Here is a 126,688-nt window from a genome sequence, read left to right as displayed (position 1 = left end):
ATTTCACATTCGACGCCTTTTGTGCATGCCACGATCCCTTTGACTGCATAATAAGTAATGTTTTGAGTCTAATATCATGAATTTTTGTTATTTTAAAATGTCAGTTAGTGCGCCACAATGCCTCATATTCGCGTTAGGGCTAAACAGTTCCTGAGCCTTTTTTTGCCGTTCCGCGCTATTGCAATTCCTGTTTCTTTTTTTATGTCAGGCTTACTAAAACTAGAATGAAAGAGAACCTATGAATGACTACAGTAATGCAGTGCTGCACAATTAATCACATTCAAATTGAAAAAGCTGTTTGGCCACATGCAATTACCAAGTCATAGGAAACTGAGATTTATTTGAATTTGTAATAGTGTGAGGAGCTCCAAATCCTGCTAGTGTGAGCCTGCCCACATCTCACTCACATCATCTTTTCCCCCATGAGGGGTCGATGTGTCATGCAGTGTAAAAAGAAAAACCTGCATGCGTGACTCAAAAGTACCTTAGACATAGACTTAGTTATTTGATTCTTTCAATAACTACTGTAGTGTCATCACAGCTCTGCTGAAGTGGTAAAAGCAAACATATACACATTTTCATGAATATGCCCATGCATGCTGAACTGTGTCACAACAAGTGACGTCCTTAATGCAGGTGACTTTTTTTAATCATAAAAATCTAAATATTTTGTTGACATATGTTAGCATTTTTGCTGTTACAAGGGGCCCCAGACATCAACATATAAGTTCAAATTGAAATAGCTATCTCAGAAAATGTCATTAGGTCTCACAAATCTCACAGACATATGCTACAGTTTTTGCCACCATTTGCTCCCCAGTCATCATATGAAAGATTGTGCAGTTGATCTTGAGTGAGTTCATGAACCGTTGGGGCACAGCAAAGAAAAGAGGCTCTTCATAGTTTCACTTTGTTAGCTACAGTTACTACAAATCAATGTGTTCCATTTGACATATAATACATTTTTACAATGGTGATAGTGCACAATTTTGGCAGTAAGTACATTTTAGAATAGCCCTTGAAGGACTGATGCTGAAACAAGCCACCTGTTATACCACTTATACCTGTTATACTGAGCTAATGTACCAATCAGGGTCACAAAGACAATATATCACTTACAATATATTGAATTGAGTACTAATACTAGACCAACTGCAAGAACGCGTAAAAACTATATTATTTTGCAATGTTACCTCAAATACAACCAGAAACAAATCATTGTTTATAGGAACCAATGACCAAGAAGTTTCAACCGTGAAGTGTCATTTTTCAAACATTGGGATAACCCTGTGTCTATGTTAGTCCTTTAAGGGTTAAAGGGAATTGTACAAGAAAGAGATCAAGCACTTAGAGCACACTTAGAGCACTTAGTGCCCCCAATGTCTCATTGCTTGTGCATCACAAAAAATCTGAAATTCCCAATGTTGTTACAGCTTGTTTTGTCCATTCATTTGCATGAAACTCATAAGTATATATCCAAAAGCACATGAAGACACAATATGGTGTTAGCATCACCTGAAAGCAAGATGGATGTTTCAGTTTCTGCTATGACAGGATATTGAAATGAGAAAATAATTTTTACAACATAAGGAGAAAATATTTGGCATCGACTTGGCATGTCGTCGTCACAGATTCACACTGGTTTCTCTTTAACAAAAAGTGATATTGAATTATATGAACTGATTATTTTTAGAATAACACAATATACAGAGTGGCAGTAATAAGGAGCCTTCCTCATTGATTAGGGTAAATACTGCAATCTGCTGTACATTATTGCTCCATTCCTGTGGTTTCGTTCAAATACTTACAAAATCGTTACTGACAGGCTGAATGTGGTGGAGCTGCAACACAGCAGATTACATCGTCGCTTTAAGAAATCTCCTGCAACATCCTGATGGAAAACCTGAACTGTGACCAAAGAGAATAACAACCACATCTGTACAGATATTTAGACAGAGGCATATACCTGCTGGGGACAAAAAATAAACTACTAAAGTCCTGATAGGGTTTTGATTTGGTAGAGAAATATCATCTGACGGTCACTTGTCATTAGCATGTGAAGAGAAATAAAGGACAGGAATACTTGGAAACCCAGTCCCAACAGAAAAATAAAAATATGAAAACAAGAGGATGAACCTAAAAAGGATTGTTCCTAAAACAGTGGCAGATATAACATGTTGTTAAGGCCAAAGAGCATCATGTCCCCTCATCCATGTACGTTTGTTTCTAGACATATGGTATTGCCTTATTTTCTGGTTAAGTAAACCTTTTCATAAAACACCATCACACAAAAAACAGACCTGTTCCAGTTTGATGGCTAATTTCATCAGTATGAAATCTTAATTACATTTTATTTTTGGGATGTTTTAAATTTAATTTTACCTGCACATCTTATCGTGTTATCATGTTTATTTAGATGGAAAGTTTGGATGTGATGTTTGACCTGTTTGCAAGAAATGCCAACTGCACCAAATGTTCAGGATTACATTAAAAGGGATTTTATAGAAGTACCATTAAGATTATAGATTATAAACACACAATTTACCTTCTGGAGACAATTCTTCAATTCCTCATGCTGCTGTAGACCAAAGACACTGCTGACTGGCTGTTACCGGGGACGTCTTTTACATCAGTCTGCCAGTAAATGTAACAGCAGCTTTTTGAATGAGCTTTAAGCTCATGTCAAATGTCATAGGAAAATACCTTCTGACGCAAGACTGAACATGTTGGTATCTAGTTAAACATATAATTTCATGTAGTAGCTTTTGAAGGCTTTTCAATGTGTTCAATCAGTTGAATAAGAACCCAATTGTGTGGACCACAGGTATACTAAAGCCCACTCAGTAAAGTTGCCAGCATATCACTTAGTTATTCTAGAGTTATTGTCGAGTTGATTTATTGTGGCGCTGTGTAGTTTTTACAAATTACCCTGTCTCATAAGAAGTCTAAGAAATCTCATAAGTAATCTAAGTTTTAAGTTGTGTATGTATTTATTTTTTAAGGCATTTCTGGCGGAAATGAGTCATCAATCACAGTTCCATATTGTCAGAATTTGAATTGCTGTTGTAATGCACTTGTGTGTGATGTCGGGAAAGGCCCTCCCACTTTTTATTTGTCCTTCTCCTTCTTTCTTTGCTTTCATAAAGATATAAAATATTTTCTTTATTTTGAAGGGAAATGGGCATAGTATGAAGATATATGGGTTTTTAATATATCCGGTTAAAACATTTAATTTCAGATCTTATTTATTACATTTTATATTTGTTTGTGGGCAGCGAACACTGAAATCAGCTCCATCATTTTGTTTGCAAACCCTTTTTAAGAGTCTTCTTGAATGCAAATACCTCATCGTCTACCTGTATATAGTCATAGTAAAGTATGAATACAAGATATACCTCATAAATTTAATTTGCTATTTTTATTGTACAGCCATTTGAGAAATCAATGTTTTGTTTCAACAGATCACTGGATTTTTTTCCACATTTTGTATGATTATTCCAAAGAAGGGAATATTTTATTGATACACATCTACCTCATTTGTTATAGACTGTGCCAACAAACACATTCACAATCCTCAATTGCCAGTATCCATGTATTTGTGTGTGAATATTCATGAAATGTTTGTCACAAAAGTTGGATTATATGAGAAAATTAAGCAACTTTTTCACAGCTCTTTTTACATTTGGTGTTGTGTTGTGCCTGTGCAACAAAATGGCATTTTATGGGAAACACCGTGGACGCTTATTCAAAATATTTAAATCTGCATGAAACATCCAACTTACAGAGACAAAGACAACACTTTCCAACTGCCATTCTTAATTTACATGCAAGTGAACACTTTGCTCCTAATGATATTATATATGTTACCCTAAATATATTTTGTATATTTATACATAAGTATGGAATGTGCATTACCTAGATGGGCGCCATCTTTGTTTACATTGTTAGTTTGTTTTTCATTGCCGAGCAGGAACTATTGATGTTTAAGGCCCCCCATCCCCTGGTGGATGGAGTATTTAGTCCTCCTGACATAAAGCATGTAAGCGTAAATGTGTGAACAGAGTTAACATCAACTGCAAACCTCTGCTTAGCCCCACTGCTGGTGAGGTTTCTTTTATAGCAAACTCTTTATTATAATGGTTGTTCTGTCCAATACGTTATGTCATAATGACCTTTTTGGCTTCCAGGGGGTACTAACAGAGCTAAAGCTAAAGTCCAGTTGCTACGCGCTGTCTTCCTCGGTGCAGGATCTTTCATGCAGATCATTCTCAGTACTTCTTCTATTGTTTAGCTCTATGCTTAAGCTAGCTGAGTTTCATGTATACAGTGCAGTACTCCAGCTGATTGCTGATGATATATTGTGGGACTTGATGTATAGATTGCAACATTGAAAGCATAAATACACACAATCTTCCGGCAGAGGACAATACTCAGCCACTGGAATAGCTGACTGTTGTGCTCTGTGATCCCGCTGTTTACTTGAAATGTGTTTTTCACCAATCACACCATCCCTACATACAATGAAGCTCCAAAATCACAAACACGTCCTTATCCAGATAATGTTTCTAGATATCTGGATAATGATATCTGATGTCAGCACTTGCATTAAGACCTGGTATTAAACAGGTTATCTGGATTAAGATGCATTGGGATGGGACCTCAGTTGGACCACACCCTGTGGTCTGGCTGATTGGATCACATCTGACATTAACATGGGTTCAGGTTTTAGATAAGAGGGAATTCAAATTTTAGCACTGATTTTACACTCACAGACAGTTTTTGGATATCGTTGAAAAAAGTTCACAACAGGGGATAATCGCCTCGTCTGTGACATCTGCTACAGCCATTGAGAGCACAAGACTTGAGCGAGGGGAAACAAGGAGGCTCCAATAAAACATGGGCAAGCATGGCTGCTGCCTTGTGTGTGGGTGGTCTTGAGTCATTTCCCATGTCACCACTTGTGTTTTCATAACTAAATGTAGATTGGAGAGCAGATACCCCCTTTGTTGATTAGTCGCATCATTTACAAACTACAAAGACTTCAAGATTCCAGATTGTGGTCCAGCAAGTCATGTGTTGTGAACATTACAGAAATTGGAAGACTTTGAAGTTACTTTTTGAACTGATCCTCATATGGACCAAACTGCACTTAATATTGATAAAATTAATAATCAACAGTATCGATCAAATGCAGAGGACGAACCTGACAAACTTTGACTCAGTTTGTCTGAGTCTGCGACACTGCTACTGAATGTGATCATCAGAAACGTTTTTTGTAGAAACTATCCCAAAGAATATTTCGTACCTCTATAATCCTGATGGTATTAGTTTGGTGTCTCTCAGTAAACGCTTCATCCCGCCACCTCCGCACATACACACTCATGAATGAGACAAAACACATACACACAAGACTGCAAATCACTGCATTCTTCTTACCAAAGAATTTTTATAGTTGTGGCTATGTTGATTTTAAGATTGGATCATAATCAATAATCAGAGCAAACAAACAAACAAAAATGTATTGACTTATGTAATCAAACATGTTGTTTACTTTGTATTTTAGCTATGCTATGCTGGTAGTTTTAGACACTAATGGCTTTACTAGCTGTGTATGAAGCTTTAAGTGTTACTTTGACTTCTCCTTTGTTCTATTTGGACAAATCCAGTGCATTATGGGAATGCTGGATTGTGGTGCTCAGGGGTTAAAAATGTACAAAAAAAGAGGTGAAAGAGATTTTCCTGTTTTCCCATTTGACTTGTAGCGTAATTAGAAATAAAATCATGCTTTTGACTTCAGTATAATGCTTATTGTCTCCTTTGTTGTCATTGCACTCCATTCACTGTGAATCGTCTCACACACACCCAGATGCCGTATGAGCTGCAGCTGTCTGATACACACACTGGTGAACTTATGTGTGTGCATTGACAAATGCAGCTTCCCTGGATATAATCTATTTATATGTAAAACAATTATAAATGTATCTTCACCAATTGGTCTATTGAAAGCCCTGACAACATACATTTGTAAAAATGATCTCAAACCTACTGTGTATCATGTTAGATTGTACTCCAGGGTTTAGTATAAATTAATAGAAAGAAAAGAAGTGAGTGAAGAGTGATAAAAGATGTTTAAAGATAAAACGCAAATACAATGGTGCAAGAAAACAATACTGATCGGGGGGGGAGGGGATTCATTCATTTAAGTAATTTTTCGCATGCAGGTGGAAATTAAGAAGATGATTTCTCTGTTCTTCATCAGCATCTTCATGTGCTTTTCTAAGGGCAAAATATTGATTGAAGTGCAAAGGTGGAGAAGCGATCTGAAAAAGTGTATAAGCCGGTGTTTCTGGACAGGATTCATCGGTGTACACATACCTACAGGTTTGAGGATCGTAAAGTATACCTCCTGGATAAAAAGGATTGATGGTTTGAGAGAGGAGTCAAAGAGGCCATTCATGTCATATTGGAGACGCCTGCTCTCAACAGGAGATGGATTGAACCACCATTTGTGTGATGTTAACACCACTGCTCTTACAGCGTTTTACCAGACATGATTCTCAGACGTGTCTGCAGTTTCACAGTGTGTCCCGGTGACAGGCAGGTGTGCTAGGTGAGAAATACCTGCTCCAGATCAATGATTTGAAATTTCAAAAACATTTAAGTAGCCAAACTTAACTCATAACTACATACATGTGTTTGTAATGGGTAACATTCACATATTAATTTGTGTACCCTGCAGTAAAGGGGGTACTTTTCCCAACCTTCAGCTCTACCACAGTTATGCACATCAACAGAGGCCATTGAGGGATGCATCAGATGTTACTCAAATTCATACTGGGCTTGCTACAGGGCAGATTGTATGGGTTACCTAAGTTTTTCATACCAGCTCTAACAGTTATTTTGTTGTGAAAAAATTCACAGTCCCCACATGTTTTGGGAGAATGACAGAGGCTGGAACGGGTTTGAATAATTTGTCAATAGTTGAGAACAGCAACCCTAGACTTGCTGCAGTTTTCTGCAATGATCTTTGAAATGTGGGTTCTCAGTGGTAGATATAAATGCGCTCCTTCAAAATGCTACGGTGGATCTCAATTTTTTTGTTTGTTGTTCAGCATTACTGTTCTACAATCTCTTAAACTCACAAATAGTGTGTTTATCCATGGTGATATTTTGTCATGTTTTTAATCCTTGGTTATCTACCAGTATTTGTAATGAGTATTCATATCTCCAATGAGGATTTGTTATCATAATATAATATAATAATACAATAATACTACTGAGGATTGCCTAGGTGGTCTGTATAGAGTTAAAATAAGCAGATCTGATTCAGCTTTGAGCATAAATTCGAAGAATGAAAATTTAACTGATTAAATCTCAGTACAACTGAACTGATTGAAGCTATACCACTGCATCTTCTGTTCTGTCTTAGTGATTCAAAGAATGTAGAGGAGGACGGTTGCAATTTGCAATCTGCAGTGTCATCACTCTTAAGGTTTTGACAACATCTAATGCAAATTTTCAGAAATAAATCATTGATTTAACTATTTAGGAATGATCTTACATTTAAAAGTGCTATGCTGACATTCATGTCAAACTTTGTGTGGCATGAGCATAGGGCGGGGGTGTGGTGATGGTACCACCCCATGCCCAAGGAAATAAAGTATTAAGTCAAGTCAAGTGAATTTTATGTGTATAGCTCAATATCAGATACAATATTTCAAAAGGCTTTACAGTCCCACAACATCAGGAAAATTCTCGATCCTGCCCAAAGCTCTCCAGGAAGACAGGTGAAGATTCCAGAGAAAACCTTAATGTATAAGGAAAAAAGGAAGTAACCTAGGGGGAAGCAATTCCATGAGAGATTCCCTCTCCACAAATGGCTGGGTGTGCAACAGGAAATTCCAGTGGATTTATACAGAGGTTCAAAAAAGGCATGCAAGGCAATACACACAAAAAGCCATGCATTAGGAAAAAGTATGCAAGACAGAGATGAGGAAGAGCGAGACAGCCAGAGAGAGAGAGAGAGAGAGAGAGAGAGAGAGAGAGAGAGATTATATATAAATATATATATATATGTATACACAGAATATGACAATACTGTAACTGTATGTGTTTTACAATTTGGGAAACATTGAAATAACAATAATACTATTGTTAATTATTATTAATTTAGGTGAAAATCATGAGTTTAAGTGTGCACTATCTTTTGCCTTCCTACATATGCACTCCACAATCTCAGGGCAATAATATCATCCTTGAGGTGCACAGATGTCAAGGCCTTTTTTAAGGAGGAAACTCCTATTCAGCAGATGGAGGCAATTTAACTAATGTGGTTTGGTTGTGTGAATCATTAAGCAGGTAAAATGGGGTAAAGATTGGTTAATTAAGGCTGAGAATCCTGATGTAATTAGGAGCGGGCAAGATTAGTGGCCGTCAATTGTGCAACGAGAATTTACAGGTAATAGACTTATTATTGGAGCAGGTTGACTGTTACTTTGTAATTCTGAATAAACAAAAACAAATTAGGAGCGGTTGTCCAATAATGGGTTATCTTGTCAAGGCCTGACAGAAATCCATGCCCCTATAACACAGTGTTAATTTTATGCACCACTGACAAGCCCAGTGCTAATCAATAACACTACTATAAAATAAGGCAAACCATCAATCTGCGGTGGAGGTGCTGGATGGGTCGAGGATGTGCAGAGACAGAGAAAAATGTCAGTGGTTTTGGAGAAATTCACCCGTTGCTCCGTACATAATTAAGCCTGCACTGCATCCGTTAGAATGACTGACATAGCAGGAAGTCAGTAGCCAACATATCGGCGTTAGTGGCTATCTGCTGAAAAAAACGTGCAGGATAGACTCTATTTACCAGACACTCCGATGATTCCACATTTCTTTTTTTTCTTTTTTTTGGGACACTTCAGAGATTTTTGGTGTTCTTTGACCATTTGGTGATTACAATTACTTTTGAATAGATCCACAGACCACAATCCATGGAGCACATGGGAAAGCCCTTTACGTCAAGTTTACACTGAAATGTCTCTATTTTGTTTAGGTTTATTTTGTACAAACACTATTTATCTCAACAAGCAGGAGATTATTTGCACCACAGTTAGTTATCAGTATCATCACTCATTTCCATCTGCAGCCCCTAGACAGGTAAACAGGAATTCTATTCCACAGTAACTTCTGGGTGTCTTCTCACATCAGTTAACAGCTTATGTGATGTTACCCATAATGTCAAATGTTGTGAGGAAACTTAGTACCAAAAGGAGCCATCATCAGATAAGCTTTTATTGTAATGTGCATATGTTTTATCTTATGCTGTTGAGGAAATAGCAAATGGCTCCATTCAAAAAAGCCTACAGACCTGAGGCCTTATTTATAAAACATTGCATAGACTCCTGACTACATCATTGCATACACTGAAAACCGAGAAATGTATGCCAAGAAAAAGTGAGATTTATAAAACTGTGTGTGCATACAGTCTTTCGCTATTTCACCTTTATAAATCATAACTGACGTGGAAAGGTTTTACATGCCAATAAACCTTATATCCCAGCCACTAAACTTGCACAGTTTACCATAAATGGTCAATGCATTGGATAAAATAATGCCTGCATTGACAAACAAATGAGCTGATTTACATTTACATTTAGTCATTTGGCAGACACTTTTTATCGAAAGGAGCTTACCTATGAGATTTGAGTTACAACAGAAGCAAAGATCTGGTCAGAGAGCAATAAGAGTATGTGCCATGAAGATATGTTCTAGTCAGAGAAGACATAGATGCCAAGAGAGAGAGCTCGGAGGAGGTATAGATAAATAAATATACAGACATTAAGTATGACTGTGTTCATATTTTTTTAAATACAGAGAGGAAATCAGAGGATGTGAATGGAATTGGGTAACTCAGTCCACCACCTCGGGAACACAAAGTAGAAATGTCTGGATAGAGATTTAGTGCCTCGTAGTCGTGGCAGCACCAGCCGGCGTTCATTGGCAGAGCAGAGTGAGCATGTAGGAACATAAACCTGAATGAGGTAGTTCAGACAAATGGGTGCTACAGGATGCTGCTTTGTGGGTGACTATCAAGGACTTGTATTTTTCACATTAAAATGTGATTGTACACAGGTAAGGGAAAACACTTAATGAAGTGAAGTGAAATGCACACATTGCAATCATTCTGCCCTATTATCCAGGAACACTGCTGAAAAATGCTTTCCTTTACATGACCAGTTCAAGGACTTCTTGGGAATACAGACAACAAACAAAGAATGCATAAGTCAATATGTAGGGGCTCGGGTGAATATCTCTGTACAATGAAGAGAGGATGAAAGTAAAAGGAATGCTGTCAATTCAACGTCTGAAGGCCATCACACACAATTTCAAGAGACCTCCATATAATTATGTTGGGTCAAACAACACACAGTCTACTGTGGCCAATTCAATTGAGTATTTTGCTGATTGCGTCATGTAGTAACAAATGGTGTAAAGGAAGGTCTTGGTTGCGACTCACCAAATAATACAACTTGCAAAGAAATATTTATATTATACTTCTAACTGCATTCTTTCTCATCATTACACCTTCTCTACAGCGTTTTAATGCTCAGAGCCATACAACAGATCGATTTTTAAATTTGTTTTGATGATGAGAATCTTGGTGTTAGTGGAGAAGTGGGATGATTCATAGACCATATCACGCCTGCTGTGCTTTTCTGTTGTGTATGTCCTTGTCACCTCACCTGCCACCTTGCTGATGTTGCTGTCTCTGTGTAGTGCTCTACATCCTTAACAGCCTCCCCCCTGAGTGTCAGTGTAATGCTTTGTGTGATTTGGGTTTGATTCTCATGGTCTTGGTTTATGCAACTTTAGTCTTGTTGTTTTCTCATAGACTTTCCGCCCAATGCTGCGTGTGTGCATGACTTTCAGAGAGGAGCAATGTTGTCTGCAAAGTCCAAATCTTCCAGTTGTATAAACGTGGTCTACTAGAGTCCTCTTCTTTGGTTTTCTGTGGGTTTCCTCAAGATCAAGTCAATGGCAACCTGGGAAATAGAAGTAGAGATGAGGTAATCTTTGGAGTACTGCTGTTGTGATGGTAAAGCTGTCTGAAAACTTACCCCAAGTGATACGATTTTTTCAAAGTCTACAAAATTTACGCACAAGAATTCTGTGTACTGATCAGTGTTGGAACAATAGCAATATGCAGTTGTTAACAGAGCACCACTTCCAGGGTTTTCATTCTATTAATTGATTAAAAAAAAGAATCAATCCAAATGAAATTAATTCAATTAGATCGATATCACAACAGAAACGATAAACAAATTCTCTGTCACATTGACCTCTAGTACTCTGCTTAAAGAAATATTCACAGATAACAACTTCTTGATATATAGACTAACACAGTGGCTCCCAAACTTTTTCTTTTGCGTTTGTCTCCTTTCACTGTAGCATTAGGAGGCTTTGGTGTCGAAACTTTGAAATAGCCTTCATCAGCATCTTGATTGATTGAGCAGTATTGCAGTCAATTTGTAGACTGAAGGTCAGAGATATTTAACTATTGGGATCTCTAAAATATCCTACAATTGTACGCGCAATGTCATATAAAATGTTTGCATCAATAAAAGCAAATAGCAAAATATATATATACTGTATAATGGGGCTACACAATTCAGTATGAGACAAGTAAGGTGAATGAAAGCATAACATGGATACATTTTACTAATGAACTTAACACAGAAATACCAGTGAAATTAATAAATGAAGATATATTAACACTGACTGCAATGAGGTCAGATTTTCTATGATGAAGATAAAAGCATAAATACATACTATATACGTTATATATTCAGCATATGTGCAGTATGTATGTATATATATAAATGTATAACATTTTATTGAACAAATAGTGGCTGCTGTTGCTGATAACCATCAATAAGAAAAAGTAAAGTAAGTAAAAAATAAAAGGAATTGCAAACCCGATTGTGTTTTGGAAATACTCACAGGTTGCCAAAAACGTGTACACATCATACCACAATCAGGCCCAGATTAACACCACAAGTCCATTAACTGTACATGAGGGCTTTAGGCCTGTTATTGTTCATACTGAAATGTACCTTCAAATCAGCTGTCATTTTGATATTCAGTGTTGCCCCTTGGACTCTGACAAAGATCTTTGCTACTTGACACTGAGCTCAGTCCTGTACACACCTGCCAGTGTGCGCACTGATGCAAAGGCCACAGAACATTTAAAACGCAAATATGCTAAACATGCACAAAGAGACAGTGAGATTTATGAATGGCTCTGGAGCTAAAGAGTTGACAGCCCAACAAACACAGCTGCAGCTCAGCAGCTTGTTTTGCCTCACAAATAAACGGAGACAGCACCTGGTCATGGTCACTGCTACTCCACAACACAGAAAGAGGTACAATAAGAATGGACAGTGAGCCTTTACATGTAAATCATTAACTCTGTCAAGAAAGTCTGTCTGTCTGTCTATAGGGCATCTCCAAAAGTAACCGATTTTGATGAAATGCTGTAGAGTGGCTGGACCTGGATCAAGGAAAAGTACATTTTCAGGCATATCTGGACAAACCTATATACCAGGAGCAGTTTGGGGTTCAGTGTCTTGCTAAACAACAGGTGCAAGGTAGATATAGCAGATACAGCTCCTGATAATGATATTGTTTCTGATCTAGCTTCCTCAGATGCTCTGATACATTATAATTTTGCACCTTGTGTTGGTTTGTGTAAATTTGTGTATTATATTTGAGTGGTGTTTGTAGAACCATGACCTCTGTCTTTTTGTGACGCTATAGTTCTTTTTCTTTTTACCATTTGTTTTTATTGAAGCAAACATTTTACATGATAGTGCGCATACAGTTATAGGACATTTTAGAGACAAATTTTTATACAGAAGAGGGGGGAAAGGAGATCATCATTATCATTATTATTATAATTGTTGTTGTTTAACTTTTAGAGTTAGTTAGTTAGTTTAGTAGATTGAAATTGAAACAGCAGGAAGGCACGGCCGCTGAAGGTTGTGAAAACATGGCACAGTAGTGTGGACGCAGAGTCCAGGATGGCATCAGTGATGTTGATGCGATGAACTCATAGAGTAATTACAGTTTTTATAGGATTATGTCAAACAGCAATGTTGGCTACTACAAATCACATCATCGGCTGTGGTGAAGAGAAGAAGCAAACAAAAACAAAGAGGAAATCCCACCCAAAGACCCAACCCAACCCAACCCAACCCCGCAGTCACACAACCCGCATTCATACAACCCCATCCTGGCCCGCCTCAGATGTTAAATAAAATGAAAAATAAAAGTAAACTATTTGGTGTTCAGGTTTTCAGTAATTGGTCTGGCATAGCCTGTAGATCTGTGAAGTAAGAGGGAATGGAAGGGTTGCCATCTCTGGTAGAACTTATCAGTGTGGCCCCTAATAGTGTACTTCATTTTCCTCAGTTTCAGAAAGTACATCATATCCCTCAGTCATTGCGAAATAGAGGGAGGGGTGAGGGATTTTCAATGCAAGAGCAGGCGGCGTCCAGCAAGCAGGGAGGTGAACATGACCATTTCCTTTTGAGAGGTGTTAAATTGGCGTGAGTCAGATGGGGTACCGAAGACGGCAATATGAGGGGAGGGTTGAACTTGCATTCCCAATATGGTAGACAATGTGTTGAAAAAACCGAGAAAGATTCAAACATCTGTTGCAGTTGTCTTCTACTTCTGTGTATATTTCGGCCATATAAATATGGAGACTGGCCAATCAGAATCAACGTGTCACAAGTAATGACTGTGATCTACAGCACATCTGCAGTGTTTGAAATTTATTAATTCCAACATGTTGATACTGGGAGATTTATTTTGCAGCCCACCTTTGTCACCTATTCAGATGTGATGACGAGAAGCTGATAAATGGCTAGTTTGAATATTGGGCCTCCTGCATAAAAGAAAGCAGTCTATAAGATTGTGCCAAAAATGTATGCATTCCCATCAGGATCCCCCCCCCCCCCCCTCAATAGCAATACCTCAATCTACAGGTTCTCATATTTCCAAAGGTCTGGGAAAATGTGTGCCCCCCCCCCCCCCCCCCCCCCCCATGTAAAAAATGTGCCTTGGCTCAAAAAAGGTTGAAAAACACTGCCCTAGACATTATGGTGTTATATGAATAAAGTGCATTACTATCATCATTATTAGACAGACAGTGCCCACTGACTGATCCTCAGCCAAGCATTTGTGTTTGCTGCAAACAAAGGGCTGGAGAGCGCCGACCTTGATGTAACCTTCACCTTCACCGAGTCTGTGTCAGATTGTTGAATCAGATTTCCCAAGCTGACGTCTTACCCTGTTTAGCCAGAGAATTCCTTGTATCAAGCTCCTGATTTCCCCTGCCCACTCTCTGTTTGTCGCCTGAGCTGACAAGTTGAGTGTACAATGATTAATTTGGCCCCGTGGCCCCTCACCATTGCATTCAGATTAAAAATGACCTTTCTCCACAGCTGACAGCAACTCGTTGTGCAGATAAAGTCTTTATAGTGCTGAATTCTGTTTAGTGATGTTGTTCTGGAGTTGAGAATCAGGTTCAGTTGTTATAACCTGACTAACAGAGGCCTTGAGCTTATTTGGATTGAATGGTGTCGTTTATTTTGTGATTTAGAATCCTTTCATTTCAACATGAACACAGTAATGTAACTTAAACTCATGAGGCCATCAGAGAATGGAAAAATGTACCTGAAGAAATTACAAACTATATGCACAAACCTACATAATGTCTCGTCTGAAGTAAAAAAAATGGATCTCAAGCAACCAATTATACTTACATTAATCCTCACAGGATTGTGTTCAGTCACAAGGAGTTGTTGACGCAATGGTTATTCTCAAAGTTTTCACACAGAAATGAACAAAAACTCTTAACAATTGCATTATTTTGGATGATATGATAAAATATTTCATTTATCTCTGTCATTTAGGCTTGTGTGAACACTGTGGAAGCCCATTTTCACGAGTTGAAAAGCAGGAAAGAAAGCAAGAAAAAAGTCTCCAAACTTACATTGCCTACCACTGATTTCTAATTATAAGATATCAAGTTCGTATGTAAGTAAGTATAAAATAACATGTCATAATATTGAGATACAAAGTCATAAAGAGATGCTAAGGCATAGTTTTGAGGTAAGATCTCATAATTACATTACATTACATTACGATCATTTGGCAGACGCTTTTATCCAAAGCGACTTACATTACATTACCACCCTTTGCAGAGGGGGGAGCAATTGAGTGTTCGGTGGCTTGCTCAGGGGCACCTCGGCAGGGGCTCGAACCGGCGACCCTCGGTTCCCAAGTGGAAGCACTACCCACTGAGCCACTGCCTCATAATAATGAGGTAAGATCTCTAATTATGTCACAAATATAATATATGTAAATACAGTCACAAAGATGAGGTACTATTACAACCACTATTTCGACTATGCATCTCACTAAGTCGCAGATTTATTTATTTAATGTGTTTTCATTTGGCGGGAACGGGCTTCCATGAAACACACAAGTCCAGACAGAACTGACAGGTCTATCGCTCGAATTTTTTAGGCAGCACTGCCCTCTTGTGGACAACGGTGTACCTAGCTCTTTGCACATCGTTGTACCAACTTTTGAACAACTGGCTCCTCAAATTCAGACTTTTAGTTCACTTCTGCTAATAAGCACTTGAGTACTTCTCCTACTAGCTGAAGATAATTAATAAGTTTTTGCTGTATTATTGTATTTTTCCTACTTTTGGTTCCTATTGCACACCTTGCCTTTCTTTGGAGGGAATCACTCCTTGAATTGCCTCTCTTAAGCATTTTTCCTTTTCCTTATACATGAAGGTTTTGGAGAGTTTCTTCCGTGAGAGCTCTGGGCTGTCAGTTGATTTTTTTTGTCTTTCAAGGCACTCAACTCTCAAATCCCAAGTCAAGAAAATAAAATCAAGACAGACAAGTCTAGTTACAAGCGTAAAATAGCCTTAAGGTGATTTCCACAACTGGGGATGCTTTTATATATTGTGTTTTGTGCTTTACAGATAAACTATACAAGTAAATGTAATACACACACAAATAACTTTAACTTCAAACTTGAGATTTGTCACAAGTCAGTGGTGTCAAAGTTGAATCCAAGTCAAGTCTATGTTATGCTACTTCAGTCCACAGACAAGGTATGTGGATGCCTACAGTGGCTTTACCCATGAGCCTTAATGATGTGCATGACGACATTGATTGGTGTATGAAAGCAAACAAATTCATGTAGTCTTCTGTACATTTCTTTTTCACCAAAATCTGTCAAGAACTTTTTCAGTAATAACAAAAAAAGGCAGATAAGAACAGGACCTCCTTGGTGAATTTAATTTAGAATGACACTTACAAAACTTTGTCATGTTTTCAAATGTTGGACCATCAGTAGCTCAATGTTGGCAACAACTGGCAGAAATTGTCAGTAGTGATCACAAAAAAAAATCTCACATCAACTGTCTGGTTTCCTTAGACAATAATTGATTTCCAGGAAAACAAGATGACCAGATTGGCAATCAGATGTTGCTGAATTAAGTAAATTTAGTGTCAAAGTATTGATGTAAACATGCATGTTTTGAAAAGTGAAGTCGTTGCATTATTATCGGCACATAGAATTTATTGAAAGGTCATGTTACTTAAGTTTGTCCATAGTGTCACTAGTTTACCTGATTTTAATAGTTGAACAATTTATATATAAATATACACATGTATAGGGGAATATGATGAATATGATCAAATAAGGGCTACACTGATAGTTTGGAAACCACTAGATCAGGGGTCGCCAACACGTCGCTCGCGAGCCACCAGTCGCTCGCGAGCCACCAGTCGCTCGCAAAGCGTTTCCGAGTCGCTCTCCGAAAGGTTCAAAGAAAACGTACATTTGACAACACATCGACACTTGGTAAAGCTGTTTAAATTCAGTCAGTCCAACAAATGACGCTGCTGTCATGTTTGGTAACGTGACACCATGACCTACGGCTGGCAAGCGCACGCCGGATTTGAGGATGACCGCCCGAAAACAGCCCTGATAAAAGGCAACAAATTATGAATGTGAATGGCAAGTGTGTGCGTGTCTCATTGGCAGTGCGAACGCGTCTGTGGTGTGGAGCGCCACTTCAACAAAGTCCATGCCAACTTTTCACGGGACTTTCCGGCTGCTAGCAGGGCGTCATGTGTCGTTAGCGAACGCACCGGCTCGAAGAATTCCTTTTAGTTCCCATATCATCTTTTTTAGCTCTTTTAGGTGAACGATGGGAGCCGGCTCCCGTCCGAGAGCCGTTCTCATTTTTATCTGCAACTTAATACAAGACAGAATGATAGGATAGTCTCGGCCTACTGCAGGTACAGAGCAGGGCGCGAAAAGATGAGTGACAGCTGTGGAAAAAAAGCAGCATTTCGATGCATTTTAACAATTGTGACAACATAAAGGCAGAATGCAGTTTTTGCAGAATTAAGCTGTCATGTTGAGCAGGGTCCACAAAAAACCTTCACAGACATAAGAACTGTGCATCCAACAGTTCAGTTGGAAGAAAAATAAGCTCTACCCAGGCTCTCAATCCAGTGTATGTTCTTCCCAACAGGAAAACATTCCAAAACTGTATGACAGAGAACGTGCTTCACTGTAAGAACATTCCAACACTATTTTAATTCCTCATGAAAACAGTACCACAGTCTGTCATCTCACTGACAACAGAACAGACTGAATGCATGTGAAGTACAGATGATATTGGAACTACAGGGAATTCCCTGAATTACAGGGAACGTGAAGGGAAATTGTGACAGTGATATGTGGACAGACTGAAAATGTGAAATATGAAAGGTATAGTTTTGTGTAGATTTCTAGAAGGGCAAGCTGTTTCTTGTCAACCCACAATGGCTGAAGGAGGAGAAGAGTTTGATTTGGTCGCAGATATAATTACGCCATTTTCAAGACAAACTTTTCAAGAAAAGCTAGGGGTGATGGTGGTGGTCGGTGATTTTCGCCGGCAAGTACGACGGCACAGCACCGGGGTAAGTGTGCGATAGAAGCGCGCCTCCGGTTGCCAGTGATTTTCAACCGGCAACGTTACAAAACTAACATTGACTTAACTGTATATTTCAGTTACAGATGCTGACATTATGAGCTGAAATGGTTGGTGGTTGAGGTCACCTCGATGCCATAACAACAAACCACAGCATCAACAGCCCACATGGACAAAGACAAACATAACTCTTTCTTGTCATCAAATTGGACGTAACAATTAGGAACCATTATTAAAATTAAGAACCCTGAATTATAAGGGTATTGATTACAAAAAGTGGGTAAAATCAGGCCCGAGTCATCAATATGGGTGACGATAAATAGAAAATACTTGCAAACACTAATGCAGTAAATCAAGTGGTCCATTATAATCCGAATTAGTTCCTATTTTGTGTATGACTATTAATTAAGCGATACTCAACCTGTCTCACCACAAGATGACGTCATAATCAACTATATCGATTCATGTGGTGTTACAGTGGCAACACGGGGACACAAAGGTGACAATCATTTATAACGTTTGAAGGGTTTCACTGAGTTATTCCTTGGTAAAAAAAAAAACCATTACAATTAACTATCTAAATAACTGCTAAAACCTGAACAGTCAAGATGAGCTCAATCTGAATCTTTCCTACTTCTTCAATGTATGTAGTGTTGTTCAATGTATTAGCTGAATTTGAAATCCAGTGGTGTTGGCGGAAACCTTTACAGAACCCTCCACTGGGCGGCAGACATGGTTTTTCTTGGTCAGCTTGGACATGTCTGCAATAAATGGCTCTGACTTAGTTAAGGCCAAACACCTAAATGGAAATGGTAATTGTGATGTGGACTAGAATGAAACTCAAAGTTCTTGACATATTGACATGGTTCCTTTTGGAAAACGCTAATATACAGTATTAACCACATAGAAAAAGAAATCGGACAAATAAAGAATGTACTGAACTTTTGTAAAGATTGGGGTTTAGATGAAACTGGATCTAAAACTAAAGATTGTTCACTTGAAGATACAATATTCTGGGAAGCAGAGTGGCATGGGCGAGCTGGAATCATTAAGTATAGTTACAACTCTACAGTTAAATTATTATTTCTGTGACCAAATTACAAAACGAACACACATTGTCTTGGTAAGATAAGAAAACTGGTGTGTAAAAAAAAAAAAAAAACCTTGTGAAGGTAGTGACTGACAGCTATTTTAGCTAATAAAAAAAAAAAAAGATTGACATGCAACTGCAGTCATTGGTTTGCAGGCCACACGTTTCAATGCTTGTCATTAACTTGAGAATAAAGCTACACAACTGATGTGATCAAAAACAAAATCATGCATGTGTATGTGGTGATCCCATGAAAATCAGCCACCCTCAAATGATAGCCTTCTTTGCTTTGAATGACTTGTGACCTGCATAACAGTGACTCCATCCCTTCTCTGCCTCCATGTTTATGGACTGAAAGGCGTGAGACTGAAAGTGAGTGCAGGTCATAGGTACAGTAAAAACGGACCCAAGAATTTCCATCCATGATGAGGTTTTCCACTGTATACATGAGCCCCAGTGATTACTCAGAAGGAGCTTCCCCCTTTGAGCCACCTGCACGGATACAACAGACACAGTCTTCCCAATGGCAGTGAGTCTGTGCTTCATGGTTCTGTCCCGTCTCCGCTCCATGGAAATGAGGCACAAAGGTCAGGTGAAATAGGACAGATATTTATGTGCAAGCACCCAAACAGATATAAATGACAAGGTCCAAAATTCAAAAAGTTTCAAAACAAAGGTGTAACAATTAAAAATTCTCTGTAGAACTGAGCCTTTAAGTTTAAAAATAAGTATTTGCCAGCTCTGTCACATTGCATGAATAACCACAAGACAGCAGCTAACTGACACAACATTGAGCAACATTGTGATGTGTTCTGAGGGTAATATGAATTCCGCTTTGGGTGTCAAACCACCAGAATAAAACTGGGTCATTTTCATTTTCAAAGGTTTAAGAAATGTTTCTGGTCTTGAATCAACATAGACATTATATAAAATAGTAGCTAACTGTTGTCATGACAGAAAAATAGAAAGTATGGTCTTAAACACACAAGCTGTAGAATACAGACTAAGGTTTACATGTGATGTTCCCCGTGTGATGATCCCCATGTACACTCCAGCGACCATTCCTCACTTACACCACATCAAACTGGGGGAACAAAAATTATGAACCACCAGGGGTAATGTGAGGCCCGAAACAGAAATCACCCATGCTCTGAACACATTAGGGACTATCTCTGATTTCACACAACAGTAAAAAGGAGAATATCACCAATCAATGAGATCTGCATTTAAGATTTATGTTATGACGGTAAGTAAAAACAGCATCAGCAGCAACAGCATGTGAGGGCATTGAAACAAATCTCACCGTGCTTCATTGCTTCTCCTATCAGTTCTTTTTCCTGTTTTTTTTTAAAAATTGAAGTTACAGACTCAAAAACATTTTATCCGCGCTACATTATGTGAATGTGTAGTGTTAATATGTAGTGCCAATTACAAAACACCAGATCCGTGTGGGACTTGTCTGGCTGATGTGTGTGAGGCATTGAATGAAGCAATTTTAAGCCTGCCTTAAAATGTCCACTCCCATACAGCACTATCACTCTGTAGAGGCACAAAATAAATCTTAATCCCAGACTTGACCACTGCCAGACATCCAGATTGAGTAATCCAATTTGTTTCCTTACATTTAACAATCTGTGCGCATGGATTTCCACATCATGCACATGCAGCCATGTTTCCTCATTCATAAACAAGTGAGTCTTTTGCATGCTACAGAAGATATTCAAAACACATTGTCACACAAAAAGACAGTCCAACAGTTGATTTCCTCTGCATGAAATCTGGGAGATGTTTTAACTCGATTTGCCCTGATGTATGTTAGTGCTTAATAAATCTGATCTTCACACGCACACAAACACAGCCTGAGCCCTTACCGAGGACATGCCTTATAACAAAATGTTGTCAATATCCCTCCAGTGTGCTAATCCACAGAAGAAAGAGAAGCTTAATAAATGTGTGCCAGTTTTAGTGGCACTTATTTAGAACGGTGCTGTTGTAGTTGGCGTGATGTCTTTAAATGATATACTTGTCCTCACAATGCTCCTCCCTGGGGTTCAGTAGATTCCATTTTGACGGTCATTTAGGAAATGTTCCTTTGTGCCACTGTATTGCAAACCATTTGTCAAACATGGCGAACATCTATGAACCGCTATGCTCACCATGGCCAATTGAGACCCCCTTTTCAAAGTGTGAAATGTACATCTCGAACATAAAGTTTGGTACTGAAATGTGGTACTAAAAAGTGGTGTAAGCTTGGCCTCAAACAAAAAGAATGTAGAAAAAAATCCTGACAACATCTGGTTCTTGTACGGCATGGCTCAGTCTAATGAAATAATATCCGACATGCTGGTGTCGACCCCTCCTGTGGACGCCCCTCCGCCCCCTGTGATGACCCGGGTCTCGTGAATAGAGTTGGCAGTGTGAGTACTAGCATCATAGTGGCTGCTGGAGGAGGAGACCAGGGCTGAGCTGGTGCTGGCAGCTGCTGCGCTCTGCATGCTGCTGGCAATGTTGTCTAGGAAAATGGGAGCCCGGTAATGCTGGGGAGGAATACGCAACAGGATCAGCATCAATACATCGATATTAAAAGGCAGATGTCTTTATTCTATAATACACCTATGAAATATAAGGTATTATATTAGCTCAGTTTGAATAAAGATCAGGACATAAAGTACTTAAAAAGTCATAAGATGACAGAAGAACACACACTAGAACACGATGCACAGTAAAGATCTTATGCTACTCCATGTATCTGTCTGTCTGTCTCTCTGTCTTGCTGCTGCGCCGCTCCTTGGTCAATAAATGTTATGGAAAGTGGACACGCACATGCTTCGCCAATTTTACAAAAGCTTGTACATATAGAAGATTGACAATACATTGCGACTAATGATAAGAATACAATTTTGCAGCTTTAAAAATACAAAAGAAAAATCACACCTGAGGATCTGCTTGAATTAACGAGAAGAAATCCAGACCTAAAGATAGGACAAAAAAAAACTGTTAACTGTCTCTTGGTGAGTATGGAGAAGTGGTAAGTCATCTCAGACAGGTGACTCACTATGCATATCTGCAGGGAGGGTGGCGAGGGTGGAGTGGTGGAAGGGGACAGCATAATCAGCAAGTGTGGAAGTAAGATATGGTGAGTCCAGGGCCTGGACGTTTGGCACTCGCACAGTGGATGGCTGGTAGGTCAAGACTCTGAGAAAGGTTTGAGAGCAACCATTTAATAAAACTTGTATATAAGACAATATATATTTCCAGATGTGTTTCTACAAAATGATTAAGCCTCACCCTTTCCCATGCAACTCCTCAGACTTGGAAATGTAAGCGCACCGCTTCTTGAGTGGTGGGTCTGTGTTTTCTTCATCATCAGAAGACGAGCTTTCCAGGGTCAGATCAATGACATCAGCCTTCTTGTTTGAGCTGGGCTCAGTAGAATGGGGGACCAGTGAAGCCTGCCGCAAAAGAGTTGTGGCTAAAGGATAAAGAAAAGACAAGTTATTTTCAACTCCGGCCAGTTTTGCGACTGTCAATGTCCGGTCAAGCTTTTTTTTCCCCAATCAAAACAAAATGGCTGTCTACAAAACATTGACAGGGAAAAAAAGGAGGCTGCAACATTTTAACCAATTCTTGGTCTGCATCCGAATTATACGGTGATTATATTTTGGAGAAAAAAGGCTGGATAGTAGGATAGTATTCCTTGCATTTTCATGATTTTCTATGCACCTTCTTACTGGATAACTAGAAACTTAAACCTGATCTCGCTGAATGTTTTTAAAGTCAATATGAAAGACCTGGAGGCAGAGATGATGTGTTCCTGGAGGTGTTGAGTGTTGTCTATCGTCTGTTCTGTTTGCAAGATGTGCTTTACTCTGTGCTGGTCGGTCTTGACTCTTTATGCTCAGGAAAATACTCATTGGCTTTGCATTGACACAAAGTTGAGATTTTGGGCGTGTGCCCGTCAACAGTGCTGGGTGGTAGCAGAGTTGTCAAACCGAACTGTGGGAGCCTCATTGTTACTTCTGACGTGCTATGTTGGGGTGGTATGCCGAGACCTTAACTCGTCTGTATAATTTCAATGACTGAAATGACTAAGTTAATTCAATTTAATGTTTTTGGAAAACCAATATTTGACAAAACGTGAAATCACATATAACATTAGCAAATAGTTTTCATCTGACTTCTTCTGCATTGCAAGAGAGACTAAAAGAATGTTTTCGAGCGGTACAATAAAAACACCACAGAGACGCAATATCATCATACTTACTCTCAACCTTTGGAAGAAACTGAGAGGAGACCTTGACAGACTCTTTTTTTGGTCTTATGGGACACCAAGTTCCGTCTTCCTGAAACTTGATTTCATCAACATCTGAGCAATCATTAAGGATCTCCAAGAATAATCTGAAAAAAAAGAAAAATACTTCAACGATAATATACTGTACAGGTGCTTTATCTGCTGTTAATGACACAAGCACACAGGCAGACCACAGTTATGACCAATTTTAAACTCATGAAGGGACAGCTGAGCAGAAAAGGTTTAGATACCAAGTGAGGTTTGGAATGGATTGCATGAAAATTCTCAAAACTATTTTATTTTTGAATGAGAAACATTTCCAACACAAAGCTAATCAATTGACTAGACAGTCAATTAATAAACATGTAAACGTGTCCCAAACAAAGCTCAGAAACAATGTGGTCTACACATAAACATGACAGATTTTCTCTTTCTCTTAACTGACCAGACAGAGTGAAATAGATTGACTAACCCATCAATAATAAGACTCTCATATGCAGCCTTCTTGTCACACACAGGGCAGATCCAAGTGGGTTTCTTCTCATTCATCTGCAGGTAGAGGGCAGCGTCAAAACACTGCAGGTGAGAACAGGTTACTGCCCGGCATGGAACTGTCAGCCGCATCTTACCAAGCTGGAGGAGAAAAACAGGTAGAGGTGAACCAGATAACTGGAAAGGATCCTTTGGAATGTAATCTTTTCTTGTTCAAGTTTCAGTGCATACTTGGTTATAATTAAATTAGTACATTTTGTATTCCTTTAAGTATTGGTAAGGTGAAGTGTCTCTTTAACTTGCAATATATTATCTGTTCTTGAATGTGTTGTTTCTTTTACCGGGCACATGAGCGAGACTCGAAGGCTCGTTGTGGCGATCTCGCTGTCTGGATCAGCTGTCAGCTTCTCTTTTACTGGAATACAGGGGGAAACAGACCATTAAAATGTGTGTATGAAAAAAAACGAAGCAAAGTTCAAAATTAAGAAAACCTGGTCTTTATGCCCATGGACACCTAGCTTTAACATTTAAGTGTGACTGTGCAGACTGCAATCCTCAAGACTGATGGCTTGAGGATTCACTGTCCCTTCTACATGTATGTTTAAAATATTTTAATAGCTCAGAGTTGTATGTAAGATGTATGTTTATAAATGGCAGTGGCACGGTCACCCTGTACCTTGCACATGTTTAAATAAAAACATGAATATATGAACCTGTGTATTATTTGAATAGCTTCGAATTTAATGCACTGTTGGGGCATACACAGTTTCAGGTTGTAAAATATGTGAGGCCTGCAGCACATTTTTGAAGCCTGTCTGACTCTGATAAAGCATGGAATCCTTTGTTCACAAAACAAGAAGACCACAATCTAGAGTGGTAGTGGACCAAGCCCCTCTGCAGACCTTAATGTGAAGATGTCAGAGACTCATCTGTTGCAACATTGGTCAAAAGGTTAACCCTTGTTTGTGAGGTCATTTGCAGTATAAAAGAGGAAGAGGAATCTAAATTGAGTCTCTCCAGTTCAACCAAGCAGTAAGGAAGAGGAAGAAATCCAATATTTCCAGTAAACACAAAACCTTCAATGCCTGCACCTCCGTTTGCTTTCAAAAATTGTCTGACCATGACTCATCTTGTGGACCAAGCAGCGATTCACTTCGCCCTTTTCCTCCTACAACACAAAGACAACTTTCCAACTTCTTCAAGCCCAGAACTGAAGACTTGGAGCAAAGCTCACGACAACGGACAAACCATGGACTCAGTGGAACCCTCAGCGCAGCTGTCCAAGCGATACTACAGAGAATCACAAAACGGACGTGGTTCTATTAAGTAAGGCTTTGATGTTTGGGCAGATTCAGATTCAAAGTCATCTTTAGATCTAAGTAGATAGATACACTGTATGGAATACTGTATTTTCTATGTTAAATATTTCTGCTATTGTGTTCTTTAAGTTTTCTAACCGTGCTTTTCAGCACAGAACCTGCATGGTGCATGCTTCCTCTCCCTCTCTGCACCTCTTAGGTGATAAACCCCCTGTGGTGTTAAGACACACACATGTTCTCATAACATTGGCACATGGCTGATTCGCCACCTAAACCAGCTGAATAAGCGTCTTTTGTGTGAACATTTCCAAAATGTTGAAACCCAACACTCACATTTTGTATCAAAATGCACTTCAATTCAGCAACATGAGCTTGTTTTTTTCTGAATACATTTTCAGTGTCAAGCTCACACCAATAAATTCACATCATATTAATCTGATAAAAAAACAAACACGCACACACTTTCTATTCACATTCGCAATTTGTTGCCTTTGGCTGTTTTCAAGGCAGTCATTGGCAAATCCGGCGTGCGCTTGCTGGCCGGATGTTATGGTGTCACGTAACCAAACCTAGCAGCAGCTTCATTTGTTGAACTGACAGCTGATTGGCTTATAATCGTTTTGTGACAAAGGAGGCGGGATTTGAATTTGATTGGCTAGAAATCCTTAAATTATTCCCATTTAATTAATTAATTAATTACTTTGATCATTTTAATTGATAATTAAGATTTATGATGAATCTTTGAGGCTTAGGTCAATTATCTGCTATCCTTTTTCCCCTTTTAAATAAGGGGTGGTTCGCCGAGGACTTTAATTTATAAAGGTTATTACTTTTATTTTATTTAATTTTATTTAGATAGCAATATTTGATAAGGTAATTTTACCAACATATAATTGGTGCCCCGTGTGAGGCGTGGTATTGTGGATTTCATTCAACATTCTCACAAAACTATTTCTGAAAGGTTTGGATTTTATAAAGTTTATAACTTGAATCAGAGTTTGGATTTGCTGAGTTGCTGTCTGTCACAGACTGTGTTGTTGTGTCTCCTGCTGTTACGTTCATTGTTGTGCTAAGTGGTTGCCTTGAGAGAGTTGTGCTGCTTGTGTCTAATTTGCATAAAAAGGAGCTTGCTAATCAGTGTCCTGACCAGAACATCTTAACTAGGACAGCATCATCTGGTGGGCAGCTGTCATCACTGTTAGTGTTTGCAGAGACTCCCCCTAGCTGTCACTAGATTTCTTCTTCCTTGCCCCAAAGGGATAGATATGAGTAACCAGACTCCATCAGAGTATGGAGCTGAAGCTCCTCAGGCAGGAAAGCCTCACTGTCTGATTTGGTTGCTCAACTCCTCCGAGTTACTGTAAAAGAGAAAGAGGAGCTTGATGGCTACACCATAACTCAGTGTGACACTGAAATAGTCGATTTAGTTAGAATGGTTAATGAACCTAAAGGACAAAGATTGTCTAGTAAGGAGATAGTTGGTTGTTTATTCTTGCTCTTCCATCACAACGCTCATTTACAAATAGCCACACTTAGTGGCGAGGTTGTTACCCTTAAGGCAAAGCTATCATGCATTATGTTTTGACCTCCAGAACACTACTGTCCTGTTGACACACAGGGACTAGGGGGGGGGGGGGCGCATGCTTACAACCCCCATTTAATGTCCTCAGTTGTATAAATGCTTGTAAATACAAATACTATATTGAATTCTGAGCACCATTCTCTCATTCCTGTCACTGTAATTAGACTGTGATTTTGTTTTGTTTTGGTTCTTTTTAGTCAGCTTGTGTTCTTGTCTCCGGGGATGTTAAAATCAGAACATTCTCTCGTGCTTGCTTTAGTATTTAGTTTCCTTTGATCGTTTCAGTGGAAACATTGTGCTCGTGTGCCATTTATGTTTTATTTATTACGTTGCCTTTTACATGAAGATGCTTGAAAATGTTACCAGTTGATGTATGTAAATTTGGGAAGCATACTCTGCCACAGTTTCAGCTGATAGCAGGTCATGTCCACCAACACCAGATCGGTACATGAGTCTTCCAAAGTTGGGTGAAGCATGTGCATTGAGCTGCATTGAGATCATTCACAAGTTCCTCCTGTGTAGTTCTGGGCTGATCCCTAACCGTTTTCATGATCATCAATACCCCACGAGTCGAGATCTGAGCCCCAGACCGAGGGCGATTGATGGTCATTTTGTGTTTCTTCCATTTTCGAATAATTGCACCAACAGTTGCATCGCGGAGTGCGTTCTCAAGGCTGCAGCCCTTTCTGTCCCCGTCCACCAAGCATGAGACACTAGGACAGGGGTGGCGAACACGCTGCTGACGTGCGGCTCACGAGCCGTAAGTGGGTATTTGCCGGCTGACGTGCGGATACGCAAACTGACCTGCGTCCAATCCCCCCCTCCACCCCCCCGTCAGACCGCCTGATCGCGGAGCAAACTGGCGACTGATGTATTTTTGTTGTTGAATGCAGATTGCGCACGATCACTTTTACTTGAATTGAATAAGCAATATGTTGGATTGTAAAACGGAGATTATCTGAGTTGTGGAATAATGCATTGCAAATCTTTGTTACATTTGTTTGTTTTCAAGAGAAGATGATTGAGGTAATTTGGAAATATTCATGAGATAAGTTTGATATTCATTTTGGAGGAAATAATTTTTATATTGCTTAATAAATATAATCTATAGATAAATCGACTAATCGAAAAAATAATCTGCAAATTAATCGTTAAAAAAATAATCGTTAGGTGCAGCCCTAAAGGGATCAAATAATTATTTCCTCCACTGTACCTAATAATGCAATAATCATTAAGTATTTTGCTGTCCCACATGTGTCTACAGTAAGGAAGGATTTGGGGTTATAGCCACTTGATGTAAAAAATGTAAATGCCATAGTAGACATGCCGTCTCTGATGTGTGTGGTTACTTAGAGCTCTGGAGTGGTCGGGGTTCCTGATGCCCTTCATCCGCAGCCTCTGCAAGAGCAGCGGTGATGTGAGCTGCCTGACCAGGTACACAGACATGGAATATGTCTGCACAAGAACATGATAATAAAACATCAGAGATTCACAGTTACGTTCCACCTAATTGTAAACACTCTTCAAGGAAACAATTGTGAATGTGTTATGAAAATTGAATTTTTACTTTTCCAATTTCTGGTGCCCATGTCACCGAAATCTGATTGGGCACTGCAGATGATAGTCTAACCAATGAGGTAATGTTTAGAGGTCTGCCCGGTCTCTTCTGTTCCACTCCGTTTTTTGGTGGTGGCGCATAACCCTAAAGACACAAAACACTTAGTCAGCATCTAGTATGAGGAAGTATATTGCACCAATTTTCTGGAACAAAGCCTGCACTTACTGGCAAAGGAAAAAGTTTCCCGTTGACCTTTATACAGAGACTATTTGGGTAATTGTCCTCTTGAGGGCAGCTCGTCTCTGACAAGCAAAACCTGATAATACAAAGAAACATATGTTACCATATCGCCATTTGTACCCGTTTCAAGTCTTCATTTCAAAAATAAGACATCAGTAAAGTAAATGTGATGTTTTGGAACTAATTAAAAATACTGTAAAAATGTGGTTCATACAACACTAAAAGATGATGTTAGTATCTGCAAGACTACATACGGCTGTGTATGGTTGTGTACATCCTTGAAAGCACCCTTTGGATGTTACTACCTTTTTCTTGTAACGCCCTCTCCCTTATATTTCACCCTCTATACCCAAGCCCTATCCATCACCCCAGCCTTCTTCAAGACCACTGCTGTTAAAATCTGTTGTTTCACTTGTTTGTCTTCTTTTTGACTTTCAAATACAACACACTTCAGCTTAGACGCATCTAAAACAATTTCATACTTTCAGCTTACTTAAGACCACAGAAGAACTTCAGAGGAGAACTTCAACTCTATTTTCCTCTATATTTTTCATACTTTCAGAAACACCTCAAAAAAATCTTCCCGCTACTTCCTATTTATACCATTCCACTTTTGAAATATTCTCACGACCTTCAACTATTCCCAGTGGAAGTCAATCTTTCCTATAATTCATAAATTCAAATATCACAATTTTTGAAAACTGCCACTCTTTAACACTTACCTAGTTCTACACACACTACACAGCAAAACAATTAAAACAATTCCTTGAATTGTGCCATGCACTTTGAACTATTTTCAAAATAACAACAAATGCTTGCAAGAGCCTCACAATGTTGCAGAAACTGTTTGCAGACCTCTCATGCACATGAATGCAATGAATGACAGATGCACCATTGAACTGTGATTCCAGGAAGGGCATCTTTCAAGCGATGGAAATCAAGCTGTTGTGGCTCATCACAACGTTGTCCAGCGGCACACCATCAGCTGTAAATAATTCAGTCATTTTTGTATAAAACTCAGACTGTGGCTCCTCATCAGAGACAAATCTGAGCTAGTTTCCAAAGCTATGTGTGAACAGACTTGGTCTGGTCACGAAAATGCCTATATCTGTGGTTTCGTCAACAAGTATAATGCATTCCATAAAGGTCTGAAAATGCCAAAAAAAATTAATGGATGAAGAGCATCCATAGAACAAGAAGGTAACAAGAACCACCTAATTTCCTGCCTGCTGATTTTGCAGAATCCAGAATGCATGAACACTTGTAAATAGGACCTTAATTTATTGTCCTTTACAATCACCTTAGATTCCATTCAAAATGTTGGATGTAGTAAGTGCATGGTGCTGCAGTAAGAGATGAATTAAAACACACTGAAAATACAATACAATATACTGACAATACCACTTTCTAAAGTCTTAATGTATGAGGTCAAAAACTATTTCTCACCTCAGTTGAATTTGAACCATATAGTCCCTTCTGCCGCCTGGCAGAAAGTCCCTTTAAACACACGACACATAACATTATTCATTCAAAGGCTATGGTGGTTATGGTGAAACTAAGCGAACCAGATTTGAGGTTTGAAGAAATGGTCCTACCTGGATATGCATACTTCTCGGACCTGCTGTGGTGTCAGAGCAAATATGAAATATTTTTCTTGGTGATATCTCTGTGCAGTACTTGCTCCTAAAAAAAACACAAATGATGGAAGATAGTTATAAATACTCCCCTTAAAACAAGAGCAGCATTTGGAATATATTTTTGTAATCTAAATCTATACTACTTCGGTCTCAACAGATCCTACAGTGCTTTCACAAGTCAATAATAGTGTCCTTGTCCTCTGTGCCACATTTTCATTTAACAAAATTTGGCTCAGAATTCTTCAGCATTGTTGGTTTCATATGTGTATATTATCTCCAATTGTTTGTCCCTGTAGCTTTATTGCCCATCAGATCAGTTTCATCTGAATTTCTTCTTTCTCTCAGAACTTAAGGTACATAAAACTGTACTGAATCATGTGTTTACATGATTCAGTACAGTACAGTACATTTACAAGTATCGAATGGTGACACAAAATGCTTGGTCGGGTTTTTAGTTGTGATTAATAATTCGGATCTAGGTTCAGATATTTTCTGATTGAAATCATAATTATGGCAATGTTATGGTATTTAGATGATGTCAGAGGTCATGCATTATATTGGCACTGACCATGCCACGACACACTAACCCATAAGGCCCAGTGTAAGATTTTCTTCACATCCGAGCATGACTACACTGTTGAAGCAGATTAGAAACACACAGACCGAGGCTTGAAGGCTTGATTAGGACATCCAGTACATCATAGAAAGGGAGTGGCTTCATCTGCACGTCGGGGTGAACAGGAGGAATGAGCGGGGCTTGCTGCTGGAGATTCATGCTGGTTTAGCGTCATGCAGCACAGCTGGTACCACCTTCAACAGAATGAAGTCTGTGTCACAGGATGGAATCCTGCTAAAAAAAAGAGAGTCTGTGTTCACACTCCCGCAAACAGGGACTATGGTGGTCAAAACAGGTACAGAAGTGTTAATCCAGGAATAACAGTGGCTTTTGACTTGCACTGCAGTAATTCTATTGCAAATAGAAAGAGATTAGGACAAACTCATGCAGACAAAGTTGTGCTGTGTGATGCAAAATGATCCACAATACACTACCTACCATCATCAACTCACTGCATGTTATAAATCATATTTTAACTGGAAGATGTGATGTACGGTTCTTTTTTACAGCGAAAAGATATGAAAAGAGCCATAAGGCAAGTAAAACTCAGGCAACTAGAATTGCTAGTAGAGACGTTTCACCTCTCATCCGAAAGGCGTCTTCCGTTCTGACTGACTGGTGGGGATTCCCAGGATTTAACCTCTGTGGAGTTGTTGTCGCTGACTCCACAGAGGTTAAATCCTGGGAATACCAGCCTCCCCACATCTCTTGACTCACCCCTTAAACGTGCGCTTTGGGCATTTCTACCCTTTTATTGCTGACCCTCCCGTAACATCCTCCCCATGATATTTCAAGGCCATCACCCCAGCCCTACCCACCACCGCTAACCCCAGCCTCCCCTGACCCTCCTTGCTGAACAAATGTGACATCATTAATTATTCAATGCAAATAAAACAAATGCAAATCAACCTTGATCATGTCATCCATTCATGTCTTCCATCTCCCACTACTATAATATGCTTCTTGCTAAAAAAAAAAAAAACACGACATAAACATGTAAATGATATGAAATCACCTTATGTACATTCCGGAACCCTAACCAATGTTTCTGCTTAGTGCTAAGTGTGGAGGCAATTTGAGGAATTGTGCACATTGAAGACGCACGCACCCCAAGTATAGGATAATAGGGAGGGCTGGCCCCTACTCTTTGTATGAATACTTGCTTGTTATGTTGGTACTTAAGTAAAAATTATGATTCATGATTGTGCTTTTTTGTGGACAGTACTTGTCCACATAATGTAATTGACCTACAACCTAGAAGTAGGTGCTAAAGTAATACATTGTCTAACTTTGCTTCAGGTAAAAAATGACAGTCACACATCTGAGCACAGAAATATAAGTCCTGTGGAGCATTAAACAGAAAAAAGACGGAAGGAAGGAAGTCTCTCACCTATGCTCACTTTTCCTCGCTCCTATGACTGCGGAAAGCACAATTTCAGTGATTTTAAACAATTTTCAATCACGCTTAACATTAGTAGCTAGTTCATTTCACACAACAGAATTTGAGAAGAAACCCTCCACTCACTTTTCTTTGTCTCTCTGCCTTCAAAGCAGCAACACTGACATGTAATGACATGTGATTGGATTCAATCCCCACATGACTGATAAATTTGTCAATTGGGGCTCGTCTTTAACGGGACAAAGAAAGCCAGGGCCTATTTCCCTGGGAGTGCTTGTGGCAACAATCAGCCCTTTTTTATTTTGGATTCTACAATTAATCAACAGCACAAAAACAAGAGGACTATTCAACAAATTATATACTGATATTGTACACGACATACCCCCTACTAATACCACCAGCAACTACCACATGTTAATTACGTGCAATGAAACTCCAAAGTTCTGGTTTAGGTGAAACACGGATATAGCAGCTGGACAATGCAGTGAGCACATAGAACTTACATACCCTATTTATCTTACTTTGACAGAGTTGGAATACTTCCTGGACAATAGCACATCATCATAGCCTCTTACTCTCATCTAAATAGGCTTTGGGAAAAGGTCCGAAAAGAACTTTTATTTGATGACCTAGTGAACCAATTCCAAGTAAATGAATCTTTAAAACAAATCCTCATAGTGGCACCCCTGTTACCCACACAGACAATTCTATTTTGAGTTAGCAAGCATTATTTACCTCCAATGTATGACTTCCAACAAAAACGGTTTGCAATTTTTTGAGTAGGCCTACTATCAATTAGCAAACCAACAACCTTATTGGCAGAAGAAATACGACTGAAAATGGATGAAGATAGAGGGGTGCCAAGATTGATGTGAACAAAAGTCATCTCAGAAATAAAGTGTGTGTGTATATATGTATGTGTGTGTGTGTGTGTGTGTGTGTATGTATTGCAAATAGTACCTACGTTTAAAAACATGTCACTGTTACAAATACCTTCGCACCTAACACAATTTGATCAACCTACAGTATAATATACACAAATATATAAAACATTAGATGAACGAGCTTGAGGCTATTCGGATGCAGACGAATAGTGGTTACATTGAACAGTAGAGTGCAAACAAACAGGTAATTCTGGGTGGTTATGTCACTTGTCGACCTAAAGACTGTGTTGTTGTTCTACAGGCTAAAAGGTCTCAGCGACTGACGACCATCTGAACGCAGTCACATTAGGTTCACCTCTGTCGTGTGAACACCTCGCAAGTCCTCTCGCACATGCAGAAATGTTGTTTAAGGGAAAATGTGCTTGTTGTTTACACAAGCACATCGAATTAAGTTAAGTCATATTCCTAATTTGTATAACCTGTGTAGAGACTGCTGTATTTGAAAGCAAAAACAAGCACTTAACTAGCGACGGGGACATCTCTGAACAACTCGCAACACATCTACTGAACAACTTGTTAACAAAATGTGGTAAACTAACAAAGAGGTCATCTGAATACGTGATTGCGTTCAAATGAAAACACAAAAAGAACCTACTTGTAGATAGATAACTGGAGATTCTGGGAGCCAAAGATTAGTCAAATCCATGTGCTGAAAATAAACACTCCCGCATTCTACATGTACATTCACTTTAGTTGTTACACGCTTTACTTACACATTGTAACACTGACAAAGCTAAGTATAAAACTGTGTTTTTTCTTTCGTATATCCCAAACTCCCTTCCAACCCGCCATCTTGTGGCTCCGGTCAGCCCGCCCATGCAAACTGCTTCCGGGTGACAGATAAGGGAGGACAACGAGAAACCAAAACCCGATACTGGGACAAATGGTGGAAACTTTCTCTTGACTCGCAACAACGGACGAAAATGTTTATTCCGTATGTAACAGGACACGTGTACACGTATATTGCCACAATTAAATATAATGCATTCAATATAATGGCTGTGCTTCCACCACCACCATATACAAATAGGTGAGTTAAATTATGAAAAACAGCTATGGTAATTTTTACCTACAATCCAACAGTATATTCAAAACATGTGTTCATGTGATATTTAGTTTAATTAGTCTGCATTGTGTTACAATTAATCTAATAGATGTATAGTATTAATGATTCCCTGTGGAATGCATGTTGCCAAAATGTGCCTTTAATGGCTGAAATTATGTCCACTAGGATTTTTTTCTATAAATAAATCTCACATAGTGGAGATATCGACAAAGTTATCAAAAGCCAGAAAAGTGTAACATTGAATTCACCAGCAGGCAGACAATGAGGCCAAATGATTAGCCATCTTTATTATGAAACAATATTGGGACCAGATCAAACAGCTGTTACATGGTGTTTTTGGCCACTCCAGTCCCTTTCCTTGTCCTGACGCATCCCTGGATATTCAGCCCTCTCCCAGCTGCCTTGCAAGGTGCTTGTTCCCAAGACAACCTGAGAGCTTTGCTTCTCTCCAGAATACTGGATCCTTCTACAGCCCTCCTCCTCCTCCTCCTGACTGTTGGGTCCATTTTTGCTGGGGAGCACACTAAGGGATCTGCCACTAGTCTGTGATAAAGGGCTGTGTTTGAACTATAGCAATGTGCAGGGATGCCCGGTGTGTGTGTCTGTGTGGGGAGCATGCATGAAAGCTTCAAATTAACAAAACTGTTTTTTCCCAAGTTTATATTATGTCAAGTGCCAATCAAGACAATGAAATGTAGTGAAGGTTAAAGAGATTTAAAGAAAATAAAAATTCCTACTCATGTAAATACATCCTGAAACACTACAGAGTACACGTGATCTACACTGCAGAAATTCACTGAGCAAATCTCAAACAATTGAGCATAGCGTCATTTAATTTGTCTTCACAAGGTGGTCTACGCCATATATTGAGAACAGCTCTATCTCAATTACTCAAGACTCCATTGCCTGCATTTTTGTTACTGCTTAGGGGCTTACAAACTGGGGGTAAAGGAACTGTGAGGTGGATTGTTCCACACAATGCAGCAACCGTGGAGGTCATTTCAGCTCAGGGTAACATTTCAGTATAAACCTCCAGGTGCTAGCTACAGCTTTCGATGGTTTCAATCAGCTTAATTAGTTTTCGGTCTGCATCAATGTTTGGTTGTATTGTGCATTACAGATTATTGATGGAGATAAACAAAAAGAGTTCTGAGGAGGATTGATCCACACAATATGGCACAAGCCTCCAGGTCCTAGCTAAGGTTTGTATTTTCAGTCTGCTCAACATGTTTTCAGTCAGTGTTTCTTTGTATTGACAGCTTACCAATAATGGAGATGAAAGAAAAAGAGCTTGTCTATGTCATACCTACTAAACGCTATACTTGTTCATAGAGGAAAAGTCAAAAGAATTAATACATTACTTTGAGTATTTCCTTCTCTAATATATCACCATCTGACAATGTTCCCTGAACTTTTTTCTTTATCCTTTTTTTTACTTTAAGAAAACAGTAGAAAGTTAGTAATGCTTCGGAGCTTTATGGCAAAAAGGAGGAGGATGCAGAGGGGGAGGAAGCTGTCTGATCCACAGAGAGTCCTTGGTGGGGACGGAGGCCGAGGCTTCTACCGCCTGGCTTCACCCAGGCTGCTCCTGGGCTGCTTGGAGGACCAGTCGGGAAGGAGGGTGAGCAAGGTTGAAGGGGGTGGGGATTAGGGATCAGGGAGGGAGGGCAGATAGGAAGGAGGAAAATTGATATTTGGTTGGGCAGGTGAGACAGACAGAGGAGAAAGAGATAGAGAGGGCTACACTCTTGTCAGGTGATCAGTCCATTGGCCGCTTTTCTCCGTGTTTCTTTGTAAACTCCTCAGCATTCTTGAGGAATTTTTTACGGTCCTTTGAGTACTCTTCCGCTATGTCTGCCCTCAGGGGATGTTCTGGCTGGGGGTCATTCACCAGTTCGATGAGGGACTGAATTACTGCAAGACAACACACACACAAACAGGGAAAGAGTCTGTAAATAAGAGCATCAACTACAAAACAATTTTTGACACAGTCATGAATGTGGAAAGGTATGCTTGATAAGACAATATCCTAATAAAGGCCCGCTAGTGATGCCACAACAGCATTTGACGTTTTTTTCCACTGCTGGTCAATACTACCGAGCTGTACCAAATTAGACCGTATGCCTACTCTCTTGTACAGGGGAAGGAACCTCCTGGGAGAAGATGAGCATGGATTCCTCATTGAGATCAAAAGGGAAGACGCTGATAACGCTTTATCGAACAATCTATCAATTTTCACTTGTATAATAACTTGTGAATTATCAGTTGTGAAATTGCATTATAAACAGCTCTTTGAAAATGTTTCACTCTGCAGGACAGCAAATATACGATCCACTGTGATGTTGTAGTGAGAACTCAATTTAATAAAATGCACACGGCTGTCTGTGGCCATACCCTCCGAATCTATTAAAATTTGGTTTTCTGACTGAGTGGCATTGAGTGCCTGGACTTCCCTGCAATCCAGTTCAGGTTCATTGGGTCCATTGTTATTGACACGGAGAGTATGAAATGCGCTCTCGTGCTGTACAGTAGTTCTACTATTAAGGGAGTTGGGGATGTAAACATTGTCTGAAAAAACGTGTGTTATCCATCCTTCAAAACACACTCTCGGTGGCATGTGTCCCTGCAAAGAGGAAGAAGTTGATGGGTAAAACTTGGGGGATGCATTACAGTCTATACATCTATTACATTGAGTAAATGAGTAAGATTCTGAATAACCACTTTAAGATCTAGTAACTACACAAGTTACAAAAGATGAAGGTTCCATAAAATGTGTTTGACACAGCAATCTAATGACAAAGACACATTGTGCATTCCCTTCACAACTAATCAAAACGCCATTTGGCCAACACTTTCCCTCAAAAAATTGTCAGGAGGGAAAGTGAATATGACTAAGTTATTCTGCAGTGAAAATTGGTCCACACTGGACTCAATCATAAGGAAACAAACTTTTTCGCGTCATTCAAACCTACTGGGGATATCAGGCTTACATAGATTGCAGACTTTAAGGTTAACATCATACATGAACTCAAGTTATGGCTGCTGCTCATAATAGAAGTAGAAAATAGAAAAATGTCAAATTTGATTCAGAAACACTTATATCACTAATTTGCCAACACTGTTTAGCCAAATTAACCTTGAAAAAAGTTTTGTCTCAAGTATATTTATGAATGCAATATGCCTACATCTGAATGCTATGAGACATTTTGTCGAGCAGTCCTGTCCACCAAAAGGTTGCATGTATGCCATACCAGGACTCATCTACTGGCAAGCATGTTTAACCAACATGGTGGACTTGGAGCTACGTTTTCACTTCATATGATGCAACGGTGCTCACCCAATGGATGGGGTTCATTGTTCAAAATAGAGTTGGGGGTTAGACTTGCCAAACTGGCGCAGACATGATAAATCATCCTTGAGGGATTATATGGCAATGAGGGATTAGGAAGTAGCTAGTACAAGTATTGGAACATGGTTTGCTATGCCTTTGCGACCACACATAAGGCATGTGGCAATTGAAGTTATGCAAGTTAAACTCTTAGCTGTTGGTTTTGGAAGGAAATTTTCTTACGATTTAAGTCGCTTTGGATAAAAGCGTCTGCTAAATAACCGTAATGTAAGTTGTATGTAGTATCAACTATGGATCTCCAGGCCGTTCCCATTCCTGTTGGATTATGGAGGACATATTGTCAAGACTGATCACTGAAACTGCTACTTTGTTGCAGGTAAGATATATCTTTGGGAAGCCATTATAGATCAACTGATTTTGTATGTTGTATCTGCACAAGTAAAATTTCTCAATTTGATTTAATTTTAGCACGATTAATAAATTAGCAAAGATGTGATTGTGCTCTAAAGAGGTCTTCAGGTCACATTTTAGCTTTTAAGAATAATTATTTTCACTCTTAATGGTACCTAAAAGTTTCTCACATGCTGCAAAATAATTTTATCCTTTTGCATATATTCCTTAAATAGGGCCAATAAGCTTGAATTTAACCCACTCAAGATAGCAAATCAAAATAGGCCATTTTGATTAGATTTTTCATGATCATCATCTTCATGGACTGTACTTTCATCCAAAGTGCTTTACATTGACCCCACATTAACCAATTCTGTCACACGAAACACTTAAGAATACTCCCACCTTGGTCGGTTTTGGTGGCAGGCTTCCAGTTCTCTGCACTGATGATAGGCAGACACACCTGCCCCTTTTCATCGATGTTGGGGTGATAGATCTTTGTCTTGAATGTGATCTTGGGGGGCTTGAATGGGTACTCGGCGGGAAAAATTATTTCAATCCTGAATGCACCTTTGTCATAAGGGGGGTTGTCCTGGAAGTGAAGGAGGAGGTTAGCAAGGAAAGGTGCCAGCACGGTTAAGCAATTAATCGTGAAAAGTTAAAAGAACTTACAGGAACAATAAGCCCTTGCCATGACAACATGTTTGATTCGTCAACTTGAATGTTTCTGAAGTTTTTCATTGCATTTTTGCTAATGTCGTCAAGTTCCTGAAAAAAAAGAGGGCACAGTTTCCATTAGAACCGAAAATGTCGAGATGGGCTGATGGACAGAGATGCATAATTACAATAGTATAGATTTTATGCTTGGTCACTTATTCTTGGTTACTGGAAATTGTTGGCTGTGACATTGTAGAGGGTAATTAAATTAAATTAAATTCAGATAACTACTTACATTTGCTCTTCCTCTTTATTCTATTATGTGCTTAATCATTGATTGTGACATTGACACACTTTCATCATTCGTGTTCAATACTACAACTGCTCAAAAATTAATAATATTCAAAAGACGTACATGAATTGTTACTATGGGTGTTGCTCGGATTTCAAGACATTAACTAAGCATTTTCCAGTAAAATAAGCATTTACATCGACAGCAGTGAAAATTGCAACTGTACCTATTCATGTTATGATTTCACCATTAACTTATCTTATGCCAGTTACATAAAGCCAACAAGTAAATAAACAAATAATAAATGGAAATTAACATTTCTCGTGACAAATGCATGTTCATTCTGTGGCCGCCGTTAGGAGATCACACCTTTTTTCAAACAGTCTGAACTGTTTCGTGTGGGACTGGGGAGTACCTGGCGTTGAAAGCTTTCATACACATTGTGACAACCGCTACGGACAGTGTGTAGCTACTGTACGCCGAAAGGTTGTAGTTTTACATAGAGCAGATCAGGGGGAAGCTAGCTCCGGTGTCATCCGGGCTACCTGCCACCCAGCTCACCGAGCTAGCTCGGCTAACGACAAGCGCAACTGGCAAAGCGGGAGAAACCCCACAACCTTAGCAAGCAACTGCCAAAGCCTGAGCTAAAACACCGGTTTGGTGCTCGGGTAGATTGTCAAGACCGACAGTACGTAACCAACATGCCAATTCAGGCGCTTTGTGATATAATCACACAACAAGCTAATGTTAGCTGCTGATTCATATCATCCTCTGTCATCCTTCATAACGGAGTCAGACCATAGCAGCTGCCATAGCTGACGGGGGCTAACTAGCGAGCTGAAACGAAGCTAGCATGTTAGCTGATTAAACTTCACCCCGCACCGCTGAATTTAGATGGATATCGCGACATATTCCGTATCTACCCATCTCTAACTGATCTAACCGTATTCGACGCGAGTGGAGTACAGTTCTAGCTAACGAGGAAGTTATGTAGGGAAGCGTGGCTTCTTGGTGGCTGCGGGCAGGCTGCCTCTCTGTTCTTTCTGGCCTAACTTACCGGTGCTTAGCTGCCAAATATTAGGTTAGCTAGGTGGCTAACAGTGAGGAGTCTCCTCGGTTTTTAGATTTACACAAAACACAGACACCAAAGGTGTCTACAGGCAACAACATCGTTCGATGTGAATCTAAGCGGACCAACAAATCCGTCGGAACACCCAAGTATCCGCAAGTAACTAATTACTGAAAATAACGCGATCGGGAGATTTACCTTGCGCAGCCGTTTGCTCGCCGACATCTTGAAACTACTGTGTGCTCCCAGAAAACACTGCGAGGCAACTATGGGGACTCTTCTTCTCTTTATTTTAATCACTACTACCAACCACCACTAAGGGGCGTTAGCTCCAATCAGAAATGGAGAGTATATCACCCAGTTGGATTTTGAGGATCTGTCAAACATGTCATCCCTTTAACTTTAAAAATAATTGAATGAAGTAATTGATCAAGCATATACTCTGAGAATGTCTAATGTGAAAGAGACAGACAAGGAGAAGACATTAAAATAGCACATTTCCAATTCGCACCAATGATTTTAATAATAAATCATCATCATAATTTTGCAAATTTTGACGGAAATTTGAGAAATAATGTGCATATTTTGATTAAAATATTTATTCATTTTATGCCATACAGTGTGCAGTGCATTCATTGAACCTCTGTATTGTAGAAAACACTGCATCGAGGTTGTAATGTTGTGCAATTTACAGTAAGCTCCTTTTTGCAGTGTCAACACAAAACTGTGTTATCTTTTGGTTTTCTAAAAATGTTCCCAATCTGCTTCTGGCCATTTCTTGCTCTGACCCTCATCCATAGTGCCTTTCCTCTGTATTGCTGAATTATTCATGAGTAATTCATCAGTGCCTCCAGCTTTACACAAATCCATGATTGTGGAATTGAATGCAAATTCAATAAAGCGCTGCATTTCCCAAAATATTTCCCATTTTACCAAATATCTACCACATTATCTAGCCTCTATGTACATTTCACAAAAAATACAAAGATTAACAAAATTGTCTCTGAGAATGAAGAAGAGTTCATTCCTCATGGAGCAAGCCAGCACATTCATAGCTGCTACATCCTGTATGAGTTGAAGAGAGTAAACCTTGTAGGCTCTGGCTTCTTGACATTTCTGTGTATGCAAATACTATTGAGTATAAATAAAGCAATTATATTAGAAAAATACTATATAATTGATATTCGGCAAATAAACACAGTGTACAGCGTCACAGTGTTTAAGGCTTGTAAATATATATGTGGCTGTGTTTAATGTTCAATGTCTTTGAATACTTTATACATTCCAGTGCAATACAGTAGGTAGAAGAGCAATGCTCATCTCTAGGTGGATGAGGGTAGTGTGGAGTGGTGTGTCTATGTTGCCAGCTATAGATCTGTTGTGCCAACAGAGCTGATCAAGGGTGGGTGGTAACATACTAAAGATTAGCTACTTAACATGCCACAAAGTAGTTGCTTGTGATGGAGTGGGGCTGCCTTCAGAAGGTTGTTCTGAAAGTTGTTCTAAAAATATATTTAGCTCGTCCTAGAGGGAGCTAGTGACAGTTACTACACAGCTGGGTGCCCTTTAAAGACTGAAATGGTGTCTTGTCCCTCGAACTGAACTTTGTCCAAATGTTGTCCCTGTGTTCCCAATTGGCTGTCTTGATCACTTCTTGGAGGTTGCAGCTAGATTTCTTGAATTCTTCCTCATCTCCGGAGGCAAGGGCGGTGTATCGCATTAGCAAGGGCAGCTGGAACTGAGCTGTAGATCAGTGGTTTCAGGATAAATCCTGTGACTATTTTAGTATGTACATCGATGTCATCATCAGACATGACATGACATGTTTGAAATGACAGTGAGCATACAGTTATAGGACATTTTGGAGATTGTTTTTTTTAAACAATTCTATACAAAGATATACACTTATAGTAGACAATTGTACCATTAGATTCCACCATCAAAAAATGTATTATTTTAAAATAATACAAGTAAAAATACAAGTTCAAAATCCAAATTTTTCAATAAACAAACATGCCATTTTTATACTTACATCTATAACCTTCTTCATGAGAAATAGTGTGTAGATGTGTGCTCTGAACCCTCCTGTTAAGATTGATACCAAAATATATCCCTCTGAACAACTGGGAAGTATTTTTAATAATTTTTTAATGTAAGGTAATCCTTTTCTGGAGAGGTTGTGGTCATACCTCTTTAGATGCAAATGTGCATTTTAGAGTACTTTAGATTAGATAAGATTACGCTTTTTTGTTTTTGCATGTCACAGGTACAAGCAACGAAATGCAGATAGCCTCTAACCGAAGTGCAAAAGCAATAATTAAAGCGTCACTGATCGGCCAAACCACAACCGATTGGAGCAAGTGATAGCACGTTGGAAAACTTCACTTCACTGAATTTCTGCTTTTGGATAAAACCAACGTCAACCAAGTTAGTCTTGGCGGGAGAGAGTAAAATTCATGTGATCATGTGATCATGTGATCACTTTTGTGATCACAAAACTGATCACAAAACTGATCACTTTTGTGATCTGAGGCCTTACTAACTTGCCAACCGCTTGACACATGCTCGGCTTACGCTTTGGGACAGTTCAAGTTATAGTAATCTGTCACATTTAAGATTTATTTATCATGTTGCATGCAATTCTCGCGCAAATTACATGCAATTGAAATTTTTCTTGCACCCCCTCTTACACACACAAACACATGCCTTACAGAGGGGGTGCAGGGATATATATATATATATACTGAATATAATGTGTTCTGCCAATCAGAATGCCAGCATTAGTTCTGGCGTGCCTGTACGTTTCCTTTCCTCAAATCTCACCAGAGATAATCATTTCTCTGGATGCTAAAAAAGCCTTCGACATGGTAGAATGGTAATACTTTACATTACATTACGATCATTTGGCAGACGCTTTTATCCAAAGCGACTTACATTACGTTACCACCCTTCGCAGAGGGGGGAGCAATTGAGGGTTCAGTGCCTTGCTCAGGGGCACCTCGGCAGGGACTCCAACTGGCAACCCTCCGGTTCCCAAGCGGAAGCTCTACCCACTGAGCTACTGCCTCCTACTTATTTGCAGTATTGAAGCAATTTGGCTTCAGAAACAAATTCATCAGCTAGGTGAGATTATTACACTCATCACCACAGGCCAGTGGCCATACAAATGATATTCGTTCAGAGTACACTACACTACAACAAGGGACTCGCCAGGGATGCTCCTCATCCCTTTTTGCTTTGGCCATTGAATCACTGGCCATCTCTTTACAGTCTTCCACTCTCTTTAAAGGAGGAGTCATCTCACAAAACTGAATCATGTGAATTACAGAGGGTATGTAAACTACCGGGAATTCCCAGAATGAAAGAGAATGCGTAGGGAAATTGATATGTGATATGTGGACAGACAGAAAATTTGAAATATAAAAAGGTATAGTATAAGTAAAATAGTAAAATAATAATCCAACACTCACTGAGTGAGTGTTGGATATCAACATTTTGTAAATGTTCATACAAAAGATGCTTATTCAGCTGGTTTGGGTAGAGGATGAGCCATGTGAATAAATGTTACTAATAATGTAAAACTTGAGTAGCTCTCGAACACTTTTATTTTGTAAAATTAGCTCTCAGAGTCTAGTCAAGTCAAGTCAAGTTTATTTGTATAGGCCAATATCACATACAATGTCTCAAAGGGCTTTACAGACCCACAACATTTCCCAACCCAGCCCAAAGCTCTCAAGGAAGACGAGGAAAAACTCCCGAGAAAACCACGATAAATAAGGAAAAAAGGAAGAAACCTTCCAGTTCCATGAGAGAATTCCCTCTCCACGAATGGCTGGGTGTGCAACAGGAAGTTCCAGTGGGAGGAAAAAAGGTTGGAGGCCCCTGCTTTAGACAAAATGAACAGTACCTTCATTTGGGATGCAAAGCCTCCAAGGATCCGCAAATCATTACTACAAACATGTAAGGTTAGTGGAGGTTCCACCTTACCAAACCTCCAATCCTATTACTGAGCAATTCATACCGATAAATTACGCTACTGGGTTGACTCCCCTGACCTAGCCTGGTGCAGGCTGGAAGCCCAATCCTGCTGCAATTCCTCTTCCGTAGCTACCCTAATATATTCCTCTCTTCCAACCAAGATCTCAAAGTTCACTAAAATACTCTAGTCTAGAGAGTTGATATCAATTTTGAATACTTGTAACACTTGTAGACACATCTCCCCTCGGTCCAGTCAGCAACAACCACCTGTTCTCTCCCTCATTCTTGGACTCAACCTCCGTAGCATGGCATCACAAAGTCATACGTTTCCTTAATCTGTATTCGGATGGTAGTTTTAACAGCATCTCCAATCAACACAACAGAGATTACTTGCAAACGAATTACACTTTGCCGCTAACATTTTCCAAAACTTCCTTTCCTCTCCTCCTCAACTAATGTGCGAATACCTGCTTAAGTTCAGGACACCACTAAGAGGGACCATCTCTGACATCTATTGCTGCATCCTGAAGCTAGGGGACCAATCCAATTCTAAAATATGGGCCGTCTGCGAGGGTGAGCTTGAACTCCAACTAGACACGGACTGGGATTAAGTCATACGCAAGGGGTGCTTTTAAGTTCATGTATTTTATTTTATTTTTTATTTGTATTTTCAAATTATAGCAGTGACATCATGAGTTGGTAACAAAATCATGAATGGAACCACCCTTGCATCTCAGCATGGTTAATGACATTGTGAGTTATGATTGACATCACGAAGAACACTACAGAGTCCGACATTGATTTAGCAAATGTGCACACCACTCAATATTAATTTTAGTGACCGCCGACTGGTGAAATTGGGTGTCATTGAAGCCGGCGTGAATAATACTCTTACCATATCATAGATTAATCTTTAGCCAACAGTTTCAGAGTAGATTCTATGTCAACTGCTCCGGCCCCAGGAATACATTTGACTATTGCCCTCAGTGTTGCTAAGTGGGGAGAATCTGTTTGAAACATGAACCAGTTGGTGGGCCATGGCTTCTACTTTGGACTTTGCTTCCTTTGGACAGTCACCCATCGTCCTTAGTTGTCCGGCTGCTCGTGAAGCATTTAGTTTGATATCATAATAGGTTATACTCTGTATAAACATGTTGTTATGCATTTGTTATTCATAGCATTAGCATCTGGATTGATAAATGCAGAAGTTACAATATTCCTTATAGACACATCATATGAATTTAGAAGTTTGATTGAAGAGTTTATCTTGATTTCATTTTAATCTAATCTTCAATTAAGCAGATAATTCTGGTTATATAATGGAGAGTAATTATATTATATATAAACTGTTTTCACTTGCACAGCAATCACAGTTTAAGTGTCAAGTTTATTGTCATTTGCACAGTCAAACACTGTAATACTGTACATTGAAATTCTTCACGACGAGACATCAACAGCAGAATATAGAGATTGAAATTGAATTTAGTGCAAATAGTGCAATTGTGCAAAAGTACTAGGCATAAAGAAAATGGAAGCAGAGAGCAGACCACACTAAATAACAACAGAATAAAATATGTATATACAGACTAAAAATATGTATATATACAGACTAAAATATACATGTACAGACTATTTCCAATAAATAAATCTAAAGTGGCATGAGTGCCAATGATAACGGAGTGCAAAGTCACTGGTTGAGGAGCCTGTTGGCCTGGGGGAAGAAACTGTTTTTGAGTCTGGTAGTCCGTGCCAGGATGCTCCGGTAGCGTCTACCAGATGGTAGAAGGGTAAAGAGTCCATGTGAGGGTTGGTTGTGGTCCTTGATGATTTTCCGTGCTTTTCTAAGGCATGTGTGATAGATGCCTTGCACGGGGGGAAGGTTGGAGCCAATGATGCGCCCCGCTGTCTTAACCACCCTTTGGAGGGCCTTGTGGTCCTCAGCAGAGTAGCTGCCATACCAAGCAGTAAGGCAGCTAGAGAGTATGCTCTCTAGACATGCCAAACTTCTTCAGCCTCCTCAGGAAGAACAGGCGCTTCTGGGCAGTTTTCACTGCCGAGTCAGAATCTCTAGACCAGGTGAGATCGTCACTGATGTACACACCGAGGAATTTAATGACATTTAAATGGGAAACTCCCTCCATCTCAGCCCCATTGATGTGAATGGGGGTGTGCCCCTCCTGCCGTTTCCTGTAGTCCACAATCATCTCCTTAGTCTTGCCGACGTTGAGAGGTTGTTTTCCTGGCACCAGGTTGCCAAGGCACTGACCTCCTCTCTGTAGGCGGTCTCATCGTTGTTGGAGATGAGACCCAGGATGGTGGTGTCATCAGCAAATTTAATGATGACATTGGAGCTTCTCGTGGCCACACAGTCGTGTGTGAAAAGGGGGTATAGCAGGGGGCTGAGTACGCAGCCTTGGGGGGCTCCAGTGCTCAGGGTCACTTCGGAGGAGGTTAGGTTACCCATTCTCACCACTTGGGGCCTGCCCGTCAGGAAGTCCAGGATCCAGCTACAAAGGGAGTTTGTCACATTTCAGTTTGTATTGTTGGCTTATATTTGTCGACGTATACACACCATAGGGAAGTGCTGACTTGATATGCTCTACCAGGTTAACATTATATTACACAACCTATTTTTAATAACCTATGGAATGAGTACCAGTGCAAAAGTGTGATCGCCCATAATTAAGTTTGAGAGAGACAAGGGGATCATGAAGGAATTTTCCTAGATTATTGATACTAGTTTTTTGCCTTCGCTATCCGGTTCCGAGGTCATGGTTCTATTTTTGGCAATATTGAAATCGCCCAAAGGGGGGAAATATATTGTTGAAAATATAGCATTATAAAGTGAAGGTTCAAGCCTGTATCAGTTCTGGAGTCACTGTATTCATAAAGGCCATTATTACTTGGCAGAGTAAAGAGAACTGACCCTTGCTAATCAACATTGTTACTATTGGGACATGGGATCTGGCTCTCTCACACACACACATAACACAGACATTAAAATCATGTTTGTCACAAGAAAGGTTAGTGTGTGTGTTCCCCTCTATGAACGGCGTTGGGAACTTCTCATTTGTTTCCGTCTTCTAATTAATGGTATACTCCAATAACCGGGGAGTAGGAGCTCTGCCAGGTCAGCTTGCATTTACTACAGGGGGTTGGCTATCTACCGTAGCTACTGACTAGTTTCCAAGGTGTGGGGCTGTGCTTCCAATTCCCTGAGCCTTGCATCCAGCACTACAAATAAACTACATGATCGTCAAAGGAGGCAGAGGAATGACTGAACATATGACACAACTGCTCAAGTTCAAAGGTTGGGAGAAGTGGGAGAGAGAGCCTCCTGTTGGCTCTGGACTAAGAGGGAGGACACTAGCTGGCAGTCTGGAGGAGAGGGGCAGTGACTTGGACCCCACTGCCGACACACCAACTGGAGAGTATTGTGGTTAAGTGTCGAAACACTCAATGAAGGTTTGGAACCACCTGGCGACCTCTCCTCCGGGCCAAGCCTACATCCATTGGAAATGGGCCGGCCACGTCATTTTGTGTGGCCTGCAAGAGCAAAGAGCTTTTAAGCGTAGATTGTCCATAAACTGCATTTCCCACAACGCATGTCGATTCTGTAACATGCGAAGTGATGGCATCCCGCCGCTAAAGTACAGCGTTTCCACATCAGCGTCAAATCAGCGCTGAACGAAGGTGATTTTCCGAGGATATTTTAGTAAATGTTTCTTTCATGTTTTCTTCTCTTATTTATCATAATTTCTCTCCATATAGCAAGCACATTATTATTCATTATTATTATTTCTCTCCTGTATTGTCAGTGAAAGCAAATTGTAACTGTCCAGGCAGAGTTAAACGCTCTGTTCCTCCAAGAGTTTTTTGGAGTTATCCACGGATAGGGAGTCAGTTTAGTTCACATTTCTACACAGATGTGGAAATGTATGTACATTTAAAATCATGCGGGGCGGCAAGAAAATATTCTTATCTACAGAAGGGGGGCCCTTCAGAAAAAGTTTGGGAACCACTGTGTTAAGAAATTTCAGGTTTTTCATCATATGTTTTGTAAAAAGATAGTTAAATAAAAGTAAACATTTGCAATATGAACCTGTACTTCTTTGCACTAAAACAAAGGGAAAACTTGGAGTTGCCCATTTACATCCATTTATAGGTTATTATGCTATGATTGTACTAATCTGGCCCACTTGCATCTAAATTGGGCTGAATGTGGCCCCAAACTAAAATGAGTTTGAAACCCCTGTATTAAGGAATCTCTTATGTAACTCAGCAAAACACCTGTGAAGTAAATATACTGAATACATCTTATAAAGAAAAAAAAGTGACAAGCCATTTTAAAATTTTGTGCAAATTAATTGAGATCTTTCAGACAGATCGAATGAGAATGAACCGAGAGAGGGGGCGAGAGAGATTACACAGACAGACAGTTGTAGGCCCCTCTATCAACATCTTAAACATTACAAACACTATACCAACTAGCCTTATTTTATATTCATATTTTATCATCTCTACATATTGTGTCTTTGTTTCCAAACTAATTTCCAAAGTTAAGAGTGTCGGTATCTTTCAAAAGTTGCATTTTGGTCGATGTCTGTCAGCATACATTTTATATCATTCACCAATTAGTAAAAAGTAGTATTGTATTTTGATGTGTTGTATAATATTTGCAAAACAATTTTCAGTATATAATAGGACTATGTGCTATAAGATCATATGGAATAGGTCCATGTGATGGCTCAAAGCAGTCCAATCATGAAACATTCTAAAAAAACAAACAATGCACACTTCCTCTCAGTCTGTGTAAATAATAAACAATTCATGACAAGAGAGATGCTACAAAGAGCTTAGAAACATAAAAACGTGGATGGAGCCTTTCATATTCATAATCAGCAGCAATAGTAGTTTGTGCTTTGATCTGAAAAGACATCACTTCAACTTTGCAATGGGAACGCACAGATGGAAATAAAAGTCCTAACATGAACAAAGGGACACATTTTACTTTTATTCCACAGTTATGCCATTGCTATATCACACTTTACATTGACTACATGAGAAACAACCTATTGTTAAAATCCATTGAGCATCCCTTTATTATTTCAGACTTTCTTTAGCTTTCAATGAAAACAAAAATGGGTACAAACTTTTCACTGTGCAATTCTTTAGTTTGAGTACTTTGACTTAGACCACAGTTGATTAGCCAGCTGTAAGTACTAACTAAATATTAACATTTTTCAGTAAGTTGACAGTAGGGCAGTGTCTGTCCAAACAATGTCACTGTTCCCAGTCATTCTTTTTCTCCCACCAGGAGAAGTGTTTTTTTTTCTCCCACCAGGAGAAGTGTAAACAGGGTTGTGCGCAGTTCACCATTGAATTGAGAATGCCTCCAAAATTTATCAATTTGTAAATTACAGATACATTTTTCAAGAAGAATTATGTTACGAACTGTAAATTCAGAATACATTGTATGTGTGTTATAAAACAATATATATATATGTGGAAAATATGACTATCATAGCATAATGAGTAACAACAGCAGTGTGAGGATTCTTGTAGTAGTGGTCACTCCTGTATGCCTGTTCCATTTTTATAGCATGGGCATCATGATGGAGCTGTTTGGACTTATATCCCTGAGTTTTTCCTTCCATTTCCTCCCAGGTTTCACGTTCTTTGACAGGTATAGTTATTAATACTTCTTATTCTAATTTCTATAATCATATGAAAGTTTCCTTAGTTGTTTTACTTGATATGATGTCTTTATTCCTAAATATCATGCATTGAGTTGTCATTTCTTCCTGTGGTATTGTCTATGACCAGTTGGAAAAATAAATGACATTGGTGTAGTTGTCCTAAGGTCAATAAAATGACTTTCCACTGGGCTCTTTGCATGTTGTACGTGCCATATTCTTTTCTATTGATGGTCCGGGAAGAGAGGTCAGCAGAGCCTCCAACACAGGGAGACCATGGCTGTGAAACTATTTAAGTTGAGAATTGTCTGATTATGGCAACTCCCAGTGCATAAACCACATTGTTGTCTCGAGATTTCCTGAACCAGAAAAAGAGTCAAGTCTTCTTGGATCAGTATGGTCTATAAGGCATCAGCTATAACTTCTACTGACAATATTGCATCAAAAGCATTCAGAAAGAAAAAAAACACTTCAACAACTTTTCTCTCACTGTCAGGGATCGTGTTTTCACAGTCAGTGAGGATGATAGAATGAGGTAAACGTTACACATTGAAACTGAAACATTAAATCTTAGCACCTGTCTAAAAAGAAAAACGCTTATGTTGAAAATATGAAGCAGTTATGTATGATTTGCTAGGTTTAAGGAAATTCCTGTGTTGCATGTCTGCCATATTTCAAACTCAACATCCTGTGAGGTATAATCTATTCAATTAGACTTCAAATTCATGAACTCAATTGGTTACTTCTATTCTTACTGTATATTCAGAATTTTGCACAATCCTGGTATACAAGCATGCACTAAATTGTATTTCTCTTAATATTGAAACTGTTGATTATTTTCTTTGAATCTATGAATCAAATGATTAGTAACAAAATTAGTAAATTGGTGTTTCGTTATAAACCTTCAGACTTAGAAATGGGTACAGTTGGTTTACTTTTAGAAATTACACTGTAACTGTTTGAACTGTACTTTGAGAGTAATGCATGCCTCTTATGTTTCAACCTTGTTTAAGCTGCTGGAAAACATGAATTTCTCTTGGAGATTAATAAAGTATCTATCTATCTATCTATCTATCTAAAAGAGCACAAATATTTAAAATTGCCCCTTGAAATAGCTTCAATGTCATTATCTACTTTTTTTTACTAAGAGTAACTTGGCGACAGTCGAACATCTTTAAATCATGAATAGGTTGTAAAGTTTCCATTTCAAAGTAGCTTCCCCAACTCTGGTTAGTTACATTGCAATGATATAATGCTGTGCTGACCCAATGTAGGACAGCTACATTTACTTACAGCATCAAAAGGATTTGAGGACTTCTTCCTTGAGTGTTGTCCATCAGATTGCACACTAAGAGTTAAAGCTGCTCATTTGAACTTACGGATGCACACATTTTTAAGACGGGGAGCACATTATATAATTCAGTGACAGAGAGTGAGGAACCTGAGAAGATAGAGGCACTTCTTGAATGGCTATTGTATATACATATTGAGTAGTTTAACATGGTTAGTGCAATCTGTTGATGTGGAGTAATGTTAAAGTGCTGTAGCAAAAGGGCAGAGCTCATAACATTAGCATGAATTTCTGTTGACTTCAACAAACATCAGGCACATGCTTAAAGAAACATCCTTTGGTGACAGTGATGGCAGTCTCATAGCTACATATTACGACAACTGTATGCCACAAGCTCCACCCAAAACTCCATACACGTTGTTCATAAGTGAATTTACTGTAGTTACTGTTATCGTTCATAGTAGATTCACACATGCAACAGTCTGACTGGGCTCCATGGGCTCCAGTCTGACTGGGCTCCATAAGAATGTTTCTCAAAGTGGAACCCAAGATTCTGGATCACAATTATCTAGCAAATCATATGAAGGCTTCTACTGAGATGTTAATCATGGTGAGAGAATCTTGATGAATCAACTCAAAAGTTTGCTGTAGTTGGACATTGTTGTCTGTAATACAATTGATTCCATAGTTTGCAGAAAATATATGACGAGAATCCACATTGTGAGGAAATGCATGTTGCTACGATCCACATCTATAAACCAGCAGACGGAAGATGACGTGTTTCTGCATGCAGAGACTTCTGACTGTTATAGCCATTCATTGCATAATGAGCTGTATCAAAGTTGATATTGTACAATCTGACACAGATTTTAACATTATGCTATCTCAGCATGACACGCAGTGAGCTTAAAAGATCACTGTTATCACTAGGTTTGAAAGCTAATTTGTCTAATCAAATTGCCACGACCACATGGGCCACTTGTCCATTTTCTAGATGGATTTTATAGACGGATAAAATTTATATAGTCATTTGTCCAGTGTACCTCTTCGTCAACGCTGGTCGTGGTTGTTGGGAGAACCATTGAGGGGTTGACTATTTCAAGACAGCAGCACTCAGAGGTCCTTGAAAGCACAGAGCTGTACTCTCTCCTGGCTGTAGAGGCCCTGCAAGGCCGGGTCCTTAAGCACGCTCAGCTCATGCTGTCTGTCAGCTGACTGCGAGAAGTCGTCAGGCCCCTCTCCGCAGCCCCCTATCTGAGGCTGACTAGGGTAACCAGGGTGAACCATCAGTTCTGCAGTGACAACGTGCGGATCTGACCTGTGATCACTCATAGAGGCACCTGAGGACGCAGAGGCCAAGGCATACGAGAGCGCCCGCCTCAGATTGGGGATGGACATGTTCTGGCCCACGGTGGTCAGACCTAAGTACACATCGGGCCACCTGTGCAGACAAGTTGTCCAGACTTCAGAGGTTCAGTGATTATCAAACAGTTTTAACAATTTTTGTAGAAAAACGGAAATCTGTTCTAAAACAGCAGATCAATTTAAACTGATTACTCATGTTTACACAACAATATTTACATGCAGTTACAGTGAGGGAGGTAGTGATGGCTTACAATGTTTACATGGAAATAGAACATAAAAAAAACTATTTCATGAAGTCAGTATAAGATGACACAATTTTTCTGTTTTCCTTTTCTTTTATCATACAACTTTCATCTGTATACTCATTGGATTGCATACCTCGACCAAGGCACAACAGTCCATAATAGCTCTGTGTCTCACTTCAAATTAAGTGAAAATTAACACGTTGATTTTATAACACAACCCCACATGCACGCACGCACCTGATTCCGTAGCGTGTGAACACAGGAATGGAGTCCAGTGCATCTTTCTCCACCTGTGTGTAAAAGCGGTGCAGGTACGAGGGCAGCCATGGACAGTCGTGTAAACCCGACTCTACAGGAACACGAGTGTAAGGGATCCTGACATCAGACAGCACCTGTGCAAAGACCTCCCGCACCTCTGCAACACACAGCCAGCACACGAGAGTTAGCTAAAAACTCACCTGATGCCTCAAAATAAATATTACATTTGGAGGCTTTAAAGACAGTCAAGGTCAGCATGAGTAAAATGCAGTACTATAGTACAAAACATTAAAACAGAGAAGATTTCACAAGAAATGACAAGAAGGCAAGAGCAGCAACACATGACCATGGGGCAGTGAGTGAGTAGGCACTCACTGTTGTGTAGGTGTTACAGGTTAATCAGTTACGTTAATAAATAGTTAAGTTATATTGATATATATATTGGTAAATCCTGCGGAAATGGGTGTGGGCTTTTATTTTGGAAGTGAGGGCACGTCATTGCGATGTGGGTAGCCTGTGGCAGAATCATTGTCTTCTGTCTGCAGATAAGTTGGTTAGAAATGCAGTCCGCAATCATTAAATCTTATTTTCGTTGTATTAAATTGTGTTATATATATCCTATTGTTAAATATTGTAGATAACCTCCCTTATAAATTGTACTTGTGTAATGTTTTACATTGTTTAGTAACTTTATTTGGTTTTGTATTTTCGTTTTGCCTTGGAAGCACGTGTTCACTGTAGTAATGTACATTTCAATTTGATATTTATTCTGTTTAGGCGGACCAAATTTTGTTGTTGTTCCCAACTCATACCAGTGCTTATTCGTCGTGTAGTGTAGTGTTCTGTAGTTCGTGTGAATTCTGTATTTAACTCGTGGCATGGTTAACTTGTTATCTTTCATTCGTGTTGCGTTCACGGTGCAGTACCTTCTATGGCCAGGGGGGTTTATTTCTTCGGGGTTTATAGCTAAAAAGGGATTAGTATAGTTAATTGGGTTGTTTTATTTAGTGTGTTATAAAGTATTTGGATGTACTTAAGATAAAAATGAGAATCAATGTTGTCTGTCTGCAGAATAAAGTTCTATTCATCCCAACTACAAGTTTGTCATCAAAAAGAATACACAATGCAGGTTACAGTTGTCCTGTGACCCGGATAAAGCTTCAAGTTGGACCAGTGGACCAGTCATCATATTAGTTCAGTTAAGCAGCCTTGGTTACTTGCAGCATACATATAATTCTAGGAAATTGTTCATGAATGTAATATGTTATTATAGTTTTTGTAATATATAGTGTATTTTGGCGTTTTCTCCTCTTTTCTATTTATCTATCTCCTTGACTGAAATGGATAGCTCAAACTTTCCCATATCTCAGAGTTTTCACACCCCAATTAGTGTTAGTCGGGGTGGAGGTTTAGTGGGGGCGCCTATCCCTTTCCCAGAACTTAGTTCCACTGTAGGTAGTAGTGTAGCGAGTCCGGAGCGAGACCGTGCTGGGAACCGGCTGGTTCCAGTCCCCCTGTGGACCAAGTAAGCAGACTGGTAGCTGGTGAGTTGCCAGTTTGACTCCAGAGCACTGCCGGCACTGAGCCCCCAACTGCTCCATGGGCACAGTAGAATGGCATGGGGTTTGCTTTGGATTGCATGCAACATGATGATCAATAAAATTCTATTCTATTTACCTCCCCTTATCAGACACCCGCCACATACTGGGTGATAGCTCCTCCACTCATCAGTCTCCTTACACGTCCACCCCCTTTGATACTCATGATGTTCTGGATCAGATGGGTAACATCGTGCAGCAAATAGGTCAACAGCGTTCTCACACACAGTCATCAATCCAACTAACAAAAGAGTTGTGTTGAAAAGGAACACCAAGATAGCTGATGTGTCACCTTGTATTGCTGTGGAAGACATGTCACAGGCCAAACAGATCAAGTCCAATGTACAATGTACTGAGAACAGCCCCTCTTCAGCACCCAGATCTAGTGAGGAGATTTAAAGTGTTCTGTGCAGTCTGAATCTTCCTGACATTGACTTAGAGTCTTGTGAGGTGTCAGTGAGCTGGAAAGACAAGCTTTTACACCTCATTGAGAAACATGAGTCCATCTTCTCAAGAGACAAAATGGATTGTGGCGAGGCTAGAGACTTTGTCCATCACATGAATCTGGCTGATCACCGACCCTTCCGGTTGCCATACAGGCGGATTCCACCGAGCCAGTATGCTAAGCTAAAAACAGTTTTGAATGATATGGAGGAGAAAGGAATCATGCGCAAGTCACACAGTGATTATGCTTCTCCCTTTGTATTGGTTTGGAAAAAGAATGGTGACTTAAGAATCTGTACGGACTTCAGATCTCTGAATGGGCGGACCATCAGAGATGCCCATCCATTGCCTCACCAGTCTGATGTGTTAGCTGCTCTTGGTGGCAACGTCTTCTTCTCCACTATGGATCTGACGTCAGGCTATTACAATGTGCCTCTCCAGGAAGAGCACAAGAAATACACAGCTTTCTCTTCTCCCTTTGGCTTGCATGAATACAACCGACTGCCTCAGGGTCTTTCCAACAGTCCGGCAACGTTCATGAGGATGATGATGTCCATCTTTGGAGATGCGAATTTCAGCAGTGTTTTGTGCTACTTGGATGACTTGATGGTGTTTGCCCTGTCTGAGTCTGTGGCCCTCCAACACCTTGAAATGGTCTTCTCCCATCTGTCCAGTCACCACTTGAAGCTGGCCTCTAAGAAATGTTTCTTCTTGAGACGATCTGTTAAGTTCCTTGGCCACATCATTAGTGAAAAAGGCATTCAGACTGACCCAGACAAAGTAGAGACCATCAGCAAAGTCCAGAATGTCGACCTCATGGAAACCGACGGACAGACACCTTGTCCAAAAAAGATCAGGTCATTCCTTGGTATGGCGCTGTATTACCAACACTTCATTGAGGGATGCTCGGCAAAGGCCAAGCCGCTCTTCCGATTGACAGCAGGGTCCAACAAACAGACTGAGAGAAGGGGGAGGAAGCCTCGGAAGAAAACGAGCGATGCTAAGCTTGCTCCCACTAACTGGACACTGGCATGTCAAACCGCTTTTGAAACGTTAAAATCAGAGCTTCTTCAGAGTGTGACCTTGGCCCACCCAGCTTTTGACCAGCCTGTGATGGTGTTGGGGCCATTCTATCTCAGGTCCCTCCTGGAGAAGAAGTGGCAAGGCCAGTCACCTTTGCCAGCAGGACACTCTCTCACTCACAGATAATTACCCCGCTCAGAGACTGGAATTCTTTGCATTGAAATGGGCAGTATGCGAAAAGTTCAGCAATTGGCGTCACTTCACAGCTTGGACAGATTGACGAGTTGACGTACATCTTGACAAAGCCCAGACTGGATGCTTGATGCTGAGGTATGTCAGTGGTGTTGTCGATGACACTGTCCAGCATGCCTTAAAGTATACCACTAATCATCAGATGGTCCTGAGATCAGGTAGAGACTTACACAACCCACCCAGTGATGAAGCCTTATCTGGTGGGTCCATCGAAGAGATTCCAGCTGTGCTGGACGCACACTCCGCCTGAGTGAAGTCATGGGGGCGAGTCCAGCTGTTCCTCCATTGTCATGTATTGTCTCCCCCATTCCTCACAGCAGTCTTGTCAACCACCAAGGGCAAGATCGCACCATCAGCTGTGTTCTTTTCTACATAGGGAGCGTCAAAAGCCATCTAAGAGTGAAAGAGCTGATGAACCCTCCAGTGTACGTCAGCTCCTTAAGTACTGGGACAAGTTGGCCATTCACGACAGTGTGCTATGCAAGGTGAGAAAAGACCCCAACATGAATAGACGACTTTCCCTCTTCGTGGTGCCTAATTCCCTCAAAGTGCAGGTGCTCGAGGGGATTCATGACGCAGCTGGTCACCAAAGGAAAAGCCGAACACTGTCTCTAGCAAGGCAAATATTCTTCTGGGTTGGCATGAAAGGAGACATTGACGATCATGTGAAGAACTGTCATCGCTGTGTTGTTGGGAGGACATCTCAACCCAATGTATGTGCTCCATCGGAGAGTATCCGCACGTCAGAGCCGATGGAGTTGGTCTGCATCAACTTTTGGTCTGCGGAGGTCAGCGATGGGAAGTCCCTGGATTTATTGGTCGTGACTGATCACTTTCCTAAGATGGCTCATGCATTCCCATGCAGAAATCAATCTGCCAAGCAAGTAGCTTGCTTCAACATGCCAAACATCACATGGCCATCACACACTGACAGCAGCATGATATTCCATCAAACTCCAATAAACAAGCAGCTTTTCTCTAAACGTGCTCTTTACATTACCAATGACAACTCAATTTTTGCTGTACTTCAGTTCACTCTTTGTCTCACCTCAAACAGCACATTTTCTACTGAGATTCTGATGCAACCTGTGAACAGAGATGACAGGGAGTCTGCTCAGAGCCAGAATAAGAGATATTAACGCACAGCCTTGAGACCTGAGGCAACAGCATTATATTGGATAAAATTTGGATACGACTTCAATCCCCTGTATCCCAGTCATCAACCAAAGTACTATATGTCCAAATGAAAATAGAAATAGCGTCTAGTTTCTCTTTAAATTTAACCCTTGCATTGTGTTCAGGTCAATACCACGGTGTGCATCGCAAAAACTGAGGCCATTCAGTACATGTTTCTCCCACCGCCACATTGAAATTCCCTTTTGAGTGTAAAAGCTCACACCTGGACATGTATGGTACAGGAGGCAGCAGCTTATTAGATTCAACATCTTCTCGATGTCTGATGGAGCAAAATTTTACCTTTCGGTAATTTGACTAAGACATGCCTAGATGTCGTCAGTAGTAGTCATGTCCTTTATCATTTCTACAATATGCATTACCTGGCAGTACGTGGATGTGTTGGTGGCCATCCATATGGTACGGCAGGTGACCTGTAAGTTCCTTAAACAGCCTGACCTGAGCCCTCAGCTCCAACTCCACCTAGGAGAAATACACAGGGGACCTTTGTATTCTGCCCAGTAACAGCACTGCTACTGTGCATGCTAATGTGATGCAGGAGGCCCTCTGGTGGCCATGTTGGATATCTCCAGATTTTCAGGCCAAATCACTGTACAACACACAACATTGTTTGCACTGAAAATCCTGTAAAGCAAGTAGCCTATACTGTATTATTAAAATGGAGGAAAATAAAACCAAGGATAGTACAAAGATACCATTGGACACCCGCTAGTCTTCACAAAATAGGGACTGCTGAAAGCAAATGTATGTTTGAAATGTAAGAATGAGACACAAATATATTTTCATGTGGTTTTAGACATTTTGCTGTAAAGTTCTTGACTCTCCTTGCTGAGCTTATAATAAGTAATTATATAAATAGATAGAATTTTTGTCGCTACAGTATTGTCACAGGCTGCAATTCCTGATTGACTGGCAGGCCAACACTGAAGCTTGTGATTTGAAACCAATACATAAAATATTTCAGCACTCTGATCTATGTGCCTGCACCGAAACACATGTGGCCTTTCATCTGATTTTTAAGTTTGCAGTGGCATCAAGAGCTAACAGTGGAGCTGAAGTTTTTTTTTACCCTTTGTAAATGGCAGCATATATACAATGTGGCAGTAATGGTAGAAAAAAAGGTAACTTATCTGTGGTCTAATATGTAAATCAACCTTAACAACGTGGTATGGAGATCAACATGCATCTCATAATTTATATATATTTCAGCATATAACAAGGTGATATTAAAACAACATTTGTCTGGTATTGCTTGCTCAGCTTGCTCCAGTCTTTCAAATGTTTTAATGATGATTTTTCACAGCTATGTGACTGTGAAACTGCAACAGGTTGGTTTACTCAGATGACACTACAGTGGATTCCCAATAAATAAAAATCAATTGTCATTATCAGTGTTATAACTTCTCACATTCTACAACCATTACTTTAAATTTCCATGATGTTTCCAAAACTTTTGAGATATTTCATTATTTTCGAGGCTTGTAAAACACACTTTCAAATTAAATTACTTTTTCATGATTTTCAAGAAGGTAGAAAGCCTCTGGAAATGGGAGCATACTCGATTTGACTAAGCAAGGAATCAGGAAAGTTTTACTTCTACTATTCACAGTTTAATTTTATGAGAGAAAAAAGTTACATTTTTTATAAATGATACAAAAGTGATGTGCAAATTCTAAACTAAAGATTTGTCTCAAGGCCTGTTGATACTTTTATAGGACTATATTATTATTATAATATGACTGATCTTGTGCCAGTCACAGCAGAATTTGGCTGACATGAGTTAGCAGGGTACCTCTGCCATGATGAGCTGGCCTCTTTGCAAGGCCTGACGGAAGCCCATCTTCCCATGGAAGAAGCCCCCAGGGGTGATCAAGGTGGAGCCCATCCGAAGGCTTGGGCACACTGGCACACCCTCTGACAGGTTGACATGGAGCCCTATAGGAATGTTATGTCTGAGAGGGAAGAACAAATTCAAGTGATGTCATGTGATTTCTGCAGACAATCGGATCAGTCTTAATGTTATTCGATAAGACACCAAACAATTCATGTGATTACTTATTCACTAATTTGTTCACTGACCATTATTTTGTCTGCATTGTCTATGCATATACATACATATAATGCTTCCTAAAACAAAAATCAATGTATAAGTAACTGGATGATCGTGGTCCTGCACCTACTTAAAACGTACAGAGGACAATTCATAAAAACAACAATAATACACAAAACTAACAATACAGCACCATGTTAAATCAGTGCACTGGTGTGATAAATAGCTTACCCTTAATGCATTGCGATGCAAATTGTCCCATTTGCTTCTGAGTTAAGTGGTCTTAACTAAGCAGCCAATTTAATGTATCATCAGAAGCAGCTAAAAACAAGTTACAGTTGGTCTCCATTTTGAAAGTCCAAGATGGCTACCACAGAGACTTTGAAAAAAACGGAAAGACTGGTTTTGGGGTTTGTCCCAATCTAAGCTGTCTAAAAGAAAAAGACAGACAAGACACAGACAAACATTTAAGAAATATGGTGAGGGAAGAGCACAACCCAGAGGGAGTAACAGGTGGGGTTCATCAGCCAACAACACTTATTCGCGCAAAGTTAGTAGTTGGCAGCAGAGGTTAGAGATCACTTATTTTTCTTCTGGTAAATACATTGTTAAACAAGACTTTGTTAGAGAGTTTGTTAGATCAGTGACATTTCCCTTCAGCGAGAGACTAATTTCTGATTGGGAACAGTTGTCTGCATCTGTCCTGAATTTCCCTGGGAAATTGATTGTCATTCCAAATCTGGTTCCTTTCAGTTCTCTACTTCACTTTGCAACAACTGGGCAGGGACGTTATGTGTCCACTTCTCCAAGGCTGTGAACTCAGTGAAAGGACAATATGTGCCATATGACATGGCTGTTACAGTGTAGTCATTGCTTGCTCATTTTCATTATCTGCGCTTTACTTGGCAAGGGGGAATGTGAGCAAATAACTCACTGATCAAACCATATAGTGCCCATTTTAAATAGTTCCTTATTCAATTAATTCAGTTACAAACTTTTGATCAACATAACAACATCTACACAGTGTAACCTACCTTTTAGCTAGATCAGCTGCATCTTTAGCTGCAGACCCATTGACCAGTAGTGATACACTTGAAATGCCACCAGCCTGGAAGCAATCCACAATGCCCTTGTTCCTTCTGGGACAATAGCCGAAATCATCTCCCGTCACCACAAGCATCACTCTGGGCTGTGGCATTATTGCTGGCCGCTGTGAGGAGAGGAAAGGACATCCATTAGAATTCCACAACAGGAACCGACCATCAGCAGACACAGCTAGTATGAATTATTTTGTCACAGTGGCTAGTGGTCACGTCAAATAACTGCCATGTTTGTAAGACTTATCCATTGTCGCAGTCAGAGTAACATCAACCCTCAAAAAACCTTAGTAACACTTGGCACACACACTTATCCCCCTTCTAATAACATGTTTGTGACTGCCTAGTAGTGCGAACTGGACTAATCAAACTGGCCTTAATCAAACCATTATTTGTTCTGTACCAAATTGAATGGCACGGTAATAATTTTTTTTAGTCAAATCTACATTTTCACAGTGCAATGCACTGAACTTCAGACATTACAGGGCATTGGCTGCAAGCAAAAGAAGACAACACAAAAGGCTACAAACTTTCAGTTAAAATAAACAGAATATTACACAGCAAAGAGGAATCGAATTTGACTCAAATGAGGCCACTTTTTCTGCTGCAGAAGAAAAACAATTTTGCACATTTGGTAAGACAATGTTATCCAGTGCTCATGCAGATGGCCTGACGGAATACAATCCTCAATGGCAAAATTTAGATAAGCTGACTGGAAACAAAAGCTGGTTGGAACAAGGGACAAACAGCTGGAATTGTTGCAAAACTAAATGGGCATTCCCAAACTGTTTGACCTAATAATATGAGCCAACAGCTGTGCAGAAGTGGTTTGAGTCAGGTGGCGAGTAAAACCAGAAAAATAAATCGAGAGTTTACAGCAGAATTAGGAGTAAATGAGCAGTACAGTTTGTTAAATATATCCTTTTGAATTCTTCTGTCATTAAAGTGGTATTTATTTTACATGTTATGATTAAAAGTATGGCTAGTTAAATACAAATGTTAGTAGCCAGTGGAGGGTTGCCCTGCCTTTGTTCCTCGTTGTTCTCCAGCTCATTACTTCCTGTCCTTTCAAATAACAATAGATAAATGATTGTCATTTTGCATGCAATTGAAATTTATCTTGGATGGCATTAACATACACATTTAGATTTTATTTCATATCTTCTCAATCTGATATATGTAAGGTTGTGGAAGTGTCATGCCACATAGCTGTTATTTCATTACAATCACCTTGTTGACTCCTCAAATGTCTACAATGAAATAACATCACTATGAATAGTAAGGTGTAAAATACATAGTTTTCCCCTCAGATTGATTGATTGATTGATTGATTGATAGAAAGATGTGTTTACATTGTTTTTTCAAGCAACATGCACAGTACCCTTACAAGCTTGACTCACCGTTTCACTCCGGCTAACTAGCAGAGCTTGTAACATGAAACTATATATAACGCGCCCCCACATCATCGTGAACAGGTGAAGTGTGTAAATGATTACATTACACAACTGAAGCATACCTAAGTAAATATATTTGGATGATCTAACACTGCGCACACCTTTACTTCTGTCTTTTCATATGCACATATGCCTGTCTTGTTTCGTTTGATTTGGTTGTCATGTCTGCAAGACCATTAGTGAAACAGGTGATCATGTGAACTCCAGGAAAAAGCCATCCAAAATGAATGTGGTGCGTTAGAAAAATAATGTGTTCAAAAAATTGATTTAAATAATGAACTATTGTGAAAAATTCAAACAGTACAAGCTCACCGCTAAAAAACGGTGTTCTCCCTGATTTAAGTGTTCAATTAACAACAACAATCAATTAACAGGCAAAAGAGAAACAATGAAGATCCTACTACAACAATTTATTTATTGGCTGCTCTGTATTCCAAGTTAGGTAAAATAATTACTAAATGAAAAGTCTTGTAATATTCGTTTGACATTGTTTACATTAAGAAAGGTGTATGGCCATAATTTATTTCAGCCATCGAGATCAATTTAGGTTGGTAAAGTAAAGGAAATACATCTCTAAGGAGACCATTGGACGCGCTGTGGGCGTCAATCTACAACACTCGCGTGCGCATGCGCGCGCTAGGCGCGCGGCCAATCCTAGCGCATGAAGGGCGGGACATGGTGGAAATGGAATGGGAATAACGCCTCTGGCACATATTAAAACAGGAAGGAATCATTTAGTTGTCCCTATAATGCCTTACAATCATATTTGATACTAACTTGTCTTTTTTGTAAAAAGCTGCACTTTGTGTCTTGTCGATACCTTCTCGTCTTTTGTCATTTTACGGCTAGAGTGGATGACTATACCTCACAGACGGTTACATTACGTTGTAAATTTAGAAGCGTCAACTTTACTGATAAATATGAATGTGAGGTACAAGATGGTTGTTAAAGCAACATCTTCTCGTTACTAAAACAGCCGTCGATGCATAAAGACGAAAGTTACCAGTTAACACGGTATCTGGTTAGTCCATTACACCGGTGTACCAGTCATTTGGTTCTACTTCAGAACTTCTGTCCACCTATGCTAAATGTTCAACCGTTATGAACAGACAGGGCAAAAGACGTGTCTTTCAATCGACATGAAAATAAAAGCCTGTCTTACTCATTATATTATACATGTCCATCCATGAACGCGAGTCCAAGCAGCACACACAGGAACACTGTAAATAATGTGTACTTCCGTTTATCGGCGACGCGTAAAATTGTTTCCTGTGGGGGCTCCTTGTCAAATTAAGATACGTCCAGCTTTCAGGAACAACCTCAAACCTAGATTTTCGAAGACTTATTTATAAATAACTTAAATATTTATTTAAATATTCAATTTTTATGTTATGTTGAACTTCAATTTACGACATAAACAGCTGTCTCCACCAGCAATGAGCACGTCCTTGAAAACAACACGTGGCATTTGTGACAGACAACTTATTGTGATAAACAACTTATTACACAACAAATAAGTACAACACAAGATATTTTGTTTGTAATCAGTTTTTAGAATGACAGACTCTAAAATGTTGTAAAATCTGCAGTATGTTAGATCCAGAGGATGTGAATTACCTACCTTTGTATTACAGCAATGGCTTTCTGCACGCTACCGTGAGTCATTTAGCGTTCAGCCTTGATTTGACTAACCAAACTATTTGAATTTTCCCCTTGCCTCTTGCTTCTCTTAAAATTTGCTTCTCTCCTTATAATAATCAATAGCAAGTAGAATACATGCCAGTTTTCTAATAAACAAACTCTGTTACCGTCATTCCAAGAAACTCAGTGGCGGCTTCAGTCGTACTTTTATCAGTAAAAACATAACTTCAGATATCACATTACATGAGTGCCTGAAACATGAGATTGACTTGCTGGAAGAACACGTCATGCTTCTTCTTTTCTGTTTAATGTTCCTGTATTGTGCACACATACAGCTTACACTACTCAAGTAATTTTGTGGAAACCTTTAGCAATTCCACAGCCTGTCCACTCTTACTGTACATAAACACATTATTAGTCACATGAATACATACAAATTTACCACCACGACTAATCATCTTACATACAGAGTTTGTCTTACGGTCAGCCCCTTCTCCCATGTGAAACAAGCCCTACACAATGCTTCCTGCAATGTGAGTAAATATAATACTAAATAAATAAATAATAAAGTAAACAGGTGTGGCTTTCCCACATTGTGTTGTTGGTAGTCAAATTCACCTTGCACAAAGTGAATGGACAAAGACCGAGGCTCAAAGTCAGAACACACACTCTCTGTACTGCGCCAAAGTTGTGTTGGCTTTTATCTTGTCAACAACAACAATTACATTTAAACAGTATTAAATTCACATCCATAACAAAATAGACTCATGTCTTTCCTTCCTACATTAATTTCTTCTCTCCATCATCATTTTCATCCCTCCATATGTTTATTCATCCATCCATATAACCACTTAAGCAGGAACTGACTTGTTACCAAGTTTTTTATTTATTCAATAAATAAATAAAATGTTTGATGGGACTATAAATAAATATATAAATATATGAAAAATAGTGCACCCTTACCGAGAACGCCAGCCAAGTTATCAAAGTACAGCGGCGCAACGCAGCCGGAGCCCTACCTCTCCCACGTCCAGCTAAAAGCATGGCACAGCAGTTGGAGCGGTGAAGACCCTTGATCCACCTTGCCCTGGCACTATAGAGAAAGGTGCTAGCAATGCAGCGGGACCTCCTCCAAGCTCTGACCATGACTCTAGAAAGCCGATTCAGACAGTGCCATTTCACCGGCCAAGACTGAGAGAACTGGCCAGCCGTCGCTGCAGAGAGGGAGCAAACTTGGGTACCTTCATCACTGATGTCAGGCTGCACGCCCAACGTGGCTACCCTACATTTGATGTGGCCATTAGAGAAGAACTAGCCATCCACGCTTTTCAGCGAGAACTCTCCCCAGAATGACTCCATCCCCCTCACGATGCCTCGCACAATAGGGGAGGCCCTGCATGAAGCTAAGCGTGCAGAGGTGATGTTTTCAGACACAATACCCCATTCAGCAGCTTCATGTCATGGTGACCGAAGTGACCACAACCTTACCTCCATCCCAATAGTGGCTGTAACCTTGGTGCTGATGAGCCTGGGTTAATCAATCAATCAAAAAACACATATCTAGTCTCTATCTCAATATCCTGGCCTATTTTCTTTACCAACCTAAATTGATCTCGATGGCTGAAATAAACCAATTAATTTCTACACTACACTGTTTACCCACAAGGTGAGAAGTTGGGCCAGGCTTCAGGATTTGTCTGTGATGTAACATGTAAATATTTTCTCAGCACCTTCCCAGACTACCATTTTCACAGCTGTAGGAAGAACGCCCCCACTCTAGAAAGAGTACCTGTAAGAAGTACAGTAAGGAAATTATTTAATGTATCAACAATAAACAACAACAGAAATACTATTAAATAAGTAAAAAGAATGACTTCAGTATCTTGAGGACCACACCCCCTATGAAGAATATGAAACAACAATGTCCCTGGAAACAGTATGAAATACAAACATACAGCCGAGGTTAAAGGACCAATGTCAACTTGCACTTCTCCTGTGAGTTCTCAATTCTGGGCCACTACAATCGTTCAGAAACCCACAAGGAAAATATCACTTTTACAAGTGGTAGGGGTCAGGAACTTTTCCTACCTTTAGCATTTATGGCGATTCACATTTCAGGAGCCGCAAAACAGCCTATCAAGTCTGAATTAGGCCATTCACATGACTAATCATTGTAAATGAGCATTCAATGAAGTGTTTTTACCATATGTGATGACTCTGCAGCTAGCTATACATGATTATTTGGTATTTTAACTCTGCATTTCTTTTACACTAAAACCATCTGCATTTCCTTTACACTAAAACCATGTTTTGATTTATGAAAATATTCAACTACAACAAAGAAAACTTTTATTTTCGTTAGGGGAAGCTATAACCAACACAACTGAACAATAGTGAAGTGGAAAAGTTGTGTTCCGTTTGGCCCATCAGAGTTAATTTACTGTACCTGCACAGCAGTGTCGTCTGCTCATTCATATCATATCCTCAATTTAGTATACTGGCGCTGAATTGATGTGCTCTATTTGTTGACTGGTTATGCTTGGTGCTAGTTTAATGGCCCTGTCTCTGACAGTCTTTACAGGGAGATGCACTGATATTTTAAAGATGACTATGACTATGACTGAATGTTAAGACTTTTATACATTTGAAGAATGTAAAATGCACAATAAATCGTCAAAAAACCCACTAATTTCCATATCATTTTTTGTCAATGCATTGAAACCGGGTGCTGAAACAATTTGTCATGAGGATTATGCAATAGTTTCATGATTTATGGTTGAATCAGCCCCTTCAATCCTCAGCCTTAATCACCAGTGATGCAAGGACTGTAGGGTTGTTGTCATGGAGGTGTTTGGGTGTTTATTGTTGTTGTTAGGGACGGAGATGATTCCAAACTTACATATGGCTGGTATGTTCAGTGAGTATGTGGTTGATGAAGAGATTTGCTGCATTCCTTGAAGTACATTTTTGCCTATACTCGACTATGAAACATAGAACAAATATGGTAGTAATGTTTCAGCCAACCACAAAAATCATACAATCAAATTTTAAAATATTTCACTTATTAAACTTCCTGTCCAGATGCAATTGCTTCAACGAAGTGCATGGTTTGGAAGTGAAAAGTAATCTAAAGCATGGAACAATAAATGCAACAATAAATGCAACTCACCCTTCCAAACACTGTGTTTAGGTGTTAAAGATTCCATAATGCTATCGGAAAAAGCACAAATAGGGAATTTTAACTTAACTACAAAATAGTTTTCAGGAAAAAAAACAAAAAAAGCCATGTTACATGACTGTCTCCACATCTTGCCTCTGCTCCTGCTGTCTGTATCTGTGTGATGGATCTAAATAGCTGCAAGTCCAGGTTGGTGGAGCTCAGGTATTTAGCTGAATGGTCAACAAGAATATTTATGTAGAATATGTGTATATGCATGTACAGTATAAGAATAGTAGCAAATCTGTGTTATTGTAACACTTGTAGTGGCTTCTTGCCTTTTGCTGTCAGTATTTACTTTTCAAACCAGTATAAACAATTCCTGATACGTCAGTCCAACCACATGTGTTAGTTCAAAAAACAATCTAACACCATTTTTACACTGGTGAGAATTTATTGTCTCGAAGATATAACCCCAAGTACGTACCAATATATCATATTGATCACTACTACATAGCATTGTAATGGAATAGAATTAGAATAGAATGCAGTAGAAAACCAGAATTCATCTTCAACTGTCCAAAAAGCTGCTCAAGTAAGTCCAGTCACAGGTATCCACAAGGTGCAGTCCAGCTTTTAGTTATTGTCCTTCATCCACTGCTCAGTCCACTGGACTATCTGATCCAAGTTGCGTTCCAGGTCCTCTGGCGTGTTGCTGGGCAGTTGGTGGACAATCTCCTCCTTGTATGCCTCCATCGCCTCCTCATAGATGGTCTGGAAGATCTCACACTGCACGTTATCCTGAAGTTTCTTCCCCGTGTAGCCCCTGTTGGTCACACACAGACATCAAAATGAGACAGGTGGACACGTGAGTGAAAAGTGAATGAAGGGAAGAGAGAAAGGATTTAAGATTGTGTTTGCTGCATATGCAGGACTTGTTGCTCACTATGACAGAGTCTGCAAGGTGAGGAAACGCATGTGGAGGTGACCCCCAAGTCAGTTGGGCGTTCTGAGTAATAGTGGGAATTATATTGAATATTTCGTACCTAGTCTATGTTTCGCTAGAGATGTAAAAATTAGCAAGATCCTTAACATCATGATTTTTATCTTGTCAATTACATTTTGTTAAGACGGCCAGAGGCTTGCTGCTTTTGCTGTGTTGCTATTGATTTCCAAGTTACTCAGCATAGTGGCTGCAGAAGTGTCTGTGAACAATACTTTGCCTGTCACAAAGCACAACACAACAGCTGGTATTGTAGGGAATTTCTTCAGATTCAACTTTAAAATCAAAAACCTTATTACCTGTCATAGCATTACAGAAAATCATGTTGGGCGTGACTCAATATACAGTACATATGACGTAAACTTGTGTGCTTATATGTATATATAGTAGGTAGATTCAATACCAAAGCGATCAAAATGTAGAGTTAAGAAAATACATCCAAAGGATTGAAAAATACTGTGATGAATATGTTTTTGCACAGCCCTACATGTGAGATTAGGGCGTTGCTCCCTTGAGAGACACAATTTACAATACATTTTGGCATTGGTTGATTGCAATTCAATCACAAAGTCATACACTTGACACTACACTTGCACAGATGACACTTCATTGCTCGAACCATATGTGAATGAGGAAAAACTACATTAGCAGAAAGAGTTTCCTCCCCTCTACGTTGAACTTGGTTCTCTCAGAGATCCCACAAGTGAATGCTTCTCGATTCAGCAAGCAGAAACTGTGAACAAACTACTGGCTTCACACTGAAGAGAAAATTTAGTGAGTGCTCAAAAACCAGTCTTGGATTTTTCTCAAGTTCTTTTAAGCTCATATGTCCTACTCCATACTAACAGATTTTTGAATGTTAGGTTACACATTCCGACCCTGAAGTGCAGTACAGAGCTGCAGGAGTCCATCAGCAGTACCTGCTCTCTAGCCGATTGTACAGGTGGGTGTTGTCAGAGCGTAGCACAAACACGATGTGGAACCAGCGTTCAGGGAACAAGTCACAGCCGTGGTAATCTACAATCACGCCACCTTCTCCCATCTTCTCATCCAGCTCATCAACCACCTGCAAGTGATGACAACCGGGAATTACATCAGTGCTATTCATTTACTGCACAAGATACAGCAGGGTTAACACACACACGCACGCACGCACGCACGCACACTCCCAATACACTTTTTATTTCCCCCACTTTTTATTTGCAGCCAAATTAATGATGATTATGACGTTGTACACCATTATCACTTTTGAAACTATCATGCCTCACTGCAGGATATTTAACCATAATGCACCCTAGACCTAACATAAGCAGTAGCCATCAACCAGTTTTGTTGCCTAATGTCTTGCAATTGACTCATACTGATGTGATACTGCATAGTTTTAAAAATAACATTACATAACAATTTGAATCGCATGCCTTGAACTAGCATGTTAGTCTATAATCAAATAAAATTCATATATTGCACCATTGTCACTTTGGGGACAAAAGAATGACACAGGAGTGATTTGGAGTAGCAAATTGTGATGTTCACGTCAATGTAACGACACGACATGTCACTACCCCCTGTAATGATTCCTTTCTGTTTCTGAAAAACTGAATTGAGAAGCTTGTGTTGTTTTATAGTTTCAGGAGCTGGTGTGCGGAACTCACCCTGTCCTCGTCCAAAATGGGACACTGGTACTCCTCATCATAGCCATCAAAAAGCTCTCCTGGCAAAATTCAATCAAGATTATCAGCTGCTCCAACATCATCACGATATCAATGACTATTAACTTTCCTTCTATATATGTTTCTATCTTCACTGGAAATTGTGGATAAACATTTTCCTCAGGCATACTGTATGTGACGTGAACAGCACTCACAATCAGGTCAGCACCAAAACAAGCTGCCTAAGACCACACTTGTCCAAATGATGACTAGAACCTTATTCTATTCCATCAATGATCCACATAGAATGTATAGCCAACTTACTTACAATTTTAAATAATGTGCTGAGTGAGTGCTTGCATACCCACAACACAAAAAAACATACTATGCCTGAAAGGGTCATTAAGTATTTTGATCAATTGTGGGAGGGCAGTTGCTACCTTCTTGAGCCAACTCTCCTATGTTGACATAGGCCAGTCCTGTCCGCTGTGCCAGCTCCTTTCCTAAGGTGGTCTTTCCCACACCAGGAGTCCCTGTGGGAGTCACAGCAAGACAGTTTCAAGCATGGGAGGAAGAACATGACCAAACATATGAACTGATTTACAATTTCTTCATACTTGATAAATTATCTTATCCAATTATAATTACCTTTACACTCACTTCACCCAAATCTTTTGAATATTCTCTTCAGTTTCCCCTACACATTTTGGATTTTATTTGTATTATTACTGCATTTATCATTATTTTTTGTTATAGGGACTTAACTACACAATGCTCAGTGGGTTTGTTTTGTTTTTTTAACGTTCAGGTCTATTCATGACAGAGCACATTCTTAAACTTTTCAAATCGAAGTACTATGTCCAGCTCAAAATTTAATTTGACTGACTGATCATTTTAAGGCTCTACAGCAAAGGTGTCTCAACTCAAGACATTTGCACTAAAACAAAGGGTTATTATGCTATGATTTTACTAATACGGCCCACTTGAGCTGACTCTGGTCCCAAACTAAAATGAGTTTGACACCCCTGCTCTATAGGTTTGGCATTCAGTTTCACACTTATACACATACAGTCCTCTGCAATTTTACAGACAGATTTGCAGTGAAATTTAGTTTCTGAATTAAGATATTTTCCAAGAATTAACAATTCCTATAAAGTAGAAAAAAAACAGGTATGTTATGCGTCATCCTGTCTTTTACAGACGCGCAGATGCTTAGGTCTCTAACTAAATGAAACGTAAATAAATCCCAAACTAAACTACAAACAAAACACAAACTTTAAAATGTACAAGGTTAATAGCCCTTGCAGTGTGATCACAATCATATCCACTCAAGTAACTATCCAAACAACTACGTAAATAGAGATTTGTTTCACCTGTTAGCAGGACGTTAGGTCGCCTCTTGCTCTTCATAGCTCGCTAGCAGCCGACACGTGTCTTGCTGATAGTCCCCTGAAAACAAAAAGGCCTCGTTATCTATTCAGGTCACGCGTGACAAACTCTTGATCCTTTATGGCAGATTTCCCACACGACAAAGGAGAATTAAGAAAATAACACAACGACACTGCGTGGATAAGTTCAGCGAGCTATCGTAGGTCTGTGGTAACTGTACCGTCAACAGACTCTTCGCGGAAGCTTTACGTCAGGACTTCGCGTCAGTGTGAACTGTCACTTTCCGGCAGTGCGTGCCCCGGTTCTAAACAGATAAACTTTGCTTCCCGTCACTTTCCATCTTGGTCGTCAATGTTTATCCCTTTGCGATTTCAAATATTTAATGGAAAAGCTTAAGAAAACTGGAGTGAAGGAAACACCGATTTAACTCTAAAAAGGCGAGTGTCTCAAAATATTAGCAGCTACATTTGTATTTCAGATTCCACAGAAACTTTGCACCTGGTAACAGTAGAGACACTAAAATAGACCCACATTTCGAGGACTTTTTACAATATTTAATTAGAGACAAGAGGGGTTGTAGCTTGAGAGCACTTTCAGTTATCCCTGCTTCCCCTCTGCTCATTGCCTGTGTTCTTTTGTTTAGATGGACGGCATATCTAACAGCGTCTATCTCTGATTGTTTTCAGTTTCTCCACTTGGTGTTGACCTGCAGACCTCAATGCGAAGCCCCACCGCGCGGGATGAGCAAGCTTTCTCTGACAGATAAAGCTGCTTCCAGCACAGTGAGTTTATTTGCATGACATGGCATCTCGGTAGGAAGACATTTAACAGTTATCAATCAGTGCTGTGGTATAACACTGAACAAGAACTAATAAATAATGTTTCCCTCTACTGACAACTCCACTGTGCTCCCTTTCACTCAAATCTGTTGTCTTAGGGTCATTTTTACAAGTCACATTCCTTCAGTAACTGCCCATCTTGACTTCCCTCTCATCCTCTGCCACCAAAAGCCTTATCCGTGTCTTTCCCACTTCCAGACTCAGTTACTGCAACACCATACTCTCCACTAATCCTGCAAAGTCAAATTTTAATAATCAAATCAAACTTCAGTACATCTAAAACCCTCTCACACTCCCTCCAAAACATCAGCTGCCATCCCTCATATACTATGCTGACTCCACATAGATGGATAGATTTAGACATCTCTTCACCTACAAATCCCTCTATAGTTTGGCCCTGCATACTTCAGTGACCTTCATGTCCAGCAATGAACTGTATTGCATGTTTACATATGGGTGTTAAAACCTTTGATTATACTTGGATTGTAGTATTTACATTGATTTCTTCCTTAATTAATCAAAGCTGCAATGTGCATGTACTGTTTAGGTAACATACCTAGTATATTTGATTGAAAATTTTACATTTAAATCAGAGACACCTTCACATGCTATCCACAACTGGCCAACTCTTCATCCGCAGAGTAAGCAACAAGTTGTGTATATTCAGCTACAGTTAGACCCATAAACATCGACACAATTTTCACAACTTTGGCTCTGTACACCACCACAATGGACTTGAAATGAAACAATCAAGATGTGCTTTAAGTGCAGAGTTTCAGCTTTATTATGAGGGTGCAGGAATTACAACAACTTATATACCTGCTTTCCCTTTTTTAAGGGACCAAAAGTAATTGGACAAACTAACAATCATGTAATCAAATTCATGATTTTTTCATCATCATTTTAATACTTTGTTGCAAATCCTTTGCAGTAAGTGACAGCCTGAAGTCTGGAACCCATAGACATCACCAGACACTGGGTTTTGTCCCTGTTGTTAATCTGCCAGGCCTCTACGGCAACTGTCTTTAGTTCCTGCTTGTTCTTCGGGCATTTTCCCATGAGTTTTGTCTTCAGCAAGTGAAATGCATGCTCAATTGGATTCAGGTCAGGTGATTGGCTTGGCATAACATTCCACTTCTTTGCCGTAAAAAACTCTTTGGTTGCTTTCGCAGTATGCTTCGGGTCATTGTCCATCTGCACTGTGAAGCGCCGTCCAATGAGTTCTGAAGCATTTGGCTTTATATGAGCAGATAATATTGCCTGAAACACTTCAGCATTCATCTGGCTGCTTTTGTCAACAGTGACATAGTCAATGAATACAAGGGAACCAGTTCCATTGGCAGCCATACATGCCCACGCCATGACATTACCACAACCATGCTTCACTGATGAGGTGGTATGCTTTGGATCATGAGCAGTTCCTTTCCTTCTCCATATTTTCTCTTCCCATCATTCTGGTACAAGTTGATCTATGGCTCATCTGTCTGTACGATCTTGTTCTAGAACTGTAAAGGCTTTTTTTAGATGTTTTTTTTGCAAACTAATCTGGTGTTCCTGTTTTTGAGGCTCACCAATGGTTTACACCTTGTGGTGAACTCGCTGTACTTTTTTTACTCTGGTGAAGTCTTCTTTTGATTCTTGACTTTGACACAGATACGCCTACCTCATGGAGAGTCTCCCTGATCTAGCCAACTGTTGTGAATGGGTTTTTCTTCACCAGGGAAATGATTCTTCTGTCATCCACCACAGTTGTTTTTTGAGGTCTTCCGGGTCGTTTGGTGTTGCTGAGCTCACCAGTGCATTCTTTCTTCTTCAGAATGTACCAAACTGTTGATTTTGCCACACCTAATGTTTTTGTTTTTTCTCTGATGGGTTTGTTTTGATTTTTCAGCCGAATAATGGCTTGCATCACTGATAGTGACAGCTCTTTGGACCTCATGTTTGAGAGCTGACAGCAACAGATTCCAAATGCAGATACCACACTTGAAATGAACTCTCGACCTTTTATCTGTTCCTTGAGACACCTGGCCATGGAACAGGTGAGCAGCCAATTGTCCAATTACTTTTGGTCCCTTAAAAAGGGGGAAGCACGCGTAGAAGTTGTTGTGATTCCTACACCGTTCACCTGATTTGGATGTAAATACCCTCAAGTTAAAGCTGAAAGTCTGCACTTAAAGCACATCTTGATTGTTCCATTTCAAGTCCATTGTGGTGGTGTACAGAGCCAAAGTTGTGAAAATTGCGTCTATGTCCAAATACCTATGAACCTAACTGTATGTGCAGAATCCTATGAACTCTGTCCATGATTATTATTCATCTTACCTTCATCACTGAACAGATAAAAAGATGTAGCATGCTTTGTGATGGTACTGAAGAAGTAAACTCCCATATGATTTTTTGGGAAATGAGAACAGAGAAAGCACAACAACCTTTACAACGCTGTTAACATTTCCAAAATGCTGTTATCTACCACAACATCAACTATCCTACCTATACCACAATTTTCAATGTGATGTTTTCAGAGCCATACCAAAGTGTTTTTTTCATTGATGTCCATAATTAACTGTATGTGCTCCAAGTGTCATGCTTGTGTAAGACATAAATGGATATCCAAATTGTTGCACACAAGACAGAGGTCGGCCTGTTGGCTCTAAACCTCTGTGGACGTCTCAAAATGAAGCCATTATTTAGTTGTGTTCCTGTGTTGATGTAATTGTGCCTGGGTCTGTTGTTGTCCAGTTTCTAATAAGTGTTTACGCAGAGACTGCAAAGGGAGCTCAGGGCTTACCCCACTTAACTTCAACATAAAAGGCCAAGGATGATGCTTTAATTACAGAAAGGAATGCTGCATGGTCTCACAATGTTCTCAGATCACACCTCATCCCTTGGTGTCACTCACATGGAGGGCCATATAATAGGCAAATGGTGAAGGAATGTTGTCTCAATCAATTGACCTCCAGGGGAGCGGACAAAGTAGTGGATACATTCACACATCTCATTCTGTTGTCAGTGGATGTGCCGGGCGTCACCTTTCATTGGTTTGTGGCAAAAGTATGTAAATGTCCAGGATAAGGGTATTTAATAGGACATTGTGAAAGGGGCTTGGGCTCTTCTATCGGCTCTCTTCCATATACTCTTCTCTTTCTCCCTACTTCTTTTTCCATTCTTCTCTTCTTTTTGACCATCATTTCCTGGTTTAATTTACTTTAATATGTCATTTGTATCTCTTTAGATCTTGTTTTACATTCTCTCAGCTATTACAACTGTAACTGCTGTAACTGTAATGTCAGCTATCAGCACATGGTAGTAAACTATCCACCATTCATCTCCCTTCTATTGTGCCATGCCTCTCTGTATAGCTAAATTAGCATCACTAAATCACAGTGCCATTGTTAATTATTTATTGAGTCAGATAAAACCCAGATAACTATCTCTGTCTATATAAGGGTGTGAGTTTTTTCATCCTTACATTGCTCTGCCCGCAACATTATCTTGTTTCTCTTCAATTTGTACATTTGTGGCTATGATGGTGCTAAGGGTGGTTACTCAACCCTCTGCAATCATCCTCTTGGGATGTAGAGTAACATTAGTTACTCTAGTTATGAGATACCTTTTTATTGCTTAAAGTTTATTGTGTAAGTGCAATTTAATGATTGATGAAAACCTTTTGTAGGCATCACTACTCACCTAGCCTGTGCATTGTGGCATTGCAGCATGTGTGGTTCTTTCTTATCAGAGCTTATGGGAGTAGAACAGTGATTGGTGAAGCAGAATTTTCAAGTGTGTTCACTGTATTTCTGCAGGTGAATCGTTGGGTGGATGCATCTTTCACTGATCTGACTGGGGGAAGCTCCTTTTTCTCTGGAAAAAGGAAAGATGGCCGGGTACGAGGCTTCAAAGCTGGTACCCATGGAAGTAAGAGGTCCAGGAAGAGGAATGAAGAGGCTGGGAGCGCAGAGATGCAGACCTCCGGCCCTTCCTCTATGCTAAAAGAGCTGGCCCAGAGGACCCAGGATCAGCCCTGGGTGGACAGATATTCACCTTGCTCACAGGTCAGCACAATGACCTTTACCTTTGTTCTTTTTCCAGCTTGAATGGGTGCATAATTAAGGTTAGGGACAGACCAGCGAGATTTTGGCCCATTAGGAAATATCAGTCACCTCCATTGCTCTTTTATGCTAAACACATGTGTTAATTTGCATTGATCAACATGAACTAAGCTGTGTAGGACTCTACGCTAATGTTGTGTAAGATTAAACATATTTTTTCTAGGTGTTTCACCGTGACTATTAAAGTTATGTCATTTGCATGCTACTGAATCAGCAGGTTCATTAATTAATGTGCCCCTATCCAGTTTATGCAGTCTTCTCCAGATCCTGATATTGCACCAAATGATTGTCTATCGTGGTATGAAATGCATTTTTTACTAGTTTTACTTTTGAAGAAATGGACAAAATATGGAAATGTCCCAATGTTAAGAAATTAATTAATTAATCCTGTCCTGAAACAGACAGTAGTGGATGAAAACAAATAGAGAACAATAGAAATGGATATAAAAGGTTCCTCCTAGCTATTATTGGTCCAAATATCATAGCTTGGGTCAACTGCAAGGAGCAAGCAGCCAGAGCTCACTCAATTACAGCACAAATAAGGATTCCAGTGTGTGTTTTTGTAGGCAGAACTAGCTGTCCATAAGAAGAAGATAGAGGAGGTGGAGAACTGGATGAGGATTCACAGTAACACAGCAAAGGTATGGCTTTTATATTTATTCTGGAAAGTAACTATCATTGTTTAAATCAATGTGCATAGTGTCAGTTTGCAGACCTTATCTGGAGCAAATATCTTACAAATGACAGGGATATTATTTGATTTGGATTTTCTTTTAATACTATTTGTTTTTATTATTATACAAACATTTTACATGACAATACAGTTATAGGACATTATGGAGATCATTTGCACAGACAGAGGGGAAAAGGAGAGAGAGATAGAGAGAAAGAAAGAGGGTTGTATTATTATTATTACTGTTGTTGTTTAACTTTTTTCGTAGACCCTGAGGTAAAATAGGCAATATGAGGTACAAGTAGATTGAAGTTGAAACAGCAGGAAGCCACGGCTGCAGGAGGTTACGAGAACATGGCACAGTAGTGTGGATGCAGAGTCCAGGATGGCATCAGTGATGTTGATGCGATGAACTCATAGGGTAAATTCAGTTTGTACAGGATGATGTCAAATCATCGGCTGTGGTGAAGAGAAAAACAAAAAAAAACAAAGAGAGGAAATCCCACCCAAAGACCCATTCCAACCCCGCAGTCACACAACCCCGCATTCATACGACCCCGTCCTGGCCCGCCTGCGATGTAAAATAAAATGAAAAATAAAAAGAAACTGTTCGGTGTACAGATTTTCAGTCAATGGTCTGGCATAGCCTGTAGATCTCTGAAGTAAGAGAGAAATGGTTACCATCTCTGATAGAACTTATCAGTGTTGCCCCTCATAGTGTACTTGATTTTCTTTAGTTTAAGAAAATACATCATATCCCTCAGCAATTGCAAAATAGAGGGAGGGGTGAGGGATTTCCAATGCAGGAGCAGGCGGAGTCTAGCAAGCAGAGAAATAAACATGACAATTTCCTTTGTGAGGTGTTAAATTGGATTGATTCAGATAGGGCAGGGTTTTGACCTCAGGGCCCAACCTTTCCAGTACAGAGGGAAAGGTTGGGCATATAGCAATACAGCCCATTCAAATATCAACACTGAATTGGTTATCTTACTCTTGATTTGTATTCAATAACTATATCTAATGTACTTATAGTTTAACGTGCCTAAACCTTGTCAAATGACATGAATCATGTGCTCATCACAAAGATATTTATCTATTTTTCAAACATAAACCAGCACATACAACAACATGCCGAACAACAAAAAGGAGGGACTCATAAAAACTGATGAAAAAAACTGGACATGTGATAAAATTATGGGGGTGATAAATTCAAAATAATGTTTTTTCTTAAATAAACCGTTTAAGTAAAAGTAAAGTGCAAATGAAAATACAGCCTTCCAATCTGCAAATTAATTTAAAAGGTGCATGGCAGAGCCAGAACTTGCTCTTCATAACAGTGACAAATGAAAAATAACTTTTTACATTTTTTTTACTTCTTACACAACTCAGACATGATCAGATCTAGCCTAGGTGGAATGAAGGAAAGGCAAACTCTCAGAGTTGCCTCCAGTGTTGATCTGAGTCTGTTTCGGGCTTTGGTCTTACTTGTGGCCAGCCTAATATAATTAATAAACGCCACGGCACAACAGTCCAGGCGCAGGGCCACATTTCTTTTGGACGCGGATCCAAAGTCTGGCTTCTTACCAACTGCCTCTCCAGTGTTCATAGATGTGACAATTTCGCACAACATCCCAGTGTTCCTCGCGGCGTCCAGCGCGGTGTTTTTTAAAGCGTGTCCATTTCATTTCGCCTGGTTAGACACCTGCCGTGGTCCCTCTACGTCGCGTGTATGACGTCACAGGGTTGAATGAATGAATGAATAGCTGATCGGCCCTGATCGTCTCGTTTGTCCGTGAATCTCCACACCTCTTTTTTGTTGATTTTTTTCCTTTAAGTGCACTTTCTTTTCTAAAATCCACAAATAATTTCTGAAATAATAAATAATTTCTGAAAGCCTGTTTGACGCCTACAACGCCTACAACAACTACAACAACTGAGTGTCTCGCGGCCCTCACGGCCCCCATGGTTAAGAATCACTGAGATAGGGTACCGAAGATGGCAATATGAGGGGAGGGTTGAACTTGCATTCCAAATATGGTAGACAATGTGTTGAAGTAACCGGACCAGTAGTTGTGCAGCCTGGGGAAGAGAACAAACATGTGGCTTAGGTTACAGTGAGGATTCGAACATCTATTGCATTTGTCCTCTACTTCTGTCTACATTTCGGCCAATCTGGATTTTAGAAAAATGGACCTTGTGAGCGACCTTAAACTGGATGAGAGCGAGACGAGTTCAGGAGACGGTATGTAGATTGCGTATGACTTCGTCTCACCAGTCGATGTCTAGATGGATTTCCAGCTCAGCCTCCCCCTGTTAGATAGGTCCCTGAGGTCCAGAATACGGCAATAGATCCCAGAGATGGTCCCTTAGTGGTGTCTTGAACGTCGTTAGCAGGTCTTCCCACATGAGTTGAGGGGGAGGGGAAGGGAAGTTTTGCAAAGTGTCTGATTTGGAAGTACTTAAATAATTGATTAGCAGGTAGTCTAGCAGGCAGTGTAATTATATTTGGCCCCTGAGATAATATCAAATGGCGGTAAATAGCGCATACACCGCTAATACTACACATCCCACAATGCTCTGCGAGTGCGATCTGTGTGACATCATGAGCCATCTCGATGTGCTCAACCTGCAGCTTCAGGAGCTGGGGCGTGTCATCACAGACATGTATGCTGCGGTGAGGGCTTTTCAAACCCAGTTGTGCCTTTGGGAGACTCTGATGCTGCAAGGAAACTTGGGCCATTTCCCGTGCTGCCAACCCATGAAAGAGCAGATCTCTACCTCCGTGTTGCCAAGTGCACAGTTTGCTGAATAACTCTATGTACTCAGCGCCGAGTTTACCCGGCGATTTGTCGACTTTGAAGCCCAGAAATGTAAGTTTGGACTGCTTAGTAATCACTTTGCAGTTGACGTGGAACGCGCACCAACCAACCTCCAAATGGAGCTGATTGAACTCCAGTGACTCCAGTCAAAGTACGACTCTGTTTCCTCGTTTCATCCCTGACACAATTCCCCAACTCCGTCCCCAAGCTGCTCAAATGCTCTCTATGTTCGACAGCACATATCTATGTGCATCAGAGTATCGCAAACTGAGCCTTTCTATATGCACTTTTGTCTTGCTACTCCAAGGCATGGACTGTTAATAGTTCAATTGTTGGATTTTCATTGAAGGAAATTATTAATTTATTTGGGTTGTTTTGTTCTGTCAAAAAAAAGTTCCCATTGAATGTTTACTTGAAAGATAGAGAGAGGCAAGTCGGGTTTGTCCAAGTATTTTCTTTTATTTATTCAAATAAAAATAAGAAACGAATGGCACTGATGTATCTCTTATTTGAAAATCCATTTGTCACATGTTTAAGATAAGAGATAAGATAAGATAATCCTTTATTTGTCCCAAAACGGGGAAATTCACATGTTACAGCAGCAAAGTGGATATTGCAAAGCAAAATAAGAGCCTATTAATATTATTAAGCTGTGCTTGTTCCAGACTTAATGTTTAAGCTAAACTGCTATGTTTCCATATAAAAAAGTTGATCATCATATATCTGGAGAGAAGGGAAAACATGCACAATTGTAGTCTATTCCAGTCTGGCCCGTGACTTAGTCCCAGTTTTTTATTTTGGCACCCCTGTTGTATGCCTTTGTGGTGCCATGCTGAGAAAGAAGAGTCCAAGAATGAGGCGGGGAACATGTGGATGTTATGGACTGGACCCAGGGGGGATGCGCTTATGAATTTAAGGTGTTTCCTGAATTGGTACCAAATCATTAGAGTGTTAAGAACAACAGGGTTTTTGGTGAACTGGAAGATCTTGTCTGGGAGAGAGGAGTAAATTAGGGCAGCGGCGGAGGAGGAGGACGAGGAGGAGCAGGATCGGGCTTCCAGCCTGCACCAGGGTAGCTCAGGAGAATTAACCCAGTAGTGTGATTTATCGATATGAATTGCCCAGCAATAGGATTGGAGGTTTGGTAGAGTGAGACCCCCACTGAATTTACATCTTTGTAGTAGTGGTTTGTGGATCCTTGGGGGCTTCGCAACCCAAATGAAGGCGCGGATCATTTTGTCTAAAGCAGGGGTCTCCAACCTTTTTGTCTCTGAGAGCTACTTTGACAAAATAAAAGTGTCCGAGAGCTACTCATGTTTGATATTATTAGTAACATTTATCTACATGGCTGTTTCTCCAGCCAAACCAGCTGAATAAGCGTCTTTTGTGTGAACATTTACAAAATGTTGATATCCAACACTCAACACTCACATTTTGTGTCAAAATGCACTTCAATTCAGCAACAGAAGCTTGATTTTTTTCTGTATACATTTTCAGTGTCAAGCTCACACTAATTCACATCGTATTGATCTCATTTATAATACGTTACTTATTTTACTATTTTACCAATACTATACCTTTCATATTTCACATTTGCCTTTTTACATTTCACTGTCACAACTTCCCATCACATTCCCTGTAATTCAGGGAATTCCCTCTAGTTCCCATATCATCTGTACTTCACATGCATTCAGTCTGTTCTGATGTTAGTGAGATGACAGAGAGTGTGGCACTATTTTCATGAGGAATTAAAATAGTTTTGGAGTGTTCTTGCAGTGAAGCACGTTCTCAATCATATAGTTTCGAGTGTTTTCCTGTTTGGAAGAACATAGACTGGATTTAGAGAGCCTCTTCTAAATCCCAACAGTTGTAAAAGCACTGACAGTAGCAGCCACAGTAGCCTGCCTTTTTTTTGTTCCAACTGAACTGTTGGATGCACAGTTCTCATGTCTGTGAAGGTTTTTTGTGGACCCTGCTCGACATGACGGCTTAATTCTGCAAATTCTGCATTCTGCCTTTATGTTGTCACTATTGTTAAAATGCATCCAAGTGCTGTTTTTTCTTTTTTACAGCTGTCACTCATCTTTACGCGCACTGCAGACCGAGACCATCCTATCATTCTGTCTTGTGTTAAGTTGACCTAAAAGAGCCGATCGTTGAGCCGGCTTGTTCGATAATGACACATCAAGCCCTGCTAGCAGCCAGAAAGTCCCGTGAAAAGTTGCTGTGGACTTTGGTGAAGTGGCGCTCCACAGACGGGTTCGCACCGCAAATGAGACACGCACACACTTGTCATTCACATTCTCAATTTTTTTAATTCCTCATGAAAATAGGATATTTTTGCCTTTTATCGGGGCTGTCATCCCCAACTAACCAAACTTAGTAACCAGTAACCAAAACTTGACACCGTGACACCTGGCGGGTCCCACGTTGTAGTGTGAAGTATTCTGAACGAACACCTTTTGTATGGACACTGGCCTGTGGTGATGAGTATAAAAATCTAATCCAGCTGCACTAAATGCAAATAAATATTCCCATTCTACCCTGTGGAAGGCTTTTTCGACATCCAGAGAGATTACAATCTCTGGTGAAATTGCGGAGTGAGAGGATGAGGAGAGGAGTAAATGATATTTAGAAGGGTGCGAGTATTGAAAAATTGTTGTCGACCTTTAAGGAAGCCATTTTGTTTTGGCTAAGATCTTAACATTGGCATTCAGGGATAGAGGTCTATGGGAGCCACAGGCGGTGGGGTCTTTGTCTTTTTTAAGGAGAAGAGCTATTGAAGCTTGACACAACGTGGGCGGAAGTGTGCCTTTCTCCAGGGAGGCAGTGGCCCAGTGGGTAGTGCTTCCGCTTAAGAACCGGAGGGTCGCCAGTTCAAGCCCCTGCCGAGGTGCCCCTGAGCAAGGCACCGAACCCTCAATTGCTCCCCCCTCTGCGAAGGGTGGTAATGTAATGTAAGTCGCTTTGGATAAAAGCGTCTGCCAAATGATCGTAATGTAATGTAATGGATTCATTAAACAATGAAAGAAGAAGGGGTGCAAGTTAAGTACTGAATTTCTTGAAAAACTCTATAGAAAATTTATCCGGGCCAGGGGCTTTGTTGGATTGCATGGCTCTGATTGCGGAGTGTAATTCTTCAAGAAAAATTGAAGAATCCAGTGCTGTTGCAGTGTCGGATTTGATGTTTGGGGAATTGATGTTGGCAAGTGATGCATCTCTGTGATGTTTGACGGAAATTCGGACTTGTAAAGGGAGGAGTAGAATGATTTAAATTTGGTGTTTATTTCCACGGTGTCAGTAGATGGGGTGTTAGTTTAAGTACTGATCTTTGGTATGAGATCTGATCTTTTGTATTTAGTTTTAGTATTTTTAGTGAATGCTTAGTAGTTTTATGCATTGGTTCAAGTAGTTTGTCTTCCGCTAACCCTCAGTTCCTTATCTTATGTGTCCTGTCTAGAGAAAAAATAAATCAATCTCATTTTGTGGTCTGACCTGTGATCTTATATGATTGAATGCAAAAAAGATTAGCCTGGGGAGGCTTTAAGTGAGGGTCATAGTGCTCAGTTTAGCCAGGCTGTTGTTCTCCACAGGGTGGCATTCTGTTGCTGATGGGACCGTCGGGATGTGGGAAGACTGCCACAGTGCAGGTTTTGTCCCAAGAGTTGGGCTTCAGGATTCAAGAGTGGACAAACCCGACAAGCCTGGAGCCAAACATCAATAGTCAGCATGGTGAGACAATGACACATCTTACTGTCATATACAGTACTTATAAGACCTTTTCAGACCTGTGGTTTGATTGCAGTGGTCCGAATTATGGACTAAGTTGCTATAATGCTACTTTATTCTGGAGCTCATTTTACTTTCACACAGGAAAAACGCACAGGATTTTAAATCATCCAAAACAATTCACACATTTCCAATACATTCATCCTATTATGATGACATCATCAGTCAGTATCCACACTCTTCATACGGCTTTTTGCTTCATCCTCCATCTTCTGCCAGACTGGAGGCTGAATGGCTTTTTCTGCAGCTCCCAGGTAGCCCAGTTCCAGGAGTTCTTGCTAAGGGCCAACAAGTACAACTGTCTGAAGATGATGGGTGATGAAGGAGTAACAAACAGGAAGCTCATACTGGTTGAGGTAATGTACTGTATTTTGATAAACTAAGTTGATCATTTTATATCTGGAGAGAAGGGAAAACATGCACAATTGTAGTCAATTTTTTTCCCGCCACTTTTTATTTTAGCCCACTGTGTATTTTAGTTTAACACCCCTGGTATATAGGTTTTCTGTTGACTGAAATGTCCATTCTCCTTGATGTGTACTTGTAGTTTATTCTCCACACACTTGCTTCAAGTGGACAGAAATGTATATTTTCAAGTTTCAGTTTCAACATAAAACAAAACAGGAAGTCACATGGGTTATGTAGCACTATGTTGCAACATCAAGTTCTGATTATTATCTTTACCTTTTATGGTACATATTAAATAACATAACCTTTACTTTTCCCCCTCAGGATTTCCCAAACCAGTTCTACAGGCAGCCAGCGACCCTTCATAATATTCTGAGGTGAGACGGATCAGGTTTCTCCTTTTTTATACCAACATGCAAAACAATACAAAAACATAAAGCAGCAGTTTAAGCGAGCAGGCAAGATAATGGAGTTTTGTCAACAATCTTACTTTGATAATTATTAATATGATTGGATTTTGTTTTGCATCAGTTCTCACCGACTTTTGTCACAGTGCTGTACCACAAAGTCACTCTTTTTACATCTGTGACGGGTGTGTCTGGCCCGCTTGGTCTTTGACCAGGCCGGCAGCACATCCGTCACACCTGGTTATCGCTGCGTTGTGTTCTTTTGATGAGTAAATAAACCGGACCACAGACAGCTGCTGGTTGTTCCTTTTCTACCAAAGATGGTCTCCTGTACAAATGAAATAAAATATGACATGCGGTGTCCGATGACACGAGTCATCGGACACCGAATGACCGCAGAGGCCTCGTCTCCGTAATGCGTGGCGCGAACTGATAGTGGCGCAGCATTGCACTTGTTATGTGCATCTAAGTAAAGTTACAACAAAATAAAATGTACAAATGCGCAATGCACTCGGCCGTACACAAGCTACTAAATGCAGAACAAAACCAGCTTTAGTTATGAAAACAATAAAAGAATAAAACACATACCTGTACAAATGAAATAAAATATAGCATGCGGTCTCCTGGACACGGGTCAACAGCCCTCCTCTCTGTAACGCGTGGCGTGAACTGAGAGTGGCGCAGCATTGTCATCAACCTGAGACCACTTAAAGTGACAATACAGGTATGGACACTTTAAATAAAAGAAGTTTAAATAAAAACAAAACATCCAAAACATGAATTATACAATAACCAGACATTAATCAGAGATTTGGTGAAATTTCAAACCAAATCAAATTTACATTTTCAACCTGGTTACGCATTTATGAATGAGTGAGGATATTAGAAACACCTTTCAGTATAAATCATCAATATGAATATGAACCAATTATGGTGCTTAAGAACATTTGTGGGTTTCATTACCTTTTTTTCTACTAAAAAAGGTTTGTAGGTACACAATATAAAGCAATCAACTTTATGACGACACAAAGTGAAAGACAAAGTTGTTTAGATAGAAAGTTTTTAATTTCTTATATTTATTTTTAGAGGGATCGGAACTCGGAAGATGTATTAATATGGCGCAATGCAAAGTGACAGCCTGTCGCAGCCTCTCGTCGGTGTTTATAGATTTCACTTTTTTCACACGTCTGTAACCAAGAGTTGCATTGAGCGGGGATGGTCCGTTGACTCGCGGATCGAGGCTGTTAGACCCACTCAAAGGACATTGTAATTTCTTTACACACGCGAACAGCTGATAGAAATTGCCTAGAGCTAGGCATGACATCCCAGAGGAGCTACAGAGACGCTGCCAGGGTTGTGGAGCTGGAGTTAAGCGGAGGCCAAGAGGAGGACAGACAAACCTTCCATTCCAGCCATCATCATGAGAAATGTGAGGTCGCTGGGCATTAAGATTGACGAGCTCGGCACACTGACCAGGACACAGAGGGAATACTGTGAATGCAGCTTTTTATGTTTTAAAACATAAAAAGCTGCACGCACACTTCCCGGACCACAGTCTGGCGTTAAATGGCTTTAGCACTGTTCGGGCTGACAGGGACGTTAATTGGATAAGTAAGAAGAAATTAGGGGGGGATTGCACTGTATGTGCGTGAACGCTGGTGTAATCCTAGACGTCTCTGTTACCCGGACATTGAACTGTTAGCTGTGGGGCTTCGTCCATATTACTTGCCGAGGGAGATTTTGTATGTTATCATTGTGGCTGTTTGCGTCCCTCCATCAGCTGATGCGGAGGAGGCCGGTGATGTCATTCACTCAAAGGTTGCTATACTTCTGACTCAACATCCCAATGCTTTTGTTATAATAACTGGTGACTTCAACCATGTCAGTCTGGATAAATCCTTACCAACTTTTCACCAGTATGTTAACTGCCCCACCAGAGACAATTGAACATTTGACCTACTGTATGCAAATACCAAGGATGCATGCTGTGCCACTGCTCTTCCTCCCCTTGGCAGATGGGACCACAGCCTTGTCATGCTGACCCCAAAGTATGTCCCCTTTGTTCGACGGCTGCCTGTGTCCACAAGGGTGAGGAAGTGGACTCAGGAGGCTAATGAGGCACTGCAGGACCGCTTCGAGTTGACTGACAGGGACTTGTTGTGTGTGCCACATGGGGAGGACATCAACAGCATGACTGACTGCATCACAGATTACATCAATTTCTGTGTGAACATCACCCTGCTGACCCGGACTGTGCGCTTGTTTCCCAACAACAAGCCCTGGATCACCAGTGACCTGAAGGAGCTTCTTAACAAGAAGAAGAGAGCCTTCAGGTCTGGAGACAGGGAAGAACTGAGGAGTGTACAGCATGAGCTGAGAGACAAGCTGAGGGTGTGCAAGGACTCCTACAGGAGGAAGCTGGAGGCCAAACTCCAGCAGAACAACACCAGGGATGTGTGGACTGGATTGAAACAAATCACTGGCTTCAAGGTGAAGGAAAGAAAATAAGGAGGCAGCATGGAGAGGGCAAATGAGCTAAACTGTTTCTTCAACAGGTTTACTTCACAGCCATCTGCTGCCCCATCCACCTCACACCCAGGCTTCCACACACCTCCACTGCTCCCAATGCCCATGCCCTCCCCCGTCAAACCCCCCCACTCACCTTTGAAGACAAGCACCCTTCACCACCTGACCGTGACTACTAGCCAGATTAGGCGACAGCTGGAGAGACTCCACCAAGGCAAGGCTGCAGGCCCCAATGGTATCATCCCCAGGGTTCTGAGGACCTGTACTGGCCAGCTGTCTGCTATCCTGTGTTACCTCTTCAACCTGAGCCTGACCCTGGAGAAAATGCCGGTGCTGTGGAAGACGTCCTGTCTGGTTCCGGTTCCAAAGAAGTCGACTCCATCTGGCCTAAATGACTTTGACCAGTTGCCCTCACATCTCTCATGATGATGGTGCTGGAGAGGCTGGTCTTGGCCCGCCCTAGGCCGTTGGTGAAACCGTCACTGGACCCTCTGCAGTTCGCATACCAACCTCACGTGGGAGTGGAGGACGCCATCATCTACCTGCTGCAGCGAGCCCACTCGTATCTGGATGGAACCGGTTGCACTGTGAGAGTCACATTCCTTGACTTCTCCAGTGCATTCAACACCATCCAGCCATCACAACTGAGGGAGAAGCTGCAAGCGATGAAGGTAGACAAGTCCACCATCTCCTTGATTACTGACTATCTGACTGACAGACCACAGTTGGTCCGACTGAGTAATGTTCTGTCCGAAATGGTGGTTAATAACACTGGAGCTCCACAGGGGACCGTGCTGTCACCCTTCCTCTTCAGCTTATACACCACTGACTTTCAGTTAAACTCTGGGTCTTGCCACTTGCAGAAGTTTTTGGACGACTCTGCAGTGGTTGGGTGTATTAGGGATGGACGGGAGGAGGAGTACAGAAAACTGGTGGACGATTACGTAGAGGGGTCTGGTAGTAATCATCTGATTCTGAATGTGGCGAAGACCAGGGAGATGGTCATCGATTTCAGAAGGAAGAGCGCGGTTTGTCGGCCCCTGTGCATTCTGGTTGAGGATGTTCAGGTGGTGGAGGATTATAAATACCTGGCAGTCCAACAACAACAGGCTGGACTGGAAGACCAACACTGAGGCTGTATACAGGAAGGTGATGAGCAGACTATTTTTCCTGAGGAAGCTGAGATCTTTCAATGTGTGCAGCAAGATGTTGGAAGTGTTCTACCAGTCTGTTGTAGCCAGTACACTTCATTACGCTGTTGTCTGCTGGGGGAGCAGCATCGGAGCCAGGGACACCAGCAGACTTAATAAACCTATTCAGAAGGCTGGCTCTGTAATGGGCAGCAAACCAGATACTTTTGGGACTGTGATGGAGAAGAGGTCACTAAACAAACTGATCATCTTCTCCATCACCTGCAGGACAGACAGCGGAGCTCCTTCTCTAAGAGACTGATCCAGCTTAGCTGTCAGAAGGACTGATACAGGAGATCCTTCCTGCCCGCTGCTATGTCCCTTTACAACTCCTCACCACTGTCTGATAGAGAACACTCTGCCTAGTCTTTGTTTAGGTCACATCGACTCTTTCTGTCCTTTTAATCAGTATTTAGCATTTTTACTACTTCATTCTATTCTATTTATTATGACTGTGTTTTTATTTATTTACTACTGTGTGTGCTGTGTTTTCATCTATTCTAGCGTGCTGTGACAGAATAATTTCCCAGTTTGGGATCAATAAAATCTGTCTGTCTGTCTGTCTGTCTGTCTGTCTGTCTGTCTGTCTGTCTGTCTGTCTGCCTGTCTGCCTGTGAGGCCAGCTCAGCTAAGGTCCTTTAAGTATGTACTGTGTTTAGTACCACATGTGTCTCTTAACACTAATTTGATGCTGTGACCTGCCATTTGTTTATCAGGCAATCTGTGAAGACCAGTCGATGTCCCTTGGTTTTTATTGTGTCAGACAGTCCGAGTGGAGACAGCAGTTCCAGGTTTCTTTTTCCCAAAGACATCCAGGATGAACTGAACATGGGCACTATCAGGTACACCGAATAGACCCAAAAGCAAAAATGAAATTAGCCAGAATTACACCATGTACATGTACACTCACCTCGGCCATTTCCCCCTGTATAATGAATATGTGTTAAAATAGTACCAAAACCAAGTAGCACCAAATAGTGCATAGGACATTAGTGGGTCTGTGTTCAGGAAAATAAATGTTTTGGCAAATCATTGTCATAACTATCATACTCTGCTATAGAATATTTGGTGCTTGAGTCTTAATTGAAATTCCTACCACAAATGTTGTGATTTCCATATTTCAATATATGTATCCTGAGTATGTAACTGGTCATGGTGTGATTTTATCTATTTCTCGAATTTATTAATGTATTATTTCTAAAACTAAGCATGCGTGGTTGTAAGCGTATTTAGATGCAGTCAGAGGAAGAAGCAGGGAAGAGATGGATACGATCCAAAATTGGGCCAAAATATTTTTGTTAGTGTGTAACATTTGCAAAGAGGAAATATTTATTAACTCACACTGGTGCATTTCCAAGGGATGCTAGTTTTTCAAATAATTTAAATGCACACTACGTCACTGACATGTTTTATTGTGAGTTGTATTATTCTGGAGCAATTTGATGTTAACTGTATCGTAGACAAAGCATTTAAATGACCTTAAAATCGTGACATTTTTGGAAATTGACATAGTTTCACTGGTGTCACGACATCAGCCCTTCAATCATTGTGTTCAAGTGCTGTAATTGTTATTCTCAGAAAAAATAGGCCAGGAACTGTGTCTTGTACATATACATATACATACTTTTAAAGGTACTTTAAAAAAAGATCAACTATTCTAAAATCAGTTGCATTAAAGCCCTATTTTGTAATCTAGTTTTACAACTAAATCAGATGATGACCAATCAATCAATGACATTTTGCTATGACTGCAAGTACAACAAATCTCTTCAGGGAAAGTGTAATATGTGTACTTTGAAAATTAAAGCATCCATACAAGAAACATCTTTTTGCATTTTTAAGTTAGATTTAGTATTGAATTGTGATCACAGGACAGTAAAATAACACTGGCCCTAATGGCTCTAGGAACTGCTCATAACCCAAAAAGGGCCTTTGACATCCCCACCAGAAACTCCAGGACAGCCCCCTGACAGACTTTGCTCTCTGTTTGTGTTCCGTTTCCAGTTTTAATCCAGTGGCTCCAACCGCAATGATGAAGGTTCTGAGTCGCATCGCAGCCTCAGAGACAGGAAAGGTGAAATGAAGCATTGCCCTTTTAGTACATATTTCAGTTTGTGTCTCTGTATGTTTTCTAATATCTTCTCATACTTTCAAGCAGAGTGGAGGGAGGATGTGTTCTCCTGACCAAGCTGTCTTGGACATGTTGTGTTCAGGAAGTTCAGGAGATATCCGCAGTGCCATCAACAGCCTGCAGTTTGCATCACACCCAGGTCATTAATAAATCACCACTCTATAGATGCACAGTTGTGTTTGATCTTGTAGTAACGATCCCATTCGATTTATCCACCCGTCACCTTTTAGATAAAGCAAATAGCATCACAAAACCCCATTCCCACAGTCATAAACATGCTGTCACTGGCCTCTTTTAGCATTTGATTTGTAATATCTACTCAAAGAAGTATAAAGTGTACTTTGCTCACATGTACCACACGATATGATCACAATGTGAACAGAAGTATCAGCAACACTTCACAATTCAGAATAGCCTCTTCATGAAGTCACAAATTAGGTCTTCAAGTGGAAGGATGTAAATTGAATTAAATATGGATCCTGTACAGAACCCAAAACAAAGGTGGGACCTATTTGTTGTAACAACTAAATCAAGAGAGAGTCAGATTACAAAGTCGTATGTCATTTTCAAGGTAGTTGAGTAACATCTTATGATCCATTGTGTCAAACCATGTGCTAAAATGGAGTAGGATTTATACAAAGCCAGCAGTAAGACAATAGGTATCTACACTTGCTTAATTGCCATTTTGTTATTGATTTTAATTCATTTTAACACATTCCAGCAGCATATAGGCTAAAAACAAACTGTCAGCTAGAAACAACAGCAGAATAAAAAAAGTATAAACCACAAGATCAATAAATCAAATGGCCACGACGAAGCCATAAACAGAGCTGAAACACACGCATTACAGGGGGGTGCAGGGCGCCCATGGAGCAGATGGGGGTTTGATGTCTTGCTCACGTGCACCAAACCCCCAACTGCTCTGAAGGCAAACTGTCACCTCACCAGCTACCAGTCTGCTAACTTGGTCCACACCGGGGACTGGAACTGGCGACCCTGCGGTTCCCACCCTGCGGACTGAGCTACCGCCTGCCTATATGTCCTTTGTATTACCGCAGAGCTACAAGTTCATCCCCATACCTGCTGTCCCCATGGGAATGTTTTACAGTTTATATATCGGCTAGATTAGTGTTGTCCCATGCAGCTCTCTACTAGACAGTTTTGTTGTACTACCACAAGCATGGTTTGCTTTAGAATAAAGACTGTTGACAAGATGTTCGCAGTACCAATTATATTTCATTATTTTGATTTTCCAGACACATCATTAGAAAGGGCCGTTTGGGGGAAGAAGGACAAATCTGTGGCCTCATTGGGCAAAGCAGTCTCTAGAGTAAACCAGAGGAAGAAGGCCAAGTCCAAGCAGAGAAAGGAGCAGGAAGGAGAACAGGCTATTGGAGGAAAAGATGCATCTCTCTTCCTGTTCCGGGCACTGGGGAAGATCCTTCACTGCAAACGTGAGTCGTAAATTATATTTCTTGTCTTGATCCTGAGTCTATGCTGCTACTGTATCTACTGTATCAGCAGTGCACGTTTCCAATGCATGAAGGGAAGTAAGTAGATAGCACAAATGTCAACTACATCATAATGCTATGTGTAACGGGTGTGTCTGGCCCGAACCACAGCTGCTGGTTGTTCCTCTATTACCAAATATGGTCTCCTGTACAAATGAAATAAAATATAACCTGCGGTCTCCGGACACGAGTCAACAGGCCTCGTCTCTGTAATGCGTGGCGCGAACTGAGAGTGGCCCAGCATTGCACTTGTTACGTGCATCTACGTCAAGTAACAACAAAATAAAATGTACAAATGTGCAATGCACTCGGCCGTACACAAACTTCTAAATGCAGAACAATGCATTGTAGTGTTATGAAAACAATAAACGAATAAAACACATACCTGTACAAATGAAATAAAATATAACATGCGGTCTCCGGACACGAGTCGACAGTCCTCCTCTCTGTAACGCATGGCGCGAACTGAGAGTGGCGCCATCAACCGGAGACCACTTGAAGTGACAGTACAGGTATGGACACTTTAAATATGTTAAAAAAAAACATCCAAAACATGAATTATACAATAACCAGACATTAATCAGAGATTTGGTGAAATTTCAAACCAAAACATATTTACATTTTCAACCTGGTTACATTTGCCAATTCTGTCGGCCATTCAAGAAGTCTTTCCTGTTTTTGTAAAAGAGGCCAATCTTTATTTTTTTCCATTTGTCATGTAGGTAAATGGTCACTTTGTATAATGACAATAAAGGAACCTTGATTTCTCATTCATAGGGGGGAACCCCAAAGTTGATGAGTGTTCTGATGGTCCTGGCCTACCGCCTCATCTATCTCAACATTACAGAGAAGCACTGCTAGTAAACCCTGAGGTACAAACGTAACAAGTTTTAATACTCTTTTAAAAGCTTGGTTTTGCATACGCATCATCCCTGTTTCTGTCCAGCTGGTTGTAGAGCGTTCGCACATGTCTGGAGAGTTCTTCAACCTGTACCTTCACCAGAACTACCTGGACTTCTTTTCGGAGTTGGAGGACGTGGAGAGGGCCAGCGAGTATCTGTCTGATGCTGACCTCCTCACTGCTGATTGGACGGTTTGTCTTTTCCGAAGCCTAATTTTAATTACTGAATTAATTCAATGCTGATTTATTTCTACGTTTGCATTATTAATTCAGTGAACCTGATATTTCTGATCTTTTAAGTTTAAATGTATTGTCAGGTCTGTTTTAACCAAGCTTGAGGGCGAATACAGTACATGTGGCAATGTACAGGTGTGTTATGTCTTCTGTTACTTGAGAAGAAAACTACTTTTAAGTTATTCAGCAGCAACATCACTTTATTGGCAACCCTAATGTTTACCATGAAGTACAAGTGCAAACAAAACAACATTCCTCCTTTCCTGTAACTTGCAACCTGTTCAAAATATTAGTACTTGTAACTTAACACCTCCTACAAACTCTATGATAATAACAATCTTGTAATGTGTGGTATACTAAAATATTAGCTGAATTCCGTGTCAGACTATACAATTTCAAGTTGGATGCATGTCAGATTGGGAATGTTGGAATTGTGAATTGTGGTTCCACAAATGGCGTAATAAACCTGTGAACCATCTGATTGGGCTGCAGATGTGATGTCGCACTGTGAGATTTTGGTCCTTAATTTCTGGCATTGTAAATTTTCCGACTAACTTAGATTTCTTTATGATTCTCTCTCAATTGTACAGTTTCTTTGTAACTCAGTCTGGCATGCAGGGTTTCCCATACTCTTACTGGGTGGCAAGCCCACTAATCTCAGAACCCCGCCCACTAATTGGTCAGCTCCAACATTTTCAGTTACCACCCATTATGGACTCAACAACCTTGGCTTTGCATAAGTGTCATGACAGAGACACAAGGTGGTGCTATCCTATGAATTCAGTGGTGGGAGAATTTTTTCTACATTTTAACTGTTAACATTGATAATGACTATTTCAATAAGCAGTATAGTTTCCACTAATGGAATGCAGTTAATAGTTACACCTGTGTTTGCAAAAAGTTCTGGATATCTGATAATCAGCAGGCTGTATGTGTGAATGACTTGAGCTCTTGGCAGTTTCTTTGTGTGAACATTGCGGATGTTGGGTTAAATGTGATTAGTGTTTTGTATCTGTTTTGCTGTTACCAGTCTCGCAACACCATGTGTGAGTACGGGTCCTCAGTGGCCACCAGGGGCCTCCTTCACTCCAACTTTCAGCAAGTTGCTGTTGGTTTCAGACCACTGCACAAACCCAACTGGCTCCTCATCAACAAGAAGGTGAGAGCCCCAAAAAATATATTCCACTGTTGAAATGTCAGAGGCTTCAGTTCGTCTTATGCAGGGGTGGGGAACCTTTTTCCTATCGAGGGCCATTTTGAATTTTACATCACCCCTCAGGGGCCATACTAAATTAATGAACACAAAACTTCTGTTTAAAGGTTGAAGACAGCAGCAGACAGACAACGTATTTTATGGTCTTTTAAACTTAATTGAAATAAAATCAGCATCATCACCATTCATTTCATGTTTTAGCCAATTTTAACCATGTTATTGTTTCTTATCGTTTGCTTATTATTATTACCATTATTTATCAGACTGACTTAATGCGATGGCTGGAACTGTTTCTTCTTGGTGAGGCGACTGATGTCAGGTGGCAGTGATGACAATGCTTCTCACAGCTGGTTGTCCAGGTTTGGGTCAGTCAGTCTTGAGCGCAGCCCAGTCTTTCAAACAGTCAGTTTTGAAGAGAACTGCTCACAGCCCTATGTTGTCCCAAACAGTGATGCAAACTTCAGTGCATGTCCCCTCCAGAAAAGGAAAATCTTCCACACATAGATACAGTTTGTAGAAATCAAGCAAAGGGAGATTGTTGTAACTACCTTTGAGCTCATCATTGCTTTGCAGCTCAATAATTTCAAGCTGCAGGTTATCTGGCCCATCAGCTGGTTCCACATTGAAAGGTGTGCAAATATGTTTGCTTTTCAAGTCCTGGAACCTCTCTCCAAATACCTGAAGGAGTTTTGCACATTCACCAGCATATTCAGATGTCACAGCTGGCTTTTGTTCTTGCAGAGTAGGAAAGTGCACTTCCCAGTTGCACGTGCCACAGCTTTAGCTTAGCTTCAAATGATTTCACATTTGAGAAAAGAGAGCTGAGAAGCTGGTTAGGACCTTGGAGCTGGACATTCAGCTCTGAGCGGTACTTCGTAATGTCTACCATGAAAGCCAAATCACACAGCCACTTGCAGTCCCTGAGTTCAGCGACCGGTTTCCCCTCCATCTCCATGGAGTGCTGAACTTTACGCGAAGCTGTCATGCATCGGGTTTTCCAGGACAGCTCGTGGTTTGGGTTTTGGAGAGAACGACATTCCTCATCAACTTTTCGTTTCTTCGTTGCCATGTTCCGCCATCACTGATGGCAGGTGTAACGGGTGTGTCTTGCCGATGGCAGATGACAGTTAAGCTCAGTTGTGTTCAATGACTCTGACCTTGGCCAGGAAAGACAGACGTCCGCCCGTTTTATCCCAAGGTGAATTAATTGCTCTCTGGAAATTATTTATGTCTTAAGTATTTAAGTCTTAAGTATTAAAGTATATTTGTTTGTGTGTTTATGTATTGTCTCTCGGGCCGGAACAGAAGGCCTTACGGCCCGGGGGGCAGAGGTTCCCCACCCCTGGTCTAATGTGACAGGAAATATAGTTTTCTACTGATATGGTATATCACTTTGGTACCTAGACTGCCAGATTCCTGGTTTCAAAATGACTATATACTGGGATACATTTGTCAGATTTCTGACGGATGAAATAATCAGAATGGGATATACAAACGATGAAGCAGTTTTTGATAGAAATAATAGAAATATGAACAGCAGAGGCGTAGAAGAATGAATGAAGTGAAAACGTATATCGATTGAGGATTATATCACACGGAAGCAGAACATTAAATTTAATGCATTATTTTTCAAAAATGTATGCTGCAAGTCAACAACAATTGCTGTGACAATCCCTCAGATTACATTTTGTTTTATTTTTTATATTTTGTGGCTTTAAGGCTTGAATATTTGAAAAAACTTACCGCCAAAATAATCATTCATAAATGATTATTTGTTAGATTTATTACTCTCAGGAAGTATGTTTGTCAATGATTGAACATCCAGATTGCATGGTGAGACCTCTGTTGTTCCACTCAGCATCGTGACAACTGCCGAGATGCTCACAGCCTGTTCTCCAGCTTCTGTCTGACACCAGTCAGTCTGCAGACTGAACTGCTGCCATACCTGGCCAAACTCACCAACCCTATGCGCAACCCAGGTAATGCACACACTCACACTCAATGCAACACTGAAAATAACTTTATTATGGTGCTCAAAGGGAAGACAAGCCCGTGTGGAATATAAACTTTGCTGAATGTGTCGCAGTTGTATAGATTGAACTTCTTGACTCAAGCAGGACTTCGACAATGTGAACTTCTGACTGAGATTTGATCACAGACTGAGTCAAAAGAGGGTCACTTCCTCTTTTAAAGTCTTTAATCTTTGCACACGCCGTCACATTCCTTTACACCCCACTCCCCACACATGTACTCACCTTTAACAAATAGGGTGAATGCCCTACCCAATCAACATATAAACCACACAATAATCTATAATACATTTTTGATTGGTCTTTATGTCTTTCCCGTTTTTATCTCATATATATTGCAATGCAATGTCGATCTGCCACCCTCTTTTGCTTAGTCATCTTGAAAGGAAGGCATGAAGGAAAGGGAAGGGCCTCAAAATTGGAAAGAAAGGAAAAAAGAAGGAAGGAAGTGGGATGGACACCATGGGATGATTGGGCCAAAAAGTTGATATTTAGTTTTTAGTTATTTTATTCAACTTGTTTTGTTTTTGAAGGTCCTACCACATTTTACATTCTCACCAGTTGTGTGTGCAGTGAGCGATGCATGGATGTGACGTTTCTGTGCTTTCTGTTTCCCCTGCAGCTCAGATAGCATTTATCCAGGATGTGGGTCAGCTCTCACTGAGACGTTTCCCTGGAAGGTATATCCTGTTTGGGTTATACAGACATTAAGGTTTTCCATATACTGAAAAATTGAGCTTATGTGTATCACCTTGACCTCATAACTGTCATGGATTCATGCCCAATCTCTGCAAGCAGCTAATTGTAAGACTCACAAACAGGAGATGCGATTATACTTGAGATTGTACTTGAATTTGGATGTGTGGATAGGATAAGACACCAAATTTTATCTAGTAATGCAATAATTTAAATGATGTTCACACAATTATGAGTCAGCTGCTGTGCTGTTATCAGTCAGCATTAAAGCCCTACAGAGCCTGGTGAGTGCATTTCCCAACTGTATGTTTGCTGTCTTCATTTGGATCATGTGGTTTTTGTTGTGTTTCCCCAGACTACCACTGGAGGCACTGACAGATAAAGAGCCAGGCCAAATAGAGTTTGACAATAAGGAGGAAGAGGAAAAAGAGGAGGAATGTCAGGCTGTGGAGGCTTTGCCAGCCAGCCAGCCTCAGCCCACAACCAACCAGGTCCATATGGAGGAAGAGGACCTGCTGATAGAGGAATACTATAGTGACTAACAGAGAGTGACTGAACCACACCCTTCCCTTTCGTCCAAGCTGTGATAGTTGTTACTTTTTCACTGTTCTGTATTTTTTTGGTTTTTTTTTTTCAGTATTTAGTGCAGAAGGGGATTGGGGCGACTTAAACAGCCTGGGTGTGTTTTACACCACCTGGCAACATGTATAGCAACTTTATGTTGTCAATAAAAAGGGTGGATGTAATTATCCCCTGAAGCAGCTCTTACAATTCACTTCTGCTTGTGGAAATATTGTCAGTATTTATTTATTTTAAGTGCACATTTTCTTTGAACTTACATTTTTCTTTTGTTGATGGATTATTTAGAAAATCTGAGTTGCGCTCACCTGGAATAACCTTTGACAACTCTCCATCCATTGGAGGCACGGTTAGACCAAAGTGGCATTTTCTCACTGTTTTCCTTAGCTTTACAATAAGACCTTTACAGTTGATGGATATATTGTTTCAATCGAAATGAATCGTATCAATAAAAACGTGTGAGCTGATAATGTGAACTTCCTTGGATGTTATCTTGTTCTTACAGTTCTTAACACCACACCTTTATCCAATATTTACTCTCCACTTTCACATGCAGGCCATTTTAATATATCCTCTGGTTATGGTGCCTTTCAGTGTATAAACAAAAGTAACTAAAAAAGCTATTTCTAAATGTTTTTGTTTAGTTATTTAAATTCTTATTATTGAAAAAAATAACCCCATTTATTAACTAATTAAGTACAAGTGTTTATTTTGAAAGGTTTGACTGGAAAACCTGTTCTTTACAGTTCGTTTGATATCTGGGAAGTCTTCAAACTTTACTCTATGACGACTTGCAATAATGTAATAATGTAACGTCGTGACTGCAAACATTCTTTCAACAGTATGTAGCAAAATTTTGCCTTCATTTTGAAGGTCTTACCCGGAAAATCGTAACTCGCTGCGTAGCTTGATCACAGGTGGAGCCAGTTCCAGTTCTGACAGGGTGACGTGGAGTGAAGTAGCTCGGAGCATTTATTTAACCGCCTGCTAAACGGTTAAACAGCTGGTCAAATCGTTAGTCAAACCCAAGTTTGTGTCTGTGGAGTTTTAAAGCTGAAAACATATTTTGCTGCATCAAAATCCCCGGTAAGGAAATCATTTAGATCAACATCACATTACAGGGGAAGTCCACCTTTAAGCGTGTTTCATGTCATTTTCCCAATCAACACTGTGCCGCAATTTGAACAAATATTTCCTGAAAACAATCTACAAACATCCAGTGCATATTCAATAACTTGTTTTTTGAGGAAATGTTGACCAGCTGTACATATTATGTAAGACAATTAGAAAGATAGCATTGTAGAATATTGTTACGCTTGATGGCCATGTGATCCTTTGCTGTTGTCCTGTCTGCTGTCCTGTTTGCTGTATCCAGAAAATGAAGTTTTTGCTGAAGAGCTTTTTGAGTGAGAATTCAAAAGCAAAATTGATGGAAATAAAAGTACATTTCTCCAGAGGATTAAATCAAACAGTCCGGTACAGTTATCATGATGTCAGAAATGATAATAAAGGGTTAGATATGAATCCGGTGACCCACGGACCAGCTGATCATTGATAATCATTATTACTCAGTATTTACGTTAGCGTATTCCCAATAGTCCGATGATGATGAATGGGATGATGGCTCAATGACAGGTGATATTGTTTTCTATACAAAGTGTATGTATTTTCGCATGTATAGCTGTTTAACTGGGTAGGACAGTACCATTTGATAACAGGTTGCGTTATACTATATACTATACCTGTGTTAAAAAATAATTTTGAAGCACAAATACAGTATGACACAGCAACGTTGGCATGTTATTTAGCCACACAGATTGGATTTTCTTTGATCCAAGTTCATCAATTCTTGTTTCAGCTGCAGCCACTTTCAGAATGAAGGCAAGATGTTTATCTATGAGGTGGGATCTGTGAGAGGATGTGTTGCTCTTCATCTAAGAGAACATTTGCTCACACAAATAAGTGCTAAGGACCAGGGCAGCCAGGGGGTGGAGCTGTGGCGTAGTATTTAGCATGAATAGTGCAATCTTGCCTTACCCAACAGTGTCAAACATGTCTTTCAGTGAGCCATTACACTGTAATTCTGTCAGTTCTAATTGTAAGTGCTCTGTCCACATCAATGGCAAATGGATTTGCAAAAACCTCAAACGTGAATCTTTACTGATGCCTATGTCTCAATGTCAGCAAAATCTCCTGTCAAATTCTGCCTTGTGTCTGTCACATTTTTCTGTGCATCTCTCTCTTGGTGCAGCGGTGCCACAGACTGACAGATCACAATGTGAACATAATTTCCAAGCTGCATTTGGTTTTCACTGTGTCATGCATATACGTGATCAGCTTTGTGTCTCTTGAGTTTCATCTTCAGGCTGTTGAGGGGCTCTGTTAGGTCACATCACCACTTCTCATCCTCAAGCTGGGTGAGGGCCTTCCCCCTCCTAGTCAAGATGAAATTCACTGTTTATGTAACCACTGTCATCACATGATCCATGCCAAAGACTAACACAATATATTGCTAGCAAGACTGACATTTCCAAATGCTTGTCATTTGTCAGGGCCTGCAAAGTTGCAAACGTTTAGCATACAGTTTTCCCCTCTCCGAATGTCCTCCCTGATTCATTTTTTCCTCTTCTAGGATGAAACTTTACAGCTACATCACTTTGAGATTTGGCCCAAAGACACATGCTTTGCTGCAGTTGCCTTGTTTAACTTTCTGAAGCATCCGTTTCCTTTCCATGAATCTGTATCTCTTCTGGTGTGTGGTTTCAAAATGATGACGCAAGTTGTATTCTTTGGAAACAGAGATAGTCTTGTGGAAAATAAGACACACTGGCTTCTCTTTATGCTCAATCTCCCACCATGTAGTCAGCTCTATGGGCTGCATAGTCTAGTCACTAGACTACTGACAACTGACAGAGTGAGGGGGATGATATATGACTGCCAAAGTTTGCCAAGAGTTTGACACATGGACATAATATGGGACATTTAAAAAACATTCCTCTGTCCAAATACATACAAGGAAAAAAATCCATCCAAACAGAAGCACACCCTAGCCGAATGTATAAGAAAGATAAGGAGGCTCAGGGCCAAGCACACAATGGGCTGTTCGTCCCAGGTTCTACCCCTCAACTACCTACACATGATAACATAACCCTCTCTAAACACTTTCAGCTTCCAGGTCTTCAACTGCAGTCAAACGCATCAGTCAGATGATTAACTAGTAAAGCACTGATACTCAGGTTTGAGTGCTTGTTTTAATATGTCTGGAAAGTGTTTCAGTTTTTTAAAAGTGCATCCCTACTGGCTCAAAGCAAATCCAAATTTGATTAGAATTTAAGTTTTTTGTCTTTGTGTAAATTTCCCAGTAGAGAAAGAGCTCAGTGGGGGAAAACTGTGGCTGTTATTTGGAGGGTCTGTTCGTGGCCAATAAACCTCGGCCTGCTCTAATCCATATTTTAAATTTTGTTACTCGAGATATCTATCTTTTAATGAAAGCCCATAGATCGATAGCCATCTTCATCACATGCTCCTGTTTTTATTGAGAGAAAAAGTAATTCTGTAATTCTGTCAAACGTTTCCGAAAAGAAATAATGACAACGTTTGGTTACTTTCCTTTTTCTGTGTATTCAGTTTGTGAGAGGTAAAACATCAACATTAGAGTTGCATTATTCTGCCAAAGTAAATGTACAATACAGACTGTATAATATACTTATTTCTTCTTCATTTCTGAGCTAAATGTGTGACATTTAGCTTTTTGGTGAGAGTACATTCAGACAGATATAAACCTCCAATATGAAGTCTACTACATGTTATACTTTTAGTGGATTTTTAGGGATGTAACATCTGATCAGGGAAATCAATAAGTATATCACGTTTACCAAAATGTGCACTGTCCCTTTAATTTAAAGCAAAATTAATGTAATGTTGATGTGTGTGGCCTGTTTTAGATGCAGGGGATCAGAGACACTGACTGCCTGGATGACGACATGGTGGACGGAGACCTGGGTGATGGGACGGGTGGCAGACTGGCACCCACATCCAACAGGAAGAAGAACCAAACTGTCGCTGGTTCACCAGGTGCCTTGCTGGCCAGGGTGGATCTCCCCCGACTCAGTGGCCAGACAGGAGACGCAGCCTGGATACCTGCACTGAACTCTGCACTGCACCAGGCAGCAGACGTGCAACATGGCACCCCCTGGAAGCTGCCAGTGAATGGTAAGGAGTGGAATAAACCCAGCCACCACTTCCTATTAAATCTCACACTGTCAGCATTATAAGGGTGTATTAATTCTTCAATTGGTATTTGTCTGTTATTCTCACTGTAAATGTAAAAATTCATTCAGAAATCCAGATAGAACATCTTCTTAGCACTGTGTGTGTGTGTGTGTTTGTGTGTGTGTGTGGGAAGAGGGGGGGGGGTGTTACTACCTTACCTCTGACACTACTGTCAACAGTGTGGGTATACAAAGGGGAAATAACAGCTTGTGTGTGTGTGTTAAAAAAAGGCATGAGGTGAACTGACCTGTAGCAGTTAATGTTTGACCTCTTTGTTGATGATGTTTAGGAAGTCGCACAATGATTGACATGATTACTCTGTGTTGGTTGTATTTGGTTGTAACACAGGCTCCCTCGTTGACTTGTCTAAAGAAGAGCTGAGAGAGAAACTACAACAAGCAGCAGAGGTAGGGAAAGAGAATGAATATGACAACAATCCAGGCATAAATGCTGAGTTTTAATTTATGAATTCTGTGGACCAGGTGGTCGAAGTCTTAAATTGTGAACTGGAGGTTGCACATCGTTACCTGGAGGGAAAATATGAAGCTCTGCGGATCCTACAGGGAAAGGTATGACACTGAATCATATTCTGCAGCATGTTAGAATTTGGTAAGAACAGCTTCCCAAATGTTTCCTGTTATACCCTCATTCGGAAGCAGAGGAACTGTCATGCTCATTTTCTATTCAGATAATTCAAGTTAGATTTGAGCACTTAAACTTCACATACGTTAATGTCACGTTTTCTGTCTCAGTGCTGCATTGTCCCTGCATGCTTTTTCAAAAATAGAGCAAAATGAAATGGTGATTAATATTAAATTAATCAGTTTAGATGCAAAGTGGATGACATCAGCTTCCCCAATTGTATTTTGGAATGTTTAAAAGACCTGCTGTAGAGGACCTATGGCCTCATGATGGGACATAGAGCAACAGGGAATCAGTCATATGATTAGGTGCTTTGTTTACAAGTAGAGAGACTCTAAAACGTATTCTAAAACATACAGGGAGCCAGTGCAGTGTTGCTAAAAACTTGGGCTGGGCAATGATTACATTACATTTAATTGCGATTAATCGCACTGTTATGTGCAAAATTCAATAATGAATTCAAAGGTAGTGTATCCACACTTTTATTTTAAAAGTACTGCAATATGCACAAAAGTGCAATAACATTTGGTTTGCAAACAAACAACTTGCTACTTGGCTCACTACTGTGGTCCAAATGTGGTTTGTACCTGCCTTCAACAGCGGTTTCACTGCAGCAGTTTTAAATGTATTGGGGGATATTCCAGTTTTCGTTTTAAAGAGAGAGAGAGAGAGAGAGAGAGAGAGAGAGAGAGAGGAGAACTGAAGAAAACCAGGCTATGTAATGTCTATGTTAATTAGGGCAGTTGGGTGACAAACAGGGTGACAGCAGAAAGCCACAGCGATCAAATGTTATCTTAGTAGTGTCCTGAACATAAGCAGGTCTTCCCACATTAGTTGAGGGGGAGAGGAAGGGAAGTTTTGGAAATTGTTGAGTCAGTTAAGGCAAAGTGTCTGAGGTGTCTTTGGAGCTACTTAAATAATTAGGTTGCAGGTAATCTGTGTTGTGTTGACAGACTGGAGAAGCTGTCAAAACTGCCTTCCGAATACAGATCAAGGCAACGTTACCACGACTACCAGGCATTTTTCCAGTCAATGGGTGGCTTCAATAAATGTGTTTTTAATACTAGGCCAACTAGGACATCCATAAATTCCATAGCCTTTGAGTCAATACTATTATTGATGATTATCTCCAGTGAGGATTATTCAGAGTGATAGGCATAAGCTCAGAAGAAGTCAGGAAGAGTTATTGGGGATTCCTAATGTGGCCTGTATAGAGTTAAAAGAAGCACATCAGATTCAGCTTTGAGTAGTATGGATATTTAAGATATTCAAAAGATGAAAATTTACGTAAATCAATCTCAGTACAACCAAACTGATTCCAAGGGCCGAGTCCAAGATAGATCTTTTAAAAACCCATGCAATTTGACCAATGCAGCCTAAAAGTTGAGCCATCCACTCGAGGCTGTATATTCATCATTATATCATAGTCAGTGCATTTGCATGGACACCCACCGAAGTCATAATAGCCATAAATTGGAATTAAACCCTGTGTACACTATGTTTGGCTAATGGCTGATGACATACTTCTCACAGGCGATCCTCGACAAAGCCACAACTCACACTAAGAGCCTGCTGCAGAAAAGTGAGGAGAGAGCCAAAGCTTTGGAAAAGGTAAGACTTACCTTTTAGTAAGTAACTGAAGCTGCTCTGTGTGCTTCAACATTCTGTGAGTGTGTGTGTGTTTTACTGGCAGGGTTGTGTATTTGTGTAATAATATATTAATTCTGTTTTTTCAGGAAGTAAACAGTTTGCAGTGGGAGCTCAGTTTTATGCAGGTACAGATGAAGAAATGTGAGCAGTCATGGGAGGATAAACACAACAGGTCAGATATACCTCAGCTCGTGCTCAGTGTGTGCCACTTTCACTTGTCTCTGCTTCTATTGGTTTGTGTTGTTGTTGTGCAGGTTGCTGAGTGACAACAAAACGCTGACCGATACTATGGAGGAAAGAGGGAAGGAGATTCAACAGCTCCGAGCAGAAAATTCTGGTCTGTATCTCACTTCCTCCAATCTTCTTTGAACCCTATCAAGGCCACTCCAATAATAATAATAATAAGTCAAATAATGAGTATTTAACTTCTTTGGCAGTAGCTCTACAATTGCTTAGTGTGACTGGGTCCGACCCATCTCTGATATAATCTCTCTCTCTCTCTCTCGCTCTCTCTCTCTCTCTCTCTCTCTCTCGCTCTGTGTATGTAGCTCTCAGTCAGCAGTGCTTGGAGCTTCTCTCCATGTTGACTGTGAAGGAGCAGAGAGTTTTCCAAAGCAGCAAACCTCAGGCCAGCTTAGACAGAGAAGGAAGTGTTGTAGAGGTGAGAAAGAACCAGAAAACACAAGGAAATCTTTGGTCATATAACTATGTTCCCACATCTAAAACAGGTTCAACCCCCTGAAAACACAAACCTCAGCATCCTTGATTTTTGCGACTATAGACCCAAGGTCATCAAAAGTAAATACTAACTGCTAATTCCTTTATTAAAGTCCAGCAGAAACAGCCACTTTTTAACAGCAAGTATGAATGTGTAGGTAACAGTTGATTTCTGGAACTGATATGATATACGATATAATAAGGAAAGGCATGAGAAGGGAAGGCAAGACAACATCAGTTAAGATAAGATCAAATGAAACACAACAATTTATAAGATAAGTTCAGATAAGACAAGATAGGATGGAAGAGACAAGATTAGAACATGATTGACTTTTTTTTTTATTGTATGCTCATTGTTATGTCATCCGATATGGTCTTCAAAGTATCTCTCACTTGCATTAAATACAAAAGCGTCAAGAGTATATTTGTGCTACTTCAAATAAAACGTAAGGAGATAACCAAGCAGGTCAGTGTCACAGTGTACAAAGTGTTTTAATGACACAACAAGAATAGCAAAACATAAGGTAAGACATGACAAACTCATATTTTGAACTTTCAGCTTGGTGCACTTATGTTGATAAATATTTAACAGTGTCACAGTACATATCTCTCTGTAAACTTCCAGTTGGCAGTGTTGGGAGCTTGTCGGTGTCTTGGTGTTGCAGAACCTTGTCCATGTAGTCGGACTGCTGCTGCCAGCAGGAAACAGCTCATCCAGCTACAACGGGAGGTAAACAAATAGCGGCCCTAGTAATGACATCATGTATTATGTAATAGTTGACACAGTGAAAGCTTTTCTGCCAGAAATGGAGATTTGTGCTCATGGTCTGTATTTAACAAGAGCATGTGTTTGTGTACGCAGGAGGTGGGGCAAGAAGGGCAGGAGGGAGGCAGGGGTTAGGCATGATGGATACGGCTGGGGTAAAAGGGGTGAAATGTTTGGAAAGATGTTAGCAAGGGTGGATGGGCAAGAAAACTGCAGCAAGAAGCCACTCCATGACAGAAATTATGAGCCTCCCTTCACCTTTATCAGGCAGCAGTTCCCTGTCAGGCTGGCTTTCATAGTAACCATTAAATAATGTCAAGGTCAAGAGAATGAGTGAGTTGTCATCTACCTTCCTAAGTCTGTATTCGCTCTTGGCCTGCTGTACAAAGCGGTCTCCAGGGGAAAGAGAGCCAGCAGCATGAAAGTTTTCATTGACGATGGCACTTTGCACTAGTATATATGTATGTGGGTTTACATAAATACTAGAGCACATGTGTCAAACTCGAGGCCCGCGCTCCGAATCCAGGCCGCCACGTATTTTTATGTGGCCCGTGAGAGCAACATAAACGTCTATGCTGCTTATAAGCGTACATTGTCCATAAACTACCTGTCCTAACCACAATGCATGTCGATTTTGTGACCCGCGATTTTGTGACGGCATCCCGTTACTAAGATGCAGCGTTTCCACATCAGCGTCAGATCCGCGTTTGACAAAGGTGATTTTCAAACTGTCGTTCCAAATGGTGTTGAGAAAAAGGCTACATACAGAAAAAAAATGTATGCAGAAGTAAGGCAGTTTCATGAAAATTGGGAAAGCAAATATGTTATGTTTGTGCGTCAAGGACACGTTTGTTTTTGAATAGATTCTATAATGTTTTAGTAAATGATTCTTTCATGTCATCTCTCTCTGTAAAGGCTTTCCGCGCCTAACGATCTTCTTGAAGTTATATTTGCTCTCGTCAGCAGTATCGTCATCGCTTTTTTACATTCATCTCCAGCTTGGTGCTTTTCAGTAAATGCTGCGTTTTTGTTCTGGAAATGTCTTTGAACATTATATTGATTGTTGTTTGCTATTTTTATTTCTCTTTCATTTCTCTCCATATAGCAAGCACATTATTATTATTATTATTGTTAATAATTATTATTATTTCCCTCCTGTATTGTTGGCAGTGATAGCAGATGTATCTGTCCACGCAGAATTAAACTCTATGTTCCTCCAAGACTTCTTTTGGAGTTATCCATGGCTAGTGAGTCAGTTCAGTTCACATTACTACACAGATATCGAAATCTATGTACATTTCAAATCATTTATAGATCTTGAAGTTTTTTTTATTGAGTATTGTTTATTGGCGAAACTTCGCTTGTTTTTCTTATGAAATTTCAGGTTGTCCATAATATGTTTTGTCAAAAAGATAGTTAGTTACACGTTTTTAATATGTTCTTGTAACTCTTTGCACTATAGATATATATATATATTATATATATATAATATAAAACTTGGAAAACTTGGAGTTGTCCATTCACATCCCATTATAGGTTATTATGCTATGATTTTACAAATCCGGCCCACCTGAGTTTAAATTAGGCTGTGGCCCTGAACTAAAATGAGTTTGACACCCCTGTACTAGAGCAAAGTGCCATCGTATAGTATATTTACTAATAGTAATATAATGTATACTATATCATTTCTGTGTGTCTAGCTGGATGCTCAGCATGGAAAGAGAGAGGAGGCACAGATGGTCGCAGATGCTTTCCGTATTGCCTTTGAACAACAGCTGAGGAAAAGAAGCGAGCACTTTCTGTTGTTGGCCGAGGCTAATTTAATGAAGACTCAAAACTGCAAGCCAGAAGGCAAGTCAGCATCAATTTAGCAGTTCATGAACTGAAAGAAGATAATGAAAGATGTTGGACTCTAAAACATAAAGGTGATAATTCATGAAACCCTCTACCAGACTCAACATGTTGGTAACATGTCACACAACCATGTTCCATCATTCGTAAACTTCTTGGTCATTTTTTACAGTCATTTGGTGACAGATTTGATGACACTTTGTGACAGATTTGATGTCATAACACAGGAATGCAAACACACACAGTGGGAGTTTAGATAAGACATTTTTCCCTCAACACAGATTTAACAGACACACAATGGCGCAAAAGTTGTAACAAACAACATTCACATCTATCTACACTTAGCTTGTCAGCTCTATGGCCTAACCTGCCGCTGTGCACACTGTTTTCAGGTTCTCTTCTTGACAAGATGAAGCCATGACAATTACATACATGCAACCAATTGTCATATTGAAATTATTAAGGAAAAGTCGTGTTTTTAATTATTTTTGGAAGTCAAGCTAGGGAAAATTATTTCAATCAACAGATTCTAAGAAAAAATTCTCCAAGTGTGTCAGGGATTATTAACTCTGTGATCAGTGTTTATCTGCACTTGTACAAGTTATATCTATGTGCATGTCATAAGTAGTAAGTAGTGTCTGTTTTTGTCTTCTAGGTGCTAATTGGAATTCTTTCATCAGTGTAAACCAAAAGCTGAAAGAACTGCTGCCATCAAGCTTTGATATCAAGATGTCTGATGACCTTTTAGGGACTGTTTGTCGACTGCTGGACTTGGTTAGTACTAGTTTACATTAATCTGACACTCTTGAAGCTTGGGGTCATTTAAGATTCAGATGGACTCAGGCTTTAGTGGCCTTGGTATTCATACAAATGTGAAGGTAAATATTTAACTTCCAATTGCTTTTGAGTTGTTTAAGTTGCTCATTTTAGAAGCATACTTGCTGCTTAACAATATGTAAGGGTGTTTTTTAGAGCTCCCTCCACCATTGCATACAAGCCATAATGTGATTGCTTACAACAATCTTTTTTTCTTAATTTATCTAACATCTCTCCAGTAAAATGCTTAACTACTTTGGAAACGTCACTCCTTCATTCGGACTCATCTTGCTGTGTGAAAGTTTTGAAAATGTATCTAGATCTACAGCAAGTTGCACCGATTGATATGTCATTGAATCATACCAGTTTTTAAAAACTCAGATTGATGTTTTACTTAACAAGAAATTATCCAAAATACTGAAAAAAATTTTTAATTTGCACTCGCGATCAGTCGGTTCGACGAGGGGGTTATAATCACAGTATTTATATGAAGTTATCTAAAGAGTGTCTCGCGGAACGGATCAAACAGCAGGAGGTTCCCCACCCCTGCTAAAGAAGGTAATCAATGGACAGTGCTATAAATGTAGCCCCATTATGGTAGACATTACATTTTAGTAACCACATTGATAATTACGTAACTGTGGGCAGAAGAAAAACATATGGCTTACATGACAATGTGGATTCAAACATTTTATGGCATTTATCCTCTACCTCTGGGAACATTCTTGATTTAGAGAAATCTGTATAGCCTTTAACTGGATTGGTGCAGGACGAGCAAAAGAGTGGACAGTATGTAGCCCAACCACTACTTTGACCCACCATTCCTCACTTAGCTGAAGTCCTGCAGGGAGGCAGTAGCTCAGTGGGTAGAGCTTCCACTTGGGAACCGGAGGGTCGCCGGTCCGAGTCCCTGCCGAGGTGCCCCTGAGCAAGGCACCGCACTAATGTAAGTCGCTTTGGATAAAAGCGTCTGCCAAATGCTCGTAATGTAATGTCCAAGCTCACCCTTTAGACCAGCCTTTGTTTTAGAGTTGGACTGATCATAAAGATCCAGATTGTGGTGATAGAGTTCTAGCGATCCCTTTTATGGTGTCTTGTAAGCAAAATCCCATAATTGTTACATTACATTACATTACGATCATTTATCCAAAGCGACTTTCATTACATTACCACCCTTCGCAGAGGGGGGAGCAATTCAGGGTTCGGTGCCTTGGTCAGGGGCACCTCGGCAGGGGCTCCGGTTCCCAAGCGGAAGCACTACCCACTGAGCCACTGCCTCCCTGTTAAAGAGGTGAAGAGGAAAAGTTAGAGAAATATTTTGAAAGTGTCTGACTTGGAAGTACCAACAAAATGGTCTGCAGGCAATCCAATATAGTGATTTATTTTCTTTCAAATTGATGTAATCGTTTCTGACAAAGACAAAATCAACAATTCTTTCTGTCGTATGATAAATTTCAACCTTTAAGTACTGTCTTGTGTCTTTAATGAGGACTCCCTGGGCAGGTTGACAGGTAGCGTTATAAATGAGAAGAAGAGAAAAAAAACAAAAAAAAAAACAAAGACCCAACCCAACCCCGCCGGCACACAACCCTGCATTCATACAACCCGCCCTGGCCTGCCTGGGATGTAAAATAAAATGAAAAAGAAAAAGAAACTATTCCATATTCAGGTTTTCAGTCATTGGTCTAGCATAGCCTGTAGATCTATGAAGTAAGAGAGAAATGGTTGCCATCTCTGATAGAACTTATCAGCGAAGCCCCTCATAGTGTACTTGATCTTCTCGAGCTTAAGAAAGTACATCATATACCTCAGCCTTTGTGAAATAGAAGGAGGGGTGAGGGATTTCCAATGCAAGAGCAGGCGGCGTCCAGCAAGCAGAGAGGTGAACATGACAATGTTTTCCTTGTGTGACATGTTTAACTTCAGTCTGTCGTAACATGACAAAAAAATCACCTTAGACATTTCTGAAATACATGTAGAATTGAACTTACTGAATTATCTTCAAGGATTTCTTCATCTAAATCATCAACCTGTCTCCCAGACCCAACACCAACTATGCTGCTCAAGGAAGTCTTTCCTTCAATTGGCACTTTTAGCACTACTCTTCACCCAGGCAAGAGTAGGTTTTTAATTATTTAAAGTAGCTGTAATTAAACCTCCTATTTAAAACCCTACTCTTGACCCAGGCATAACCCAGGCTATCTACTGGCTGATATCTAATCTTCCCTTTCTCTCAAAGATTCTTGAAAAAGCAGCCGCCAATCAGTTATGTGAATTTCAGTTTATTCAAGGTTTTTGAGTCCAGATATAGAGCCCACCATAGCACAGAGAAAACACTGGTGAAAGTCGCAAATGATGAAAATGAAAATGATTATTATATAGGGGAAATCACTTTTAATCAAATATCACTATCTAATTAAATAAGAAAAAAATGAATTAATTAAAGAAATAATAATTATTACTTTAAAATCAAAGTCCTCAGGGAACCATCCCTTATCAACAGATAAGGGATAGCAGATAATTGACCTAAGCGTCAAGGATTCACCATAAATCTGAATTATCAATTAAAATATCAAATCCAAAATCGAATTAATTAGTTAATTAATTGAACAGGAACAATTTGAGGATTAGTTTATGCACTCGATCAGTCTGAAAGGAGTGAGGTCTTGACGTGGCAGCGGTTGGATCACACAACATTCATAATATACACCAGACACCTCTGTTATAATATGAAAAGATTTATTAACTTACAATAACAACTATGAGCCACAACAATGAATATAATAAACCAGAATAGTACAATCAATAACAGAAAGTTCCAATAATAAGAAAATCAACCGCAAGGGTGTGAATGTGTGTGCATGACGTGTAGAGGAAGTGGCTCTGACACACCCATGAGTGGGAGGTCCTGAATGGCAACTGGACTAAACCAAGATGGCGGATACAGCTCTCAGAACAGGGGCGGCACAAATATGTGTGTGAGCATGTGTGTGTGGGTGCAGAGTAGCTGACCTAACCCCCAAAGTTAAACTACTGTGGGTTAAAGCCAAAATGGCGAATTCAGTTCCAAGTCAATGAAAGCTGACCAGTGAGTGAATGTGTGTGTGTGTGTGTGAGTGTTTGTGTGTGTCTGATCACCACCGACACCCCTACTCATCATAGAAAACACAGTATTCCATGCATTTCTTGGTGGAATCACGTCCGTAGAATCAGATTGAGTGGCCTGCTGCACTGAGGGTCCTGTGAAGGTTTTCCTGGTGGTATTAGGCAGGTCCGTGCTGATGTGTTGTTCCGTTTTGGTGAGCTTTCCTCCAAGTCTTCAGTCCTGGGCTGGAAGGAATTGGAGAGCTGTCTTCCTGATGTGGAGGGAAAGAGGAGAATTAGTTGTTTCTTGATCCACAATTTGAGTCACAATCAGACAAAAAGATGAAAGCAAACAGAGGTATTGGTCTTGGACGTTCTGTGTTCACTGGACTGGAAAGTCCATGGTGAAAGATCTTGTCCCCTTTCTGCTTCCGTTGGTCAGCAGAGAGAGAAAGAAGTCAGAGATGTAGGGGCTTTTAGGCAAGGGTTGACCTTTTGACAGGGAGGTCAGTGACACTTTCACATCAAGGTGTGAAAAGGGGGTGGATCCTAGGTAGTCCTGGGATCTGTAGACTTCTTGTCTGTTTGTGAACAAAGGGAGTACATACCCCCTTCAAATTTAGCACATGGCCTGTGGATTGGAATGCCCCACATAGGCCTCATGGATTGATTGGAATGTGATACGTAGGCCCCAACAATTGCATCAGACAAAGGACTTCTATCTGTGCTTGACCTATTAGATGTTAGTGCTGCTTTTGACACCATTGACCACCACATTCTATTACAGAGACTAGAACATCTAATTGGCATTAGAGGAATCGTTTGATCACATTTATAACTTGACATTCTTTCACTTTTGCAACATCGCAGAAATCAGGCACATTCTGCCACAGAAATGATGAAGAAAAACCTTCACGCATTTATAACCGACCTTATTTGGCTGGATTATTGCTATTCATTATTATCAGGCCTCCCTAATACATCTGTAAAGACTCTCCAGCTGGTCCAGAATTCCGCTGCATGTGTTTTGACAAAAACTAGGAAAAGAGATCATATTACTCCCATTTTAGCTTTGCTGCACTTGCTTCCAGTAAAGCTTTCATCCTTCCAGTCAGGTTCCATTATACCTTAAAGAGCTCATAGTACCCTATTACCCCCCTAGAATGCTGCGCTACCAGAATGCAGGCTTACTTGTGTACGTTTAAGAGAAGGCTGAAATCTTTCTACTTTGATAATGCTTATAGTTAGGGCCGGCCAGGCTTGCCTTGGACCAGCCCCTAGTCATAGTCATGCTGCTGTAGGCCTAGACTGCTGGGGTACATCCCATGATGCACTGAGCTCCTCTCTACTCCTCCCCTCTCTATCGGTGCATATCTATGTCATTGCATTATGACTGCATTCTATTAAGTCTACTTCCCCGGAGTTTTGTGCGTTCTCTCGTCTTACAGGTTGTTGTGGAAGCCTGTCCTGCTATTAGTATAATATCATTAGCCCTATTTACACTTATTACAACGGTTATTGTTGCTGTGCCTCTCTGCTTGTGTGTCTCTCTCCTTTCTTTATCTTTCTCTCTAAACCCAAACGATCAAGGCAGATTGCCGCCCACCTGTAGCATGGATGCCGGAGTTTTCTTCATGTTACTGTAAAGGGGAGTTTTTCCTTTCCTCTGTTGCCAAGTGCTTGTTCATGGGGGAATGTTGGGCTTCTTTAAATGCTCTGTATGTAAAGTGCCTTGAGATAATGTTTGTTGTGATCGGGCGCGATACTGCAAACAAAGTTTAGTTGAATTGAATACAGTGCATATAAGCTAAACAGAATAAAACACAATGAAATCAAGGTGCTAGTGCAGAGTGCATATACGACAGAGATTGATGAGTGTCCATTGCTTTACTGTTTGTGGCAGTGGGAATGTTTTATGGCCTTTATGGTGACCTGATGATAACAACTGGAAAGACCTGTGCAGGGGGTGAAAGGGATCCTGCCTAATGATTTTGACTTTCCTTTTGACTGCTTGGATGTGATGCGTTAGTAGTTCAGTTTGGGTTGTGCCATTTATTTTACTGGCTTGGTTTATCATTCGGAAGAGCTTTCATTCATTCTCGACAGAGATGAAATTGAGTGGGGATGTGATGTTGAAAGTAAGTACAGTTTTGATGAGTGATTTGTACTCAGCTGTTAAAATATTTTTCTTGAAGCTTTGGAGTTTGTTGAGTTGTTAGGCCTTCCTCTACACTGAATCAGCAATGAATTATACTTGGCAAGACCCTTTCCAAGCGAAGAGCAATGGTTTTGGCCAAAACTTTAATGTCAATGCTTAGCAGAGACAGATGTCTAGATCAATGTTTTTCAACCTGTGTGCCATGAGAGATCTTCAGGTGTGCCGTGGGAAATTATCCAACTTCACTTAATTAGTCCCAAAAAATATTACTAACCTCTGGCCCGCGCAAATTTCGTAGCGCGTACCCCCCTCCCCCCGTCAACAAAAGTTTTGGTGGTTTGACTCAGGATCTTGTTCATGTAAAAAATGTGCCTTGGCTCAAAAAAGAGTGAAAAACATTGGTCTAGATGGACCACGTATGGTTGGGTCTTGTAATTGATTGTTTTTTCTTCCTCTAGCTGAACGATAAGGAAGAGGCCCTGGCTCACCAGAGGAAGGTCAGCATCATGCTAGCCCACAGTGCTGATGAGCTGCAGAAACAGTTACATCAGGATTCACATTGTCACCAACGCTCCAAGAGACAAACTTGTCAACAATCAGATCCATTGGAGACCAACATACAAGCACAAGTCCTGCTAGAGTCCAACAGCCAACTAGTAAATCCAACAGAACAACACATCCAACCACGGGAACTATCAAACCAGTCACAGGTCAACCCCCAACCACTGGAAGTATCAAACCAGTCACAGGCCAAGACCCAACCACAGGAACTATCAAACCCATCACAGGCCAACAATCAACCACAGGAACTATCAAACCCATCACTGGCCAACACCCAACCACAGGAACTATCAAACCCATAACAGGCCAACAATCAACCACAGGAACTATCAAACCCATCACTGGCCAACACCCAACCACAGGAACTATCAAATCCATCACTGGCCAACACCCAACCACAGGAACTATCAAACCCATCACAGGCCAACACCCAATGACAGTCAGCTTCAGAATATTCATAGTCTCAATTCCTCCATAAGACCTATCCTCTTAGATCCAAACACTCCAACGAAAAGACTAATCCGAGTTTCAAGATAGTAGCCTGCAATATTTGGCCAAAATATGTGCAGGCATAAATGGAAGTAAGAAAAATGATGATGTTTTCTGTTTCCATAGCCAGCTGTCTTGTTTGTCAAACACATGGTTAGATGGACACCCGAGTGTGTGAATTAGTTTGTGTGTCAGTGGTTGATCACCCTGATATTGATCAAATAAATGATCCACGCAACCCTTTATCGGATATTGGGCTATGTGGACTGTGTCTGCCCACACCACACCCAAAATGCATTACAAACCAAAAGAAAGAGGTTTTGTCTATGTCTGACTATAAATTGGCCTTAAGCCAGTGGTTCTCAATGTTCTTCTTTCGCGCTCCCCTTTTATAGATCAGAAGTTTTTCGCCACCCTGGTGGGTTACAGGGGGCGCCAGGGGGACGGGCGCGCAAAACCGGGAACTGGTGCCTCTGGCCGAAACCCCCAGTGTTTCAGGCGCGTAAAACCGGGAACTGGGAACGTCCGTTGCTGGCACACTTGCCGGTGAAAATCACGGACAACACGTTTTTGCTTTTAGATTATTTCCAGCCACCGGTGCCACCGGCCGAAACCACCAGTGTTTCAGGCACCCCCTGTAACCCCCCTGAAACTGGTTTCAGGGAGGTTACAGGGGGAACCATATAAAACCCGGGAACGTCCCGGGAGCCGGGAACGTCCCGGGAGCCGGGAACGTCTGTTGCCGGCACACTTGCCGGTGAAAATCATCATTTGCTTTTAGATTATTTCCGGGTCATTCTGGACGCTCATTCTCCTGCAGCGAACAAATCGCCTCATTTATTTTCCTGGAACAGTACTTATTCATATCGCTCCTTTTTCCGGTCCCGCGCCCCTCACTTTGAGAACCTCTGCCTTAAGCCAACATAGATCACACAGGTAATCATTTGAAATGGAAACTTGAGCCATCTTATGCTTCTAGCTTTAATTCATTGAAGTCTTGAGATCCCAATCAATGCAGCAGATCATGTGAGGTGTAAATGCCTCTCTAAATATCAGATGTAATTATCAAGGTAATGCATTTGGATGCTGAGATTACTTTTCAATACATAGTGAGAATGAGGGAGGGTTGGTGGTATGCAGTGAGTGGTATGAGTGACGAGTTTGCAGACTGTAAGGTTTGATTTTGTTTAATATACATCATGTATTTCACTGAAAATATAACTACTGCTCCATTTTTATTATTAATTGTGATGGGAAATATAATATGCCATTTGCGTTTGATTTTGAAACTGTCCATGGACGGTAGATTCAAAGAAACATAATTAGTCAGAATGTCTGAACTGGGTGTGCTGAAGATGTTTACTTTTGTGTCTTTGTTGGATTAAATGCTTGGTTGTGTGCTTGGTGTATATCGCTTGTAATTCTATCATTAATCAATCAATCCATTTATTATTTATTATTTTTTGTTATCAATAAAATCAAATTGTCCTTTATAGTTTTATTATATCGTAAATCCTGTGTCCAGTGTTTTTTCAGCCCTCCAAACTAAAAGATCAAAGGAAACACTAACACTGTCAATCGAGGACCGTGTCTGATCATGGCCTGTGAATTGCAGACTATTATCAGCATCATCAATTACCTGTGACAGAAACGTACTTTTGTCAAATGTAAAATCACGATATTAAAGGACAAATACAACAGAAATATCCGCTGAACGTTTCATCATCTGAAATCATGCAATTCTGACAGCTCATACTGCTTTTAAATATTGAAATGGCACATTTGATCGATGTGTTATTTTTGTTACATATCAAACTGTCTAATGAAAAGTTAAGATTAATATATCTGACAAGAAGTATCTAGCTTTTCAAAAATCTGCTGTAAACTTTATATTACATGACCAACACTGAAAAGACTGAGAGACTGTATCTGTTGCTGTGTTTGCTGTGTTTCTTGATTATATATATATTTTTTTGGTGTGGTTTGTTACAGCCAATCCGTCCTGGTCATCTAGTAAGCCACTCACATAAATTGGATTTGTTCAATTGATCAGAAGCTGGCGCTTCCCAAATCTACAGTACACATACACAATTGTCTGAAACAAGTGAGGTAAGCCAGTCAGTCAAGACCAGCTCCTCAAGTGTGTGTGGCGCAGGGAGACATGGGAAACATGCAACACTGTGACACGGGATTGATAATGTTCAGTATTAATTAATCTGTCTTTTTACAGTAATTAGACCTGCAGACCTTCCATAATAATTGCGACAATATTAAGAAGAATTATATCGGGAAAGTATTCAGAGATGGAGGTACAGTTGTGGTTTTGCAGTAAAGTAATATGTTCATTTATTATTTACTGCAATAATTTGATGCTTAGCAGAACATGACCACATGAGGGCAGTATTCATCTATATTGGTTTGGTTGCATTTCAGCACTGTGAGATTTTGTTGTATTCTTGGTCCCCAGAGGGTGTTTCCTAAAGAGCCTCTGGACTCCTTTCCTCTGGCCTACACTTCTATTCTTTTCTGAAATCTACAGAGGATATTGGTGGTTCCTGAACGGATATTTTATTCAAATATATAATTGCTCATGGTATGTGCTTAAATTTATTCAAAATGTCTCTGTTATTTCCCACTATTCAATTGGGGTATGATAATACAAAATAACACCATTAATTACAATCATTTTTTATTTTTTTTACTATTTGTTTGTATTGAAGCAAACATTGCGCATACAATTATAGAATATTTTGGAGATCATTCTTTATACAGAAAGAGGCGGGAAAGGAGAGAGAGAGATAAAGAAAAAGAAGGAAGGTTGTATTATTATTACTATTGTTGTTTACTTAACAACTTAATACGTAGACCCTGAGGTAAAGTAGGCAATATGAGGTACAAGTAGATTGAAACTGAAACAGCCGGAAGCCATGGCTGCTGGAGGTTGTGCGAACATGGCACAGTAGTGTGGGCGCAGAGTCCAGATGGCATCAGTGATGTTGATGCAATGATCTCATAGGGTAAATACAGTTTTTACAGGATGATGTCAAACAGCGATGTAGGCTACTACAAATCGCATCATAGGCCGTGGTAAAGAGAAGGAGAGAAGAGAGAAACAAAAAAACAAAAGATAAGACATCCCACCCAGAGCTCCACCCAGAGACCAAACCCAACCCCGCAGTCAGGACTCAGACTGCATCCATACCACCCCGTCCTGGCCCGCCTGGGATGTAAAATAAAATGAAAAAATAAAAAGGAACTGTTCGGTGTTCAGGTTTTCAGTCACTGGTCTGGCATAGCCTGTAGATCTGTGAAGATCTGTGATCTCTCTCTCTCTCTCTGTGTGCGTACGGACGGTCTCAGGACTCAGACGGTCTGTCATCTTGTAGCTTGACCCCTGGGTCCTGGCTGAGCATTGATCAGTGTGTATGGGCCCCGGGCTCCCTGGTGGCTCCCGTTTCAGAGGAAAGCTGAGCTGGAATCGATGTGGGTCAGCTGCTCAGACTGAAGCAGCCCCATAATTCAGCAGGAAGAGAGGAGAACAGAACAGGTGTCTGTCAGACATACTGACAGCAGAAATGTGCTGTGACACAGTGGTTTAGATTACTGTGCTGTTTTGTGTATTCATTCTTCATTCTTTTTTTACGAAGTGTAAATTTACGTGTAAATTCCTGCAATTAAGGACACTTTTTGAGGCACTGGCACATTTACTTCTCTTGTACTACATTTTAGAAAATTCAGTCAAACATAATGTGATTGTAAAAATGAAAGAGCCGAATAATTCCTGTTAAAAAGGTTTTAAGAACTCTCTCACACTCTAAAATCATGCTTTAAATAGTAAAACCTGCTTTCTCCTTTTCCCAACCATGCTGACATGTCACATGTGTCTTTTTCCAATTTGTCTTGTCTGATTTCATCTGGATATTAATACCATGGTGAATGAGGTAGAATCTTAACTTTGTAATCCCCTTTTTCTGCTCCAAATGACACATGACCACAGGGAAGCATGCTTTACTTTAATTAAATTTGATCATTTACAAATTGAACAACAACTGCCAGCCTATGTCTGGCTGGAGGCCATTAATTGCTATGGACATTTCAATTATGACGTTTACATTTAAACTAAGTTCAAATCATTAATTCAGCTTCGCTACTCAACACAAACACTGATAAGGTGGCAGGGCTCAGGATTGTAGAACAATCATATGCTCCTGATGTGCAGGTTTACACCTTGCGTGGTATCCCCTACCATCAGTGAATGGGTCAAGGTGAGGTCATCGTAAACCCACTTAGATATTACACCTCACAAGATCAAACCGAGTAGGATGGGTTCTAGATAAAAAGCAGAATCTTTTCAGAAGTTCTCTCTAAACCAAACTCAGTTTATGAATCACAATGGCCAATAGTTGGATTTGCTACTTATCACTGACAGTACCATTAACTGAGAAATAAAACATTTTGCAGAGATATGTTTTGTTACTGTGAAAACAGCTCCAGTTACACTTACAGCACATCATGTCAAATCACTGTTAACTACATCACTCAATTTATTTATCCCTCAATAAGGAGCCTCAAAACTCACCTGTGAATACATGTCCTCACTCATGTGCTCTAAAGCTGTGTTGCATTCAAAGTTAGAAATTGGAAATATCAATATTCAGACCTCTGGCTTTCAGGTGCAACCTAATTTATTGCACTTCTACTCTAGCACTAGTTATGCTCTTAGCTGTTGGTTTTTGTAAGGAAATGCACTTAGGATTTCTTGTGACCTGAACTTCTTTTGCCTACCTATGTTGAACGCACTTATTGGAAGTCGCTTTGGATAAAAGCGTCCGCTAAATGACCATAATGTAATGTAATGTAACTCATGAACCGGAAATGCTATACAAGTACAGGTCATTTGCCATAAACACATAACACACATGTATCAGCTAATATGAACATTCACACACTATAATATCAAGTTTCACTTAATACTTGACAACAATACTTGAGCCATTGCCATTCCATTAGTATGGAACTGTCAACAAAGAGAGTTACAGACTCTTCCAGTCACTACAATATGTGAGGAAAGGGGGGGGGGGGGGGGGCAGTAAGCTCTCATGCCCCTATCAGCACCAATGTTTTGGTATGGGCGCAAGTGCTGGACTTGTTTTGTTTTTGCCTGGATTGTTATTATTATTATTTATTTATTTTTCTTCCACCAGAATTCCCCTAAAACTAATCCTGTGGATTGATTTTGATGAAATATTATTAATTTTAGATTTGGTGATTTGGTTTTCCTGCTGCTGCTCAAGGGCCATTGTCCTCCGCAATACCTCCATGTGTAGGTTATAGAGTGAAGGAGAGATCAATCAATGAACACTTCTTATAGCTTAATTCAAGTACAGTTAGAGTAGCTCACACACATTTACTTATTATTATTATTACGCACTTATTGGAAGTCGCTTTGGATAAAAGCGTCTGCTAAATGACCGTAATGTAATGTAATGTAATGTAATGTAATTTATGTGCAAGGCTAGACTGATATACACACATACTGTATATACAAGTCAATCCCATCACACACACACCCCACAAACGCAAAAAATAGATAGATTGGATTAGTAAGATGTTGAATAAGTATTGTTTAAGGTACATTGTGAATAAGAGTGGTATGCTTGTGTTGCCTGTGTTGAATATTGACACAGATTTATGATACAGTCATGACCGAAAATATTAGCAGCCTTCCTCATTTCAAAAAACCTCACAATTGTCCCTAAAACAGGTTGAAATTGATGGCAGTATTTGATCACTGCAATTGTTTAATGGTACAGGAGCTTTGTTTTTGATTTAGAACTGTCAATGATGTAACAAGTAGCAAATCCAACTGTTGGCCATTTTTATTCACAAACTGAGTGAGAAGAAGATATGAAAAAATTCTCCTTTTTATCTAGAACCCATCCTCCTCTGGTTGTGAGTTGTAATTTTGATTAAAATTAAAGTGGAATGATATAGCAATGAGCAAATCAAATCTGTTCTGATTCACAAAGTGAGTTTGCTTCACAGTGAGAACATGCATCTAAATCATCTAAAACATCATTCCCTTCCAACAAGCCTGATGCCTACAGTATATTCCATGCTTTGCGGCTCGCATCAGGGTGCGTAACCTTTCGCACTTGATATCCAAGTCTAGCTATAATTATTAGTTGTAATTGCTCTTATATCGCAGAGACCAGCGGCCCACCAAGATTCCTCCCACTTTTTCCAATTAGCCACTCTGGCAATGCTTAAGATAATAACAGGACATAATTTGTCAGAACAAATCGCCATCTGTAAGATGTGTCTGGATCTGAGCGACACAGGCCCATTGATATTCTTTGGTAAATATAAAGAAAATATAAAGATGCCTGATTCAAATTGTTGTTTTGAGGAAATTTACAGACTTCCTAAATTAACCCATTGATATACAGTATATCCACTCCTGGATTTGGATCAACAAAAATTATTAATGGTTCTTCCCTGTACAAGTCACTGTTTTAATGCATGTAATTTAGTATAGTAGTCTTCACCCAATGACTGAAACTGAGGAAACTCTGGCATCATACATCTATTATACATTCATTGTTTAAGTGCCATTGTCTGTCGAGACTATAGTGGATGCATTTGTACCCTACTCTCTCCCCACAGACTGCAACTAGTAAATTTCTTACATTTACATTACATAGTTTTTACATACATGCAGTTTTACACTATGCAATCTTACACACACAATGCAAATTACACACATATCTGAAGTTTGCACCTCCCTCCTACACACACCGGAGGGGGGCACCTCAGGGCAGGTTGGGGTTCGATGCCTTGCCCAAGGGCACCTCGGCCCTCGCAACTCTTCAGCTGCCAGCTGCCAGTCCACGCTTGGTCCACAGGGGACTGGAACCGGCCACCCTCCGGTTCCCAAGCTGAGTCCCCTATGGACTGGGGGACAGGATAGAATATCCACTGCATGTAAGAAGGACATACTGTACATCAAACCGACAGCTCTAGATACTAATTATTTTTCAGATTCTGAATCTACCCCAACAGAAAACCACTTACATGTTTCCAATATATTGTCAGAATAACTCCCTTGTTTGGTCTTCCTTCCTGTCACCTTCTTTTCTTCTTCAGCCAATCTGAAATCATATGAGTGCTTTAACTATTGAGACTTCTAGACATTTTACTGCTAACATAGACCACATTAACACAATGCATTAAGAGTTCTTATTCTCTGGATTCTGTTTGCATGGATTGTAGCTGTATCCCAATATACTGACTTGCTGAGAGTGCCCAGTGGGCAGACGCAGGCAAACTGACAGCAAGCAGACAGACAGGGTGCACAGAGTGTCATGATCTGGTTTAGTCTGTCCCCTGTTTAATTTTGTGCTATCCAATTGTTTTGTAATGCTTTAGTGTTTCTGTCCATTTTCTTGTTATTCATCATTATTTATTATTCTTTTCAAAAGATTTCATTTTTTTCAAAAAGAATTCCTTAATCCTGTCAGGCAGACAGATGGTCACTGAGAGGCGAATATTTACATTGATCATGATTCTGTAACGTCACCTACAGGACAAGTGCCATTAAATGGACACCTGTCATCTTAAATGTTGAAAATGCATATGTGCACTTTTGATGATGAGTTAGCCATGTCGACAAGAATCAGGAAATGGAACGAAACAAACAAATAACTTTTTGTACTCATGCACTCGACAATTTTCTAAACCTTTAAGAGGAATGCTGAAAAACTAGATTCACATTATTCTCTTTAGGCCAAAATGAGCATGGCCAATACATTTTAATTCATATTAATTCAAAGGAATCCTCAAATTTGAGCTTCTATACCCTTCTTGTTATCTCCTCCCTCATATTTTCCTTTGAAGTAGATTTGAGGTTAGGAAACCACGATTATATACAGATCCCGCACACAAAAACCAACCCAAAGTTTCATAGCTTTTCAAACGTGACAAAAATACATCCACAGTACTCCTGATCCCCATCATGGGCCTTATTTTGTAGACATTTACTCATAATTCTATCTGATGTATGTGGTATCTCTGGAAGATTAAGTAAGATTCCACATTAAATTCTGTGGATCTAACAAAAATAGATTATCATACTAGAGCATTACAATTAGTTAAGAGAATACCACAGTTTCTTTCAGTTGCCAGTTTATTCTGAAATCTAATTAGTTAATGTAATCAGCATTTAACAAACTGAAACTGTCTCGTTTTATGTTTTGTAAAGTTAGATTTCAGGAGAAGAAGGGGAGCTGGTATTTGATCAGCTCTGATACGCAAATATCAAAGAGTTGAACAAACTGAAGCTGTTTCTTCTTTGTGTTGAATGAAAGCGTGGCGTGCCCCATGCAGACCTGCCCTGACTCTGTAGGTCACAGCCCCTTTCCTCTTCCTCCTCTGCACCTGACGAGCAGGAACAAAAGAGGAGAGCAGCATGGTGCAGGCTGCAGTGTGTTTCTGGGCCGCCTGCATCCCCAGGGCACTTTATGTGGGGCAGCCAGAGCCTCTAGGATGTCTCCTTTTTGCACTTTGGAAAATATTGACACTCCTGGAGCTCTCCACCCTGTACCCATTGATCGGAGCTTAAGCTGCACAACTGGACCCGGACCAAAGCCGCTCTGCGATATTGGCGTGATTAATTAAAAAGAAAATGGTTTTTAGCATGGCTGGCTGCACTCTTAGCTGGAGAGTGGCAGCAGACAGGGGAACCGGGGGGGGGGGGGGGGGGGGGTTATAGACACACACACACTGACTGACACACTGCAGTGACTGGGGGTTGAGTGGAGGTGTATGAAGAACATTAACCCAGAATGCACTGCTGAGTTTTGACAGATTCCTGCTCCAGGGCAGCTGAATTTATGAGCCATTACTCGTGGCGGCCCAGGATCTAGTTGGTGCATTATGTTCCATGTCATCCACCATCAACCTAGCAGTGACTGACGTCTATTGAAAAAAGGCGCAGTCTCGGACACAGGCCGGCTGTTAGGACCAGTTTGGCGTGCTTGGAGAGGGTTCCAGCCACAGAGTCATTTTGTTGTCCCCCTTCTCTTTTTTGTGTGCATCCAGTTGAATTGATGCATGCAGTGAGGAGGGAACAAAGCTGCAGCCTGCAGCAACGTGTTAAATCTGTGCTCTACAGTGAGTTCCAGCCGGCCTCCTTCACTGTGTTTTTAGGACACTCAGGCTTTCCCCCTGACAACAATTTACAAACAATTTCTACTGTTAATATTTATTTACAATTAATATGAGCCATATGACAGGAAATGTGAGAACATACTCATTGATCTGTTGATCACTTACTTTTCTACTTTTCTACTCTTCTTAGTGAATGAATGCAACTGCATACTAAGGAAGTAATGGGGAACCAAAACATTATTACAGAGATTAATAGAGCAATCAGAAGGAAAGAGGGAACATGAAAAGGCAGGCAACTGGAATTTGCTCAGTATCAATGTGGAAGTAGAACTGAGTAAGAAACTGGATTATTTGATGATTGTATTTCATGTCATTAGTTGGGCTGCTTCTGCTTTTGAAATCAATCCTGGTTTCCTTGCAGACCTTATTTCAGATGATGGTGATGCTTTCTGCAGTAATGCTTGTGTCAGGTCACTGCCTGTGTCGTGAATGCTGTATATCATCACTGCAGCTCTCAGCCTGCTTCACTTTTATTCATAAGGTTGTTATTGGTTTGCTGCTCCCTTACTTAATGTCCTATTTGAAATTCACATCATGTTTCTCTGATCCTGCTAATGGCTTCAGAAGTTTTGACTGAAGGTTTTCAGGTTTGCTGCTCCTACTGCTTTGGATGAAATTCAGATAACTCAAACCTTTAAAATGAAAGCTTTATTTATCATTAACACATTATAGCTGCATAATATTTTAACAAAGTAATGTAAATCTTGAGGCATTTTTCATTTGAATGCAGAGATTATTCTTTAAAAGTACCAGAAGTACCCAAGGTTACAGACTACAATGTGTAATTGCTGGATGCCATCCATGATTGTGGTCTCATCACAAATAGGAAACTGAGAAAAGAGGGAAATAAATACCACAACAGCTTTTATGTGTATATTATGTGTATATTTCCAGTTGCAAAATGACCTACTGTCAAAGACAAAAATCTATCTTGAGAATAATAAAATAAATAAAATACCTCAAGTATGAGCCACAATCATTTTGATGCTCTATATTCATCAATGTATATGTATATATTTATTTATATATACACATCAAAATATAGCATTCTGTCAGATGCAGCACCATGAGGACTAACCATCTCCAAAGGAAGGCATAAGGGTCTGGTTTGTTGCCCTTCTGCAAACCCTGGCTATGCAGACGTTCACCTGGAAAAAGTGATGAGCATGTGCAGGAGGTTGAGTGATATCATCTAGCTATATTTTGGATCATCTTCACACATTAATGGCTACAGACCCCAACTCCTTGATATGGATGTTTAACTCTCTCCTTCACCGGAGTTGCCCAGGGTGAGCAGCACCAGGCACCATCAGTGTCAGTTGTGGTATCAACCCAAGAACCAAATGGTGGATACAGTAGCAGTGGTGAAGGAGGCCATAAGGTTGAACACACTTTTTGAGCTAAGGTAGCCCAGGGGACTCCTGAATCAGGTACTGGCAGGTGACGTGGTTGCACAAGCAAAAACTTGGGCGTGGGGGAATTTGCTGACCTCAAATGAGTATATATAATATATACGTATTGGGAAATGAATGAAAAACAATCAGAGCGCTTTTAGCCCTTAACAATGATCTAACACACATGTCAATGTCATTTGTCACAGTGGGGTTTGCTTCCTTTAGTGCAATGTGAAACCAACCTCACCAAATAAAAAGATACAAAGTAACAAAAAGTCAAACTCTGGTGTGTGCTCCAGGTGTGAAAACCAAAGAGAATAAACAACTTTCCATATTTGTATTTGGAAGGCCTGCACGCACGCACGCACGCACGCACGCACGCACGCACGCACGCACGCACGCACGCACGCACGCACGCACGCACGCACGCACGCACGCACGCACGCACGCACGCACGCACGCACGCACAGTCACTCCTCATTTGCCTGCAGTTTAAATAGCTCTTTGATGTGATGACGGAGGTTAATAATAGCGTTCTTTCTCCTGTTTACAGGGAAGGTCAATGTATTGAAGGTCTCTGGACATGAGGGCATGCATGACAAAATGCTGACAAATAATCTGTGCGGCCTTGATGTTCCATTAAATGATCGATTCTGCCAGTTTGAGGGGCTGGGGTGCTCAGGGACTATGAAAAGGTCAGTATCTGTTAGTTCATTGGTGGAGTGATTATTAAATCAATGAGGGCTTTTGAGAGAGGCCCAGTGAGTGGAGCCCAGGCCTTCAAAAGCTCGAAGAGGGGCGGCTGCATAGCAGAGGACTCCACCACCTCACTCTTCACTCTTCCTTTCTATTGATGCACAGCCTTTATATAGTTACAACCTATGGGTTTATTCACAGTGTTCAAATAGAAACCACAGAACAGAAATTATACAGACCCATTCAGAAGTCCCTGACTGATACACTTGTTTAAAACAAATCAAAAGAATAAGAAATAGCTATACAAATCTGAAAAAACATACTTACAGTATATATACATAATCATACACATATAAATATAAAGTTATACACATGTAAATATACACATACATGTATATCAGCACAAACACACATATAAACAAACATCCATATCCACTCAATAAGAGGGTTAGGGTTTAAAGTGACTTATTGCAACCATGTCAAGACAAACAACTGATAAAAGTGTTTGGGCTTGTCTCGCTGGTATGGATCATTGTGTGGTTGATGTGGGATTGATCAATGCAGTAATATGAAATCGAGGTTAGTGTAGGCGTGACGGGTCTGGGGCACAAAAAGATACTTAAAAGGACTTTTGCCTCATCTACTTCTGGTACCTGTACATAATTGGACCAAATACCACATACTGTAGCTCATTCACTTCTGCCCTCTGCCCACTACCTCCTCACTTCAGTACTTTTTGATGGTGTATACCTTCTCTACTGAAAATATCCTAGTGGATCATTAATTGAGGTTTCATTCACTATGAATAATTAGAATGTGGTTTATTTAGTACGTTTAGATTCATGATGCACATACACCACGTACCATTAAATACATTTCACAGATTTAACTCCTTCCCAGGAGTGTTCTGTGCTCTCTCGTCTCACAGGTTTTTGAGAGACCCTGTTCTGCTTGAAACTTTTTACTCTTATTAATATCATTAGTCATTATGGTTTTTATTGAATATTTTTATTGAAGAAAGCATTTGACATGACGACGAGCATGCAGTTGTGGGACATTTTTTAGATTGTTTTTTCAAAAAGAGAGAAGGGGAGAAACGAGAAAGCGCGAAAAAAGGGAAGAAATATTGATTGGGACTTAAGAAATGTGATACCCATGTAGACAAAATGCATAAGGAGACGAGGAATCAGTGACTTGAGCTAATGCCTTATACAGTCTGGTTGTACAGCTGGTGGATAATAGCATTGTTGGTGGTAAATAATTGTGTTCTGTACCACAGTGATATTAGTGATGTTCTCTTAACTGGGTCCATGTGTGTAACACATTGCCATATATATATTATTTTTAACATACAGGGGGTGAGAGAAACAAAGACAGAGAGAAAGAAGAGAACTAAAGGTTGTGTAATGTTCACGTTAATTAAGACAATGGGATGACAAACAGAGTGACAGCCAC

The 126,688-nt window shown here is 40.2% G+C and overlaps 6 protein-coding genes across 17 annotated transcripts; 2 read left to right on the top strand and 4 right to left on the bottom strand.

Moving 5' to 3' along the window:
- Window positions 1-20,528: 20,528 nt before the first annotated feature.
- On the bottom strand, window positions 20,529-34,086 carry pias2 (protein inhibitor of activated STAT, 2). Of its 9 annotated transcripts, none has more exons than XM_076165087.1 (15): window positions 33,961-34,085; window positions 33,843-33,865; window positions 30,952-31,138; window positions 30,247-30,334; window positions 30,098-30,148; window positions 28,637-28,727; window positions 28,421-28,555; window positions 28,203-28,308; window positions 24,294-24,367; window positions 23,933-24,093; window positions 23,434-23,567; window positions 22,458-22,641; window positions 22,225-22,364; window positions 22,104-22,141; window positions 20,529-21,706 (listed from the first exon to the last, which is right to left on the bottom strand). In XM_076165087.1, the coding sequence occupies exons 3-15, from the start codon at window positions 31,061-31,063 to the stop codon at window positions 21,485-21,487; spliced, it is 1,536 nt and encodes a 511-aa protein (XP_076021202.1). In that variant the 5' UTR covers window positions 31,064-31,138; window positions 33,843-33,865; window positions 33,961-34,085; the 3' UTR covers window positions 20,529-21,484. The 9 variants fall into 9 exon arrangements, with proteins under 9 accessions (XP_076021202.1, XP_076021204.1, XP_076021206.1 ...); XM_076165089.1 differs by having other exon boundaries at window positions 30,952-31,135; XM_076165091.1 differs by lacking the exon at window positions 33,843-33,865 and having other exon boundaries at window positions 30,952-31,098; window positions 33,961-34,086.
- A 484-nt stretch (window positions 34,087-34,570) lies between these two features.
- ube2l3b (ubiquitin-conjugating enzyme E2L 3b) lies at window positions 34,571-40,358 on the bottom strand. Its single transcript, XM_076165094.1, has 4 exons — window positions 40,269-40,358; window positions 38,725-38,820; window positions 38,458-38,644; window positions 34,571-36,227 (listed from the first exon to the last, which is right to left on the bottom strand). The coding sequence occupies exons 1-4, from the start codon at window positions 40,293-40,295 to the stop codon at window positions 36,073-36,075; spliced, it is 465 nt and encodes a 154-aa protein (XP_076021209.1). The 5' UTR covers window positions 40,296-40,358; the 3' UTR covers window positions 34,571-36,072.
- Window positions 40,359-44,983: 4,625 nt separating this feature from the next.
- ydjc (YdjC chitooligosaccharide deacetylase homolog) lies at window positions 44,984-63,889 on the bottom strand. Of its 3 annotated transcripts, XR_012964979.1 has the most exons (7): window positions 63,178-63,265; window positions 60,499-60,674; window positions 59,207-59,366; window positions 57,777-57,876; window positions 52,883-53,060; window positions 52,079-52,476; window positions 44,984-46,555 (listed from the first exon to the last, which is right to left on the bottom strand). XR_012964979.1 is itself a non-coding variant. In XM_076165135.1 (6 exons), exons 2-6 carry the CDS (start codon window positions 60,660-60,662, stop codon window positions 52,149-52,151), a joined length of 930 nt encoding a protein of 309 aa, XP_076021250.1. In that variant the 5' UTR covers window positions 60,663-60,674; window positions 63,637-63,889; the 3' UTR covers window positions 47,821-52,148. The 3 variants fall into 3 exon arrangements, 2 of the variants coding, with proteins under 2 accessions (XP_076021250.1, XP_076021248.1); XM_076165135.1 differs by lacking the exons at window positions 44,984-46,555; window positions 63,178-63,265 and adding an exon at window positions 63,637-63,889 and having other exon boundaries at window positions 47,821-52,476; XM_076165133.1 differs by lacking the exon at window positions 44,984-46,555 and having other exon boundaries at window positions 47,822-52,476.
- Window positions 63,890-67,263: 3,374 nt separating this feature from the next.
- ak6 (adenylate kinase 6) lies at window positions 67,264-71,118 on the bottom strand. Its single transcript, XM_076165122.1, has 6 exons — window positions 71,075-71,118; window positions 70,839-70,914; window positions 69,906-69,998; window positions 69,469-69,527; window positions 68,737-68,882; window positions 67,264-67,639 (listed from the first exon to the last, which is right to left on the bottom strand). Exons 2-6 carry the CDS (start codon window positions 70,873-70,875, stop codon window positions 67,450-67,452), a joined length of 525 nt encoding a protein of 174 aa, XP_076021237.1. The 5' UTR covers window positions 70,876-70,914; window positions 71,075-71,118; the 3' UTR covers window positions 67,264-67,449.
- Window positions 71,119-71,142: 24 nt separating this feature from the next.
- Window positions 71,143-97,378, top strand: rad17 (RAD17 checkpoint clamp loader component). 2 transcript variants are annotated; one of them, XM_076165121.1, is made up of 17 exons: window positions 71,143-71,291; window positions 71,541-71,636; window positions 75,497-75,745; window positions 76,369-76,443; window positions 82,888-83,026; window positions 83,303-83,439; window positions 83,816-83,868; window positions 88,331-88,456; window positions 89,619-89,688; window positions 89,773-89,884; window positions 91,002-91,199; window positions 92,034-92,128; window positions 92,203-92,349; window positions 93,422-93,550; window positions 95,463-95,583; window positions 96,257-96,314; window positions 96,686-97,378. In XM_076165121.1, exons 2-17 carry the CDS (start codon window positions 71,595-71,597, stop codon window positions 96,870-96,872), a joined length of 1,938 nt encoding a protein of 645 aa, XP_076021236.1. In that variant the 5' UTR covers window positions 71,143-71,291; window positions 71,541-71,594; the 3' UTR covers window positions 96,873-97,378. The 2 variants fall into 2 exon arrangements, with proteins under 2 accessions (XP_076021236.1, XP_076021235.1); XM_076165120.1 differs by having other exon boundaries at window positions 89,770-89,884.
- Window positions 97,379-97,843: 465 nt separating this feature from the next.
- ccdc125 (coiled-coil domain containing 125) lies at window positions 97,844-115,610 on the top strand. The gene is made up of 12 exons (XM_076165193.1): window positions 97,844-97,995; window positions 100,854-101,121; window positions 101,530-101,588; window positions 101,664-101,750; window positions 103,357-103,434; window positions 103,560-103,645; window positions 103,728-103,810; window positions 104,022-104,134; window positions 104,816-104,920; window positions 106,657-106,807; window positions 107,463-107,581; window positions 113,324-115,610. The coding sequence occupies exons 2-12, from the start codon at window positions 100,854-100,856 to the stop codon at window positions 113,726-113,728; spliced, it is 1,554 nt and encodes a 517-aa protein (XP_076021308.1). The 5' UTR covers window positions 97,844-97,995; the 3' UTR covers window positions 113,729-115,610.
- The last annotated feature ends 11,078 nt before the right edge of the window (window positions 115,611-126,688 follow it).

This window comes from Genypterus blacodes, unplaced genomic scaffold (assembly GCF_046128005.1).
Source record: "Genypterus blacodes isolate CSIRO-AG114 ecotype Tasmania unplaced genomic scaffold, CSIRO-AGI_Gbla_v1 ptg000141l_1, whole genome shotgun sequence".
NCBI classification, from domain to species: domain Eukaryota; kingdom Metazoa; phylum Chordata; class Actinopteri; order Ophidiiformes; family Ophidiidae; genus Genypterus; species Genypterus blacodes.
This window is presented reverse-complemented; position numbering and strand designations above follow the sequence as displayed.

Coding starts and splice junctions, on each gene's coding strand:
- pias2 (XM_076165091.1), bottom strand. CDS start 31,063: ATGAATCTCCAGCAGCAAGCCCCGCTCATTCCTCCTGTTCACCCCGAC. Junction 30,335..30,951: donor AATCAAGCCTTCAAGCCTCG/GTCTGTGTGTTT, acceptor TGTTTTTTTTAG/GAGCAAGTACTGCACAGAGA. Junction 30,149..30,246: donor CGAGAAGTATGCATATCCAG/GTAGGACCATTT, acceptor GTGTGTTTAAAG/GGACTTTCTGCCAGGCGGCA.
- ube2l3b (XM_076165094.1), bottom strand. CDS start 40,295: ATGTCGGCGAGCAAACGGCTGCGCAAG. Junction 38,645..38,724: donor GGCAAGGGCTTATTGTTCCT/GTAAGTTCTTTT, acceptor CTTCACTTCCAG/GACAACCCCCCTTATGACAA. Junction 36,228..38,457: donor TGCCACCAAAACCGACCAAG/GTGGGAGTATTC, acceptor GTTGTCTTGCAG/TAATTCAGTCCCTCATCGAA.
- ydjc (XM_076165135.1), bottom strand. CDS start 60,662: ATGCCACAGCCCAGAGTGATGCTTGTGGTGACGGGAGATGATTTCGGC. Junction 53,061..57,776: donor ACACATCCACGTACTGCCAG/GTAATGCATATT, acceptor TGTGTGTTGCAG/AGGTGCGGGAGGTCTTTGCA. Junction 52,477..52,882: donor TTCACACGCTACGGAATCAG/GTGCGTGCGTGC, acceptor TTGTCTGCACAG/GTGGCCCGATGTGTACTTAG.
- ak6 (XM_076165122.1), bottom strand. CDS start 70,875: ATGAAGAGCAAGAGGCGACCTAACGTCCTGCTAACAG. Junction 69,999..70,838: donor ACCTAACGTCCTGCTAACAG/GTGAAACAAATC, acceptor TGACTCCCACAG/GGACTCCTGGTGTGGGAAAG. Junction 68,883..69,468: donor CCATTTTGGACGAGGACAGG/GTGAGTTCCGCA, acceptor CATCACTTGCAG/GTGGTTGATGAGCTGGATGA.
- rad17 (XM_076165120.1), top strand. CDS start 71,595: ATGAGCAAGCTTTCTCTGACAGATAAAGCTGCTTCCAGCACA. Junction 83,027..83,302: donor AAACATCAATAGTCAGCATG/GTGAGACAATGA, acceptor ATCTTCTGCCAG/ACTGGAGGCTGAATGGCTTT. Junction 89,885..91,001: donor GCAGTTTGCATCACACCCAG/GTCATTAATAAA, acceptor TTGATTTTCCAG/ACACATCATTAGAAAGGGCC.
- ccdc125 (XM_076165193.1), top strand. CDS start 100,854: ATGCAGGGGATCAGAGACACTGACTGCCTGGATGACGACATGGTGGAC. Junction 103,435..103,559: donor GAGCCAAAGCTTTGGAAAAG/GTAAGACTTACC, acceptor CTGTTTTTTCAG/GAAGTAAACAGTTTGCAGTG. Junction 103,646..103,727: donor TGGGAGGATAAACACAACAG/GTCAGATATACC, acceptor GTTGTTGTGCAG/GTTGCTGAGTGACAACAAAA.